Raw genomic sequence first — 127,144 nt, 5'->3', positions numbered from 1 at the left:
CATTATTGGAAGATTCTATTTATTATTTATTTTTTTGTCACATTATTATTATAATTGTTTCCAATAAGCATAAAATAGGGAATTCCACAATCCAAAAAAGTACCAAAAAATGGGAATTTGGAGTTAGGTAATTAGTTCTTATGAATAAAATAACAAAAAAATATCCACTAATAGTTAGCCACTTTTTTAATTTTAACTTTTATTAGTGGAGTTCTTTAACTACTCCAAACAAAATATAAATAAATAAGTGTCAAACTCTTTTTTGTGAGCCTTCTAAAAATAATATTAATAACATAATTGAATTCATATATTTATAAAGTTATCATAAAGTTTTTCTTATACATATATATTTCAACTCATAATAAAAAAAATGTAGGGTAGAGTAGAGTTTTTTTTTTCAATAACTAATTTTGTATTTGGAATATATTAATATAACTAAATATACACCGACATCACAACCATAAAAATAAAAATTGTAAAATTTTATTATAAAAGTAAGAGATTTTTACATAAAATACTAATTTTCGCTAAAAAATTATATATTTACGGTCAAACATTTGTTTTCTTCAATTTTACAATTTTAAAGAAATTTTTATATTTTTATGATTTTGTCTTTTTTTTTGTTTTTTTGTTTTTATGTTTTTTTATTAATGTTTAGTTGTTATGATATATATTATTTTTGTTAGTCCAATAAATTGCTTTCAAGTTTCGTTTTAGTTGTTTTTCTTAAAATTCGTATTTTCATAATTATAAAATTTTAAAAATTGTATTTTTAAAAACTCTGAGTGCGTATTTTTTTTAAAATAAAAACCGTAAAAAGAATAAAAAAATGTGTATTTAAGAAAAAAATCCTAAAAATAAATTCCAAAAAAGTAAAGTTAGAAAAAAATTACTATTTATATATAATATTAATATTAAACGTGGAAGTAGAAATGAAGAATTGTATATAGTTTCGTAGGATTTGGGTAAATTAAATTACTTAAGGTTAAATATTTAATTTAGTAGTTATTAAGCAATAGTAGAAAGTGATTAATATAAAGTTTAATTAAAATGTGATAAAAAATTGGTGTGAACTGATATAGTTTGAGTAAAGAGGGGCTTAAATGAAAAAGATAAAAAAAGTCAAGGGCATATATGAAAATTAGTGAAAAAGTAGCACTAAAAGTCCAAATAAGTGGAAAGGCAGAGCTGTCACTGTCATGAATACAGCCGCCGACATAGTCGACCACGTCATCTACAATTTTTATTATTTATTTATTTTTATAAAAAAAGTAATAAATAAATAAAAAAAATAAAAAGCCTCTTTTTTTTTTGTTGAACGTTGAATTAAATTTCACTTAGTTATGATTAATAATTAATAAATGGATTTAATCATGATTAATAGCATAATAATATTGTGGGGGTGACCGTATAGTACATTCATCCACGTGGCCTTTGTAAAGTCCGGCACCCCTACAAATTTACCAAATTACCCTTCTTTCATTCTATGAATGAAAAATTTGTAAAGTCATTGTCATTTTGAAAACTTTTTCTCATACTTTTTTTGTGTGCATAAATATGTTTTTTTGGACTATCCAATTGAAAAAAGGAGAATCTAAATTGCATCAAAAAATTCTATAAATTTTAATATTGGAGTTTGGTGTAGGGTGTATCTAGGGAAGGAACCAAATTTTTTAATATCTAATTTTGCAATTATGATTCATTTTAGATGCTTTTTTTTTTTTTGGGACAAATGACCAATTTTTATGATATGAAAAATTGCAAAAATCAAGATATTGAGCTAAAGTAAATTATCAATTATAAGTGTATGCTTAGTATGTAAAAAAAGTACTAAAAATATAATTGGAAAAAATGTTCACTTATTCCTTATGTTTTATCGAAATATATATATGTTAACTTATGTTTTGAATAATGTTCATTTGATATTTTGAAATCATACATATTTGATATCCTTAACTCAATTTTGACTAATAAAATTTTATCGAAGTAACCAAACTATCCTCAATTATATGAGTTTCAAATTCAAATTTAATTACATATAACAGATGACAATCTGGTCATATTAACAAAATTTTATTATTCAAATTTGCGTCCAGAATATCAAATATGTATAATTTCAAATTACAACAAACATAAAAATATTTAAACCCTGGACATGATTTCAAATAGTTATATACCTAATTGTTAATATAAAAATAAAGGAAAAAGAAAATAGATACAACAAACATAAAACATAATATAGTATGAGCATTATTAACACTACACAAATCACCAAATGAAGATATGAAAATATTTAATAGTTGACTAAAAAAGAGATTAAATATCAATTCACAAAATGGGGAATTATTATATTTGATTGCTTCAAATATTCTTGCAACTTTTGATTTTGTAATGAATGGGGAATTTTCTTTCTCTCATTGATTTTGTAATAAAAAAATGTATTAGTGGAGGAATAATATTGTTATACTTATATGCATCATCTTAGGGGGGGGGGACCATAGTGATGATTCATGTGTATGCTTGATGCACATGTTATAAATAAATATATATACTTTTATAAAAAAAAAAAATATAGCTTTCATGATATATATATTTATATACTTTTGATTATTTTTTATATAATGATTTATGTTTAAAATTTGACTAATTGTTTAAATTTTTCGATTAGTTGTCTAAAATTTTCGATTGATTGGTTTACTTTTGATAATTTTTTACATAATGATTTCTGTCTAAAATTTGACCAGTTATCTAAATTTTTCGATCAGTTATCTAAAATTTTCAACTGACTGTTTGAATTTTTCGACCACTTGTCTAAATTTTCGACTAATTATTTAAATGATCAGATATTATTTTGCAAATAATTATTAAAATTAGGCTAGAGCATAAGTATTTTGACAAAAAAAACCCAATATATATTATTTAAAAAGATTGAGTTTGGGTAGATCAAGTACACATTACCAAATTCACATTTCCTTAAAAGAGTTGGTATTGAAATTTATGATCTTTTTTATACACAAAAGGTTAGAATGTTATATATCATCATCATCATCATCATCATCATCATGCCATTTCATTATGAAGTTTAATTAATAATTATAAGGCCTCACTAGAGCTACCTAAAGAGAATGAAAAACTTCATTAAAGATTCAATTTTTAGACAAATTTGTGTGAAAATTGAGAAGGGGTAATTTGGGAAATAAAAAAAGAGATTAAGAAGATAGAGAAAGTAAGTAACCATGGTTGGTTAATCAATGAATAGTGAGAGAAAGAGAGAGAGAGTTTAGACTAGACTATTACTAGTCCTTCAATCTCTATCCCCACTTAACCCAAGAGGTCAAACTATACTTATAGAGAGAGAGAGAAAGAGGAGAGAGAGAGAGAAGAAAAGGGCATTTTCATTGGGAAGGAGAGGAGGGAGAAGGTGAAGGACTCAAATATACATAAGCAAAGAGAGAACAGGTTTTATATTTGTATGTATTGTATGTCTGGGTAGTGTAGGGGAAGATAGGGGGCAAAGTTTCAGCATTTGGTCTCTCTATATCTCAGCAAACACTCCTTTTTTTCTGCCTCCCTTGTCTCCCCACAACTTCCGGCACCTGTCTCCGGTCACCTCGCCGGATTCTTGCAACCCGGGTCAACTCTACCACCTCCCATTTCTTCTTCACTCGACCCGTATCCGCACAAAGTCTTGGGATTTTTTTCTGTTTCTCTTATGAGTTTCGATTGGTTTTGTACCAGTGAGCTGATCTGAGCTCAAAGGAGAGATTTTGGCATCTGGGTCTGGCTTATTTTTCAATCTGATTGCGAGTTCTGGTAGCTCGGAGGAGGAGCTCCAGTGAAGGTTTCTACTTTTGTTGCCGTAGGAGATGAGTCAGTGACATTTTCCGGTGTTTTTTTTAAAGTCAAAGTCGCCGGAACGAGCAATGAAGGCTCCGGCGAACGGTGTTGGCGGTGCCTCTGCGGCAGCTTCTCCTAATCCATGCGAAGGTCAGATTCCTCTCTCCTTCCCTCTCTCTCTCTCTCTATATATATATGTTTATATATATATATCACAGCTTTGATAGAGCCGGTGAATCGGGTAAAACAGTTAAGTGGATTTGTCTTTACTGGCTTTGTTTCGATCGTTGTAAGTTTTTGTACGGACTCTCTCAACTTTAAATTGAGATTTATGAGAATAAAGATTCTTCTTTGTTTTAATTGTGGAGTTCAGTTTTGTATTTTTCTTTTGGGCCTGTTTTCTCGGGAAACAAACGGAAAAGATGTTATTGGGTTAATGGTAATGAATGAATGAATAAATGAAAGTGAAGAAATGAAAGGTAAAGCATTCTGACAAACAAGTGGTGGACGCGTGTGGCAGTAACAGAGAAGAAGAGCATAAACCCGGAATTATGGCAGGCGTGCGCTGGGCCACTGGTGAACTTACCGCCGGCTGGGACCCACGTGGTCTACTTTCCTCAAGGCCACAGTGAACAGGTCTGTGCTGCTTACTACTGCTACTACTGTCTCTTTTATCTTTATGAACCCTACTTTCTTATGCTACTAAAATCTAAAAACCTTTCTTTGGCTTCATGGGTTGGTGGGATTTTCAATCAATGCCCATCTATATTTTACAAAATCAAGTCTTTTTCAGGGGAAAAAAATTTCACAAGCTCCATAGTATGTTTGATTTTGCTGATATTTTTTCTTCATTTTCAGTTCAGAGTTTGAAACTAGTTTAATAAAGTTGTTAGTTTTGTTGTCCAAGACTATATATGATATTTAATATTGATAATATATTAACAAGTTCGTTTGTTTACAATCAATGCCCATCTAATTTATTCAAAATGAAGTCTTTTTTAGAAAAAAAAATTCACAAATTTGTTGATTTTGCTGATATTTTTTCTTCATTTTCAGTTTAGAGTTTGAAACTAGTTTAATAAAGTTGTTAGTTTTGTTGTCCAAATTAGCGGTTAGTTTTTTGTGACTATATATGATATTTAATGTTTGATAATATATTAACAAGTTTGTTTGTTCACAATCAATGCCCATCTAGTTTCAAAATGAAGTCTTTTTTAGAAGAAAAAAAATCACAAATTTGTTGATTTTGCTGATATTGTTTCTTCATTATCTTGAGACTAGTTTAGTAAAGTTGTTAATTTTGTAACTAAATATAATAATTGATATTGATTATATATTAACAAGTTTGTTTGTTTTACAATTTGGGGTTTTTTAAGTTATAACTGTCTTCTCATGTCTTATAACTGAAGCTTTCAATCTCAGGTTGCAGCATCTATGAAGAAAGATGTAGATGCTCAAATCCCCAACTACCCAAATTTGCCATCCAAGCTATTGTGCCTTCTTCACAGTGTGACCCTTCATGTATGGCTAACCTCTTATATTGATCTTCACTTGGACACATATTAGTTTGAATAGTTTCTAATTGAATTTTATCTTATTTCTTGTTTGTTCTTTATTAGGCTGACCCAGAAACAGATGAAGTATATGCTCAGATGACACTCCAACCGGTTCATACCGTAAGCAATTTATTTAAACCAAGTCATTCTTTGTTTTGTTGTCTTCTAAAAGTTATTGATTGGTATCTTTATAAATTTATAAAGATTGTCATTTGAGTTTGGAAAGTAATGCAAATTCAGAATTCTTTCGTTTGCAGGTCGATAAAGATGCACTGCTGAGGTCTGACCTTGCTCTCAAGACAAATAAACCCCAACCCGAGTTTTTCTGTAAAACTCTGACAGCAAGTGATACAAGTACTCATGGAGGTTTCTCTGTGCCCCGTCGTGCAGCAGAGAAGATTTTTCCACCTCTTGTAAGTAGTTGTTGGTGTTATTTAGAGATTTCCCGCGATGAATGCAGACTCTTATGTTGTTCTTTTTTTTTCTGTACAAGGATTTCTCGATGCAACCACCTGCTCAAGAACTTGTTGCCAGGGATTTGCATGATAATGTTTGGACCTTTCGCCATATCTACCGGGGTATGTTCTCTTTTCAGCTCAACAAAATCTTCCAAATTAGGCTTTTTGGGTGCATGTTTTTCAGGGGTGTGGATTTTGTCATCTCGCTTCTAAATTTCTGCTGTCAATACTTTTTTTCCCCACTTTGTCTAGGACAACCGAAACGCCACTTGCTTACAACTGGATGGAGTCTATTTGTCAGTGGAAAGAGGCTTTTTGCTGGTGACTCTGTTCTATTTATCAGGTATGATGAACTGAACTGAGGTTATATATTCTTTACGAAGTGCAAAGTGCCTTTTGTTTAAACCTCTTTAACTTCACTTTTTGTGATCAGGGATGAAAAGCAACATCTACTTCTCGGTATTAGACGAGCCAACAGGCAACCGACGAACCTATCATCATCTGTATTGTCAAGTGACAGTATGCATATTGGAATTCTGGCAGCTGCCGCTCACGCTGCAGCCAACAATAGTCCCTTCACGGTGTTCTACAATCCTAGGTTGGGATTCTACATTTTTTTTTCTTCTTTTCAGAAACTCAAATTCCTACTAATTTTTCATGAATGCAAATTTTGATATCTTATTACATTTTGACCAGTTTGAGTGGGCAATATAATTAGGCTGCAAATTGAACTGTGTAATTTTTCTTTGCATGTGCAGGGCTAGTCCATCAGAATTTGTTATTCCTTTAGCCAAGTACTACAAGGCAGTGTGTGGAAACCAAATATCACTTGGCATGCGTTTTCGTATGATGTTTGAAACCGAAGAGTCTGGAACAAGAAGGTAGCTATACTTAGAGTATTTATTCCTGTTCTGATAATAGCCAGACAAAAGAATCCGACATTGGTTTATGCTTTAGATTTTCTTGGATCTCAATTAACATATTGCCTTCTAAAATTCAACAATGTTTTTTGTAATACTGACGAATAAGGATAATTTTGGGCTGAAAGCAAAATGAATTCCTTTGGCAGGTATATGGGTACAATCACGGGTATTAGTGATCTTGATCCCGCTAGATGGAAGAATTCACAATGGCGTAATTTGCAGGTTAGCTGATGGGGCAACTTGTTTCTTCTGTCCTCTCTTCATTTGATGTTATTAGTAATTTTCTTATTATTATTGTAGAATACTAACGGCATTTGTTTCGTATACTTGATTAGGTCGGTTGGGACGAATCAACTGCTGGGGAAAGGCGTAATAGGGTCTCGATCTGGGAGATTGAACCTGTTACAGCTCCATTTTTTATCTGCCCCCCTCCATTTTTCAGATCAAAACGTCCTAGGCAACCGGGAATGCCAGGCAAGAGATTCAGAATATAACCATTCTTTGATTTTTGTTTTGATGTTGATTAACATGGACTTGTGGAGATATGAGAAATGATGAACTTTGGTATCTATTTTGTAGACGACGAATCCTCCGACATAGATAACTTGTTTAAGAGAACAATGCCTTGGCTTGGAGATGATATTGGCATGAAGGACAACCAGGGTTTTCCTGGCTTAAGCTTAGTCCAGTGGATGAACATGCAGCACAACCCTGCCTTAGCCAACTCCATGCAACCAAATTACATGCAGCATTCCTTTCCGGGTTCAGCTATGCAAAATCTTCCTGGAGCCGATATTACTCGGCAATTGGGCTTGTCAGCACCTCAAATATCTCAGGCAAACAACTTACAGTTCGGTTCCCAAAGGCTACCTCAACAAGCACAACAACACGATCAACTCCCGAATTTGCCTTCCACAATGAACTCTCTAGGATCCATTATGCAAACACAGCCACAACAACAACAAATGAACGATGTTACCCGGCAACAAAGACAAGGTATGGTTAATCAAACCGTACCTTCAAGTCAAGTTCAAGCACAGATTATGCAATCTCAGAATCATGTCCAAACAAGCAATATGCTTCAGCAACAAACTTCCATGCAAAGCAATCAGCTTCAGAGAAACCTCCCTCAAAATCCACAGCACCAGCAACAAATTACAAGCCAGAACCAACAACAAAATCTAATGCAGTCTCAACTACCTGATCAAATGAACCAGTTACAACATATGTCAGACAATCAGCTCCATTATCAGTTGTTACATAAGCTCCAACAACAACAACAGTCAATTTTAGCTCAACAGTCATCACTGCATCCACCTGCTCAACATGCTCAAATCCAGGATCAGCAGAGGCAAACTTTGGACTCCCAGAGTTTCTCCAGGTCTTCTACTCCCAGCCAAGTATTGGAGATGCCACAAATGGTGACAAACTCGCTCCCTCAACCAAACATCACACAACAACTGACTCAGAATAACATCAATCAAACCAACACAAGATTTTCTCAAACACCCCATCAACCTAAGCTTCAACATCAGCAACATGGCATGTTGTCTGAAATGCCTGGGAACATGGGACATCCCCCAAACTCAATAACAAATCATGTTTCTTCGGGTGGTAACAGTGCAGTGACAGGAGTTGTGGGAGCAGGGCAGTCTGGGATAACTGATGATGTTCCATCTTGTTCGACATCTCCTTCTACAAATAATTGTTCAAATGGAGTTCAACCAGTTATGAACAGTAGGGTTCATCGAAGTACAGTCATGGTGGAAGACATGGCTCAATCTGCTGCCACTATCTTGAGTCCTAGTGGCTTGGAAACAATGTCATCCAATGTTAACTTTGTTAAAGATTTCCACCAAAAGTCTGAAGTTAAGCCTTCATTAAACATCCCTAGAAGTCAGAGTCAAGGAATCTGTACCCCACACACATACCTAAATGGAGCTGCCCAAACAGATTACTTGGATACATCATCTTCAACAACTTCAGTTTGCCTTTCGCAGAATGATGTGAATTTACAGCAGAATAACAATCATTTCACTTTCAATACGCAGTCAATGCTTTTTAGAGAAGCTAGTCAAGATAGGGAGGTTCAGGCGAATCAAGGAAACAATGTTTCTTATGGGAATAATACCATTGATGGCCAATTACCGGTGCCTTTGAACCCTGATGCTTTATTGACTAAGGAATTGGTGGGGTTAGGAAAAGATTTTCCAAATAATCTTTCAACCGGAGACCTGCTGAGCAACTATGAAAATTCAAAAGATGCTCAACAGGAACTTTCGTCTTCAATGGTTTCCCAGTCATTTGGTGTTCCTGATATGACATTTAACTCAATTGACTCGACAATCAATGATGGCAGCTTCTTGAACAGGGGGCCGTGGGCACCAGCACAGCAGTTTCAACGAATGCGAACATATACCAAGGTTTGATTTATTCTTAGTATATATTTCAACAGAAAAAGCTATCTTTTGTTTGTCATTAACTGAGGTTAATTATTCTTGTTTCTGACTGCTAATTTCTTCTTAAAGGTTTACAAACGTGGAGCTGTGGGAAGGTCTATTGATATTACTCGATATTCAGGTTATGATGAGCTTAAACAAGATCTTGCTCGTAGATTTGGTATCGAGGGACAGTTAGAGGATAGACAGAGAGTAGGCTGGAAACTAGTGTATGTGGATCATGAAAAGGATGTTCTTCTGGTTGGAGATGACCCTTGGCAGTAAGTCTCTCTCATTTCCATTGTATCTGTCAGTACAATTGGTTGAATTTACATTTATTCTTGTTTCGCACTGGCAGTTAACATTGTTTGGTTGTGTATTTTAGGGAGTTTGTCAACTGTGTTCGCTGCATTAAGATCCTCTCCCCACAAGAAGTCCAGCAAATGAGCTTGGATGGAGATTTCGGAGGCAGCGGTCCACTTCCAAATCAAGCTTGCAGCAGTTCTGATGGTGGGAATGCATAAAGTTAAGAACTTTCTTCTTTGGAGCGAGACTGGTTCCATTGGAACCGCTTGTGACCTATTTCAGCATGTTGTAATGCCGCTGATGGATCATACAGTCATCGGTGTTGCAGGAGCAAACAAATCAAGAACGATAAGTTAACAGATAAAATATGTTTTTTCTTTGAAAACACAAGCGAAAGGAGGTGATTCACAATCAGAATGCTCGTCTGACTTGCTGATTCCAAGGCAAACAAGTTCTAACTAGAGGGAAGTTTCCACCTAGAGCTGGCTATGGATTTTTGACTAGTCTTCTTGTTGTACTGTAAAAGGGAATTATACTAATTCTAGTTGTTTTTCTTTCCTTTTTGTCATTTTTAAAGTTGTCCCACTCAAGTGCATTGTAGAAAGTAGAAGAGCATAAATTTTTTTAAGTGCTAGTTTCGAGTGTAAATTTGTAGATTTCTTCAATGAAATTAATTTATGTTAGCCAAATGCTTGTGAGTTTAGGAGGGCAGTGTACTGTATTATCAGATTTGTATTTTTGTGCTTTAGTATTATTCCATGTTGTATAGATTAGAAACAACATACATGAAGTGCTTTGATGCTGAGGTTCAAGATTCTTGATCCTTTTCCTTGTACTTTTTACATCTTCATTGAGTTGGAGACAAAACTCTAAATCAAATATATGCGAAGGAGACATCTTTGAAACTGAAAGTATCTCTTGTTATTTATAATGTCCAAATTTTTATATTTGAACCAGTGTGAATTACAATTATTTTTGTTGAAGAAAAGAATACTGATCAAAGGAAACATTTAACAGAAAAGTAAAACAACAGAAACTGAACCAGTTTTGCCCTTTGAGGGACATAACTCAGCTGTGAAAATCATGGCTTGATTGGATTGAAAACAACAGTGGAATGGTTTGCAATGTGCAAGCTGAACTGTCCTCCTTTCTCACTCACATCAACCTTATCCATTCCATTAGGAGCCTTCATTTCAAAGCTTGAAACCAGCTTTGCAATAACAGAAGCCAATATTGGCAAGGCAAGTATGATACCAGGGCAGCTTCTCCTACCCACACCAAATGGCAAGAATCGAAAATCGGCTTTCCCTCCAGCCACGGCCTCAGTGCTACCTTCCTCTTCCAAGAACCGCTCTGGTCGAAACTCCTCTGGCTTCTTCCACCATGCAGGGTTGTTAGCCAACCACCAAGCATTGACCACAACCTTGGATTCTCTTGGAATGGTGTAGCCTCCTAGCTTAGCTTCTTCAAGATTCATATGGGGTACCAAAAGAGGTATTGGAGTGTGTAACCTCAGTGTTTCCTTCACAGTAGCTTGTAGATATGGCAACTCATTCAGGTTAGATTCTGTTACAGCTTCACCTTTAAGGACGGTTCTGATCTCTTCTCGAACTTTGCTTTGAACCATTGGATTGTTGACCAACTCAGCTATAGCCCATTCCATGGACCATAAGGTGGTTTCTATGGCTGCAACATTGATGTTCTCCACAATGTAGAGGACATTCTCTTTACTGATCTCTCCTTTCTTCTCAGCATCTAATATGTGGTCAATAGCACAGCTTATCTTGTGCTTGTCACCATTTGCAGCCATAATCTCCCTAAAACAACACAATGCATGGATATGAGTATTTAGAGTTAGAATTCAGAAAACAAATATTCTAAACATGTTCAATATTGGTCAGCATTAAAACTCATTGCCCAAATTCATATCTTATGAAATTTTCCAAATATTATAGACTTTAATGATGTAAAGTCTACTATAAATATATGGGTTTGACAATCCTATTCAGTTTTATTATTGTCTTTAGTGTTTTCGTTAGGTCAAACTGCCTATTCAACTACTTTGAATTTTCATGAAAAATGAAAGAATTGTTGTGAATCAATTCTAAGTTGAAAAATGAATCGAATATTCATTAATCAAATCATTTACTAAGACTTGATTAATCGGACGACAATAAAGATAGAGTCCCATTCCACATGTCAATATCGACAACAATGAAATTTATAGTAAGAGGAAAATCCGTCGACTTTAAAAATCGTGAGGGTTCAAGTCCCTCTATCCCCAAAAGGGCCAAAAGATTCCCTAATTATTTATCCTCTCATTCCGTTAGCGATTTCTAATTTGTTATGTTTCTCGTTCATTCTAACTCTACAACCGGACCTGAACGATCTTTTTTTTATTATCACAAGCCTTGTGATATATATGAAAGACCTACAAATGAACATAAGGAATCCCAATGTGCAATGAGCGATTTGTATGATTATCTATTCTAGAAATTGATTAATATAGGTCCACATACAGATTCTATACATAGTATAAGTCATGATACATATTTATCCATCTTAAGTATCTGGAGATGTACCCTTTTTTTTTTAGAATAGTAAAAGATGACTTTTTTAACACCTTTTGGAATCTATAGAAGAAAAGCAAGAGACTGTGGTGTATTTATGTATGTATATATATATATATATATATGTATTGTTCTTCTTACCTTCTTTTGCTGACATAGTAGTTGTTGAAAAAGGCCAGCCTTCTACTCTGCAAGTCCTTGCACTTATTCAAGTAACCTCTCAAGAAGGGTCTCAGCAGAGGAATGAAATCACCATAGTTATACTCAAAGCTCTGAGCCAATCTGCTTCTTTCAGAGTTAAACTTGGTAGCTTCAATGAACAAAGGGTCATCAAGAGACTCAAACTTAGTGTCAAACATCATTCCATACATGATATTGTACAACATCAGCTGCAGCCTCCTTCTGATCACAATTCCTTCACTTCTCACCTTCTCATCTCTTCTAAGATCATCCACAACCAAGTCCATTTCCCGCTCCCACATAGCACTATAAAAGTGGACAACTTTGTTAGTGAAGAACGGCAGCGTCATGATTCTGCGCATCTTGCGCCAATGGTCACCGTAGACGGTGAAGACCATGTCTTGTCCGCCGCCAGTGAATATGTCAAAGACAACATTGCGAGGGCGAGAGCCAAACTCGACACCTTGAGCATGGAGGACTTGGTTGGCGAGCTCAGGGTCCGAGACAACTGTCAAGTTCTTGGACCCGAGTTTGAGGAGGAAGACCGAGCCATAAGTTTGAGAAAGTGAGGTGAGAAAGCGATGATTCAAATCATTTCCCACCTGGAGCCAGTTTCCCACTATTGGGAGGGAAACTGGCCCAGGAGGGAGGTTTTTCGAGGAGCGCCTGGAAAAGGAGTTTCGCAACACAAACAAGATTAGAGGAATGGCTAGCAAGATGGGCAACTTAGTGTTGGTTGAGACAAGTGATGTTATGGTAGGAACAAGAACAAGAAGAAGAGTGAAAAGGATTGCCTTGGAAGCCATGTTCTTTTCTAGTTTGTTGTAGTAGTTGTGGAATGAAGTAGAGATTGTGAGAGTTGAGATTAACAAGGGGAAATGAAATGGCTTTATATAGAGTGGCAATGAAGGGTGTTGGAGTTGGAGTTGGAGGGGGTTGGTGGCTAGTGCTTGGGGGTGTCAAATGGTTTTGAGAAAATCCAATGGGCAATAGTTTCAAGGTAGGAGGATGAGGAGGCTGAGTACTTAGCTTTATATTCATTAAATTAAATTATAGTCACCAAATTTGGATTAGTTGGTTGGTGAAAAGGAGGAAAGGAAATAGTATTAGACATGTTTTGGTGGTTTTTTTTTTCCTTTTTAACATGAAAACAAAAAGAGGGTATTTTTCCATTGTTTGGTTATCTATGGTCAAAGGAGACCTCTCTATGGTTCCTTGAACCAGAACATAGTCAGACTCTCATGGTCATGGTCAGATTGTTACTTCTTCCAAAAGTCAACAATATAGAGTTGTGAGCTTTTAGCTCAATAGGGATAATATCAATCAATGTTATTAAGCTTGAATTCACTTTTATTGGATGGATTTAATTGTCATAATATCAGCTTTTCTCATCTAAAAAATTACCCCATGATTTAGTTAATAAAAAAAGTACAATTGGAATTACAGTTTTTTTTTTAAATAAAAATTATGATAAAAAGATTATTAATATTCACTCACTATTTGACAATTCAGTTATTAATTTTTTTTTTTTTTTTTTTTGAGTTCTATTAACAGTATTAATTAAATTAATTTTTTTTGATGATTTTCAATTTTTTTTATACACATTGGTGTGTAAAAAAACACTTAAAAGTGTAATATATAAAAAGAAAATACCAGAATTGTCCATAAAAAGCTTAGATTTTTTTTTTCTTTTTTTGAAAAAATCAACAGGAAAGAATTGGTTTTTACTGTTTAAAGAACTTAATTGTCAAAAAAAAAAAAACCTTAATTTAGCACAAAATTCAGACGAGTATTAACACTTAAAAAAACATACATAATAAAATATAGTTCCTCCCAAGTAATTATTTTTCACCATCTTTTATTCTTAATTTTGCTATATGAAAATCATGCATTTAATTTGATATTTTGATTTTCATAAACAAATAAAAGAGTATGTACTTTGGCTCTTGAATTGTTATTTGTCTTCTAAAGAAAGTCTAATGTAGATTTCACTTAAAATATACATATATATATATATATATATTGGGAAGTTCTTTGGTGCGGGTGTTGTACGGTTTTTAATATATATTAGTTTATTATTATATATTAGTTTAAGTTTTGTTGTAGTCAGATTTTAATCAGATTGTAGTCAGATTTTATTGTATCAATTAGTCAGATTGTATTAATTAGTCCATGCTTCTATCTCAACTTTTTTTTCTTTGATATATATGTTACACCTAAGTGAACCAAGTGCAAGTGGCTGTGGTCCCCGTCCCCTGTTATGCTTTCTTCTTCATTGTACTTTGTTTTTTCAAATTTCAAACCAAAACTATTTTCTAATTCATTTTTACCATGTTTTATACAAAGTAAAACATATATAAAAATTAATAGCATAGAAAACACAACAAAATAATCTAAAAATTGCTAAAATTCACATAAAATCAATATATTAATAAAAACATGAAAAAACCATCCAATTATTCAAATATATCACTTAATCCAATTTTAAACATGTTCATGCATGAAAATAAAGATTACCAAAGTCTCTGAGGCCAGTTGTTGGAAAAAGCTTATACAGGATCTTTATTTATTTTTATGTATATCTAATATTAAACAAATTAATACGAGATAGCCTAAAACATGTTTCCAAAATTAAATTCAAAGAGAAACAAAAAAATAGAATACTTACAGTATACGCAGCGGAATTAAAGAATCATTCATTCAGTTTCTCTAATTAGAAAATGGTTTTGGTTTGAACTTTGAAAAAACAAAGTACAATGAAGAAGAAAGCAAAACAGGGGATGGGGACCACAACCACTTGCACTTGGTTCACTTACGTGTAGCATATATATCAAAGAAAAAAAAAGTTGAGATAGAAGCATGGACTAATTAATACAATCTGACTAATTGATACAAAACATTGACTAATTGATACAATAAAATCTGACTACAATCTGACTAAAATCTGACTACAACAAAACTTAAACTAATATATATTAAATATATATTAAAAACAGTAACGATAACAATAATAATAATAAACTAATATATATTAAATATATATTAAAAATCGTAGGTGCGGGCGTTCCGTATGCCGCACCAAAGAACTTCCCTATATATATATATATAAATTGCAATGTACGTTTCTGTAGTTTTATTTATAGAATTTATTAATTATTTTTATTAAATTTATATTAATGTCATATAAATTTCAAACAAATATCTTGTTTTAATTAAATAATTTTTTTTAAAGTTTATGTTTGTTCTAGTTTTTTAATTTGGTAGTGACAACAAAAGATTATATATTTAATATAATATTAAATATTACACGCGGATTTTAAATTTAAGTTTCTTGCTATTAAATATAATAGTTTAAGTTTAATTAAATTTTATTTAAGCTATAAAACGTATGATTTTATTATTTTTAAATAATTATTATTGTAAAATATCTCAAAAATATCATATTTTAATTTATTTAATTATTTATTATTTTTAAATAAGTATCATTGTAACATATTTTAATTATTTTTAAATAATTATCATTATAAAATATCTAAAAAATATCATATTTTAATTTTTTTTAATTATTTATTTTATTTTATTTAAATTATACTTACAAACTACACTTAAATATAAAAATATTCCGTTAAAGTTAACATTATTTCCACACACACTTATTATATAGAAGATTTATATATGTATATATATAAAATTGCAAATAGATACTTATCTCAATATAATTGAAGTGTATTATTAGTAATAGTCTCTGGTTCCATTAATATATAAATATATATATATTTAATAATTCATGACAGAAAATAACATAAGCTTCATGCAGTACGATGACTAGGGACATAGAGTGTACTTATGTTAATGTTGTTTATAACTCTTCTTAATTTTTATAAAGGCTACTATTGTAGTATAGTCTATAGACTCTATACCATATCATATATAACCAATTTATTTATTTTTGGATACCCTTTTGGTACCCTTTTTATTTACTACTACTACTCCAACTAATGTTTATTAAGTAAAATAAATAAAAATAAAAATATATTTTAAGCTGCAGCAACTCCAGCCAAAAACACTTGAGGACCAGAGCAAGGAGACACAGTGTAGTCAAGAGATGGTTTCCTTGCTTCGGCTCTGCACTTGTCTTTGTAATCTTCACTTCTCATGTGCTTGTCTCGGCACTCACTGCTGCAAAATGCTTTTTCTCCTCTGCAAACAATGCAAAACCAAATCTCTTATTAGATTACTAACAACACACATCATGACTTGGCAACTTCTTTCTATAAACACCATACACACTCGTTCGGAGACTGGAAAATTATAGCAATTGTTATGTAGGTGTTCAGAAGGGACTCGAGTTTCGGATTTCGTGGGAAGAACCCACGTGTCCGACTGATTATTTGAGCTACCTCTGTCTTAAGTATTCTATTCACACTTTACACCAAATACATAAGCAAGAACCTATCTTAGGATTTGAACTCCTCCAACACATCATAACTTACAACTTCTTCTATAAACACCATAAACTCTACAATACTCTGTAGGTGTTCGTGAAAGACTCAAATAATATCCAGAATCCATAAATGAGATGAAAGACAGAAAATATCCAACAGACAAGATCCTTAACGAATAGGCTCATGTTTTGACGAGAATCATGGGGTTTCATCTAAAAACCAATTGGTGATTAGTAGAATTACTCATGTTCTTATTAATGACTCAATATTCTTACATTTATTCCATGAGAGACACCATACTCTAATATCCTCTCAAGATGGTGGTGATTTTTCGCTCGCCAATCTTGATTCACCTTATCACAAGTTGGCCCTTTTTAGCTCGCTTATTTTTTTGGATCTCAAGTGTCTTTTTACACTATGCGGATCTCGTACAACTTAGCTCACTGTTTGGATCTCGTGTGGTTTTATAGTTGTTGTAAACAAGAGCACAAACCATTATAAATTTTCTAAGCAGAACCCAAAAGGGTAGCTCAAATAGCCAAGTGATAATCTCCTACAAAGACTGAGATTCAAGTCCCTCTTGGGTACCAACATAACAATTGCTATAGTTTTAGTTCTGGTCCCACGGAAAGCTTAGTTTTTTTTTAAAAAAAAAAAAAATCTAAGCAGAAGTAGTAGCTTACAAAATGAAGGAAGCTCAAGCATAATTGTCAAAAGGTGATACTATTATCATATTATATGAAGTGAATACAAAACTGTGACTTCAAAAGTGAGACAAACACACTATTCAAACTAATGATTAAGGGAATTAGTTGTCATTTTAAGCGTGTGTGTTGCACCTTAACAAAGTAAGGTACATTTTTCTAAAGAGCATTAGCATATAACACGCCTGTCATTGCTTCTTAACCATACAAACAACAGGTCAAACTAAGATGAATTGTTTTTATACCTTTGACACTTGAAATCATAAACTTGAGAGAAAAGTCTCTTAGTTATGATCAAGTTGAAAAGTTTTATGTATAACAAGCTTAATACTTGAAGTTTTGATCAGAGTGCAGACTAAGGAAGATGGGTTATGGTCACAAGATATATAGGTAATTTAATTGGCAATTTGGCATAACATCAAGGCTGTACTAAACCTATTACACGCCAACTCCAGCTGAAGGAGAAACGTACAAACAATCATATACCTTAATCCTGCTCAATTTTGTGTAAGCAAAATCTGAAGTAAATGACATAGAATGAAATATTGAATCCAATACAAGGCAGCATCATACAACAACAACACAAGCATTATTTTTCAAAAACTATAGCGATTGCTGTGTAGGTGCTAAGGAGAAAAGAAACCTCTGACCTTGTCAAAGTAAACTACATGTTTGACTATTAGAGCTACCCAAAACATTATTAAATGTCAAACAATAAAAGGTTCAAAAATTTGTCCCAGAAACCAAAATTAGATAACCCATAAAGCCTTTTACACATCAATAAGCACTTAGTCTAAGAAACCAAACTTAGAAAAACCAGATAGGAAAGCCTTTTCATGCCAAAAATATATCTACAACAAAGTCATTAACACAATTTTTGATGAAATATACTAAATCACATAATGGAAAAACAAAAGAAAAAGAAAAAGGATCTATATATCTACCTGTACATGAATATGTCCAGTCCTTGAAGGTTCTTCTTGCAGAGAAAGCAAGAGTTCAAAAAATCCGGTGTCCAAAACTCTCTGTCCACATCTCCAATATTGGCTGGTGAAGCAGAGAACACACCAGAAGTAACCATACAAGGATTATCAACAACACCATTAAGCTTGTCATCGTAATAAACACGTTTTCGAACCAAATTGTTGCCATGGTGAGATATCACACAAGTATAGCTTTCAGACAATTCATCAACCACTTCCTCAACATGGTGATTTTGATCATGAAAGCCACCACCTCTGAAATTAGCAGTGGCTTTAGATGCAGAAGAGACTATTGGGATGGGAGGAGTAGTTGATCTGGGTGACACCACGAGATTGGTAGAGGAGGCAAATGGTTCAGGTCCATGGGAATTGCAGCTCAAATCGGTCATGGCGGCCACTATGCCAAGACCCACCACACCAGCTTGGAAATTTCTTGGGGATTTGGCTGTGGTTGTGGAGAAAGACTCGGATAAAGTGGCGAAGAGTGAGATACTCATGGTGGGTTTCCTTTTCACTGATGAATTTTTCTCCATTTTTCTGCAACTGGGTACTTGTTAGACTCTCTTCTTGATCTTCAATGAATTCTCTAATGAAGTTATTTTTGTCAAAGTTGAGGATGACCCAGATAGCTTTGACTCTTCCCAAGTGCAGATAACATTAGAAAAAGAGAGATATTAAAGCCAAAAGAGAGAGAGAGAGAGAGAGAGAGAGAGAGAGCGAAGGAAAGAGAGGTTTAAAGCTTCAAGAGGAGTGATATGGAAGCATAAAAATGGATTCTTTTTTCAAACTAAAGGGAAGTACTTAAAACTACCTACTGTTTCAGGAGAGAGAGAGAGAGAGGAGAGAGAGAAGAGAAAGAGAGAGAGAGGAGAGAGCTTCAAAGGCAGAAGGCTCTGAACTCTCTCTGATCTTCTTTGCTTCTTCTTCTTCTTCCTCTTACTCTCTAAAGTTTGTGGTTTCAAAAGAACCTCAATAATATTAAAAGTATCAACAGAGTCTCTCTCTCTCTCTCTCTTTCTCACTCATTCTTTGAATTATTTTCTTTTGTTTATTTTTGTTTTGTTGTCAGATGTCACTTTCTCTATTTTTTATTTTTATTTTTACTACAAAATTCTTACAAATGAAAGCAATCATTAGATTTTTTTAAGAAAAAAATATGTATTTTTAATATATTCTTATAGATTCGTGGTATATTATTGAAAAAAGTAGTCTAGAACCTACCAACCATACATATGCATACAACTAATATAATGGGTATATAATAATAATAATAATAATAATAATTAGGGTCATTTAGCAAAATTACTTATTTTTTATTCTAACATAATTTTAATAATTTGTTTACAAAATAAAATCTCATAATTTAGAGAGTTAGTCAAAAATTTAGGCAGATAGTCAAAAAATTCAAACAGTTGGTCAAAAAATTTAGATAATTAGTCGAATTTTAGACAGAGATCATTTTACAAAAAAATATTAAAAGTAAACCAAAATGCAAAATCACTTAAAAAAAAAGAGATTATTTTCACCAATTTCTCTAAAAATAATAATAATATACATATCTAATAAACTCAATTATTCAATTGGATGGCAAAGTTTTAATCTTTATTTTTTTTATTTTCTCTCCTAGTTTCTTGTTGTGGTTCATCTAATCAAGTATATATATATATATATATATAGAGGAAACGATTATAATGTATCTTTTTTTTTCAACACCGGTGCATCCTTTTCTATTTTCGGCACCCAGATTTTTTTACATAACAATGTACATTATAGCCATATATGTATATATTTTTTTTAATTTTTAATTTTTTTTGAAGTGACTTTGGTGGTAATGGAAAGGGTGGTTTGGTATGTGGTGTGGTGAGTTGATTACCTATGAAATGGGGAAAAAGAAGCATTTGTATTGTAAAAAACAACAATACACATTGCAAACCCCACTATGGCTACCGACCCATAAAGACAATCAATAGAATAAATATTAAAAAAAGACATAGAGAGCTTGTGGTCAATTGATTCACATCACATATCTCTATCTTTTTGTCACATAAAGCAATTAAATTATGATCATAGTTGTGGGACATATACATGGAAAATTATTACACTATAGTTACTAGGCATATGTAGTGTTAAGCATCTATACAGCGACGACGGAGTCAGAAATTTGTTAAAATACATAATTTTTTTTAAAAGTGAGATTAAAAATTATAATAAAATTTAGGATTTATATTTTTTTATTCTGTATTTTTTCTAATTATTTGTTTGGTTCATGTGTTTTAAAAAATTTATTTTTGGACCCTATATTTTGTAAAATAGTTCAAATAGACCCATAAACTCAATTTTAATGAAGACAAAATTAAATATAACAACACAGTTTTTAAGCAGAATGATTTTATTTTTGTTCTGAAGTGTTAGTTTGGTGAGTTATTTGTGATTTCAGTTGAAAAAACTTTAACCAAAATCGGGTTTAGGGTTCTATTTGAACAATTTTACAAAACATAGAGTCTAAAAAATAATTTATCAAAATATAAGGTCCAAACAGGTAATGAAACAAAACACAAGATCCAAAAATATATAAACCCTATATATATTTTTTAGAGGGCCAAGATGACCCTCCTCAATGAGTACATCCATATCTAATCATACACTAATGAATTATAAAATCTCATATTGAATAATATTAGTATAGGGCCAATATCATAAATCATATAGTGTTATGACTATATTGACTATGAAGGATATTAACATTTTAGGTCTTTATCTTTATTCTTGCTTCACCTCCTCCTTCATGCTTGTAAAAAGTATAACACTTACAATTACTATTATTATTTCTTTCTTTACAATTCTATTTTGGTTTCTTTTACTTTTAGTGATGCTTTTAGTTTTAGACAAGTTTTGGAGTCACATCACATCACATCACATTCACATTACATAAAATTTATCAAAGCTAATAACTTTTCTTCTAGTCTAATGCAAGAGGATATTTCCTTTTGGTTTCAACTCCATCTCCATAAAATCTTTTTTGTTATCTTTACACAAATTTCTAACCATCCATGATTCCAATGTGTTGGTAATTTCATTTGATGAGTCTTTGAGTACTTTACCCTACTTTATTTATTGCATTAAAATATTTTAAAGGAATTGTTAAATAGTCTTGTGTGACTTTTGAGGAGAAGGAAAAAAAAAAGGTAAATTTATGAGTGCCCATTCTCTTTAAATTATTAATTATTCCATTTCCACCTCCACTATGGAAACACTCAAATGGACCTTTTCCCTTAACCATTCATAGATTTTTGAAAGAAAAAAAATCTTGTTTATAAATATTCTAAAAGTTAAAATACAATTCTTTTTATACGAATTAAGGGTGCTTAACATCCCATAACCAAATCAATCTAGTAAAAATTAGATATTTAATTATAATTGGATGGCACTATTAACATCCAATTCAATAAAGATACTAGTGAGTAGTTTTCGATGTGATTTTTTTATAACAGTGTATATTATAGTTATTTAGAGTATCCTGCAAATTTTCAAAAATTCTGAATAATTTACAGTGTCGAAAACTAGATTCAAACATATTATTTTCCACGCACATACAAAAATTAGTCACACATGCAACAACATATTTTTAAACTAGTTTTCGACACTGTAAATTATTTGTAATTTTTTGAAAATTTGCAAGATGCCCTAAATAACTACAATATACACAATAAAAAAAATCACTCCAAAATTCGTTCACGGGTTGAGAATACAAAAGAACTCCATCAATAAAATTCTTTTTGAAGGCCCTACCGTAAAAATTTCCAATAATACAATAAGTACATACAATATCTTTTTTTTTAATTAGTTTTTAAACTTTTTATCATGCACCTAGCATAATTAATAATAAAAAAGTCAAATCTCATTTACTATTGTTAACCCAAATACATCACTCATGTTTTTTTAAATTGAAACACCACTATACATATGAGTGGTTAAAAAATATATTAGATTTTTAAGTGTAATATTTGAGTATAAATTTTGTCTCTAGCACCTATCTTCATATTTGATCTCGAATTTTTTCTTTCTCAATAGTATTATTTCATTAATTAGTTATTTTCAAATAAAATGTATTATTATTATTTAACAAGTAATAATAAACACAATTCAATCGAATCCAATACTAAATAATAATTCAATTGGAGCTACTAATATCTAATTGAATTTAGTTAGATGATATTTTGGATGAATTAAATGAGTATCCTATTTAAACAAGTAAACAAATTTGAAAATTGTCTTTATTTAATTATTTTTTTTGACTTTTCAAGTTCAAATCCAATCCTTCATAGTTTGTCAAAAAAAAAATCTAACCTTTCATAGGTTTCAACTTTCAACCTTCCTTCCCTACCACTAAAAATAGTAGATTATGTTTGTGAAAATAATAATAAATGATAATTAAAATTAGACAAGGATGTTTGTCACATCTTGATGCTATGCTATTTATGACACTATATTACAAAGAAAAAAGAAAATGAAAAAAAAAAAGGTCACGTGCGAATATGAGAGGACTGAAGAAATATCACGTGCACATGGGTTAAAATAGTAATTCTCTCATCAGACTCACTCTGGTGGAATATTTACTTGGATCTGTCTCCTACCGTGTATGGTACGGTGCGTTTACGTGGCAAAATTTCATTGGCTAATGATTGAAGTTACTGTGGATACGGTTGCATTTGTTTTATCAAAGTGGGCCCAGCGCACTTGTTTCATAGGGCCCACTTATTTGTCTTGTTTTGAAAAATTGATCCAATGAGATGGGCCTACGGCCCAACTGACAAAAAGGACGCTATATTTATATATTCTCCATTTTAACCCTCCAACCATTGGTTCTTTCCTTCATTCTTGATCAACCTCACCCATCCATTTTAGTATATTTATTTATAGATTATTTTTTCCATTTATATATAAAAAAAATCCACTCAAACAAAGTTGAAGTACACCAAAGAAAAAGAAGATGATATTATTATTAATATTGTTATTAAACACCTAATAAATGAATTAAAAAACCCCAATTACATCTAATCAGGTTGGAATGAATAAAATAAAAGAGTTTGGTTCTTTGGGAATGGAATGTCTGAGAAAGCATACCATTTTGGAGAACAAGATAAGTGAAAATGTCACTTTTTTGATAGATTATACCATATGGTTTGTTATGAAAAATAAAATAAAATAGAGAGAGGCATTATCATGTGTTAGCAAGAACAATTTGATAGTGGTGGTCCCTAGGTGTGTGCCTGGTTAAGTTTTAAACTTGTAATGGTAATCTCAACAACACATGTTAAAGCACTTTGATTTGATAAGTAGACAAATTCTGCTTCATCTTTTGCTTTTTTTTTTTTTAAAATCATCATTATTATTATTCGATATTAAAATTGAACAATTCAAAAGTACTTAATAGGAAAAAGAAAGGAAATGATCAGATCAGAGACTAATATTATTGTTAAGAGTAATGATATGTGCACCCAAACATTACACACAGTGACGTGTCACTGCTTTTTAAAACAATAGGTCCCAGTTTTAATAAATGTGATTGGGTAGGTCAAACTGCCACATCACTGTGTGTAATGTTTGTAAGTATATTTTGGGTGCACATATCATTACTCTTATTGTTAAGAGTAATGATATGTGCACTGCTTTTTAAAACAATAGGTCCCAGTTTTAATAAATGTGATTGGCTAAGCTAGTCTACCACGTTACTGTGTGTAATGTTTGAGTGTATATTTTGGGTGCACTCATTACTCTATTGTTAATCATATCAGACAACACACAAACACACATATATCTATGGAATATGGCTATTTAGTCTTTTTATATTTTATCATGAGATTGCTGCAAATATTAGAAGAAAGAGAATACTATAATGGGAGGACCACTTAACAAAAGGGTGAATTGAAGAGAATAAAGATTTAAATATTAGGTGTGTTTGGGATATGAGTCCAGTACCTCTTTTGGTACCCCATATGAATCTGAATGAAGCAAGAGCTAGGAGTTTACACCATTCCATGAGAATCCAAGGTTGTGGTCAATGCTTGGTTGCTGACCAATAACTCTGCATGGTTGAAGAAAACAGAGGAGTTCTGACCAGAACGGCTGACGTCGGGGCAGGAAGGAGAGTTGGTTTTCGATTCCTACCATTTAGAGTGGGAATCAGAAGGTGCCCTGTTATTGCAAAATCGAACATTGATTCAAAACCAGAATTTGGACAAAGGAAAATGAGTGCCATCAACTTAATTGGTGTTACATCAATAACAAGAGAATAAGAACACTTTGATCTTCAGATTCAGAGCCTTCCCTTTCCATTCATTCCACCCTGAAAAAAAATAAATAAAATAAAATAAAAAACCCAACTGCAACTTTACCAACACTTGTTAACATTAACTTTCACTTTCAAAGATGTCTCCTAGGAAATAAATATGATTGAGAATTTTGTTCAACTCAGAATTTTGAACCTAAGCATCAAAGCACTTTATTTATGTTCTGTACTCCCTCCTAAACTCGAAAGCATTTGATTGACATACATTAATTTCATTGAAGAGATCTACAGATTTACAATCAGAACTAGCACTTATTTATTATTTTATTTTTTTGCTCTCCACAAAAAATGACAAAAAGAAAACTAGAATATGTATTCCCTTTTACAACAAGATCGATAAGTCAGATTAATGTTTTGTTTGAGAATCACCTTTCGCTTGTGGTTTTGGATCAGAAGTAAATTTTATATGTTAATTTATCACTTATTAATTTGTTTGCTACTGCAATACCAACCCCTGTGTTCCATCGATGGGAAACAAGAGTAAATTTAAATGATTATACTGAGAAATACAATAAGAAATGAGACTTACTGGCCATGTGTCATCTCCAACCAGTAGAACATCCTTTCCAAGAACCACATACACTAGTTTCCAGCCTACCATTTCTCAGAACTGTCCTTCAATACCAATCTATGAATCTATGAGCATGATCTTATTTAAGCTCGTCATAACCTGAACAGCGAGTAATGTTCATCCACTGGACTAAGCTTAAGCATGGAAAAACCTGGTTGACCTCATGCCAAGATCATCACCAAGCTAAGGCATTGGTATCTTAAATAGGTTGTCTAAGTCAGAAAATTCATCATCTGCATAATAGATACCAAGGTTAGACACTTATCCTATGTCCACAAGTCCATGTTCGAAAACTGTAAGATCAACGGTAAAATAGAAGAAAATGCTAACATTGTGAATCTATTGACTATTACCCGACATTCCTGGTTGCTTTGGACGCTTTGAACTGTAGAATGGAGGGGGCAGATAGAATATGGAGCTGCAACATGTTCAACCTCTCAGATTGAGACCCTATTATGCCCTTCCCTAGCAGTTGACTCATACCCAACGAAACTGTTGTTTCGGTTTTTGAAAATTTAACACTAGGACATTAGTCTAAACCAACCCACAGCGTATCTTGTCAACAATTCACAATTGGTCAGGTAGAGAGAGGTAGAGGTTTTAGCATAAGAACAGCAGCAGGCCACAAATTAATAGTTCCAAAAGATCTGGTTCTTTCGGTATTGTTTTTTCTTATAAATTGTAACCAGCTTCCTGTAAGTCCAGTTATTATGCTTTGTGAACTCTAAAAAGGCCTCTGAATTCAATTGGAAATCCCCTTTACCCAAAACTTCAAACACCAAAGGATCGGTTAGTACTTTTGGAGAATCGTTCATGTTCATTGAGCTAAGAACAAAGTCTAAATTCCTTCCTAGTCTTCTCTCCAAGTAAGCATCCACAACACATCCATAAGTTACTATGTCCGGAACAACCATCTCATGCTTCATATGTTGGATGCTAAGATGAAGATCCCACAACATAGTCATCCTTGAAAATGCTATGGCCCGAACATTGAAGGTAGTGATGTCCGGTCTAAACCCGGATTCTATCATCCTCAGGAATTCTCTTTGGAGGGTTTTCATCTTGAAGTTGGCTGCATACGACAACAGAAGAAGATTCCACAAGAGATTTCCAACATCCTTTCTGCCAAGACCCACCTCCCTCAAAAACTCACTGAGCCTGTAAAGCTTTTTCTGCTTCAAATAGGCAAGTGCCACTGCTCTAATTCCATCCTTGTCAATCGAATATCTAGACCTCTTTAAGCGGTTATAGGCAGCCTCCATTTCTGTCAGAGAGCCATAAAGGCTATAGTATCTGACATAGGCATTGGCAGTGGCAGCATCAACCCGCATACCCTTTGACACCATCTCCCTGATTGCATTCTCCATCAACTCGAGCTGGCCTCCATTCCCAAAGCAAGAGATAGCCAGGCAGTATACCTGGGGTAAAATATCCAAGTTTCTGGAGCTAAGCTGAGCAAGAATTTGGGCAATTTGAGGAAAATGTCCTCTGTTGGACAAAGCATCAAACAGTTTGGAGACGGTTTGAATTTCTGGCAGGAAAGAGCTATTGAGCAATTGATCCCATATGGCTTCAGCTTGTGGGAATAGCCCATTTTGAGCAAAACATAGCATGAGTGAATACAAGGTCGAATGGTCATCGTGGGTAGGTAGAAAGCCTTGAGATTTAGAGGAGGAGTTGAGCTCCAACAAAAGCTCATCAGCCACACCAACCAGTTTTGCATATCTATCATCTTCATCCCCATCAATATACACTCCTCTCTGTTTCAATCCAAAGTTATCAAACTATGATCACTAACTCAAAATCTCATATAGTTTTATTGTACACAAACTAAACATGACTGATTTCATTTCATGAACACTGACACTAACCAGGCGTGGGGAAGCTCGATATTGAAGATGGATTCTCCGTGTGAGATTAGGTGTTGGGAGGGACCATGGAAGCTTGGGAAGCAGAAGAAGTTGAGAGGAATTCATCTTATCTTGGTGGCTGAATCTTCTTCTCTCCTTATTATGGAACTTGTCCTGAGTTATAATAGCTTTGATATACATGAATTTGTTTCAGCCCTAACCAATTTATATCAGATTGTTCCATAATGAAGACTTTACAGTGTGTGCATATTACTGATTGATATGTCTAGCTAGAAAACTCTACATTCACAACAGAACTAATAGAATTATTCATGCATATATATGATTGATAACCAATCAAAGTTTGAGCATAGAATTTAGATATTGCTTTGGTTACTGTTTCAAAATACAAAATTTGTTTGAATTTCATGTACATACGATTGCACTATACAGATATAGAAATAGTATGAAATTAAGGTTTGAAAATTTACCAGAACAGAGGAGAGAGAGAGAGAGAGATGTTAGAGAGAATGGAGTGGTTGGTGGTCGTGAGCTTCGGAAGCGAAAGATCAGCGGCGGTCGACGCGGCGGAGGCGGAGGTGGCTGCCGACTGAGGCCGAGAAGATAAGGAATCGGATCTCTCTTTGCATGTATTACTATATATTTTTTTTAAATATATATATTTATAAATAATGTTATATGATTTTAGATAATGAAAAATTAATTAAAAAAATATAATAATTTATTTTGATATTATATAATTTTAAAGATTTTTTTTTATTAGAGATTTGAACAATTAGTAGTTTAAATGAAAAATATATATAGTTTTTATTGCAATAGAAATGAGGTTTAATAACTAAGTCTAAAAAATTATAAACAAAAGTAATGATTTAAAAAAAAAATGATTTTACTTACCAATGAACATAGAGTTTATACTTTTTTAGGTCTTGTATTTTGTCCTATTGCTTTTTTTTATCCTGTATTTTAACAAATTTATTTTTAGACTCTGTGTTTTGTAAAATTGTTCAAATAGACTCTTAAACCCAATTTTGATGAAGAAAAAATTAAATATAACAACATAGTTGTTAGATAAAATGATTTTGTTTTTATTTTAAATTGTTAGTTTGCTGAATTATTTGTAATTTTAGCCCCAAAAACTTTGACCAAAATTGAGTTTAGGGTTCCATTTAAAACATTTTACAAAATACAAAATACATAAAGTCATTTGTCAAAATATATGATCCAAACATGTAATTGAACACAACACACGGTTCCAAAAAATATAAATCTATATACATATAATAAGTCTTTCATTAAAAATACATAAGTGTATTTATATATTTATGAGGTTTGAATATAAACCCTTTGCAATTATTGAAGAATGCATGGATGTAATTAATTTTGTATTTTTTCAAAAACAAATAGATATAAATAAATATTTAAGCAAAATATAAAGCAAGTAGTAAATACCTTATTTTATTGAATCATATATTTTTATGGAATTTTTTGACAAGTCAATTTTTTTTTACATTAAACATGATTTTTAAGTTATTTAAGAATGATTAGAACAACAAAAAATAATTAATTCCTAAATGTAGAAGTACTAATTATTAAAGGGTTTTTTTTTTATCTATGTACTATAATTTTAACAATGCCTACATTTCATTTTTGAATTGATACTAATTGATGATGTAAATCAATTAAAATTAATTTAACAACAAAACATTAAATTACTAATTAAAAAATATTAATAAGAATATAGATGGTAGGGGTTTTGTGTTCCTAACCCGTGGATAGTTTTCGGCGTGATTTTTTTTAACATCGTGTATATTGTAGTTATTTAGAACATCTTATAAATTTTTAGAAAATTCAGAATAATTTATATTACCGAAAATTAGGTTCAAACAAGTTATTGCACGGGTGACTAATTTTTTTATGCGGGTGGAAACAACATGTTTGAACTTATTTTCGGCACGGTAAATTATTCATAACTTTCTAAAAATTTGCAGGATGCTCTAAATAACTACAATACACACGGTTTTAAAAAAATATCGCGCCAAAAACTGGTCATGAGTCGGGAAAACAAAAGAACCCCTACCATAGAAACACCCAATAACAAAAACCAAACTATTTATAATCATAGTAAATACATTTTTTTAATTAAAAAAAAACTATCTTTTTTAATAAAAAAAAATATTTTTTTGTGAGAAAATAGTTGAATGCATAGAACATGGCAAATATAATAAATAAATAAAAAAACAACGAACACAATTTATAACAACTTGTGTAATAAAATAAAATAAACAATTTTCTAAAACAAAAACAAATTGTCTAAGTAAAGTTAAACATACAAGTTTATAAATCAATTAAATAATAAACCAAAAGGTAATCACACACAAATCTAATAAACTTAGAATAAGAATAAACAAAAATCATAATTAATAGCAGTAAACGAAATTAATTGTTTATTTGCAATAAAATAAAATAGTTTATTTTATTTAATTAAATAATCATAAGAAATCAACAAAAAAAATTATAACAACTTGGATATCATGTGTAATAAAATAAATAGTTTATCACATACAAAACGTTTATAATGGAAAGATGGTACAAAAATACAAAGAAGCAAATAACAAAAATGTTTGTTGAACAAAAACCCAAACTAAAGAAAACCAAATATGAAACATTTATGAACAAGAAACAAAACACCCACTGCATCTATTGAAAAATAGATTTTTTTTAAGAGGACAAAGAAAAAACATAACACAACCTCACATCACCACCTAAATAATCCTTGCAAAACAAGCACTAATTTCTAAATGTATCAAAAACAACATAGGAAAATCAAACAAGGGAAGAACAAAAAAAAAAATAAAAAGGGATGAGTGTTTTTGATATTTTGTTTCTAGTGTTTTTAAGTATCATTTTCTTATTACGGTTTACCATTAAGTATTAATCAATCCCAGCTATTTTCATAATTCACTGTTGGCAAAAAATCGCGACAACAGATAATAGTAGAGTCCAACATCATAAAGATGTGATATATTGCTATTGGTGCAATCAAATATATATCGCGGCCCACATATTATAATTTAATAAATATTATAAGATATCGTTAATCAATTATAAGGTATTTCCTTATATAAAATTGTATATCTTAAAATGACAAATAACAAAAATGTTTGAATTTTGTAAAAAATCTTACCATATTGATGTGTCTTTTCATTCTAGAGACTATAAGCAATTATTTCAATTGATTAGACCTCTTCTTGTTATTTCAATTCATTCTTGTTATGATCATTTTCTCAACATTTAAACCATAAGATCATAAATATATTCTTTCTCAACAATTTCAAAAACTATATCATTTATTCAAAATAACTATCATAACAATGACCGTCGAGATAGAATAATATATCTCTAATCAAGTAAACCATTTGCCTTAGGTAGATGGATAAGAAATATATTTATTTATTTTTAATAAATATATCAAACACGTGAAACCTAATTATAAACATTTTTTAATCAATTTGCATGTCATCATTTCATAGATAGCCAAAAAGAAGGAATTTACATTGTCTTGAGATGATAAATTAATGACACACAAAAAGAACTATACCGGTGGGATTTTTTTGTATTTTTTGATTCGTGAATAATTTTCAGCGTGATTTTTTTTATGATCGTGTATATTGTAGTTATTTAGAGCATCCTGTAAATTTTTAGAAAGTTCTGAATAATTTACAGTACCGAAAACTAGGTTTAAACATGTTATTTTCCACTCGCATAAAAAAATTAGTCACGTGTGCAATAACTTGTTTTTAAACTAGTTTTCGGCACTGTAAATTATTCATAATTTTCTGAAAATTTGTAGGATGCTCTAAATAACTACAATATACACGGTCATAAAAAAAATCGCACCGAAACTATTAACGAGTTAAGAACACAAAAAAACTCTACTGATAACGCTTTTTTTTTAAACCCTTGTAAAGAGATTTCTTATAATATTATATATTTATATGTAAATATAAATAAATATTAAATATAATACTATATAAAAATATATTATAAAATATAATTCATCATAATACAATAATATGACATAATATAATACGACACATATTGTTATTCGTCCCCACTTAACATAACATAAAATAAAACAAAAAATCTTTATGTGTTTCCCAATATATTAATATATGACATTATATTATATCATCTAAATCTAATAATGCAACATTGGAATCCTCAACGATCTACCAACCACCCACCCAAATAAAAAAAAAAAAGAAGACTATATATGTATATGTATGGTAAATATATCAATTACTAAAATGACTAAATGTTTTGTTTTTATATGTATGTCACATCTAATAATAAGGCCACATATAGTATACCCCACTATTTTTCTATTCCATTATAATGTATGAAACAAATATGATTGTTTTTCTTCTAAATCCTCATCATATTTTATCATTTTTTGTCTAACTACTCTTTCTATCTACCAAATAAATCTCATTTTAAACACATTTCTTTTAAAGAAGATGATCAATGCAGATAAGGTAATAATACAGGCCCTTCTTTTCTCAAAATAATAATAATAATAATAATATAGGGATCGGTGCACTCTCTAGTGTTTTCGATATTTGGATATTATAATTTTATTTTTATATATTGTAATTATTTTAAATATTCTGTAAATTTTTGTGAATTTTTGAATAATTTATTTTATACGTGTGAGAAGCAAAATATTTGAACTTTACTTTCAATATGAATATAACCAGTACTGGTCCTGAGTTGTGGGAAACCTTATACAAAATATGTTATTTTTTGAAAAATTATGTATAAGGTGACAATTTTTTAAAATTTTGGGACTTTTAAATACGTAAAAAATGATATTTTTCTAAATTTTGAAACCTCATTATCTGAAAGCTTAGGCATAGGTGTGGCCCACCAATGACTAGGTCGGGTTGTAAATAAAATAAAAATAAATAAATTATCTACTTGCAGAAAACATCAATAGAATAGTATATATAGTAACATTATGAAGATTAATGTGTATAGATAAACGTGCCATTGTTTTTTTTTTTTTTTAACTTCATGAATGGTAGTATGGGACTCGTTTATATAACAATATTATTATATATATTATAAGGTTACGTGGGAATGACATCAAAATAATCATATTGAAATATTAAATATTGTATGCACAAGATTTTGACTATAAATACATGCATAATCTCCATAACTTAATCACACAAAACCAACTAAACTTTCTCTCCCATATATTTCTCTACAACATATCTATACACATACATATATATATATATATTCAAAAGCAAATATGTTCGGCATAGTGAAGCCTCCTTCAATCTTCGGTAAGAAGATAAAAGGGAGTGTGGTGTTGATGAAGAAAAATGTCTTGGATTTCAATGACATAAGGAATGGGATTATTGATCCTTTGAATGAGTTGTTGGGTCAACGTGTTTCTCTTCAACTCATTAGCTCTGTTCAAACTCACACTGGTGAGTTAATTTGTGTGTATATATATATTTATATTTATATATCTATATATCGATCTGTCCTTTTTCACTTTCATTACCACTCTAGTTTACTTCATATGCTTGTAAGGTATTTGACAAAATAACTTTTTTACAAAATAGTAATTTTGTCAAAGCTATTTTGTAAAAGTGACATGAAAAGTTATACCAAGTACTTCTACTGTTCATTTGGTTTGGTGGGTTGTGTTGTTTTTTTTTTTTTGTAGGTAATGAGCTGAAAGGGAAGCTGGGGAAGGAAGCTTACTTGGAGAACTGGACAAATATACTGACCCTTTTCCCATTGTTAGCTGGGGAATCTGCTTATAGTGTTCATTTTGAGTTGGAAGAGGGATTTGGTGTTCCAGAGGCTTTTGTCATTAACAACAATCACAGTGTTGAGTTCTTCCTCAAGTCTCTCACTCTTGAAGATGTTCCTAATCAAGGCCAAGTCCAATTTGTTTGCAATTCCTGGGTTTACCCTGCTAAACACTACAACTATGATCGTGTTTTCTTCAGGAACAAGGTATATATATTTATATATATTCATATATTTCTTCTTTGCTTACTTTACTAAACTGGGTGTTCGACAAAATTACTCAAAGAAAAAGAATTGATGAACTTGGTGGCGTTATATGCAGACATATCTTCCACATGACACACCAGCCCCACTGCTCTGGTACAGAGAGCAAGAACTCGTTTACCTCAGAGGAAATGGAACAGGAGAGCGTAAGGATGGGGATAGAATCTATGACTATGATTACTACAATGATTTGGGTAATCCAGACTGGGGTGAAAAGCATTCCCGGCCAATTCTTGGAGGAACTAGTGAGTACCCTTACCCTCGCAGAGGAAGAACTGGGAGACCACCAACCAAGAAAGGTTAGAAAATTGTACTATATAATACTCAAAGTAAAAATGTATGAACTACAATGGTTTCTTCTGTTATTCATGTTTTTTGTTTATTGTAATTGTGTAACAGATCCTAACAGCGAGAGTAGGGACATAGACCTTCTGAATTTGAACTTTTACATTCCAAGAGATGAACGGTTTGGTCACTTGAAGATGTCAGACTTCCTTGTTAACACATTGAAATCAGTAGCTCTAGTCATCAAACCTGCGATAGAGTCATTGTTTGACAAAACCCCAGCTGAGTTTGACAGCTTCAAAGATGTACTTGATTTGTATGAAGGAGGTTTTCCTCTACCACTTGGAATATTTGAGACCATAAGCAAGAATGTACCTTTGGAAACATTGAAGGACCTGTTTCGAGCTGACGGTACTCGGTTCCTCAGATATCCCATGCCTCATGTGATCAAAAGTATGTAACATAATTATACACTGCCATTGCTATCCTAATCTAATTGGTTTTCTACATTGAGGTTGATTGTTAAAATCTTCTTCGTTTGATTTTGAGCAGATGACAAGTCAGCATGGATGACCGATGAAGAGTTTGCCAGAGAGATGTTGGCTGGAGTGAACCCTGTTGTCATTCGTCGTCTCCAAGTACTAACTTTTTCTTTCCTATAAATATCTTCAAAGTGGTCTAATGCAAGTTTTTTTAAAGCTTCATCTTTGATAATCTTACTTGTGATTTAACTACAGGAATTCCCACCAACAAGCCAGCTTGACCCTTCAATCTATGGTAATCAAACTAGTACAATCACTGAAGAACACATAAGCAACAACTTGGATGGGCAATCAGTGTTTGAGGTGATCAATTTTCCTATCTTTGTTATTCTCAAGTATATATGTATGTAATGAATGTGTAGGCCATGATGTCTAAAGTCTTGCGTTTAATCAGGCCCTTTATGAAAACAAGCTTTATATATTGGATCACCATGATACTTTCATGCCATTCGTGAGGCGAATCAACGACACAACTTCATCAAAGATTTATGCCACTAGAACACTTCTGTTTTTAACCAATGATGGCACTTTGAGGCCTCTAGCAATTGAACTAAGCCTACCACATCCGGATGGTGATGAATTAGGTGCTGTTAGCAAAGTTATTACACCAGCCGAACAAGGCGTAGAAAGTACCGTTTGGCAACTTGCTAAAGCTTATGTCACTGTTAATGACTATGGCCATCACCAACTAGTTAGCCATTGGTATATCTCTGTCAAAAAAATTAGATCCTATATAGCTTTAGTTTATGTTTTAAGATGGTTCTAAATATTGATTCAACTTTCATGGTCATTTAGGTTGAACACTCATGCAGTAGCTGAGCCAATTGTGCTAGCAACAAACAGGCAGCTAAGTGTGTTACACCCAATTTACAAACTGTTGCACCCTCACTTCCGTGACACCATGAATATCAATGCACTTGCTAGACAACTTCTTGTAAATGGTGGGGGTATTATTGAGTCTGTGGTATTTCCCAGAAAATATGCCATGGAAATATCTTCAGCTGCTTATAAGAACTGGAATTTAGCTGAACAGGCGCACCCAGCTGATCTCATCAAGAGGTATTAATTCTTTCAAATGAGATAAGTATAAAACAGAAAAATGGAAAATAATGTCTTATATATTTTGTTTTATGTTTCAGAGGGGTGGCAGTGGAGGATCCAAGTTCACCAGATGGCCTTCGCCTACTGATAGAGGACTATCCATATGCTGTCGATGGACTTGAAATTTGGGCTGCAATGAAACACTGGGTTCAAGAGTACTGCTCTTACTACTACAAAACTGATGAAGTTGTTCAAAAAGACAAAGAACTCCAAGCATGGTGGAAGGAGCTCAAAGAGGTCGGTCATGGTGACTTAAAAGACAAGTCATGGTGGCCTAGTATGCAGACCCGTGAAGAGTTAATAGAGACATGCACCACAGCTATATGGATTACCTCTGCTCTTCATGCAGCTGTCAACTTTGGGCAGTATCCTTATGGAGGGTACATTCCAAACCGCCCCACAATAAGCAGGCGGCTCATGCCTGAAGAGGGTACTCCTGAATATGAAGAGCTTCGAACAAATCCAGAGAAGGCTTATTTGAAAACAATCACTGCTGAGCTGCAGAGCTTAGTTGAGATTTCCATTATTGAGGTCTTGTCTAAGCATGCTTCTGATGAGGTTTATCTTGGCCAAAGAGAAAATAACTGGACAGCAGAAGCTGAACCTTTGCAGGCCTTTGAGAGATTTGGAAGGAAGCTCTCTGAAATTGAGGATAAAATTGTTAGCAGGAACAATGACCCAACATTGAAGAACCGTTATGGGCTGGTCAAGTTCCCTTACGGTCTGCTCATTCCTAATGGCGAAATTGGAATTGCTGCCAAAGGAATTCCCAACAGTATTTCTATCTGAGGCTTCTCATCTCTTTGAATGTTGATCTCTCTTGCTCTTGTTGTTCTCTATATTTATGTTTAGCTTCTACTTCTCTGCTGGCAAAAAGCTTTGTGCAATTTGCCTAGCTCAGAGCTTTTCTATCATAAATATCAGTACCTATGGATTGTACTGTATGGGAGGGAGTTGGTGATGAACTCTTTATTTTTATGTTCCTGTTGAGCTTATTTCACACTTGAATAAATAAAGATCTGAAGCTTACTATTTACATTATGCATCAAGTCGAATTTTTTCAAATTTTCTATATAAATGTTTCTTATTTACTCGCACACATATGACTTGGTAATCTTTACATTACTATAGCAGCAGTATATCTTTATCCACGAGTTAGAGAAAGTGAGGGAGAAAAAAGGGATTATATCTGCATTCATTATAAAAAGGGGAAATAAAATTACACTTGCCAAGTTTATTATATGGCTGCTCTGACCAATATTAAACTAATTTTCTCCCTGTTGATTGATTTATGTAGACTCACTGCAATGACCTTCAAGAACCATGCAAGCCAGTAAATTTCAGTGTCTTTGAGCTCCAGTCATTTCTCTGTAGAAGATGATGTACTAGAGAGGCTCCTTGAGCTCTCATATCCCAAGTGTCGTTGTACATGATCACTCAGGACATCCTGAAAGCCAAAAAGGAAAGACAAATCTCAGAAGGACAAAAGAACAAAACAAGAATGAATGAAGATGAAGTAGCTTGGATTTTCTTGCAGACACAACTATAGCTTTTTGGTCTTAGCTCACCTGTGATGGAGATGTGACTCAGCCACGGATGGGGGAATGTGAAGCTGGAATATAGCCAGTCCCATCAGAAGGCATATTCTTTTCAGCTAGTTCTCTCATTCTGTTAAGCTTGGGCAATACAATTTTTCCAAGATCCGGTCTGTTTTTTTGTAACGTCCTAAACTCCAGGAAACGTTACGGTGTGCCTTGTAAACAGTGTTAAACTCGCTAATCGAGGCATTTGGCCAAAATCGTGTAACTATGTATGATTAGCGGCTTAGAGATTAAAAACTTTGGTTAAGATATAACATTTCATTAGAACGTTTATTATATACATTTGGATCCCAAAAATATAATTTAAAAGTTTATTACAAGAAAATATTTACAACCAGCCAATCTAGGTGGCAAAACAGGGTTTAACCCTAGTTCCTCTTCAAACCTCTGCCGTGGTTGTCGAGCAGCTGCATATGTACACATCGCCACCTAAGCTCTCCAACTCAAGAATGGTCCAACTTTCTTTTGCCTTTACCTGCACCATATAACACTCGTGAGCCGAAGCCCAACAAGAAAACTCAATATGCTCATGAATAGTAATAACATGTCATCAAATTGGTACTCGAGCAGTTCGTCAATGTTTGAAACGGTTCTATAGTGGGAAGGCTCGTAGGCTACACGGGCGGTGGAAGGCTTCGACGATTAGCAATATCAAAAGACGAGCTTTTGCTTATGACATTATGGCTCTAAAGGATGAGCGGGGTGGACTTAACCTGAGTTCAAGTTTAATGAAGGAAGTGAGCGTCCAGCTGGAGATGTTAAATAAAGCGCTTTTGGGAGGCAACCCAATGTTATTTTTTTAATTCGAGTTTTTAGGTGTTTGTAATTTTTATTTTCTGTCAAACTTTTTTTAATTTTTGTTCTTAGATTTAGATTCTATTCAATAATTTTTAGAATACATAAAAAAAATAGAAAAAAAATGATTATTTTGAGCTGCAGCGCCTGGGGCAAACTCAACTTTCCAAGCACTGTCTCCGCCACCTCCATTTTGATGATGTTTAGCTGAACTGTTGGTGAGTTTTCTTTCATTTTCTCTTTATGTCACATTGGGGACAATGTGTCAATCAAGTTTGGGGGAGGAGTCTTATTATTTTGTGTGTTTGTGTCGTGTTGTTAGTTTGTGATTGTTGTTGTTTGAGTTTTATCTTAGTTAAATGTTGTGTTATATGTAAGAAAATTGATAATTCTACAAAATAAAGTTATTTTACCACTTTTTATGTGCTAATTGTTGTTTAATTCTTGAGTTTTTAATTGATTTATTAAGTTTTTAAGTAATTTTGCATTTATTAGTCTTATTATAATTTTCTAGATTTTTATATGTTTTTATAGATACTTTATTGTTTTATGCTGTAATTTAATTTGTTGAAATTAATGTTGTTAGTTGAATGCTAAAAATATAATTTTATTTAAATTAAATGTTATGTAAATTAAATTTTAATTAATATTTTCATAGAAGTTATATGATATATTTTATTAGTGAAAATATTTAATTTTAATTTAGTTTATAATTTTCTTTGTTGGAAACAATGTTGCATTTTGCTCTTGAAAAGAAAGAAAAATAAAGGAAAAGAAATGACATTTTCAAGGAAAGAAAAGAAAAATTGGCATAGTAGCCACCAGCCCACTTGCCAGGCCCATTCCAAAGCCCACTTCAACCTCCAAGCAACCTTCAGCATCACCCCAACGTGGCCAAGTCTCCTTCAGCAAATCCAAGCTTCCTCCATGCACTCCTATCTGCAAAGGCCCAAGCCGAATCCAGCTTGCCACCAAATGCCTGCCTCAGCCAGCCAACAAACCCCAAAACCAGCATTTTATTTATCTTGATCCCATAAATTGTCCAAAAGCACCATTGTCCCATTATGTCTAAAAATACTATTTTTTACCCAATTTTCTACACATTTTACCCCAAAACATAATTATTATACCCTATATTTTACCCCACTTTCCCATATTATAATTAATTAAATTAATTTAATCAATTTAAATTGATTATTTTAATCATCATTTTTTGGCTATAAATAAGGGATTTGGGGTGTCATATTGAGAGGGAGGTTAATATACCAAAAACTCTACACATTTGAAAACCTCTCTATTATCTTCATCTTCTTCTTCTTTTTATTTATTTTTCTATGTATTTTTAGAGGAAAAATTTGGGGGTTTCTCCTCCAAATTTTCCTATTTATGTTTGTAATTTTTTATGTGTATTTGTTATTCTAGTTACGAGTTTCTAATCTTTTTAAGATTATTAAGGTGATGATGAAACAATTTGTAACTAGATAGTATTTATTTTGTATGTTGATTTCCCATTTTGTGCAACAAAGTTTATGGAATTTACTTCTTCAAATATTTTCTTTCATCTTAAATATCATGTATTTTGGATTGTTAGCACATATTTACAATTTGTTCTTCATTAGTGCAAAAACATAATATTCTTTGTGTAAGATGTGTCATTAAATTGTACACATCCATGCTTAGAACAAAAATATTATGTTTTGCCTTATAACTAATGTTCATTGATTTATTTGTTATTTCATTAGATTGATTTACACTAAATGCTTTGAAATTATAATTTTGAAAAGTGAAGAAAAATCCTATCTTTTTAGAAGTAATTTGTACTTAAAAATTATAAATCTATTTTGAAAATGATAGTTTGAGTTATTTTAACTATCACTAAAACTTGGGAATCAATATACTAATAAATATTATTAAACTTACATTTTGTGGATTCTAGTATCTTAATAATATTTTCTTTTAACACTTATTGTCAAATCATTATTGGTTTATTTTCATTCTCTTAAATAGCTTTATTTTACAATCTTTTAGTTTATGTTCATAATATTAAAACTCATCAATCTTTGGAACTAGGTTAGAATTTATTACTTTTGATTTAAAATAGTTTTCTTTTTTATTTTAGATAACTCCTTTGGGTTCGACCTCGTGCTTACACGAAAACTATTCTATAAATACGATTCGTGCGCTTGCGAGTATAGATTGTTAAAACATACCCGTTTTGGGTTCATAAAAAATGTTGTGCAAATTTTTGAAATTTCTGATCGATTGAATCTGTGTGCTTGGTTAGACTTCATTGATAGATTATTTCGATCCCTGAAAAAAAATTGAATGTTTAGCCATGATTGAAAAATTATTTGCAATTTGAATTTGAATGTATGCATTGTTAAAAAAAAAAGTGTCTTGTGGTTTGATGAATGAATGAATCTAGAATTTGCTTGTTTATCATTTGAGACGAAATCCTAGATGAGTTATACTTAGGAAAGTGATTTAGGCAATTTCTTGGAACGTTTGAGCCTTTCAAGCCAACCCAAAAGTAATTTTCCATTGTTACCTTTGTTAAGCCTAAAATTATACTCTTTGTTGTTTGACACCAATTCTGAACCAAATAGACATTTTTGTTAGTTTTCATTCATTTACCAAATTACTATGAGCATATGGATAAATATTGGGGAATTAATTGTAATGGGATATGATTAGTTCTTGTAATTTGGTGTATTGTAATGAAGAGTAAAAATGTTGAGAATTGAAAAAAAAAAAAAAAAAACAAAACAAAATAAAAGAAATTTGAAAATCCAAGCTACACTCTTGTTATGCTTTCACAAAAACAAGTTTGGGGGAGTTTAGTTTGAACAAAAAAATGAATGATCAAGTGAAATAAGTGTTTCTCAACCTTTACTTAGGTTCATATGGGGTTTTCTTTGGAAATTGTTTGGGTGAATTGTTGGTTTGTAAGTTCATATGCTTATGGTAATTTGAAGCTTAAATGACATATATCTACCCATTGCCTAAGCCTTTTTTTATGAGCCTAAAGTCCTAATGATTCTTGAGCATATTTTGTCTATATTAGTGGAGGGTGATGAATAGCGCAAGCATATGGATTTTGGTTTGATGGTTTGATGGAGAATTTTGGCATGCATACATAGATTAAATTTTTGAGTAATTTGTGTGATTATGGTTGAATAGGTACTCTTGGGATCGAAACATATTGTTGATGTTGTTTAACTGAAATTATGGATCGTTTAAGAAATTGGAATCTTGGACTTTTGTGTGAGATTTTCTGAAATTGAGGCTAATTCAATGTTGTTGACTTAATTCATAAGTTTGTGTCGTCTGTGTTTTTGAGTTTTCTAGTTTTGTGAGTTTAGTGTGAGGCTTTACTCGAGGGCGAGTAAATGTAAAATTTGGGGGAGTTTGTTGAGTCTAGTTTTGTGTTGTGTTTAGGGTGTGTTTTAGGTAGCTTTAATTAATCTTTTTAGTTGTTTAGTGCAGTATTATGCTTGGTTTTTGTATGTTTTCATGTTTTAGCTTATAAATAAAGGAAAAGAACAATTGGAGCAAATTGGCAGAAAAATGATGAAAATTTGACCTTTTAGTGTTGATTCCGTGAAAAGATGAATTATCAAGCAATTTTATAGCTTCGGTGAATTTTCGGGACCAAAAGCACAAAAATTGAAGAAATTGTTAAGGGTCGTGGTGCTATGATGCTGAGTCGCGGCCCGATCCAAGTCAGAAAGCCTGTTTTTTCAGAAAATTGACAAGGGCCGCGGCGCAAGAATAGAGGCCCGCGGCACGCCTAGTTTTGTCTACCCAGAAAATTGACATGGGCCGCGACCCTTCTTACACCATGTTGCGGCCTACATTGCTTCTGAAGAAAAAAACTTAGATTTTAAACCTAATTTCGAGAGAAAGAAGAGAACTTTTGGGAGATGACGATTTTAGGAGCAAGGAATACATCGTGGAGCATCTCCATTCACTCTCTATAGTTCTTTGTCTTTTACCTTAGAATTCTATGTTATTTTTCATTGTTGTTTATGTTTAGAATGATGATTATGAACTAAATTTTTTTTCTAGGGATTTTAATGTAATCACTTGGATCTTTGTTATTTTCTATGAGGATTTCATGATTCTTTCTTCACTTCGATTCTAAATTATTTGATCTGTTCTGAATGCTTGTGAATGCTTGATCACCATTTGCATGATTTATGATTTTCATTCGAAATCTGAAAAGAGAGAATTGATTATGCTATGATTAAATAATCACAATTTTCATATTGGATGAAGATACCTTTATGAGTTGTGTAGTTTTAGGATTATTGTGTTTAATGTCTTTTATGTGTTGAAATTTATCACAGGAATGTAGAAAATTCATATGTAAATTGAGTTATTTGTTTCTTGAAAAAGAGTAAGAATCATTTTTGTTAATCCACTATTAGTTTAGGAAGAAGAATTGTGAAGTCTGATTAGCGAAATAATAAAGTGAATAGTTGATGAAATTAAAATCCCTAGTTCTTTATTTTTGAAGTTTTTTACAATTATTTGCTTTCTTTCATAGTGTTATTTTATGTTTATTGCTTTTGTTATTTTAATATTTTTGTCAAACGAATTTATTGTTGACCAAATAGAAATAGAAAATTAATTTGTTGGTAATTAGTAAATCAATCTCCGTGGGAACGATTTTTATTTATTATTGTATTACTTGTGTCGATTACGTATACTTGCGTATTAATTTTAGCGAACAATAGCCAAAAGTAGAGTATTAAAATAATCAATTTAAATTTATTAAATTTATTAAATTAATAATAATATAACAAATATGGGTAAATTGTAGGGGTGATGATAATTTTGTAGTGAAAATGTGTAAAAAAATTTAGGTAAAAAATTAGCATTTTTGGACAAAGGGGATAATGGGAGAAGGGTATATTGTGTTGGGCTCAATAAGGATGAAAAAAGGTGAAGGTGGCTGTGTGGCAGGCGCAAGAGCTGGGTTGGGCTCGGGCTTGGGAGGCTGCTGAAGGCTTCGGGGGCCCATGGTGAAGGCAGGGTGGTGTACGGCTGGGCAGGGGCGTGTTGCTTCGCTGGGCCTAGCTGGGCTTGGAGCAGCAGGGAAGCTGGCGGGCCCAAGGGACCAGGCGGGCTGGAGGCGTGTGGGCCAGCTGGTGGCTGGCGGCCTAGATGGCTGGGGAGCTGCTGAAGCAGGCGGCTGGGAAGGTGTTTGGGCCTATTTCCTTAGCTTTTCCCTAAAAAATACAACTTTTCTTTATTTTCCTTGAAAGTGTCATCTTTTCTTCATTTTTCTTGTTTTTCAAGAGCCAAAAAATACAACATATTTCCTATAAAAAAACACAAATTAAATTAAAACTAAATATTTTCAATAATCAAATAAACAACATAAGTTCCATGAAAATATTAATTAAAACTTAATTTACTTAAACATTAAATCTCAAAAGTGCATGTTTTTACTCCTAACTTAACAATATTAATTTCAAATAATTAAACTACAATATATTATAATAAAATATCTATAAAAACATATAAAAATCTAAAAAATTACAATAAGACTAATAAATTAAAAATTACTTAAAAACTCCTTTCATTTTCCAGCGGTGAGGCTCATATGCCTATTTTGAAAATATCCATAAATCTCAATCCAACATTGAAAATATCCATAGAGAGATTGACAAATAGATACCTTCTTGTTTGCTGAGAGGGCCTCCTTACAGGTCGTACTATACATATCCATTGTTTGTTTGACCTGTTTCATTATTTCATATAAATACACATGGTTGGCTTAATAAAATAGACTTTTTTTATAATGTCACTTTGCAATTCCCCAAGCAATTCCCTAGCGTCAATTCCTTAAATCCAAGCTTTTTCCTAAAAAAAAAAAAATCCATTGAGAGGAGAGAGAGAGTGTAGCCGAGCTTAGGTAGAGAGAGGGGTTCTATATCTTTTTCTTACTTTGGTTACTTAGCCTCTAAGTCATCTAGTCAATACATGCAACTTAGGGCCAAAACTGTTCCCGAGGACAAAATGGTCATTTGCCCTGAGCCTCCTTCTAAACCTCAAATTACACCAATATTCACAATTAATCTCACTAACTCCAAAAATATCACCAAATATTATTCTCATTACTCGATATCTCGGTAATGTAATATATACCCAAAATACTCCTTGGCCCACCCCGAGTCGAGTATTTGGTCCCGTTGTGATTTTCCCGCTAACTTGCTCACTAGGATCGTCTCGTATCGAGTAATCCAAATATATCTACATAATAATGTAGTCTCACACATATATCACATATATGCACATATATATCAAATATGCCCATAACATGCCAAAATTACGAAAAAGTCATTCTAATAAGAAACGAGTCCACATACATGTTTAATACACCTAAGCATGCATATCTAGTCATATTATAATATAACTCACATATTCAAGCAATGATATACATATATATCTCATAAACACATTTATCATAATTAATTCGCAATTAACCACATATAATCCAACATTCGCCATCTTGACCCCTAATCAAGGCCCTAAGCCTTATTTGGAAATTTGAGATGTTGCACGTACTGTTTGCAGCACAGGACCTGAGGTAAGAAATTTGCACCTGGGTTGTCATTAGGGCTTCCCCAGTTATTGAACACAATTATAATCATGCCTTTGAATATCTGTTCAAGTGTGAATGGTTGTGCTATGTCTGATTTGTATATTTGGTTGTATCTGATTGAAAAGTTCAGCTTATAAGTCGAGGTCGACATAAGCATGCAGAATGCAGGCCGTTATGGCTGGGCCACTCTGGAAGTGCGATATGCACTTGTATGGCTTTGAAGTCACTAAGTTTTATTGCTAGTCTTGGCTCTCATGTGCTATATGGTGTAGGTAAGGGTAAAGAGAAGCTGAACCAGCCATGAGTTGGAGAGCTTCAGGGGCAGTGTATACATATTGAGCCTGCTCGACCGCCACAGCCGGGGTTGCTATCGAGGAACTAGGGTTGAGCCCTGTTTTGCCGCTTAGGCCGACCTTTTTTGTATTTTTTTTGAGGTTGTAATTAATTGTTAAACACTTTTTGAGATCCTATGTACAGACTTAAAACCTTTTAATGAAAATGATTACTTCTTTGACCAAATTTTTTAATACTTAAACTATTAGTTAATTTTAATTATACGTTTAATTCCAAATGACTTGCTTAAGGAGTCTAGCACTATTTTTAGACACACAGTGCAACGATCCTAGATTAGTAGGGTGTTACATAAAGCATCTCCAATTCTAACCTTATTTTAAATCAACTCCATCTTCATGTCTTTACCTTTATTACATCAAATTACTATTTCATCTTTAATCTACTACTTAAAAAAAATAATATTTTTCTTTTTATTATTTGTAATCATCAATAATAAATTTAATTTTTATATAAATATTGATGTTATGTAAATATTAATAAAAATAATTAAGTAATAATAATTTTATATTGATTAACAAAATATACAAACAAAAAAATTATAAAATTTTACTTATTTTAAATTGTTACATTATGAAAATCAACATTCCAATTTTTTTTTAATAAAAATTAAACATTATATTTAATATATGTGACATCCAATCAGTAGGTATTGACTATTGAGGCTCGATTCCAATCATGAATTATTGCATTAACATCATGTTTATTTGTTTTTAAAATGTTAGTGTAATATTTAGATCTTAAAAATTAAATATAATAAAAATATAAAATATAAAATTAAAGAAAATTGATATAATATACAAGAATTATTGATGGGGATAAGTGAGACTTTACTCTAAAATATAATAACAACAACAAAAATAATTAAAAAATAAAATATTATATAGTAGAAGGCATATATGTAATAAGATAAACGAAAAAGGGCATCCTAGACATTTTATATTTTGCTTTGAACGAATAGGAGCTGCTTCATTTCTAGCGCTATGGGTGCACAAAAAAAATAGCCTCAAAATTCGTATGCTTTGAACTTGCCCATTAAAATACATGCTGAAATTGGGTTGGGTTGAACTCAACTCGCCGTTAGATGAGTTGGGTACGGGTTGCAATAATATAAGGTTAGTCCAACTCGCATGTGCTACTTTATTTATTTTGTATATATATATTTTTTAATATTAATCTATACCTAAAAATACAACCCACAAGAAGTTTATTGAAAATTATAAAATTTGTGACCCTTTTAATTTGTTTGATAGAGATATTAGATTTTGGGATGTGAATCATTGTATTCTTTATACTTATACATATATATACATATTTATATTAGTTCAAATATTTAATTTTTTATAAGAAAAACTTTCCTTACTATGAAATTAATGTTTTAACTTAGAAATTGTATATAAAAACCCTTTTTTTTTGGAAAAATAGATGAAACAAAAATAAATAATGGTACTTGTATTGATTGTTTAAATATTAGTGAAACTTTTTATAATAAAACTCATACTGTTGAAATTATCAATGTGTAGATTGATAAGTTTAATATCATTTATAATTTGTATAATTTGGATAATAATTATAATTTTTTATGTAGTTTAAATTTAAGTTTGAGATACGATAATATTTTATCAAGTTATTATTCATGATGACATTGATGAGTAAAAAATATATAAGTTTGAACTTTAAAGTCTACAATATAAATATATATATATTTTAATATCATAAGTAGATAATTTTGAACTTTAAATCAACCAACCCGTCCAGAAAACCGCACAAATCCGTCCAAACCACATACTTGTTAGGCAGTTTTTGGTTGTATTTTTCTAAAACCGTCAAATAAAAAAGTCGACAAACTACCCAAAACCTGTCAAAAACCCACCCAATCTACCCGCCAAGCACCCCTAACTAGTACAACACAGTGCTCAACTTTAATATGAAGTTGAAGTTGATGTTCTTATTGGAGCTGATATTTACTTAGAGATAGAGTAAAAATGATATTAATTATTTTCTTTTTTGAAGTAATTATTAATTATGGCATATATATTGTATTTGCAAGGTGAATCTTCTCTAGTATGTTACCATGCAATTCATTAATAATAATAAAAATGTTAGTGTAATATTTAGAACTTAAAAATTAAATATAATAAAAATAACAAATATAAAATTAAAGAAAACTTATATAATATATAAGAATTATTGATGGGGATAAGTGAGACTTTACTCTAAAATATAATAATAACAAAAAAATAAAATATTATATAATAGAAGGCATATATGTAATAAGATAAACTAACAAGGGCAGCCTAGACATTTTATATTTTATTTTGAATGAATAGAAGCAGCTTCATTTCTAGCGGTAGAGGTGCACAAAAAAATCGCTAATCTATCTCACCTGCCTAACCTATCAAAATTCGTTCGCTTTGAACTTGCCCATTAAAAAACTCGCTAAAATTTGGGTGGGTTGAACTTAACTTGCCGCTAGATAGGTTGGGTATAAGTTGCAATAATATAAGTTTGGTCCAACCCACATCCGCTACTTTATTTATTTTGTATATATATATTTTTTAATATTAATCTAAACTTAAAAATACAACCCATAAAGAGTTCATTGAAAATAATAAAGTTTGTGACCCTTTTAATTTGTTTGATAGATATATTGGATTTTGGGATGTGAATCATTGTATTATTTATATTTATACATATATATACATATTTATATTAGTTCAAATATTTAATTTTTTATAAGAAAAACTTTCGTTACTATGAAATTAATGGTTGTAACTTAGAAATTGTATATAAAAACTTTTTTTTAGGAAAAATAGATGAAAAAAAAATAATAATGGTACTTGAATTGATGGTTTCAATATTAGTGAAACTTTTCATAATAAAACTCAAACTGTTGAAATTATCAATGTGTAGATTGATAAGTTTAATATCATTTATAATTTGTATAATTTAGATAATAATTATAATTTTTTTTATGAAGTTTTAAATTCAAGTTTAAGATACGATAATATTTTATCAAGTTATTATTCATGATGGCATTGATGAGTAAAAAAGATATAAGTTTGAACTTTATAGTTTACAATATATATTTTTTAATATTATAGGTAGATAATTTTGAACTTTAAATCAACCAACCCACCCATAAAACCGCACAAATCTACCCAAACCACACATTTATTTGGCAGTTTTGGGTTGCATTTTTCTAAAACTGCTAAATAAAAAAACCGGCAAACTACCCAAAACCTGTCAAAAACCCACCCAATCTGCCCGCCGTGCACCCGTAACTAGCGCAGCACAATGTTCAACTTTAATATGAAGTTGAAGTTGAAGTTGATGTTCTTATTGGAGTTGATATTTACTTAGAGATAGAGTAAAAATGATATTAATTATTTTCTTTTTTGAAGTAATTATTAATTATGGCATATATATTGTATTTGCAAGATGAATCTTCTCTAGTATGTTACCATGCAATTCATTAATAATAATAATAATAATTATCGTTTATATTTATTTGAATTTTATGTTTTGTTTTATTACTTATTCAGACTTTGTATTTTGACAAATTACTTTTTGGACTTTAGGTTTTGTAAAATAGTTCAAATATCAATAAACGAGATTTTGATTAAAAGTTTTTTGAACTAAAATCATAAATAATTCATCAAACTAACAACTCAAAACAAAAGTATAATTATTATGTCTAACAACAGTGTCGTTATATTCATTTTTTTTTCTTCATCAAAATGAGATATAGGAGTTTATTTGAACTAATGTATAAAACACAAAATCTAAAAAGTAATTTGTCAAAACACATAATTTAAATAAGTAATATACAAACTATAGAATAAAAAAATATATATAAACCCTAATAATAATGATAATATTTTAATTAAGTATGGTGACTATGGACCCCTAAAGTTGATAATGCATGTGAATGTGATATAGAAAAAATCTTATCATGTTCTTTTCATTCTAGAGACTATAATCATTTATTTTCATTGATTAAACCTCATTTTTCTTGTTATCATTTTCTCAACATTTAAACATAAGATCATAAATATATTCTTTCTCAACAATTTCAAAAACTACGACTGAAAAGAACTATAAGTAGTTCAAAACTATCATAGTAAAAACGACCGTCCAGAAAGAATAAATATTCATCATAAATATATTCATATAATCTCTAAACACGTGAAACCTAATTATAAACATTTTATTAATTTTGCATTATAAGTCATAATAGAGCAAAAAGAAGGAATTTACATTGTCTTGAGATGATAAATAAATGACACTACATGTTCTTGTTATTCACACCCACCAAACATAACATAAAATAAAACACAAGATTTTGATGCGTTTCCCAATATATTAATACGACATTATATTATATCATCTAAATCTAATAATGCAACATTGTAATCCTCACCGATCTACCAACCATCCACCCAAATAAAAAAATTATGAATAACGATATGTGCACCCAAAATTTACACTTAAACATTACATATAATAACGTGACAGTACTTTTTAAAACAGTGAGTCTCAGTTTTAATAAATGTGATTGGCTAAGTTAGTCTGTCATATCATGTGTGTAATGTTTATGTGCATATTTTGAATGCACATATCTTTACTCAAAAACTGTATCTTAAATAAATCGATTACTAAAAGGACTAAATGTTTGTTGTTTTATATGTATGTCACATTCTAATAATAAGGCCACATATAGTACACCCCACTAGTTTTCTATTCTATTATAATGTATGAAACATAGATGATTGTTTTTCTTCTAAATCCTCATCCTCATCATCATCATCTTTTTGTCTAACTACTCTTTCTATCTACCAATAAATCACATTTTAAACACATTTCTTTTAAGATATTATCATTATTATATGGAAATTTGACTTTAAATGCATAGAAAGGGATTGTATTTAAAAAATACTATATTATTATATGAGTCTCATTCTGGTCATATTATTTACCTTAGTTCCCAAAATACCCCTGCCATTTGTTCTCACTCTCTTTCTCTTCTCTCTCGGTCTCTCTATATTCCCTCTCATTCTCGGTCCTGAACCAAAAAAACTCTCAAAACCCACATTTGAATCCGTAGCAACCCAACGAAATCAAATAAGAGAAACATTGTCGGAGAAGGTCTTCAATCGTTCAGTCGGAACTAGCACTTGACCATCAGACTGGAAGCACCTAGAGGCAACGAAACAACTCCGAAGTAGGCGAAACAACTCCCAAGTATGCGGAGGTGAGGGTTTTCTTTTTAATCTGCAATGTCTAATTTTTTGTTGATGCTTTGTTCATAGGATAGATCGGGGCTGGGTAACTGAGAAATCTGGGTTTTTTTTCAAAAAATTTTACCCACCTCGATAGACCTCAATAGTATATGTTAGGTTCTTTTTTTGAATGTGCCTCGATAGGCCTCAATAGGCATCGATGCTATTAGATATATTCAGTTTTAGTGTGCCTCGATAAGCCTCGATAGAATAAGACATATGGCTGATTTAGCACCTACCTCAATAGGCCTTGATAGACCTCGATAGGACTCGATGATATTAGATATATTCAATTTTAGTGTGCCTCGATATGCCTCGATAAAATAAGACATATGGTTGATTTATCACCTGCCTCGCTAGAATAAAACTTATGACTGATTTAGCACCTGCCTTGATAGGCCTCGATAGATGTAGATATATTATGATTTTGCATTGCCTCGATAGAACTATGCATTTTCTGATTTTACATGGGCCTCGATAGGCCTCAATAGTTACCAGATTATTTAAAGTTGTATTTTTAACATTTTTTTTTTGTTTTTTTTTTCAGATGCTTGAATTGATTGTGCCATTGGAGAAGCACTTTCCTGGTCGTGTCACCTATAGGGGTAGTGCTTACTTGGAAACCCTTATAGAGTAGTTTAAGAGGCACGAGCTAATTGAATGGGTAGAGGCATCCCTGTTGGGACAGTTCTTCAAGGCTAAGTCGTTTAGTTTTTTTGGGGTTCTGCTGCAATAACTTATGCTGCAGAAGGTGGAAAGCAAGAAGGCTAAAGAGGGCCAATTCTACTTGGGCAACATTCTTTGCAAATTTGGGATTGCAGAGTTTTCCCTAGTCACCAGGTTGAAAGAGTATCTTTCAAGTGATCGGATCACCCATGAATACTTTAATGGTGATTCGAAGGTTAGTTTCGGCCAGTTGGAAGATGCTTTGAAGGCCTCGACAAACCCAGAAGATGCATTTAAGCTGGGTTTGTGCTATTTGATAGAGGGGGTACTGAATGTCCCAGAGAAGACAACGACGATATGGAGTGATTCCCTGGAGATGGTTGAGGATCTTGACTACTTTTTCAAATATCTGTGGGGGAAGCTGGCCTTCAAGAAGGTTATTAGAGGAGTTCACAAGGACATGCAGAAGCAATTGAAGCATTACGAGGAGAAGAAGAAAGAGGGTTCGAGCAAGCATTATTTTTTGAAAAAGTTATTAAATAAAAAACTACTAAATTCACATAATGTGTCTGCCTCAAAAAAACTCGATGGGTCAAACGAACTGCCTCGATAGGTAAAAAGCAATACTAACCAAATCTGCCTCGATAGACATCAATAGAACTTGATTGGCCTCGATAGGTAAAATAACGCTTAAACAAATCTGCCTCGATAGGGTCATAATAATACATAACGATATCTGCCTTGATAGGCCTCGATAGGGTCATAAAAATACATAACGATATTTGCCTTGATAGACCTCGATGGGTCCAGATGAAGACTTATTGAGGCAGGCATGAAAATATTTGTGAAGAGTTATTTATTTAGATCAAAACCAACAAAGTATTAGAAGAGGTACTGAATATAATAAATGCAGCAAAATCAATTGAATAATTACAGAACACAAATTTTTAAAGCCTAGCCTTACATGACTTCCTATTGTGCCCACTACCACCACATCTGCTACACTCATGTTGTAACGCCCTACTACCTTAGAGCCGTTACCAAGTGAGTTTTAAGACAAAACAGTGTGCAATGAACTCGCTAATCGAGGTTTTTAAAACAAAAGTGTGACTAATAAAAGTTAAGGCTATAATCTTTGAAAATGCGTCGTTTCATTAAAACTTCTAGTATTAAACATTTGGGATCCCAAAAATAAGGTTTTAAAACTATTTACTTCTTAAAATAAGTTTACAATTGATCAGTTATAAAAATCATAGATTATTACAGCCATTTTCGAATAAACCCCCAACCAAAGCAGTCGGGCAGGCCAAACATGTACGCGTCGCTTCACGCTCTCCGTACTCATGGTTGGTTGACTCAGACATTGCCCTTACCTGCAACACAGAGCACCCGTGAGCCGAAGCCTAGCAAGAAAACTCATGCAGTACATAACATATGCTATCTATACAGTTTATCATATCAGATAATCCACAGATAAACAAGTCAACCATTAGACTAAGCAAACACGGCCCTGCCGCCCCAGAACCCTTACCGCAGCCTGGGGTCTCGGTCCTCACCGCAAGGATCTCACACATATCCTCTGGGTCCCACCCTAACCATAAGCATCCCATGTGCTAAGTGTTACTTCCGGCCCCGCTGCCGTTCTCGGCCTTGCCGCCCTCGGCCATAGCCGTTCATTTCACTATAATCACATATATAGCATAAATCAAACAACATTCAAACAAATATCAATTCATTTAAATATGCACCCTAACATGTAATGCAATATAGGGCCGTGCCCCGCAATCACACTATGGGCCCATGCCCCATCCTACGGGTGTTATAGTTTTCTTACTTGTATTCCGAGCTTTCTGATGCACCAAGGCCACAAGCACGATCCTCAAGCACGAGCCTCTCCGAAATCCTAGTCACAACACACACAAAACACTCTTTAATACTAACCAACCCAAAACCACTTCCCGGGACCAATCCCGCACTCTCGGGACCTCTAATTCCCTAAAACAATACATTGGAACCATCCCCCGAGTCCCCGGGCAAAAGCCCTAAAAACCAGAATTTTGGGTGTCAAAATTGGCCTAGGGCCGCAGCACTCCCTTCAAGGGCCGCGGCGCCCAGCGACTTGCCCTCCTCCTGATGCAACCTCGCGCCGTGGCGCCCAAGAACAGGGCCGTGGCGCTCATACGCGAACCCAGATTTCTGGGTTTTCTCCTGCGTTTTCTCCGAGCTAAAACCTCTCCAAATCATACCAAACCAATACCCAAACCCCAAAATCAATTCAAAACCCCACATAGACCATTTAACAACTCAGAAACATCATTAAAGAAACCCAAACACACAATCAAATCCCCAAAATCCACATCTTTGATTTTCAACTTCAGAAAATATAAAACCCAAAACTCAAACTTAAACCATGCTTAAATTCCTCAAACCATAACAGAAACATGCCTTAAATTACATAAAATCCTTACCTTGAATGAATAATCCCACCCTAAGCTCCCTTGATTCATCTCCTAAGTCTCAAATTTCAGCTCATTCACTCCTCTTCTTCTTCTTCTTCTTCTCATTGCCCTAACTTTCCTTCTCTTTAGTTTTTCTTCTCTTTATTTTTAACAAAACCAAACAATGACCAAGCCCCAAACCGTGTACCCCTATAACACAGCTCAAATTTGTCTAAACCCCTTGCCAAATGACCATTTTACCCCTTCATCAAAACCCTTTGCTAACTAAACCTCAAGGGCACACTAGTCATTTCTCCTATATTGCAATTCTACCATTTCTTTCACCTAAACTTGTTACTCTCAGCAGTAACTAACGGTTACCCAGGTTACTCAATCACCAATAACCATTACCCGCTAAACCTCAACTTAAACATAGAATTCCCAAGGTACCCCTAGGCTCCTCCCGAGCCGGGTATAGAAATCCCGTTGTGACTCTTAAGTAAACTAGCTCTCTAGGACCGTCTCGGCACGTGCATCACAATAAAAACACCACACTCACGTGGTACAAATTACAGAATACAATTATCACATATATGCCCTCAGCGGGCTAAAATTACAATTATGCTCTTCTAACACGATCCGGGCCTACATGCATACTAATATACACAGTCATGCATCTCAGATAAACAAATAGTCATATAACATGCTTTAAATCATAATCATGCATTTAACTCATCAAAGTCACACATAAATCCCATCATGCCCTCCTGGCACGCTAATCAAGGCCCTTAAGCCTTATTAGCGAATTTGGGTCGTTACACATGTGGCTTGACGATCTTTTCCCCGCGTGAAGCATAGCGTTTTGTTTTTTGCCTACCCACTTTCTGCTTTCTGGGCCTTCCTATAGGGGTTTTCTCAACAGGGACACTGACAACCATATCTCTGATGTGATTAGGAATTACCCATTCATCCTCGTTCCCAACAGAGTAAATAGTTTCTTTATAAGTGTCCATCAATGCCTTGATTCTATAGTAAGGGGAACACAATGTGTAATATCCAACATTTTCATAATACATTTATTTATAATAAATCAGAGTTTTAATACATAAAATGTACAAGTTTACAAATTTAAGAAATAGTAATGGAAAAATAGTGTTTAAAATATGATTTTATGTTTTTAATGAGATTAAATAGAGAGAAACTTGAGTAGTCAAGTATTGGACCCAAATGTCATATAATTTTAATTGGGGATTTTTATAAAATTAAGAAAGTTTTGCTAAAGGGCTTATTTGAAAAGAATTTTAATATTTTGGGTCCAAGTGTAATTTTAAAAATAATTTTAAAAAAAAAAAGAAAAGAAAAGGCTTCAGCCTTTCTTTTTTACCCGAGTCTCTCTCTCTCTCCTCAGAAAACCCCTCTCTCTCTCTCTCTCTCTCTCTCTCTCTCTCTCTCCTCTGCGTATTACTGTTGCCGACGATGCAGGAGTACTTTCCGGCCACCATTTTTAGCCACGCGCCGGACCGTTGGATTCAGAGGCCTCCGAACTATCGACCCACGCGAGAATCTAGAGCTCACTCGCCGATTAAACGCCTCAACCACTCGATTTAAGTTCGGCCACCCCGCGACTTCAAAGTTGCGATTTCGGCCACCTCGGGCATCCGTTTGCCGATCCGTCACCACCATCGTGCTCCTCGTGTTGTGGGCTTCAAAACCCAATAACTTGTTCCTACATCTACCATAGTTGGGTGGTGGGCCCACCACGAGCCACCGCGATCCACCGTAGATCGACGGTCGAAACTTAGTGTTCGAGGTTCCGAAGTACGTTTTGAGTCTCAGAAAATCATCGTTTGACTTATTGTGGAACCCGATCATTTTGGATTTGTATGGATTTGATTGATTGACTCTTGGTGAAGAATTTTAAAATAAGCTAAGGACCTAAGGTAAGTAAATCTCACCTTTTGTGCTTAAGTGTAAGATGCATGACTACATTGATTGTGTACATCTAATGAGTTAAGTATGGTATGATGATGATGCATATGATAAGTATGTGAAAAATGGTTATATGAACACCATAAGGGTGTTGTGTGATATGTAATTGATGAATTCTGTGATATGTGAAAGATGTCTTACTTGGTTAAGAATGATATGAATTATGTGCAAGTATGTGTTCTTATGTTGATGGATATGTGGATTACTCTATGTTCATGATTTGTTATATGTTATGATATATGAAGCGTTTAAGTGTAGAGTCCAAGAACTTTACTTAGCTAATTGTTTAGTAGTATTATAGTATGTTTAGTGTTATCATTGTTACTTTGGATTTTTGGTTCAGACCGGGAGTTATTTGGACACTCATAGTAGTACTTATAGATTTTCTAAGTTTAACCTATAGTTTAAGAATATTAAGTATAACCTAAGGTTTGATTAATGTGTCTGATATTAAGGAATATATTATTATATTATAAGGTTTAGACATCAACCAATAGGATTTTAAGCACATGTTTTGAATGGTAATTAAGGATTTAGTATTTTTGAGGATTAAATTAAATAAGGGTAAAAGTTTGAATGTATAGGGTCAGTCAGCAGCTTTGAGCACGTTGAGGGCTTAGTCAAGGCTGTTTACTCCATTCAAACTCAGCTAAAAATGTGTAAATTCGTGTTTAAATATTCAGCGTATGCCGATATATCGCAGCTATAGGGGGCGATATGTCGCAGCACGTAGATACGGAAAACACGAATCGATGCACGGTCGCCTCGGGAACAAAGGTCCAGGCGATATATCGCCTATAGGGGGCGATATATCGCCTCCACCAGCATGAATTCAAATACATTTGAATTCTTTTCCCTTCAGCCATTCAAACTCCTTCAACAGTCCAGCATCTTCTGAACGAGTCTTCAGCCTCTGCTGAACGATTATTCAAATGATTTTCACCTAAAAAGCCATTATTTTTATTCAAGTAAAATCAAGATATTTTCATTCCCAAACTCTATAAATAGGACCTAGTACCCAGCCATTATTCACCATTTGCTCTAAGTTCAGAGGCTGCTAGTGTTAAGTGAGTGAGAGAGTGTAAACACTTGGTTTGGGGAAAAACTATAAGCTTAAACATCATAAGCTTATCAAACACTTGGGAAGTAAGTGAGTGCTATAGTATTTCGGTAGATGTTAGATTGATCTTGCAATCTTTGAGGTAAACCCAAAACTCTAGTCCTTTCTGTATTCTATGTTATTTCTTTTCTCAAAACCTTCTACTCAGTCCCCTAACCTTATTCTTATTTTTGGTTAGGGAATCCAAGTTCTTAAGCACTTAAGTGGTGGTAAGCATATTTTCGTTTAATGGTTTAGTCTTCCTATTCTCTTTCATTTCATCTCCTTTCTTTAGACTCACCCTTGTTCATTGTGGTTTTAGGAGTGTTCCAAAAGTCCTAACTCAGTCCATTTTATCCCGGTAACTTTGGTAAGGAAAATAGGCTATAATTAATATGTTATGTGCTTATGTTATCTATATGTTTATGTTATTAAAAGTGTTATGATATGTATATGTGTATGTAGGCTTGGGCATATGACCCATATGACTAACAAGACCCCAAATGGGTTATGGGCATATGACCTACTTAGCTAGTAGGACCCCATTAACCCCATGGGCATATGCTTGTTTAGTCTATGGGACCCCAAGTAATAATGGCCATTATAATAAGTGTATGTTATATGTATTATGTTAAGTCTTTATGTTTTCTTATGAAATTGTGTATATGACTATGTGTTAGGTTTTTCCTTGCTGGGCATTAGGCTCACTCCTTTCTGTTTATGTGCAGGAAAATAAGCTTAGAGGCGGTAAGATTCGTGATGCTTGGGAGGATGTGTATCGATGATGAATGGAGTCAAGGGGCCGAGCGTTATCGATTCGAGGATGTAGTCTCCTTTTATGTTTTTTATGGTTTTACATGTATTTTCCGCATTATTATGTAATGTCTTTTATTTTAAATCTTATTTTGTTTTAAAGACAATGGGATCCCAAAATCCTTCTTAGTATTCTGTTTCTTTGTAAATAACTCTTATTTTCAAGTTACTCAATAAATTATGGTATTTTCGTAAAATGTAAGTTTTTATGTATAGTTTCGATAATGGTCCAATTAGTCTAGATTAGTGGGTCATTACAGTTGGTATCAGAGCAAACGGTTCCTTCGCATGAAGTTCTCCTCGATACACATGCTCAAAGCTCCGAATCGGACCGCCAAGTAAGTGTTTAAGTTACAAGTTACTTTGTCTATGTGTATAGCTAACAACTTTAGTGTTTATGTTTCAGTTAAAAATGAATGGAGCTTTAACCTACCAAGATATCCGAGCCATTAAGGCCTTAAAAAGAATAAGGGAGCCAAGAAACACCGTAGGAGCCTTAGAAAGGATTACACGAAGGTTGCTTTTGTTTCACCAAGCAATAGGTGGCCTTCAAGAGGCTAAACAAATAATGCTAAGATCAACAGAACAATATGTATTAGTGATTAGGTTGTTTAAAGATTTCCATCCTGTAATAGCAGCCTTAGAAGAAATATGGGAAGAAATGAATGATGAGGATGAATCACCATTAGCAATGAGATACTATTTCCTCTTAGTTAGGTTCACCGCAAAATTTGAATTTCAATTCACCAAGGAGCAAAAGAATAGGATTCTCACAAACCTTCCTAGAGGGCATTTTGATGCTCATGATAATGATGACTATGAGGCTATAGATGATGATATGTTAGATGACGGATCGGATGTAGAAGATCCCGATTTTTAGATTAGTAGTTTTTATTTGTTTTATTTACTTTTATGTTATGATTGTAATAAGTGAAATTGTTTTCCAAATGAATAAACATGCTATTTGAATATCATGTGTGAGTTTGAATTTTTTCACAATCATAATAAATACTAAATAAAATGAATAATGACTGAGTTCGGTGAGGGTGGATACGAATCAATGAACCTGGTTTCCTTGTTGAGAGTTAGGGGGCCTTAGTAGTGGGAACGATTTTACTGATCCCAGCCCTCCCTCAATATGGTTAACTTTGGAACAAAGATAAGTTTCGAGCCTGAGAATTAAGTCATATAGGATGATTAGAAACACACTTAGAAAATAAATATGACTTGTTTTTCTAAGTATAGAAACCCACTCTAATAATAAAGAAAGACCTATATAATTTTTCATAAAAAGTCATAATAAATAGGTCCGAGATATGTTTGTTTTAGAATAAGTTTTTGCCTTAGAGCCTATTAGGAAAAAGTTCTAACATGTTTCTTTTAACTGTTAGAACTCTGCTACGATGTCTCTCCGAAGATCTGCTCGCACCAACGGGAACGCTTCCAACGATGTTCCAGCGACCAATGCGGTCCCTACCGTTCGCCGAAGGAGAGTACGTGTTACTGCTCGCCGCAACGCACCGGCACAGCCAGCTGACAACACTGCAGAGATTGCCAGACTACGACAGCAAGTCGAGGAACTTCTGCAGCAACAACGCCAACAGGCTCAATCTCAGCCTCAGCCTCCGCCACAGCCGCAGCCGCAGCCACAGCCAATGGCCCCAGCACCCCAACAAGTTGGTCCGTATGGGGGATGGCCTATGACGAACTACGCTCCTTATCCTGTTCAGCACATGGAGCCAGTGTACGAGAGGTTCCGCAAGCAGCACGCTCCGAACTTCGAAGGGACTACGGACCCCTTTGAAGCAGAAGAATGGCTAAGGAATGTGGAGCCGATCCTAGCCCACATGAACCTTAGTAATGCAGACCGCATATCCTGCGTCTCATCTTTGCTCAAGAAAGATGCCAGGATATGGTGGGACTTGGTCCAGCAATCCCACGATGCTGCCACCATGACGTGGACCCGATTTGTGGAGCTCTTCCACAAGAAGTACTACAATTCAGCAGTGCTTGCTACGAGAGTTGAGGAGTTCACCAATCTGAAGCAAGGGAATTTAACAGTGGCGGAATATGCTCGTCAGTTCGATCGCTTAGCGAAGTTCGCAGCAGAGTTGGTTCCAACCGACTATCTAAGGGTGAACAAGTTTGTTAGAGGACTTCGCCCGAAGATCGAGATGGGGGTTAAACTAGCAAACCCGGGAAACACTTCATATGCCGACGTTCTTGAGACGGCAATTGAAGTAGAAAGGTTGCAAGCCAACGTGAGCAAAGAAGAAACCAGCAAGCCGGAACCTAGGCAGCAGAGCCAACCTCAGGCCAGTCGGAACAACAATCAGTCCAGCAACAGTCAGTCCAACAACAACGGTAACGGACAGAAGAGAAGGCATCCTGACAACAAGCAAGCCGACAACAATAAAAGGGCACGACCAAGTAATGGGGGAAATAGGTCGGGCTACGTGGAATACCCGCCATGTGCCAAATGTCAGAAGAAGCACCCCGGAGAATGCCGTGCCAACACCAAGGAGTGTTTCAACTGTGGTCAAGAAGGGCATCGTAAAAGAGACTGTCCTCAGCAAAAGCCGGAAGGAAAGAAGGACGAAAAGATGGTTCCTGCTCGGGTTTTTGCCTTAACCCAAGGAGAGGCGGATGCTAGCAACAAGGTGGTCACAGGTCAGGTTTCCATCCTCAATAAATTATGTCATGTATTATTTGATTCGGGAGCCACCCATTCGTATATTTCGTTAGGAATGATAGATAAACTAGACAAACCTAGTGAAAGATTTAGAACTAGGTTTGCAACCGAGTTGCCTTCGGGCAAAGTAGTTCTATCATCACGAATTGTACGAGGCGTACCAATCAAGATTGAGGACAAGGAACTAGAAGGAGACCTGATAGAGCTGGTGATCAAAGACTTCGACGTCATACTAGGCATGGATTGGCTAGCACGGCATGGCGCAACGATCGACTGCAGACGCAAGAAGGTGACATTCGATACTCCTGACGGCCAGAAACTGTGCTTCATGGGACAAGCTTCAGGACTACGCACACCGTTAGTATCATCTCTCAAAGCTCAGAGAATGATGGAGAAAGGATGTCAAGCATTCTTAGCCAACATCACGAATGTGGAGAAGGAGACATCACTCAAAGTTGGAGATGTTCGAGTCATATAAGAATTTCCAGAAGTTTTCCCCGATGACTTGCCAGGATTGCCGCCAACTAGAGAAATAGACTTCACGATAGAATTAGTACCGGGCACCGAGCCTATCTCTAAGGCACCATACCGGATGGCACCTACGGAACTCAAGGAGTTAAAGACGCAACTACAAGAACTCCTAGACTTGGGTTTCATTAGGCCAAGCCATTCACCATGGGGAGCTCCGGTACTATTCGTGAAAAAGAAGGACGGAAGTATGCGCATGTGCATAGACTACCGTGAGCTGAATAAAGTAACGATTAAGAACAAATACCCGCTACCTCGGATTGATGATTTGTTTGATCAACTCCGAGGCGCGACTGTATTCTCTAAGATCGATTTACGGTCCGGGTATCATCAGCTCAAGGTAAAGGGGGAAGATATTCCTAAGACAGCCTTTAGGACTCGTTATGGACATTACGAGTTCTTGGTTATGTCTTTTGGTCTTACTAATGCGCCAGCCGCGTTTATGGACTTAATGAATAGGGTCTTCAAGGACTACTTGGATAAATCCGTCGTTGTGTTCATCGACGACATTTTAATTTACTCCAAGGATGAAGTGGAGCACGAGGAACACTTGAGGATAATTTTGACGCGATTGAAGGAGCACCAACTCTACGCGAAGTTCAAGAAATGCGAGTTTTGGCTCTCACAAGTGGCGTTCCTCGGGCACATCATATCGAAAGACGGAGTTGCAGTAGATCCATCGAAGGTAGAGGCCGTGAAAGATTGGCCTAGACCAAAGAACGCGTCGGAAGTAAGAAGCTTCTTAGGGCTAGCAGGTTACTATAGAAAGTTTGTAGAGGGCTTTTCTAAAATAGCCACTCCACTCACCAACCTGACCCGGAAGCAACAAAAGTTTAACTGGAATGATAAGTGTGAGGAAAGCTTCCAGTTGCTTAAGGATAAGCTTTGCTCAACACCAGTACTTAGTGTCCCAACACCCAACGACAAGTTCGTTGTCTACTGTGATGCATCAAAGTTAGGATTGGGATGCGTACTGATGCAAAATGACAAGGTGATAGCCTACGCGTCACGTCAGTTAAAGGAGTATGAACAACGCTATCCAACTCACGATATGGAGTTGGCAGCGGTGGTCTTTGCGTTAAAAATCTGGCGCCATTATCTTTACGGAGAACAGTGCGAGATTTATACGGACCACAAAAGTTTAAAATACTTCTTTACTCAGAAGGAGCTTAACATGAGGCAGCGCCGGTGGTTGGAATTAGTAAAGGATTACGACTGCGAAATCCTATACCACCCGGGGAAGGCAAACGTAGTTGCCGATGCACTTAGCCGAAAAAGTTATGGGAACTTAGCAGCCTTATCCGGAATAGAAAAGCCACTACAGCAGGAGCTTATCAGTGCCGGAATAGAAGTGGTTGTAGGCAAGTTGGCTAACTTGTCTATCCAATCGAATATGCTAGAAGACATACGGAATGGTCAGAGACATGATGATTCACTAGCAACGCACATGGATGCAGTCAGAGAAGGCAAGACTACAGATTTCTCAATATCCAGTCAAGGTTTATTGAGATATAAGGATCGGGTATGCGTGCCAGACGATCAAAGTATTAAGAAGACGATCCTAGAAGAAGCGCACAACACCCCATACTCGGTTCATCCAGGGTCTACCAAGATGACTCATGACATCAAGGCAGTCTATTGGTGGCCAGGGATGAAGAAGGACATAGCAGAATATGTATCTAAGTGTCTGGTATGCCAGCAAGTGAAGGCGGAGCATCAGCGGCCTGCAGGATTATTGCAACCGCTTAGCATACCGGAGTGGAAGTGGGACGATATAGCCATGGACTTCGTGACGGGTCTGCCAAAGACAAATAAGCAGCATGATTCTGCTTGGATAGTCATAGATAGACTAACCAAGTCGGCTCATTTTCTGCCTGTTAAGACTTCTTATACGGCAGACCAATATGCAGACATCTACATCCAAGAGATTGTACGATTGCATGGAATCCCCAAGACGATAGTATCAGATAGAGGATCAGTGTTTACGTCAAGATTTTGGAGAAGCTTACAGAAAGCCATGGGTACTAAGTTAAGTCTTAGTACAGCTTTCCATCCTCAGACAGATGGGCAGTCAGAGCGTACGATTCAGATTTTAGAGGATATGCTACGCGCATGTGTACTTGACTTCGGAGGATCGTGGAACAAGTACTTACCGCTGATCGAGTTCTCGTACAACAATAGCTACCAGTCGACGATCGAGATGGCACCTTATGAGTTGCTATATGGAAGAAGGTGCCGATCACCGTTGCACTGGGACGAGGTAGGAGAAAGGCAGCTTCTAGGGCCCGAAGCTGTTAGGCAAGCTCAAGAAGCAGTAACGCTTATTAGACAGCGTATGCTTGCTGCTCAAAGCCGACAGAAAAACTATGCAGATACCAAGAGACGCGATGTGGAGTTCCAAGTTGGAGATCAAGTCTTCCTGAAGATATCTCCTATGAAGGGTGTCAAGCGGTTCGGGAAGAAAGGCAAGCTCAGTCCCCGATTCTTAGGTCCTTTTGAGATATTGGACAAAGTGGGACCAGTTGCGTATAGACTAGCCCTACCGCCAGCACTAGCCGATAGTCACAACGTCTTCCACATCTCGATGTTACGCAAGTATGTGTCAGACCCATCTCACGTCCTCAAGTACGATACCATAGCACTCCAGAAAGACTTAAGTTACGAGGAACGACCGGTTAGCATCCTAGATAGGGGGATGAAGCAGTTACGGTCCAAGAGCTTTCCTATAGTTAAAGTCCTATGGAGCAATAGTTCTGAACGTGAGGCAACGTGGGAGTTGGAAGAGGACATGCAGAGCCGGTATCCGGAGTTATTTGGTAAGTAAATTTCGAGGACGAAATTCTTTTTAGTAGGGGAGAATTGTAGAGTCCAAGAACTTTACTTAGCTAATTGTTTAGTAGTATTATAGTATGTTTAGTGTTATCATTGTTACTTTGGATTTTTGGTTCAGACCGGGAGTTATTTGGACACTCATAGTAGTACTTATAGATTTTCTAAGTTTAACCTATAGTTTAAGAATATTAAGTATAACCTAAGGTTTGATTAATGTGTCTGATATTAAGGAATATATTATTATATTATAAGGTTTAGACATCAACCAATAGGATTTTAAGCACATGTTTTGAATGGTAATTAAGGATTTAGTATTTTTGAGGATTAAATTAAATAAGGGTAAAAGTTTGAATGTATAGGGTCAGTCAGCAGCTTTGAGCACGTTGAGGGCTTAGTCAAGGCTGTTTACTCCATTCAAACTCAGCTAAAAATGTGTAAATTCGTGTTTAAATATTCAGCGTATGCCGATATATCGCAGCTATAGGGGGCGATATGTCGCAGCACGTAGATACGGAAAACACGAATCGATGCACGGTCGCCTCGGGAACAAAGGTCCAGGCGATATATCGCCTATAGGGGGCGATATATCGCCTCCACCAGCATGAATTCAAATACATTTGAATTCTTTTCCCTTCAGCCATTCAAACTCCTTCAACAGTCCAGCATCTTCTGAACGAGTCTTCAGCCTCTGCTGAACGATTATTCAAATGATTTTCACCTAAAAAGCCATTATTTTTATTCAAGTAAAATCAAGATATTTTCATTCCCAAACTCTATAAATAGGACCTAGTACCCAGCCATTATTCACCATTTGCTCTAAGTTCAGAGGCTGCTAATGTTAAGTGAGTGAGAGAGTGTAAACACTTGGTTTGGGGAAAAACTATAAGCTTAAACATCATAAGCTTATCAAACACTTGGGAAGTAAGTGAGTGCTATAGTATTTCGGTAGATGTTAGATTGATCTTGCAATCTTTGAGGTAAACCCAAAACTCTAGTCCTTTCTGTATTCTATGTTATTTCTTTTCTCAAAACCTTCTACTCAGTCCCCTAACCTTATTCTTATTTTTGGTTAGGGAATCCAAGTTCTTAAGCACTTAAGTGGTGGTAAGCATATTTTCGTTTAATGGTTTAGTCTTCCTATTCTCTTTCATTTCATCTCCTTTCTTTAGACTCACCCTTGTTCATTGTGGTTTTAGGAGTGTTCCAAAAGTCCTAACTCAGTCCATTTTATCCCGGTAACTTTGGTAAGGAAAATAGGCTATAATTAATATGTTATGTGCTTATGTTATCTATATGTTTATGTTATTAAAAGTGTTATGATATGTATATGTGTATGTAGGCTTGGGCATATGACCCATATGACTAACAAGACCCCAAATGGGTTATGGGCATATGACCTACTTAGCTAGTAGGACCCCATTAACCCCATGGGCATATGCTTGTTTAGTCTATGGGACCCCAAGTAATAATGGCCATTATAATAAGTGTATGTTATATGTATTATGTTAAGTCTTTATGTTTTCTTATGAAATTGTGTATATGACTATGTGTTAGGTTTTTCCTTGCTGGGCATTAGGCTCACTCCTTTCTGTTTATGTGCAGGAAAATAAGCTTAGAGGCGGTAAGATTCGTGATGCTTGGGAGGATGTGTATCGATGATGAATGGAGTCAAGGGGCCGAGCGTTATCGATTCGAGGATGTAGTCTCCTTTTATGTTTTTTATGGTTTTACATGTATTTTCCGCATTATTATGTAATGTCTTTTATTTTAAATCTTATTTTGTTTTAAAGACAATGGGATCCCAAAATCCTTCTTAGTATTCTGTTTCTTTGTAAATAACTCTTATTTTCAAGTTACTCAATAAATTATGGTATTTTCGTAAAATGTAAGTTTTTATGTATAGTTTCGATAATGGTCCAATTAGTCTAGATTAGTGGGTCATTACATTAAGTTTTTAGGCTGGAAACCTTAGACCTGAGCCATAGCTCTACGTTAAGGTATAACAACGCCACCAACCCAAAGCTTCATGTATTATGACTAAAGATGTTTTGAGTTATATGAGATGTGATACAATGCCTTGATTGAATACCATCAACATGAGTCATGAACACGAACATTGGCATTTCAGCATCAGCATGTATGCATGGCATGTACAATTATGTGATACATTATTATGTGATATAAGACCATGCATATGAATATGAGAAAAGTTATGAAATGTCTTGAAAAGTCTTATGTAAAGTTAAACATTTTAATGACACAAGGCTTAAGCAAAGTGATAATAAGATGTTTAAAAAGGGTGCCACTGTTTTGATGAAGCAATCAAGTAAGTTCAGTAAAGAAGACGGAAGTCTATAAGACTTATAGTGGCTGCCCACTAGTGTGGGCTAGGTCAGAGTTGACCATTCAGATATGTTTGCCATGTTTCCATCTTTCTCCTCCATATGTGTAATAAGTATGGCAGCTATGGCAACGATGAAATGAGTGTTATGATGAGCCTAGCTGAGATGATGGCTAGCCGGAGGAGAACCCATGGGATTCTATATGATATGTGTAACAAGCCCTGCAGGCATTGGTTGAATCAAACAGTGTGCACAAGTGATATTGGGCCCATAAAAATGTGAAACTAAAAGAAAGAGCATAAAAGTAAAGTTTGAAAGTGCATGAGCAATAAATGAAATGCATAAGTATATAAGTCAGCATATTAGTATATGTGCACTACAAACTCACGACATTCATGTGTATGTGTATGCATGAGATTTGCTTACTGAGCGTTAGCTCATTATGTTATTTTCCAACATTTTTCCAGGTGTGGCTTTAGCTGTTGAGCAACTTGTGGAGCACGGACTCAGTAGCAATGCAATAATGGTTTAGAGTTTTCATATGGCTGCCTTAAATTTAAAGTATTCATACGTGTAATAATTTCTTCTAATAAGTTTATATAAAAGTTTTAAATTTTTCTGTATTTCTTCGTATCATTTTATTTAATTCTTTTGGTCAAGTGCCTTACATACTCGTAAACCCTAGAATTACGAGTATGTGGCAGACGTACCCTACCTTAGGGACGTTACACAATGAGTAAATGTTTATGCTTCTTTTTCTGGCTGCAATAAAAGCATGTACACAGGGTATCCCAATGGTTTGGAACATGCAACAAGAGCATGATTTTGTGGCCAAGTTCACCTCACTATCACCATTACCATCGACCACAAGAAATTCATGATGACCAAGGACTTGGACATCCAGGAAAATTACTTTCTCACATATTTGCTTCAAATATTTTTCTATCTCAGGTGATAGCATAATTGTTGCTTTTGCAGCTCTTTCACGTCTATCTGCTAACCAAGATTGAAGAGTGAATCTTATGAATTCAAGAAAAGTGGCGACTGGAAAGCTCTATGCCTCCTTGGTTTTATTGTTAAAGCTTTCGGCGTAGTTACTCGTCATGATATTGTATCGGTTACCAGGAAAATAAGTGCTACTCCACCTTTCAAAACCAATTCCCTCAAGATATTGAGCAATGGGCGGATCAATTACCTTAATCTTGTCAAAGAACTTGTGAAATTCTGTTCTTCAAAACGCGTACGCTGCACACCCCATAATGTCTTGACAATGGTCAGTTTTGAATTTTACCACTACATTCATACAGATGTGGTGGTAACATGCACCGTGATAGGCATCTGGGAACACAAGGTCCAAAGCATGATTAATTATTTTAGGCCGGTTCGATACATAAGCTAGGTTCTCAACGTCCCCTATGGCTTCCTTCAATTTTCTCATGAAATAAGTCCAAGAGTTATGGTTCTCACTGCTCACCAATGCAAACGCAATTGGAAACAACTGGTTGTTTGCATCCAACGCAACAACACAGAGCATGTGACTACCATACTTATTCTTCAAGAATGTGTCATCCATACAAATTATAGGACGATAGTACTGGAAACCACGTCTAGAAACACCGAGGGAAAAGAAACAATACAAGAAACGACCATCTTCTGCTACAAAATCAGTAATTGTACCTGAGCTCTTATGCTCCAACTGACACAGGTATCCAGGTGAGTATGATTCCTCAGGTGTCCCTCTGACATACATAAGAGCCTTTTCTCTGCATCTCCACGCCTTCTCATAGCTCATTTCGACCCCAAAATGGTGCTTCACGTCCTCCCTTATGTTGTTTGCCATGTACCGAATACCATCGGTAGCAAATTTCCTTTTGATTAGGTGCCCAACAACCCACAGTAATTCTTGACGGTGGTCTTTATCTCAAATTTCTTGTGAGTAAGTGTGTACTTCGTTGTATACAGTAAGCTCGAACATTTTAGATCACATTTTTTTCTTACCCCTTACCCCTTAATCTCTAACCAGAATCAGGATCCTTGCATGTAATGTACCACACATCATTCCCAGATTTCTTCACCATAAACTCAAAATTATTCTTCATTGCAAATATGGATGCTTTGGTTTTCAATTCAAGCTTGTTCTAAAAGAACTTGCCAAGGTGCAATTCTCTTGAAGCTTTGTTGGATGAGGAACTTGCCAAGGTGCAACTTGCCAAGGTTCTGAAAGAACTTGCCAAGGTGCAATTCTCTTGAAGCTTTGTTGGACGAGGAATGATGTTGATGTGAGGCATCTATATCCTCTTTGGTGAACATGGGAGCACTCCATGTTCTACGATCTTCACCTAAGTCCAATGGAGAACTCCATCTAAAACTATCATCGGTTCTACTTGGACCTGGACAACTACTGCTGGTCCCAGGTGTTTGCCGATCTTCTATTCTGCGCTCCTCAGCTACTATAACATCTGAATTCTGTGTTGGAAAATCTGCCCTAATATCTAGCCCACCAAGATCTGTTGCATCAGCAACAGGATCGTTGTTGACATAAGGATCGTAGCCATAGGGATCGTACTCCGTTGTGTCATGCAAATATGACGGATCTCTAACAGGGATATCATCATGGACTATAACGTATGAATTTGTCTAGGCAACAAATGTTCCCAACCTCACTTTGAGTTCCTTTGAAACCATGACATGGGGGAGAAATGTTCTCTTCAAATTGAACTTCTTTATTAACGTTGGGAGAGGCCGATGCATTTCTTATACCTCCCTTCTTAACCAATGTCACACATAGAGGAATCAGCTTCTTTACAGTTTTCGATGCTAACCCAATGAATGCACGCACATGCCTATCATTTTCTATAACGGTAGGTTTGACAGATTGTGATAGGCATGTGTACGGTACCTCAATTTTCAAGTCATGAACACATTTATCCGCTTCAAACTCATCGTACAGAATGTCAAGTCGTTGCTCATACATCACACCCTTCTCCAAAGGCAGAACTTGATTTTCAGCATCCTTGAAAATCCAATCTTTATATTCCAGTTCCCAAACACCATTGAATGCAAAAAATATGGAAATAGACGAATATGTATCAAAAAAACAAAAAAATAGGTCAAAAATTAAAACTATAACATAAAACAACAAAAAATCGATTTATATCGAGGTCAACCTATCGAGGTCTATCGAGTACAATCGAGGTACATCGAGGCAGACTGCCCAACAAATTTCTTATGAACCCATCGAGGCATATACTACATACATTAAGTTCTATGCCTCTATCGAGGTCCATCGAGGACCATCGAGTCTAATCGAGGTACCCATTTTTCCTAAAAGTGTGAGGGTTTTATCGATGTCCATCGAGTCTCATCGAGGTAGTTTTTTTCCCTAAATGTGTGAGGGTTCTATCGAGGTCCATTAAGTCTCATCGAGGCATATCGAGGTAGAAAAATAATATAAACATATAAGGGTTCTATCGAGGTCCATTGCGGACAATCGAGTCTCATCGAGGCAAACAAAAAACCCAGAAAAAAAACTAAGAAATGAATGAAGGCATACATAGATCTATTCGAAATAACAAAAGCAATGTTGATAAACAAGTTTCCTCAATACATATAACAAATATATACCTACCCATATGATTTTTATCTGAAATCCAAAATGAAGTTCTTACCTTGAAAGGATTCACAACTTGCCCCTGAAATCCAACCTCGAAAATTTGTACAGATTAAGCTGCTTTTTTTTTGTGTGTACGAGAGCTTGAGAGATAGAGAGGGAAAACGTGAGAGATAGAGAGGGAGAAGACAATTGGAGAAAAAGAGAGGGAAATTTATGATAATGACATTTTTGGGAATCCAAGGAATACTAGAATAAAAATGTAATAATTTTTTAGCTTGGTATCATTTTGTTATATAGTCTCATTTAATGCATTAAAAATCAAATTTCAATTATTATATTATATAAAAGTTGATCAATGTAGATAAGGGAATAATATAGGCCGTTCTTTTGTCAAAATAATAATAATAATAATAATATAAGAATTGGTGCACTACGTAGTGTTTTCTACATATTTTGTACATTGTAATTATTTAAAATATATCGTGCAAAATTTTGCGAATTTCGAATATTTTATTATACGTGTAAGAAACAACTATTTGAACTTTATTTTCAACATTTTAAATTATTTTAAAATTTTTAAAAATTTAAAAAATATTCTAAATAACTATAATATATATAACATAAAAAAATAATTAATCATCTACATGAGAAAACATCAATAGATTAATGTGTATAGATATACGTGCCATTGTATTTTTTTAATTCATGAACGGTAGTGTGGGACTCGTTTATATAACAATATTATTATATATATTATAAGGTTACGTGGGAATGACATCAAAATAATCATATTGAAATATTAAATATTGCATGCACAAGTTTTTTTACTATAAATACATGCATAATCTCCATCACTTAATCACACAAAATCAACTAAACTTTCTCTCCCATACATTTCTCTACAACATATATATCTATACATATATCTTTTCAAAGCAAATATGCTTGGCATAATAAAGCCTCCCTCAATCTTCGGTAAGAAGATAAAAGGGTCTGTGGTGTTGATGAAGAAAAATGTCTTGGATTTCAATGACATAAGGAATGGGATTATTGATCCTTTGAATGAGTTGTTGGGTCAACGTGTTTCTCTTCAGCTCATTAGCTCTGTTCAAACTCACACTGGTGAGTTAATTTGTGTATATATATATATATCTATATATCTATATATCTGTCCTTTTCACTTTCATTAACACTCTAGTTTACTTCATATGCTTGTAAGGTATTTGACAAAATAACTTTTTTACAAAATAGTAATTTTGTCAAAGCTCTTTTGTAAAAGTGACATTAAAAGTTATACCAAGTACTACTACTGTTCATTTGGTTTGGTGGGTTGTGTTGTTTTTTTTTTTGTAGGTAATGAGCTGAAAGGGAAGCTGGGGAAGGAAGCTTACTTGGAGAACTGGACAAATATACTGACCCTTTTCCCATTGTTAGCTGGGGAATCAGCTTATAGTGTTCATTTTGAGTTGGAAGAGGGATTTGGTGTTCCAGAGGCTTTTGTTATTAACAACAATCACAGTGTTGAGTTCTTCCTCAAGTCTCTCACTCTTGAAGATGTTCCTAATCAAGGCCAAGTCCAATTTGTTTGTAATTCCTGGGTTTACCCTGCTAAACACTACAACTATGATCGTGTTTTCTTCAGGAACAAGGTATATATATATCCATATATTTCTTCTTTGCTTACTTTTCTAAACTGGGTGTTCGACAAAATTACTCAAAGAAAAAGAAATGATGAACTTGGTGGCGTTATATGCAGGCATATCTTCCACATGACACACCAGCCCCACTGCTCTGGTACAGAGAGCAAGAACTGGTTTACCTCAGAGGAAATGGAACAGGAGAGCGTAAGGATGGGGATAGAATCTATGACTACGATTACTACAATGATTTGGGTAATCCAGACTGGGGTGAAAAGCATTCCCGGCCAGTTCTTGGAGGAACTAGTGAGTACCCTTACCCTCGCAGAGGAAGAACTGGGAGACCACCAACCAACAAAGGTTAGAAAATTGTACTATAATAATCAAAGTAAGAATGTATGAACTACAATGGTTTCTTCTGTTATTCATGTTTTTTGTTTATTGTAATTGTGTAACAGATCCTAACAGCGAGAGTAGGGACATAGACCTTCTGAATTTGAACTTTTACATTCCAAGAGATGAACGATTTGGTCACTTGAAGATGTCAGACTTCCTTGTCAACTCATTGAAATCAGTAGCTCTAATCATCAAACCTGCGATAGAGTCATTGTTTGACAAAACCCCAGCTGAGTTTGACAGCTTCAAAGATGTACTGGACTTGTATGAAGGAGGTTTTCCTCTACCTCTTGGAATATTTGAGACCATAAGCAAGAATGTACCTTTGGAAACATTGAAGGACCTGTTTCGAGCTGATGGTACTCGGTTCCTCAGATATCCCATGCCTCATGTGATCAAAAGTATGTAACATAATTATACACTGCCATTGCTATCCTAATCTAATTGGTTTTCTACTTTGAGGTTGATTGTTAAACTCTTCTTCCTTTGGTTTTGAGCAGATGACAAGTCAGCATGGATGACCGATGAAGAATTTGCAAGAGAGATGTTGGCTGGAGTGAACCCTGTCGTCATTCGTCGTCTCCAAGTACGAACTTTTTCTTTCCTATAAATATCTTCAAAGTTGTCTAATGCAAGATTCTTTAAAGCTTCATCTTTGATGATCTTACTTGTGATTTAACTACAGGAATTCCCACCAACAAGCCAGCTTGACCCTTCAATCTATGGTAATCAAACTAGTACAATCACTGAAGAACACATAAGCAACAACTTGGATGGGCAATCAGTGTTTGAGGTGATCAATTTTCCTATCTTTGTTATTCTCAAGTATATATGTATATAATGAATGTGTAGGCCATGATGTCTAAAGTCTTGCGTTTAATCAGGCCCTTTATGACAACAAGCTTTATATATTGGATCACCATGATACTTTCATGCCATTCGTGAGGCGAATCAACGACACAACTTCATCAAAGATTTATGCCACTAGAACACTTCTGTTTTTAACCAATGATGGCGCTTTGAGGCCTCTGGCAATTGAACTAAGCCTGCCACATCCAAATGGTGATGAATTAGGTGCTGTTAGCAAAGTTATTACACCAGCCCAACAAGGCGTAGAAAGTACCGTTTGGCAACTTGCTAAAGCTTATGTCGTTGTTAATGACTATTGCCATCACCAACTAGTTAGCCATTGGTATATCTCTGTCAGAAAAACTAGATCCTATAACTTTAGTTTATGTTTTGTGATGGTTCTAAATATTGATTCAATTTTCATTGGTCATATAGGTTGAACACTCATGCAGTAGCTGAGCCATTTGTGCTTGCAACAAACAGGCAGCTTAGTGTGTTACACCCAATTTACAAAATGTTGCTCCCTCACTTCCGTGACAACATGAATATCAATTCACTTGCTAGACAACTTCTTGTAAATGGTGGGGGTATTATTGAGTCTGTGATATCTCCCAGACAACATTCCATGGAACTATCTTCAGCTGCTTATAAGAACTGGAATTTAGCTGAACAGGCGCACCCAGCTGATCTCATCAAGAGGTATTAATTCTTTCAAATGAATTAAGTATAAAACAGAAAAATGGAAAATAATGTCTTATATATTTTGTTTTATGTTTCAGAGGGGTCGCAGTGGAGGATCCAAGTTCACCACATGGCCTTCGCCTACTGATAGAGGACTATCCATATGCTGTCGATGGACTTGAAATCTGGGCTGCAATAAAACACTGGGTTCAAGAGTACTGCTCTTACTACTACACAACTGATGAAGTTGTTCAAAAAGACAAAGAACTCCAAGCATGGTGGAAGGAACTCAAAGAGGTCGGTCATGGCGACTTAAAAGACAAGTCATGGTGGCCTAGTATGCAGACCCGTGAAGAGTTAATAGAGACATGCACCACAGCTATATGGATTACCTCTGCTCTTCATGCAGCTGTCAACTTTGGGCAGTATTCTTATGGAGGGTACATTCCAAACCGCCCCACAATAAGCAGGCGGCTCATGCCTGAAGAGGGTACTCCTGAATATGAAGAGCTTAGAACAAATCCAGAGAAGGCTTACTTGAAAACAATCACTGCTGAGCTGCAGAGCTTAGTTGAGATTTCCATTATTGAGGTCTTGTCTAAGCATGCTTCTGATGAGGTTTATCTTGGCCAAAGAGAAAATAACTGGACAGCAGAAGCTGAACCTTTGCAGGCCTTTGAGAGATTTGGAAGGAAGCTCTCTGAAATTGAGGATAACATTGTTAGCAGGAACAATGACCCAACATTGAAGAACCGTTATGGGCTGGTCAAGTTCCCTTACGGCTTGCTCATTCCTAATGGAGAAATTGGAATTGCTGCCAAAGGAATTCCCAATAGTATCTCTATCTGAAGCTTCTCTTCTTTTTCTATGCTGATCTCTCTCGCTCTTGTTGTTCTCTATATTTATGTTTAGCTTCTACTTCTCTACTGGCAAATTGCCTTGTGCAATTTGCCTAGCTTATGGCTTTTTTCTATCATAAATATCTACCTATGAATTGTACTGTATGGGAGGGAGTTGGTGATGAACTCTTTGTTTGTATGTTCTTGTTTGAGCTTATTTCTCACTTGAATAAATAAAGATCTGAAGCTTAGTATTTAAATTATGCATCAAGTACAAAACTTGTCGAAATTTTTCAAATTTTTTATATAATTTTTTCTTATTTACTCACACAAATATGACTTGAGAATGTTTACATTACTATAGCAGCAGTATATCTTCATCCATGAGTTAGAGAAAGTGAGGGAGAAAAAAGAGATTATATCTGCATTCATTATAAAAAGAGGAAAAAAAATTACACTTGCCAAGTTCATAATATGGCTGCTCTGACCAATATTAAACTAATTTTCTCCCTGTTAATTGATATATGTAGACTCACTGTGATGACCTTCAAGAACCATGCAAGCCAGTAAATTTCAGTGTCTCTGAGCTCTAGTCATTTCTCTGTAGAAGATGATGTACTAGAGAGGCTCCTTGAGCTCTCATATCCCGAGTGTCGTTGTACATGATCACTCAGGACATCCTGAAAGCCAAAAAGGAAAGACAAATCTCAGAAGGCCAAAAGAACAATACAAGAATGAATGAAGATGAAGAAGCTTGGATTTTCTTGCAGACACAGCTATAGCTATTTGGTCTTAGCTCACCTGTGATGGAGATGTGACTGAGCCATGGTTGGGGGAATGTGAAGCTGGAACATAGCCAGTCCCATCAGCAGGCATATTCTCTTCAGCAAGTTCTCTCATTCTGTTAAGCTCGGGCAACACAATTTTTCCAAGGTCTGGTCTGTCTTTTCTCCTCATTTCGGCACACTTGAGAGCTAGTTTGGCAAATTTGAATGCCTCCTCCATAGGCCAGTTAGTAATAGCAGGGTCAAGCATTTCTTCAAAAGTACCTTTGTCAATAGCTTTTTCCATGTGATGAGTCAATCCCATTGGTGGCTTGGCTGTTAGCATTTGTAGAAGCAAGACCCCAAATGAGTAGATGTCTGACTTAATTCCAAGCATGCCGGTTTGTTGATACTCAGGGTCTATATAGCAGAATGTTCCTGCTGTTGCTGTCATGCGGTACTGAGTCACAGAGTCCGCTACAGATGGAGGAACAAGTCTGGCCAGGCCTACATCACTAATCTTGCTAACATAGTTTCGGTCTAGCAAAATGTTTGCAGGTTTGAGGTCACGGTGAACAAGTGGTTCTGGTTTGGTTTGATGAAGAAACAAGAGACCAGTGCCAATCTCTGCAGCAATTCGGAACCTACATTGCCATGTAAGAATTGGGGTGTTACCTCTTCGAAAAAGACGGTCCTCTAAGCTGCCATGAGCCATGTACTCATACACTAGGCAGCCAAACTCTGGACAAGCTCCAAGAAGGAGAACCATGTTAGGGTGCCGTATGCAGCTTAGTACTTCAACCTGCAGTGTGATCAAACAATTAGTACAATAATAGAATGCATAACACTTTACAAGAACATGTTCATTTTGATTGGATTATGTTAATGGAAACTCCAAGACTGACCTCTTGTTGAAACTGGGAGCGTCCTTGAGCTGCGTCTGGACGTAGAATCTTTATGGCAACTGGGGTGTGATCCAATTCACCTCTGTACACTGGTCCATAACCTCCTTCTCCAATCTTGCGAGATTCAGAAAAATCTTCCGTTGCTACTTCAATCTCATCGATTGTGTATTTCCTATACCTTATTTCTCCACTGGCTAAGGCACCTAGTGCTCTCCTCCTCTCATCCGCTTCTCTTTGAGCTTTCATTTCAGCGTGAATTCTTTTCTGTGCTTCCAATTCAGCAAGCCTTTGAGCAGCTTCGGCTGCCTCAATGGCTGCCTTACACTTTGCTTTTTCCTTCTCTGCAAGTGCCAATGCAGCCTCCTCAGCTAGCCGCGCCTCTTCTAATTTCTGTTCTTCTTCCATTTTCCAACGGTGAAGCTCATATGCCTGTTGTGAAAATATCCATAAATCTCTCTCCATTATTGAAAATATCCATAGATAGATAGACAGACAGACAAATAGATACCTTCTTGTTTGCTGAGAGGGCCTCCTTACAGGCAGTGCTATACATATCCATTGTTTGTTTGAGCTCTATCCTCAGCCTTTTCATCTCGGCTTCCACATCATCCTAATAATCATCAAGAAAGTTAGAACAACTGAGTCTTAACTGTTATTACAAGCTATTGTGTTGTTGTTGATCTTACCATGTTCTGAGAGGAAATCGAAGTTCCACTATCGTTGGAGTGATTCGAGAATTCATAATGAGAAGAGCTCAAGTCAATAGATTTGTGTCCTGATAATGATGATGAAAAATTCTTGAGAATGTCAAAGTCAGAACTAGATGAGAATCTGGGGCTATTTCCTTGTTGATCACTTGTGTCATGGATACAAGGAAACAGGCGATCTATGCTTGGCCTTCCACTGGTCACATAGGATATGTCACTGTCTTGTGAGAGCTCATATGACTTGTTCATTGAATGTTTGCCTCTTGTGAAGGGTGACCTGTTTCATTATTTCATATAAATACACATGGTTGGCTTAATAAATTAGTCTTTTTTATAATGTAACTTTGCGAAATGACCTTCTAGATAGGGTCTAGTATGTCTCGAGGCCATTATGCAAAAAATTATAAAAACAAGGCTATTTTACATTAATAATGCATTGGAAGAACTTGTTCGTTATTACCTCATTTCCATTTCATCTGGTTGATGGTACAGATTGTGATGATTGTTATGATTGCTATGATTGTTATGATTGTTATAATGTGATCTCTCAGGAGCTGCATCAGTATGAACCAAGCAATGAGAAAAAAATGGAATGGAAAAAGAAAACACTCACAACAAACTCGCAACAATGCTCGATTTTCGAGAAACATACTTCTGGGATGATGAGGTATATTGTGGGGAACATTGTGAGGAACATGATGAGGTATATGGTTAATGTTGTTACGAGAATTGGATCTTGAAGGGGCTGGAGCCAAAGCAGAGCGAACCGAAGAGATCTTTCCTTTGGCAATGACATAAACAGTGCAGAACTCTGGTGCCACTTTTGAGACACTGCTGGGAACATCTGTAGGTTTGAATCTTCTGTTGAAAACATGGAAATTAGCATTTTTTTTTTGTTTTGAGGAAAGAAAGAAAGAAAAAAACAAAGACATTACTTGACAATGCTGTTTCTTGATGCTGCACCAAGAACCAAAGTCTCAATAGAATGAGTAGTAACATAGCTGATTATTGCTTTTGATATGTCTGATTCTTCCAATATCACTTCATTGCATTTGATCTGTTTTGCAAGGCAATAAGTTAAACAGAAAAGGGTTGGAAAAAGAAAGAAAGAAAGAGGAGTTAAAATTAAGTTATGATGAAATGATTGAACAGACATCTTTTCTGGTGCAAAAGCAACGAAATGGAAGGAACAAGTCCTTGGCTTGATTCTCCAGTTGTTGTTTGTAGTTTCTTGCTACATCCTCAGAAACCTCATGGACAGAGATGAAGTGCCCAACTTCACATACCAAAGAACATGTGTCATCAAGTCATGTCAAAACATATATACATATATATATATATATAGAAGGTTGGAACAGAAGAAGATATATATGTATATATGTATGGTCATGTCAGAACACATTAAGCAGCTCTCATTAGCATTTGGAACAGATTATGCTATGTGTTTGACATGACTTCATGTAAATATATAGGGAACGACTACAGCGCATCCTTTTTTTGCAATACCGGTGCATCATTTTTCTCTTTTGGCACCGGGAAAGATATAATCCTAATTTTTTTTATCTGATAGTGTACATTATAGGTATTTAGAATATCCTGCAAATTTTCAAGAAAACAGAGTTCAAACTGTCAAATTTTACACGCGTGCAACAGAGAGTTTAGACCCTGTTTCGGTACCATAATTTATTCAGAATTTCTTGAAAATTTGTAGGATGTTCTAGATAGCTATAATGTACACCGTCATATAAAAAAAAATTGAGATTATAATTATTCAGATACAGAAATAGAAAAATGATACACCGGTGTTGAAAAAAAAAAATGCGTTGTAATCGATCCCCATATATATATATAGAGATAAAGTTATATATGATTACATGGATTTGGAACAGAAGAAGCTTTGTGTTTAATATGCAGCAAAGTGATGGTTTGGCCTCTGGTGATGAGATGATCCACAGTCCATTTCAGAGCATATTGGCTGCTTTTGTCCTTGTCAATAGCCACTGCCACAATCTCTTCTTTCTTCTCTGTAACACCTCTTGTCATATTATGTATTAATTTCCAAAAGAGAGAAAATTAGCTTATATATATATATATATTATTTTGTTAGTGAACAAGATATTTAGAAACCCAAAATATAATGATCAGAAAGAAAAAAAAAGTCAGTTATATTCTGGGTTTCTTCTTGTTCTGGTTTTTTAGTTTTCGAATTAATACATATTGGTCAAGAGCAGCAATTATAAATATGAATTATGGTGTGTTAAGAGATAAAAACAGTCTCATAATTCCCTCTAAGAGAGTTTGTTAGTAGTTGTTGTTATTATTGTTTTGGTAAAAATTAACAAAAAAAAGAAGAAGAATTAAGAGATAAACAACTGAAACTAATCTCTTCCTAATCATCTGCTCTGCCTCTGAGATTTAATCCCACATTAGTAGAAGCCAGTTAATATTTGCCTAATTATAAATTATAATAATAATAATAATAATAATTATGTTTTTTTTAATTTAATTTTCTCTTCTTTTTGATCCATAATTAGATAATTATATGATTTCAAACTCACTCTCTTTCTCATAGCATACAAAACAAACATAACTACATCATTCTATTCTTTTCTATATATTTTAAATTAATTAAATATAATTATTGATAATCTTGACTATATTTGACTATTTGTCTCAGGACTTTTTTACAAACTAATTCACCAACAGATATTGTAACATCCTTTTCTTCAAGCTTTTTATGACAACAAGACCACTTATGATTTAGTTAAGTGTTGAATCTTTCTAATTAATAACTAAATTAAAAAAATAATAATTTCGGTTTTTTTTTATTAAAAAAAGTCAAGTATTTTCGGTTTGATAAAAAGCCAACTTATATTATAAGCTTGTTCAATTAGCTAGAGATGAGAGATCGATAGGTATTTTTAATTTAAGGTTCGAATTTTTTTTTATTACATGTTAAGTAATACTAAATATATTATAAATCTATATAAAAAAAAAAGGTTTATATCTTTTTGGACCCTGTGTTTTTTCCTATTACCTGTTTGAACCCTGTATTTTGACAAATTACTTTTTGGACCCTATATTTTGTAAAATAGTTAAAATAGAACTCTAAACTCAATTTTGATGAAGAAAAAATTGAATATAACAACACAATTTTTAAGCAGAATGATTTTATTTTTGTTCTGAATTGTTAGTTTGGTAAATTATTTGTGATTTTAGTTGAAAAAAAATTGACTAAAATCAGGTTTATGGTTCTATTTTAACCATTTTACAAAACATAGGGTCCAAAAAGTAATTTGTCAAAACACAGGGTTCAAAAAGGTATAAACCCAAAAAAAAATGTTGTTATTTTAGTTTTATAATATTAATTCTCAAGTCGAACACTGCTTACCAGTAATCATATTTCAGGCGACGACATATTTGTTTTTCTTTTCAATGCTGACAACACAATCTTTGGTACAACTCTGAGTAAGTAGTGTCGAACAACTCACGAAAAAAAGACCTAGATACACTAAGTCGAACACTGCCCACCACTAGTAATACTTCAGGCGACAACATATTTGATCATGCTCTTCAATGCCGACAACTCAACTCATTTTTCGACACAACTCTAAGGAAAAGTAATGTCAAACAGCTCACAAAAATGAAAAAAAAAAATCAACATCAATGTAAAATCTTAACACGACATGAATCAAAAAATCGATGAAGTAATTATTTCGATCGTGGATTTACATATGATCGATAAACTTATCTTAATTGAGTAGTCAATAGTGGAAATAGATTATTTTATAATGTTACTTTGCAAAATGATATTCTTTCATTTTTATTTTTTGTGAAACAGACTCTATTTGGAATCTAGGTAGGGTGTTGAGATTTTTTCCGACAAAGTGTCGGGTGCATCTTCCAGATTATTTTGTAAAATATTATCAAAACAAGTGTACGACTGTAAGAAAAATTATTCTAATTGAGTGATTGGTGAAAATAGATCATTTTATAATGTTATTTTGCAAAATGACATTTGTTGATAATTTTTTGCAAAATAGACTCTATTTGGAATCGAGAAAGGGTATTCAAAATTTCCAAAAAAAAAGTGTTTGGAATTTTATATAAGATAATCGAGAAATTTTTTAATAAGTTGTTGGGGGTGTTTGGAATGTCATTTTGCAAAAAATTATCAAAACAAAGTTGTTATTGTACAAAAATAACTATATAAAAGAAATGCTATTTTGCCAAACACCCCCTTTAATTAGAGTTGTATAATAATTATTAAAAGCTACTATCACCTTATGATTATAAATTAATTTCCATATCTCTCCTGTTATTATTTCGAAAAGAATTAATATACAAAAACAATTAGCCAAGATAATATAATTTTATTTTTGACTTTTAGTCACAACATATATAACTTTGTCATCATCATTAAAATGTAAAAATGCAATGATTAATTACCACTAAATAAATTCAAAGGAAAAATATATATTTTTTAGTACATCCTTATAAATTTTTAGTTGTGAATAAAAAACAATAGAAAGACAAAAAGCACTATATATATATATATATAGTAATATACTTCAATTGGATATTGTTCTATCTCATTATCACATATATACTTGTAGTAATACAGTGAAAATATATAATCCAACATGAGATAAGCTTAATAATAATAATAATAATTATTATTATTGATCTGTAATTAATATTATACAAAAGACTTTAATTACTTCTTGATCTTCTTCTTTTCTCATTGATTATTTTCCACTTAACTAGCTTCGTCTTGTTTCCTATGATGAACTGCATGATTATTGAACCTCAGAAATGTCAGTATCAAATTAATTAATTAAAAACCATAACATATAATTATAATAATAATAATTATTATATTATCAATTAGTACCTTTGTTAGTTATTAATTTTGGAGTCTGCTAAATGATACATTTGAGTAATATTATATATTTTTCTTTAATTTAAGTCTCTTCATCTCATCTTCCATAGATTTCTGCAACAACAAATTAAAATGGTGTCATCATGTATCACTACATATAATAAGGTTAATTGTATATATATATATATATCAAATTAATTAAGAAGATAATATATATATATAATTATAATTACTAGTTTGTGTGTTAAGAGAAGTGATATGGAACGACGTCGTGGAGGTTTGCATGCAGTTACTGTACTACTACTTGTTGTACTCATTTCTGATGATGAGCTCACAAAACTGATCACATCATCAGACTCAGCTACTGATCCCATATCATCCTCTGAAAATTCACCACGAGTCAATCTCCACACCAACCTATATATATACATAATAACTATGAATTATCATCATATATAATATAACTAATTTTGTCGAATAAATTATGGTACCGAAACAGGCTCTAAACTATCCGTTACACGCGTGCCTGTTTTTTTGTGTACGCATGTAAAATTTGACAGTTTGAACTCTGTTTTCGGCTTCGTAAACTATTCAGAATTTCTTGAAAATTTGCAGGATATTCTAAATACCTACAATGTACACCGTTATATGAAAAAATTTGGGATTATATCTATCCAGGTGCTGAAAATAGAAAATGATGCACCGGTGTTGCAAAAAAGGGGATGCGTTGTAGTCGTTCCATATAATTATGTATATATATATACATGACAATTCTTCGGGCTTCATTTTAAGCCCTACTGATGGAGGGTTCTCAGTGTTTCTCGATCTGTGAACAGTTTTCAGTGCGATTTTTTTTATGACCGTATATATTGTAGCTATTTAGAGCATCCTGCAAATTTTCAGAAAATTCCTAATAGTTTACAGTACCGAAAACTAGGTTAAAAAACATGTTGTTTTTCACGTGCATAAAAAAAATTAGTCACGCATGCAACAACATGTTTGAATTTAGTTTTCAGAATTTTCTAAAAATTTGCATAATACTTTAAATAGCTACAATATACACGGCCGTAAAAAGAAAATCACGCCGAAAACTGATCACGCGCATAAAATTATATAATATAAGTTTTTTTTTTTAAATGAGGCAGGTATAAGTAGGCTTACATGTCATGATGATGATGAGAATGAGTTTGATTATGTTTTGGAATAGTTGGAAGAGGGCAACGAGCACTTCTTACACCGCTCAGCTTCCCTTGTGTGGAGACTATGTATACATTACAGAAATCAGGTACCCATTTCAATACTGTTCTTTGAGTACAACAATTATTCTTCAATAGCCTGCACATATATATATATATATATTAATTTATACATATGAAAATGAAGTCATTATAATTAATTAGTTAATTAAGGGTAGGTTATGTTTTTCTAAAGTATAGTTTTGGTACTCTGTGTTTTACAAGTACAGTGTATTTTGAAATCGTACTTACTCAGTACTTTGTATTTTGAAATCGTACATATTCCGTACCCTAAACTCAAATTTAATTAATAAAATTTTGCTAATTTAATCAAACTGCTTTCAGTTATACGATATATAATTGATGGCAACTTTGTTGTATTAATAAAATTTTATTTTTCAAATACGAGTCTAGCTAGGGTATCAAATGCAAATATGTATGATTTTAAAATACATGGTATCGTATGAGCATTGTTGAAAAATAAGTTACTAAAATGATACTTTATAAAAACACAAAGTACCAAATGAGTAAATTATCGATCTTTAGTTAATAATCATTATATATATATATATATATAACATAATTACCTGGAGAAAGCATAGGTAGATGATGAAGAGGTAGAGCCAAGAAACAAATTCTCAACTCGATGGCGTATGGTATAATCAACCAATGCTTGTGCCACATCAAAATCCTCTACTACAACTATCTCGAATTTTATCTGCATATATATATACATAAATATTTATGTTTATTAATTAATTACAGAACATGATTTATTATGCTATAATTAAATTAATTAATGATGAGATTATTTATATTATTACTTGTCTACGTGCACAGAAGTATCTAAAGGGACTTAAGATTTCCAACTCGTAATCATCTGGTTCTCTTTCAACGAAACTGGTGGTAGGACTGGTCTCTCCTGATCATCACAATTAATCAATATTATACATAATAATAAAGAAGAGAAGAGAATCATCATTATATATAAATACCTATATATATATATATATATATATAGAGAGAGAGAGAGAGAGAGAGAGAGGGTGCTTTTAGTATTTTTGGAATATGTGTAAGTTGCAACTTTATTTTATGTATAATGCATTTACATCAAATTTTAGATAATTTAGAATGTCAAAATTAGAGTTCAATCAGTGCTTATAAATATTGAAAAAAAAACACGTACAAGCTGTTTGAATCCTGATTTCAAAATCTTAAATTATTCAAAATTTTATAAAAAGTTCATTGTAGCTACATTATATATTGTCGTATAATAAAAATAGAGTTGCAATTTAGTTATGCCATGTACCAAAAATACTAAAATTAATATTAAAACAATCACTACCTAATATTTATATATATATGGCTACTATTGGTTATAGATATTATTTTTTACACGACGATATATAATATAATTACAGGAGTTCTCATAAATTTTTCAGAAAATTATTGATGATTTAGATGTCAAAATCAAGATTCAAACAGTCTATTATAAGCACGTATAAATATTAAAACAAACACGTGTACAAAAAACTGATTGAAACCCTAATTTCATTCTTTTAAATTATTCGAAATTTTCCGAATATTTGTAAAAATTCTCTAAAACAATATTATACATTGTCATATAAAAAATATTAATGGAGTCGCAACTTATCCATGTCATTACCACGTGCCGAAAATACTAAAAATTAGTATTATTAAAACAATCACTACCTAAAATTTTTTCTATATACGTACTTACTTGATGAAAGATCGTGATAATAAGAGAGTGGAGAGGTGGGATTGTGAAGACGAACATGGAGAAGAACCAGACTGATATTATTAGTTCTTCTGATTTTCTTATTTCTTGACATCAAAAAACGATCAATGGCAAATTTCAAAGCATGGAGACTGGCCTTATTCTCTTTCTCCACAGACACTGCTAACACCATCTTCTCCTTCTCCTCCAAATGTCGAACATAATAATCATTATTAGTATCATAATTATTATTTTCTCCTTCTTGGCCTTTCTTCTTAATCACCATATAATCATCATCTTTATCATTATTAGCATTAATAATGTTATAATAATGATCAGATGATGACATTATAATCTTTCTCTGACTTAATTAACTTAATTAATAATTTTGATTATGATTACGATTATGATGATGAAGAGAGGTAAAGCAAGTTAATTAAGTTAGTTGTTTATTGGTGAGTTGCATGAGTGTATGGACCATTCAACTCAAACAATTAAAAATACGTGTAATTAATTAATTAATTTCACTACACACCAGCTCTTAGCTAAAGATATCATCTGACTATTATAGGCTAATAATAATAATTTGTTAGATAAATCCAGCCTATATTATCTAACTTCTTAACAAAACTTATTCTTAATTACTAACATTAACATACAATTTTTTTCAATTTGTTGATGTTATTTCTATTCATTATTACATTTTTTGTTGTTGCATGTGTAATGATTCAAATGTATATATTTGAAGTATTGATAATTAAACACATTTAGAAAACAATCAAGCAAAAAATTAAAAAATTAAATTTAGTTTTTAGTTCAAACTTCAAAGTATAATTTTGTTTAGAAATATTGAGTTTAGTTTTTTTTTAAAAATAATATTTGGATTAAAAATTATTTATTGTAACGTCCCAAAACTCCTAGTAAGATTAAGTGCTTGAATTAGCGTGTCGGGAGAGTACATGGGATAAGTGTGTGAATTATATTATTATATTATTGAGTATGCATTATTATGTGTATTAAATACGTTTAAAGACCCGTTTTGTTAAAAATGAGCATTTTCGTAATTTTGACCCGTTGAGGGTATAACTGTAAAATTTATATGCTATGCGCTTGAGACTATATTATTATGTGGATATATTTGTGATATTCGGCAGGAGTCGATCATTTCGAGCAATTAAGCAGAAAAGTTACAACAATGATAAATACCCGACTCGGGGTGAGCCAATGAGTGTTTTGGTAATTTTGCTTATTTTAGGATTTATTGGATATTGGAATATTTTGGGGAAAATATTGGTGTTTGGAAGGTTATAGTGACTAAATTGGGAATTTGTGGTATAATTTGCGTTTTAATGAGAATTTTAGACTAATAACCATTTTGCCCTTTTGGGACTTTAAGGAAAAGTTCAAAAGGAAGGGTATACTGGTGTTTTAACCATGAAAATAGACAAAAATTGGACTAAGTTCTGAAGCACTTCCTTTTTTTTAATAGACAAAAAGGGAAGGTTATCTATGTCTAGTAACAATGACACAACTAATCCATACCATTTGTTTTTGTTGTTTTGAATAATGTCATTTTCTCGGAAATATGTTGTTTATAAGAATATTGTCGTTTTCTTTATGAATGTCGTTTTTTATTAAATTTTATCGTTTTATATATATATCTTTTAATAATAAGTGTGTAGATAACAAAAAATTTTAGTTTTAATGTTTTTTATTTTTTTAATATTAACTTTAACATAATATTTAACAATAGTGTGTAAACATTATTTAAACTTAAATAAAATAAAATAAATAATTAAATTTTTGTAAATATGATATTTTTTAAATATTTTACCATGATAATTATTTAAAGATAATAAATAATTAAACACATTAAAATATGATACTTTTGAGATATTTTACAATAATAATTATTTTAGAATAATAAATAATTAAACAAATTAAAATATGATACTTTTGAGATATTTTACAATAATAATTATTTAAAAATAATAAATAATTAAACAAAATAAAATAATATATTTTATAACTTAAATAAAATTTAATTAAACATAAACTCACTTATTAAAATAATGTCATATTAAACATATAATATAATTTACTGTCAGTTAGCAACAAATTGCTTTTTTAAAAAAACTAGCAAATATAAACTTAAAAAAAATTATTTAATTAAAATATTATATTTATTTAAAATTTATATAATATTAATATAAATTTAATACAAATAATTAATAAATTCTATAAATAAAATAAGAGAAACATGCATCACATGTTACTTGTATCTAGTATAAATATATACTACTACCAATATGCTTTGTCACCAGTGTATGTTGAAATATGAAATAAAAAATGAGTATTTTCGTAATTTTGACTCGTTGATGGTATAACTATAAAATTTATATGCTATGTGCTTGAGACTACATTATTATGTGGATATATTTGTGATATTCGGCATGAGTTGATCCTTTCGAGCAATTAAGCAGAAAAGTCACAACAATGATAAATACCCGGCTCGGGGTGAACCAATGGGTGTTTTAGTAATTTTGCTTATTTTAGGATTTATTGGATATTGGAATATTTTGGGGAAAATATTGGTGTTTGGAAGGTTATAGTGACTAAGTTGGGAATTTGTGGTATAATTTGCGGTTTAATGGGAATTTTAGACTAATAACCATTTTGCCCTTTTGGGACTTTAAGGAAAAGTTCAAAAGGAAGGGTATACTGGTCTTTTAACCATGAAAATAGACAAAAATTGGACTGAAGCACTTCCTTTTTTTTAATAGACAAAAAGGGAAGGGTATCTATGTCTAATAACAGTGACATAACTAATCCATACCATTTGTTTATGTTGTTTTGAATAATGTCATTTTCTCGGAAATATGTAGTTTATAAGAATATTGTCGTTTTCTTTATGTATGTCGTTTTTTATTAAATTTTGTCGTTTTATATATATATATCTTTTCTATATAATAATTGTGTAGATAACAGAAATTCTTGATTTTAACGGTTTTTTATTTTTTTTAATGTTAACTACGACAGAATATTCTTATATTTAACAGTAGTTTGTAAACATAATTTAAACTTAAATAAAATAAAATAAATAATTAAAAAAAATTAAAATATAATATTTTTGAGATATTTTACCTTGATAATTATTTAAAAATAATAAATAATTAAACAAATTAAAATATAATACTTTTAAGATATTTTACAATAATAATTATTTAAAAATAATAAATAATTAAACAACATAAAATCATATGTTTAATAACTTAAATAAAATTTAATTAAACATAAACTCATTTATTAGAATAATGTCATATTAAACATATAATATAATCTACTGTCAATTAGCAACAAATTACTTTTTTTTTTAAATTAGTAAACATAAACTTAAAAAAACTTATTTAGTCAAAACATGATATTTATTTAAAATTTATATAACATTAATATAAATTTAATACAAATAATTAATAAATTCTATAAATAAAACAACAGAAACATCACGGCACGTGTTACTAGTATAAATATATACTCCTACCAATATGCTTTGTCCCCAATGTATGTTGATATATGAAAGGGTTTATGCATTTTTGGACCTTGTGTTTGTTCCATTACCTATTTGAACCATATGTTTTAATAAATTACTTTTTAGACTATATGTTTTATAAAATGGTTAAAATAGAACACTAAACTCAATTTTGATGAAGAAAAAATTGAATATATCAATACAGGTTTTAAACAGAATGATTTTATTTTTGTTATGAATGATTAATTTGGTAAATTATTTGTAATTTTAGTTGAGAAAATATTGACCAAAATTAAATTTAGTACTATTTTAACCATTTTACAAAATACAAAATCTAAAAAAAATCATATTATCCAATCTAAGATCAAAAAATATAAATCCTCAATGAAATATAAAATAAAAAAGATACAAAAACAGGCCATAGTATTAGTTCTCCTTGTTTTCCTCCCATGTCTCATTCTCTCTCTACCTACCGATCTCTCCTTCTCTCACTCATTCACACCGTCCTTGGGTCTTCAATGGCGTAGCAGTAGCTTCGACTGAGACCAACTCAACAGTAGCTAGATTCTCTCCTTCTACTCTCACACTCACACTCAGGTGCCTTCTTCTTCTTCTTCTTCTTTTCCTCTGACTCTTAGCTCTTCTCTGTCTCTCTATTCTGTACTTTTCCACTAAGGTGACGAGAATGATTAATAATCTAGATGATCTTCCAACCCTGGCCTCTATCTCTATGACTCCTCAAAAGAAATATGATGTTTTCATAAGTTTTAGAGGAGTAGACACTCGTTCTAATTTCACTAGTCATCTCTACAATGCACTCAAGAATAGTGGAATTGAAACTTACATTGATGATAGACTTGTTAGAGGAGACGAGATCTCCAGTGCTCTCATGGATGCCATCGACCAATCAAAGTTCTGTGCAGTTGTCTTCTCTCAAAATTATGCATATTCGAGCTGGTGCTTGGATGAGCTAGTATGCGTGGAGAAGAAGAATCTGATTCTTCTACCTATTTTTTATCACGTGGATCCATCAGATGTGCGAAATCAAAAGAAAATTTATGAAGATGCATTTAAGAAAAATACAGATCGTTTTCCTGAAGATAAGATAAAAGAATGGAGGGTTGCTCTAACTACAGCAGCTAATCATTCTGGGTGGGATGCATCCAACTTCAGGTTCTCTCTAACCACTTACCATGTTCTTTTAATGTAGTTCTAGCTAGAAAATAGTCTCTTCTAGTGTTTTACTAGTTTCAATTTAGAGATTGATTAACTGCCTGTAAATATATCTAATTAATATAGGAACGATGCTGAGTTAGTTGATGATATTGTTAATTTTATACGAGAACAAATAGATGAGGCCATTTTCAACAAGTTGTTGTCTAATCCACCTGAACTGCATACGAGAACCATGGCTGTAGAATTGTTGGTTGCTCCTGTTGTCTCTATTTCAGTTGATTTTTTGCTAAAGAAGATAAGTTCTTCTCGTGTAGCGAGCTTCTTAAGGGAAAAGACTAACTCTGGTTTCGATAGGCTTCTTGACAAACTAGAGACTACACTCCTCTCTCTTGCTCAGGTGTTTGGAGATGCGGAGCAGAAGCAGATCAAAAACCCTAGAGTTGAGAAGTGGTTGGACAAGCTTCAAGATGCTGTGGATGATGCAGTTGATCTCTTTGAGGAAATTGAGTATGATGCCCTCAAAGTCAAGGTGGAAGTAGAGTCAGAACCTAACAAATCCAAGGTAAGTAAATTCTTCTCCAATTTCAACTGGACTATTCAGAAAACAAAGATAGTTATGGAGAAGATTCTAGAGCGGTTGGATACTTTTGAAAAACAAAGGTACAAACTTGATCTGCGAGCAGATGTCGAGAAGATCCAATCACAGAAACCATCTTCAATATCTTCCATAGATGATTCTGAGTTTTTCGGTAGAGATGATGATAAGAAATTTTTGAAAGAGATGATGTTGTCAGATGAGGTGGTTAGTGAAAAAATATGCGTGATTCCAATTGTGGGCTTGGGTGGGATTGGCAAAACTACTCTTGCTCAAGCTGTTTATAATGATGGTGAAGTTAAAATGCATTTTGAACTCAAGGCATGGGTTTGTGTCTCAGATGAATTTGATGTTTGTAAGGTAACGAAAATTGTTCTTGGAGCACTGACTAGAGCTGCTTGTGATGATGCTGAGGACTTGAATGTGCTTCTAGAGGATGTACAAGAAATATTGGACAAAAAGAAGTTCTTGATAGTTTTGGATGACGTCTGGAATGAAGAGTATAATTTTTGGGATACAATAAGGATGCTTTTCAAAGGCGGGGCACAAGGTAGCAAGATAATCGTCACGACTAGAAGTGAAAAAGTTGCAAGAATCGTGGGAACAACGGGATTTCACCATCTTGATGTGTTAAAGGAAGAATCTTGTATTAAGTTATTTGTCAAGATTGTATCTGGCAATGAAGAATTTACTACTACAGATTCAAACTTGGGAAGAATTGGCAAAGAACTTGTTAATAAATGCAAGGGCTTGCCGTTGGCTGTGAAGGCAGTTGCAAGCCTCTTGCGCTCTACAAATGTTAAAGAATGGAAAAGAATAGCAGAGAGTGATATTTTGGATTTACCAGGAGAGAAAAACATTCTACCGGCTTTGAGATTAAGTTATCATTATTTGCCACCACACTTAAAACGATGCTTTGTTTATTTTTCTTTGTTTCCTAAAGATTACACATTTGGAAAGGAGAAGTTGGTTTCGCTATGGATGGTGGATAATTTACTGGAGCACTCAAGTGGAAATAGGACTATGGAAGAAGTGGGATATGAGTATTTTGATGAGTTAAGATCTAGATCATTTTTTCAACCTGCAAATGGTACAGGTGATCGTTTTTTAATCCATGATCTTATGGTTGATTTGGCTAATTTTGTATCTCAACAAAAATTTGTTTATATGGAGAAAGACAAGATGTATGACATTGGACTGACGAGGCAAATACAGCACATTACATTTCTTCCAGACTATGATTTTCATGAAACATATAAATTAATTTCTGAAGCTACTCAGTTGCGTACATTCATGTCTCTTACTTGTCATGACAGTACTGATCTTACTCTCAGTTCTAATACATTACATTATGATGTGCTGAAAGACATTATGAAGCTGAGGCGCTTAAGATTTTTATCTTTGGAAGGTTATAAAAATGTCAGTAAAGTAATTGAGTTGGTAGGTGAATTAAGACATCTTCGGTACTTGGATCTCACTAGATCTTCAATCAAAGAGTTGCCCACATCTGTGTGTTTGTTGTACAATTTACAGACATTGAAGTTATCTTATTTTTGGCGTCTCACCAAGTTGCCTAAAAATTTACATCATCTCATTAATTTGAGACATCTCTACATGAGCAATTGTGGGTTTTGTACCTTGCCACCACTTGGGCAATTACCTGCACTCTTAACTCTTTCGATTGAAAGATGTTATGGTGTAAAGATGGTTGGTGTTGAGTTTTATGGGATTATTAGTTCTTCCAAATCATTTCCATTGTTGGAATCCTTGAAGTTCATAGGCATGATATTGTGGAAGGAATGGTCATTGCCAAAAGCAAATATTGAAGCATTTCCAAAGCTAATATCACTTACTATCCACAAGTGTTGGGAACTGAGGGGAGATTTGCCTCCACTCTTACCATCTTTAGCAAAGCTTGATATTCGTGAATGTTGGAGGCTTGCTTCTTCACTCCCACTGATGCCAACTGTCAGAACAGTAAGTATCAACCATTGCCATGGAGTCAAATCATGTAATAGTCTTCAAACTTTTGATAATTTGGAGGACTTACATCTTATATATTCTTTCCCAATGCCCCATTATTTCGGCAATATAGACTTTCTATTGACCTATAATTATAAATCCCTCCAAAATCTTTATCTTTATGGCATTTCTACCTCATTGAAATTGCTTCCTCTAGATATTTTTCCTGATATTAGGAATCTCAGAGTTCGTGCTTGTAGAAATCTAGAGTCTTTCTCAGTATCAAAAATCCTAATCTCTCTATCTACCCTCACCATCGAAGGATGTCATAATTTCACATTATTGCCTGATAGCATCCTCCCTTGTTTACGACAACTAGTTATCAGGGATTGTCCAAAGTTGGAATCACTTCCTAGATCTTGGTTGCTTTTTAGTTTGCGCGAGCTCACCATTTTAAGCTGCAACAAGGTGATTGCGTCTCGAAAGAATTGGAATTTACAAGCACTGCCTAATCTGACACGTTTTTGTATTGGCTATTATGATAGTGAAGATATGGAGTCCTTTCTAGAGCCAGGGTCGCTGCCCACTAGCCTTACTTACCTTGAAATCGATCATTTTGATTGTCTTAAAACGTTAGATGAGAAGGGGTTTGGAGAACTCAAATCCTTGAAAGAACTAAAGGTATATATGTGCCCCCAGTTGCAGTCACTTCCAGTAAAAGGACTGCCACCCTTTTTTGAAGGTTTACTGCAACCTTCTTTCGAAAGATTCGTTATGTATGGTTGCCCTTTGCTGAAAGAAAAGTATTGGTGGAAGGTAAGCAAGTGTATGCGGGAGAGAGGACTGTATTGGGAAATTGTAGAATATGACTGGGAGATTTGTTGCATCCCTCAGCCTCAAGCAACTATGTGCAGAATAGAAAAGCGTATTGGAAGTATGAAAACTATATTTGGGAGAATTGTTGCATCCCTCAGCCTCAACTGAGGCTCCATCAGTTGACAACTCTTAACTTAGCCATCCTTTGGTCCCAAAGCCATAGTGTTTCACAAGGTCCTAATTCTCCTATAAATATATGCATAAAAGAAATGATTTCTGAGACTGAAGAGGATTTCCCTGAATCCCTACTTGAAACCTTAATCTCTCAGGGCAATCAAATTCCACCAGATCTGAACCATTGTGAGTTTCTCTCTTACACTTTTTTTTTTCTTTCATTTCAAATTATAATCTATTATCTGCTTTTGTGTCTTTTTCATGATCTTTCTCCTTTGATGATTGTTGTGTGCATTCTGTTTAGGTATTTTGTTGACGGCAGAGGAAAATTTGGACTCAATTGTCCCATTTGAACAAAATCTGGGCTGAACTTTCCAAAACGATGAAGATAATGAAAAAGATGACAAAAGGTTAGCTATCTTTTATTATGTAATATAAGTTAGAGTACTGATTCACTCAATACTTATTTTTTTTGTGCATTATGGCCATTGTAGTTAGTGATGTAGTTGATTAGTTTTTCTGTTGATCCAGTTTGTTCAGTTATAGGTTTTAAGTTGTAACTGAGTATATATATCTCAAAAAGTTGTTGTTTAAATTTTATGCATCATTTTTAATCTATTTGTAAGGAAAAAACACTTGAGAGTTGAGAGTTCTTGAGAGAAATAAGGAACTGTTGTGTTGGAATATAATTATACTGTTAAAACTAAAATGAAACATTATTTTTTAAATTCGCTCAACTTGGATATGTTTTTCTATTTGTGGAAATAGGAAATAAATCCTCTTCTTCAATTATGTATAACTGGTTTTAATTTTTTTTTTTAAAAATAGTAATTTGTATTCTTTTCATTGGAAATGCTAAGTTGCACTTAAACTCAAAGAAAGCGAACTCCATTTTTGGTTTGTTTGCAACCAATACACTGATAGTAAATTTTTTGTTTTGATGTGGAAAGAGACAGGATAACATCTTATGATCAAATTGTTTCTGGAATAGACTGGAGTTGCAAGGCCAAACAGAATGGTCACCGCATCTCGTGAATGGACAACTGGGAAATATCTTCACTTTACTAATTAAAAAGAATTACATATTTCATGCATCTTGGAATCACTCAGGTTTTCTTGAACTATTAAGTTCTTTTAGAAGTTTTTTAGTTCCTTTATTTTTTCTCATTGTTTTATATAAATATATCTTGTTTACTATATAACTATATTTCTATCTCAAGAAAACACAGATTTTATGTCTCCTATTTTTTGTAATATGTGTTAATTTTGATTATTTACTCATTTCTTTGCCAGTTATCTCTGGAATCTAGAAGGAGCAGTTTGTGTTCAGTGGAGTCCAAGAGATATTTAAGATTTCAATTATTTTGATTCGATGTAATTCATTGCACCCTTTTTCTTGATCTTTCTGATTTCACATTCTTTTTTGTACTGTATCTATAAACTTTAAGGCTTGCTTATTTTTTTTTTCATCAACTTTAGTCTTTGAGTAATTAATGGTTTTTTTTATTCTGTATCTTTCTACAGGTGGGTCAGTAAACTTATCAGGAAAAGACATGATTCTTCTGTGGCAAGCATTGCCTTGGCATCCCAATAATGTCTGTATCTATCTTTTCCTATTTTTTTAAAGTGTAGCTACATGAACTTGTGCATTTTTTATTCAAAACTTGCGTGTCTTACCAAATATAATGTGTTTGTTTTCTTTTGTTCATGCACTCAATGTCTTTGAAGATAATTGTTAGGATGTTATCAAACATCATTGCTTTCTTTGATTTTTTTTAAAGTTGATACCTATCTGTTGGACTAGGGAGTGAGACATGCATTATCTAATAGTTGTCTTTTTGTTTTGCTTTATGAACTAACCAATTCTGTGTTATTGATTATCATGTGTTCACAATTACCAGATACTTCTTGCAAGTGCAACAACATCTACAGATGGAAAATGCAGTGTGTTTTCCACCATTATAAAAGGTGTTAATGCAGAGTATGTTTCATGTAATTCTTGAGCACTATAAGTGGTGTTTTTTGTTTTTGGACCTTTCTCCTTTACGCAATTTGTGCTATATCTTACTTATGATTGCTCAATTCAAATGTACCAGGGATTCAAGAACAGGCCCTTCTTCAGATTCAAAGTTTAGAGAGGTTCACAGTCTTTGTCTCCTGGTTGAAGCTTTAAATTTCTTTTGGGCACGATATAAGGAGGGCGGGGAAAGTATTAGCCACTTGTTTTCAGACTCCATTGGTACATGCCCTAGTTGGAGATGTAAACAGTTATTTGAGAGTCAAACTTTTGGGGGCAACAGAGCTTCAGTCATGTGGATATCAGTCTTTGAGAATAAGGAAATTACAACAGATAGCATTTTGTACGAATTTCATTTTTTAGACCTTTGTAGATACTAGGAGAGTCTTGTGTATTAATTGTTGTTGTTCTTGTACACTGGGATGGTTCATTAGGGTTTAGGGTTTAGGTACACTGGGATTTACAAGGCTCCATTGGTGTTGCCTATAAGACAATCAATTCTCCAAAAACTTTGTCAAGGTAGATTTGTAAATGTCTAATTTTGAGTTTTTAACTTTGTTTTATTTTTTTTAAGCGCTATTCTATATGTTCTACATCTATTTTGAAGTCATCTCATATGTAGTATATGCCATTATTTGTTTAATAAAAAAAAAAAAAAACTCTACTCAATATGGTCGTGGTGCATTAGTCTGAACCAACATTTGGGAGACAAAAAAGAAATTTACAAACTTTTCCTTAGAATTACAAAGTTCATTATTCTCCTATGGGATAGAGATTGCCAAATCCAAATCATTCTTGAAGTTGGCTGGTTCATGCATTGAAACATTCCCTACTCTACAAAGACTGTAGTTTGATGAAATTGGTGAAAATTTTCAATTTAGATTACTGCTCTCAGCTTATGCTATTTTGTTAACTATTTGTTAGTTGAATCGAGTAACTGGTTGCTAGTTTTTCTTACATAGTTAGAAGCTTATGAGCTTATATAAAAGCAATGCTGCTCTCATATCTTCGTATCAACAAATATAAAACAGTCTTCTTCTGCTTTTTCTTTTCTTCTATTTTACATTGACTTTTAAGATATTATCAGTGTAGTACTTCTATGAAATTATATTGCTCTTACTTATAACCCACTGCTTATTGCTTGTAGAAATATCAAACTCTTTTCTATCAACAAGGCATTGATTCTAACACCATTTCTGTAATGACAATCGAAAAAAACTACATAATCTTTTAGTTCTACACATATAAAAAGTTCATGCCTATAGCTCTGCATGTATAAACTTGCTGCATGGACTTTGGTTTTTCCTTGCTAACACAATGAACTTTCAAGAGACAATATAGCCACCATAAGTCCCACATGGGAAATGAACATAACAAGGAAGTAGTATATGATACCTCACCATTTAGATCTTTATCGCCGGGCCTAGCAACGTGGGCCTGCAACCCAAGTGGGGGCATGTGGGAAATGGAACATTGGGTCAGCCTAGTGGATCGGGTCCAGTGTTAGCTGCTTACTGGTCTGCCCATTCCAAGCCGGGAGTGGGCTGAGTGATCTGGGCGAAGGCCAGGGTTGCGCAGTTCCTAGAGTGGAGGGCAATGCGTGAGGCTGGTTTCACAGAGCAGCGACTACCTCCCATTCTCGGCAGTGGAAGGATAACGGGCCGGTGCTACCTGGATCCAATATGGTTCACTGGGCTGACTACTAATAGGACCATTTCTTTTTGGGCTTCTCTTCTTAAAAATGGTCATTATTTTTGTAGGAATGGATTTCAACAGGTAAATGGACAAAGATGGCCACTATGGACCATTTCCTTTTGGGTTTCTCTTCTTTTTCAGCAAATAAAGAATAATAATTTCATAAATGGTGATATATATATAGGGTTTCCATTGTTTTTATATTAAACCTATTATATATATATATATATGGATGGGAATGGGCTTTTAAAATTCTGTCATGTTATATAAAAGAAAAGAATAAAATGACAAATTATCAATCAAAACAAGATATAAATTACTAATAAAGAGGAAGAAAAACAATGAAAATACAAAAGACAAAATACACTCAGGAATCTTTTATAAATAGGGAATATTCCTAAACTAATTAGTCATTTACATTTCTATATATTACTATAGATATATATATATATTCTGACATGTACCTTTTCTAAATACTAAGAATGAGAGTCTATTCCTTTAACTATGGTGTGTTTTTGGATCAGTTGGCACTCCCCCAAAGGCTTTATCTCAGCTCAGTTCTAGGAAGGACAAGACTAACTAGCACTTCATAATTTTTATACTTCACAAGCACAACTTGGTTGTTGATAATGTTGGTACTTGTACAAAGTCTTATGATCCTCTCAAAAATAATTAATTAAACTGCACATGCTTTTTTTTTTCATCTTTAGAATAGGAAAGTATGTATATACTCACTCTCATGCACTATTTTTTTTCCTTATAGCAAATTAAGTACATCTTATATTATTAGTAGAAACAAATGAATTGAAAAGCATTTCTATTATCTAAAGAAACCTTGGTAATTGGCACATATATATATATAGATACATGTCATGATGTGTGTAGAATGTGTTTATAATATATATAAAACTCAACCTTTGAAGTAGTAATTGATAAACTCATCAGACATTCCTCTTGAGGATCTCATGTCAATATCACTAGCACAAGAAGAGTAAAAATCTTCATCATTTATATCATGGATAGCTGTACTATTTCTAGCAGAAGTAATCTCATGATGATTATGATGATGTTGATGATCACTACTAGTACTAACAACAATCACTTCTTCTTTCAACTCTTCAATCTTCTCATTAACTTCTTTGATATCCATTCTCTTCTCCACATCACCTAAGCAACACCCCAATCCTATCTTCAACAGCTTCACCATCTCCTCCTCTTCCCAACCTTCCTTCTCCATCACCAACCACTCCTCCACAGGACTATCTGACCTCCTCACCAACTCCTCCACTTCTTCTCTTCCCATCACTATCTGGAGTATCACTATGCCAAGGCTCCACACGTCTGTCTTCTTCGTGATCCGCCCGTGTTGGAGGTACTCCGGCGATTTGTAAGCCTCCATCAATTCATGGGCATCTTCTTGATTCATCAATGGGATTAGGCCATAGTCACACAGCACTGGTTCATAAGAAACTTCTTTGAGTAGAATGTTTGAGGTGTTAAGGTGTCCGTGACTCGCTATTAGGCTTGGTAGCTCGTTGTGGAGATGTAAAATGCCTCTAGCTATCCCTTTCACTATCTTCAAACGTGTTCTCCAATCAAGGGGACGATGATCAACTGTTATTCCCAAGTGACAATCATATCAGTACATGTAAAAATAGGATTTATACCTTTTTGGACCCTGTGTTTTGTCTTATTTCCTGTTTGGACCCTATATTTTGTAAAATAGTTAAAATAGAACCCTAAAATCAATTTTGGTCAATGATTTCTTAACTAAAATCACAAATAATTTACCAAACTAACAATTCAGAACAAAAATAAAATCATTCTGCTTAAAAACTGTTGTTATATTCAATTTTTTCTTCATCAAAATTGAGTTTAGGGTTCTATTTTAACTATTTTACAAAACATAGAGTCCAAAAAGTAATTTGTCAAAACACAAGGTCCAAACAGGTCATGGGACAAAACACAAGGTCCAAAAAGGTATAAACCCGTAAAAATATTACTGCCTAAGAAAGTATGAAATCTGTACCTTGAAGATGAAAGGCCAAGCTTGTAGCATTGTCAATGTAGTCAAAAAGCAAGAGCTTTTCATCCTTGTTATAGTAGTAAGCCACAAGAGGAAGCAAGTTGGGGTGTCTCAACCTTCCTAGTCTCCTCATATGCTGCTGAAACTCTTCTCTTCCCACGTTGTTCATTTGCTTAAACCTCTTCACAACCATCACAGGGCCACTCAACAAAGCTGCCTTGTAAGAAGAACCGAACCGCCCTCCTCCCAACATCTCAGCCGAAGCTCTTAGCAAGTCTTGCATATCAAACTTCTCCCTGTCATCTCTCACAAACGTCACCTTGAACTTGTCTGCTACTTTCTTTTTGCTACTTGCACTGCTTCCAAGTGGGGATGAACTTTGAGGTTCATCAACAGCTTGATCATCTACACAACCGTTAAAGTTATTACTAGTGCCTGCTTTTTCTTGCAATGGCGTTGGCGAGGGAGGAGCCTCTATAGAAGTAGTTGGCTGGCTTCTGCTGCTGCTGCTGCGGTGGCTTAGGATGATGATGACAACAACTATGGCAGCTAGTGCAATTACAACCACTACAACTACCACCACTATGCTCAGTAATGATGGCTTTCCAAAACTACATGGTTTCAAAGGTGGTCCACAGAGATCATCATTGCCTGCTCATCGAATCATTTATCAAAATAGGATCATATATATATGATGATATGGAATAGAAAAAGTGCTGTGTATATTTATTTACCTTGAAATGAGGTTTGGTCCAAATTGCCAAGTGTTGGTGGGATTTGACCACTCAATCTGTTATTGGATACATTGAAAGAAGCCCATGTTTTGTTTGGGAATAGTGGTATCTGCCCTTGAAAATGATTGATCTCAAGCCTAAGCAAGACAAGCTTAGGCAAAAGCGTCAATGCAGAAGGGATGGCACCCCCGAAGTGATTGTTGGACAGATCTGCTTTTTTCAATGAAAGCATTTTCGAGAACATGACAGAGTCAATCTCCCCAAAGAAATGATTGTTAGATAAGTAGACTGATTTGAGGGAACTGAGTTGTCCAATATCAGGCATTGGTCCATGAAGACCATTGTTCATGAAACTTATGGTTCTGAGATCAGCCAATTGTTTGAGAGAATGGACATCAATGACACCCTTGAGTCCCATATTCTCAAGCTTCAAACCCCATACCTTACCATGCTGGCTGCAAAGAATGCCTTCCCAATTGGCGGTACGGCCTGAGCATGGTGCGGTTGAGGCACTCCAACTCGGCAACAATTTGGATTTGTTTTGTAAATGTAAAGAATCCTTGAATTTTAGAAGAGGGTCGATCTCGGAATAGGCTAAAACAACTTTAAGATCAAGGAAGAAATGAAGAAAAAACAATAGCCTAATGATGTGAGGTGGTGGTGGTGCCATTGCCATTGGCAATGGTAGTGGTACTCGCACACTGCTACTGCTGCTGCTGCTGCTGCTGTTGCTGCAGCTGGTGATGCTGCAACTGAGGAGAGAAATGAGTGGGGTTTGTTGGGTGAAAAAAGCTTGGAAGAGCAGAGAAGAGGAGGAGGGAGAGAAGGGTGGTGGTGAAAAGTTTTGATGGTCGGAAAAAAAGAGAGAAAGAGGAAAGGCCTAACAGCCAACTTCTACGTTGTAACTGCTAAAAGCTAAGAATAGGAGATTGAAAGCTGTTTACAAAAGTAACACAAACAAATGAACCTCTTACGTTTGACATAGTCCATCCATCTCTTTTGCATGAGACATTTCAGCCAAGCCTCTCATTTTTACTTCCCACGTCACCTATATATGTTACATATACACACATATATACACACACACACACACACATACGATCATGAGATTTCCTTTCCCTCCCCCATTCCACCATGTTTTCACTCCATCAGAAACAAATTCTATACAACCTTGAGATTCCGTTTGTTGTATACAGTCTTTTAGATTCTGGACTATGTAGCAAGATTCTCTGTTTTCGTTGGTATCCAGGAATAGATATTTGTTTTTGTTTTAAAAAATGGTTATTCTTCTCATAAAATTTGTGGTTAATGGGAACAGAACGAAAATGAATTTAGTTATCATGTTATATGCTATCATAAAAAAAATGATAAACTGGTCATTTATATACACCATCATGAAGTTTTCTCTTATAAATTATTCTCGTTCAATTAGGAACAATAAGATGCTTATCAATATGTGGAGTTTTCTTTTTACATTCCTGAACTCAAACAATGAGCTTACAAAAATGGCTTTGTGGAACAATCCCAGTAAATAATAATTCACTCATTTTTCCTAAATAAAACAAATTTGGGAATTAAACTCTGTATATCCTACATCCACAAGAGACAAGCCGTCAGGGGGTGCTGGGGGAGCAGTGGCACGTCTGCATGTGGCGTCCATCAGCTTTAGCAATGCGTCTTCTTCTGCACCTGCAGCTGCTTCTCTTATCGATGTCGCCACAAGCACCCGAACCATCTGTAGAACACCATTGATTATATTTCAAAACAATACCATTTTAGATGTCACCCCAAGTAGTCAAATTTTGAATGACTGAAACTAGTACCTTCCTTAAGAACCGGTTAGCTATCAATTCGACACACATAACCCTTGTTCCTTCTGTGCAATCCTACAAAAAATAACAATCCTGTTAGGTTCTTGCATTATATAGCATTAAAATGCAATAAAGAACACATGTCAATGGTAAGAAATATTAACCGAAGTTGGTAATTGGGCTTCTGTGGCTCGAGCATGGTAGAGAAAACACTCTGTTGGTGGACCTCTGGCATACATAGACAGATTTAGTTAAGAGAGCTTTTGAGGAACCTGAGCATCTACTAAATTAAATCAAAGCTTGGAACCTTAACTAAAAAACTGTTTTTTGTTTTTAAAAGCTAAAAACTGTTTTTTGTTTTTAAAAGCTAAAAACTGTTTTTTGAAAACAAGTGGGGGTGTTTGGCATTGTTTTCAGAAAATAATTTTTAAAAACAAAGTTACAAAAAACAGAAAATTTTGAGAACAAGAAAAAGTTGTTTTATGTTGTTCTCAAATTTTCTCACTTCTTATTTTTCATCATTTTTTCTTTTAAATTATTTTATCTCATTATTTATTACAAACTTTTAAAATATTTTTCTCTTTATAAATATATTTGTTAATTTTTTATTTAAGATATAAAAAAAATAAAACTAAAAAATTGTTTTTAGAAAATATTAACCAAACACCTCTTGTTTTTTGAAAGCTACAAAAACAGTTTTCTGTTCTCATTTCTGAGAACACAATTTTGAAAACAAAAAACAGAAAACAATAACAAACAGGCCCTGAGAAACCTGAGCATCTACTAAATTAAATCAAAGCTTGGGAAATCATATAGAAAAATGATATTTTTGTTTGTTCTTACTCATTTCTAGAAGCTTTTGTATCGCGTGCAAACATCTTGTACGATAGTAGCTTTCCTTCTAATTGTTGTAAAAGCTGGTTCACCCGGTTTACGCTAAATGTTTGTGGTTTCTTCCCGCTTTCTAACTCTTCTATATCATTGTTATCTGCCTCCCATCCATTTCTTTTGTCACTGCAATTTTCATTGCTTCCGTTATCTTCAAAAACCTCTCCATTCTCGTTACTTCGACTATCCTTCTCGTCACTTAAGGGGAAAATATATAGGTACCGCCTCCATTTGGCAGAGAAATTCGGATGGAAGGCACGTGATACCTGCAGTGAGTTAGATTAAGAAGAGTATGAATAGAAAGGCAAGCATCATAAGATCTAGAGAGCTGTGATTTGAGCAAAAATCGACATTAGTTACCACACTACCTCAGAAACAGATTTGACTTTGAGTTTTCCTGGTGCCATATCATTGATTGCATCTTCAATATCTTTACATTTATTATCCTTTCTCCAAGTATCTAGAGACATGAAAAAAAGATGAGGTGAGAACAAATATTTTTCCCAATCTGTATATATTTTTTTGTCAATATACACTTCTTATTGGTTCAGCTTTTGTTAAAAAAAGAATAGACTGCTTTATTTACCAAAAAAGAAAAAAAAAACGAAAACACAGAATTTGTTCCAAGAAAATGGATTGTACAAAGCAAAACTCCCAATAAATTTTAGGCTTTTGTATAAGAATTTAAAACGAAAATTCAATCAACACAAAATACGTTAGAAAAATACAAACAAAAATATGGTTACGATAATTTAACATACAAAAAGAACAAACTTGTTGAAGGGCTGTGACTCCTTTGTCAGTGCGTCCGGCAACAGTAACACAACCTTCTATTGGTAAAGATTTGTTTTTCAACAACTGCGCTTTACTCTCATCAATAAAATTTCCAAGAGATTTTTCTACCAAACTGTCAAAAGTAAAGAGATGCAAGTACAAATCAGACGCAGAAATCAACTAGTCCTATGTTTCAGAACTATAATAAGTTAGTAGGTTCAGTTAAATAACTGAGAAAATGCGCAAATTCAAAGTCACTTCTTAGAACTAGCATATACCAAAAAAAAATCACACAAGTGAAGAGATGCAAATACAAATCAGATGCTAAACTTAACTAGTCCTATGTTTCACAACTATACTAAGTTGATAGCTTAAGTTAAATAAGCGAACAGACCACATAAGTGGGGAAAAATGTGAAAATCCGAGAGTCCTAAGGACAAACTCATGAGGATGCTTGTTAAATGATCACTTCTTAGAATTAGCACCTACAAGAGCCTTGTTTCGCTAAGCTTTAGCACATCAAAAAGCACTTTCCCAAGAAGCCACCTTTTGTAGCTTCTCCAAAAATAGCTTATAAAAACAAAAAGCTCTTTTCATTGGGAAACCCAATCAAACCCTCCAAAGAGCTTTTAAAACTTAATACACATAAAAATGCTTTTAAAAGCTATGCCAACCACACCCAAGGAACTTGATCCAAAAGCCAATAATAAACAATAAAAACCGAAGCAACAATTCCTTTAGTACTATAAATGAAAACCTATGGTCTCAAAATCAACCAATGCTAGATCATCACAACTCCCATAGGATTATCTATGACTTAAACTAAAAGAGACGTGTATAATCATTCTTGACTTGTTCAAATAATAGATTTTAACAGGAACCAACCGCTTACCTTTGAACAGTGTTTAATCCTGGCTGCTTTTGCCACCCATCAAAGGAAGCACCATGATAAGCAACATCAACTTTGAATGTGACCCTTGCCCACCTACTAGACTTTTTGTCAAGCAAACCACGCTCTAATTCGGTTATATTTGAAAACTCAGGAATTTCAGCATCAATACCATCATCAACAACATGACACTTCTGCCAAATAAATAAAACAACACTACTAATAAGAAAAATCATTCATTCCATTATCAAAACTAGTGTAATAACTACACAAGTATGTAAATTCATAAAAACCCACCTGTGCCCCAAACAATACTGACAAAGACACGGTTCCATTGACAAGTTGGGAATAAAAATCAAGAACTTGGTTCCATGGTCGGTTGTACATGAACTCATGGCTTTCCCTGCCAAAGCCCACGTTTCAATTATGAAAAAGATCAAAAATTTAGGGCGTTTGCTTTAATGGGCCAGCTCTAAACGAAAAGAAAAAGAACAAAACCTAGCATTCCAGCGCAAAGATCTGCAGGGGTCAGTGTGGTTGTAATGAGCATATTCCTTCTTGGGTGGCTTGAGTTCCATCTGAAATTTTCGAATGAGTTGTTTGGGCGAGACCGTTTGATTGAGGTTGAGCTTCAGCTCGTGAGGATTTTGATGTTGGTGAGCTTGAGAGATGAGAACCGGTCTCTGTGAGAGTGGCCTCAAAGTCCACAACTTGTGTTTTGGGCTCTGAAACATCGTCATATAATACTTTGTTCTATCACAATTCATTCAACACTTCTACTTCCGAACGTGTTGTAGAAAACGACATGTCGTATACAAATGCAATAGAAAACGACATTTAAAATATCTGCAGTAAAAGTGTTCATGTCGTTTACCAATTTTTAATTTGCATTCAAGACTAGACTAAATATATTTGGTATTGGATAAAATATCTGAATATATATTTGGGTGATAAAATTTATAGAAGTGAATTGTTTGGCCAAAAAGGACTTTTTTTTAAATGTAACCTCTATTTTCATCTAAATTTTTTAACAAGTTGGTTTATATTTTAGTAGGATCAATTCAAATGTAGTGTTTTTTTGTTTTTTAAAAAATTCTAATGTAGTTGTTAAGTGGATTGGGTTTATGAAATAACTAGAAAACATAATCGCGCTTCGCGCAGTCTTTTGTAATTATTAAAAAATATACATATTTTAAAATACTTTTAGGCTACAACATGGATTTTTTTTCACCCTACTCGTACAACATGTTTTTTATATGGACACGTGAGGGCGTATTGAATACAATTTTTTTTTCTTCATAATTGTGTCCATTGTATATAAAATCTCTTGCAAGTTTTTGAAAAATTCTGAATAATTAAAGTACCGAAAACAAAGTTCAAAAAATTTGTTGTGCGTGTGCATTTATTTTTTATTATTATTATCATTATTATACGCTTTACGTGATTTTTTTTTTATAAAAAGTCTAAATTATGTATATGGAAAGTGTAAGACTTATTTTGGGCGATTACTCGTTTGAACCTTTTATTTTTTAAAATTAACTTTTAGAACTCGTGTTTTGTCAAAAGGTTAAATATAGGATTTGATAGATCGATTATTTGAACATTGTATTTTGGCCGATTACCCGTTTTGACCCTTTAATTTTATAAATTAACATTTGGACCATATATTTATTCAAAAGGTTAAAAATTCTTTATAAAAATTAAATTATATATAATTTATGATTTTTTGTAAGGGTTCACATCATTTTGAACATTGTATTTTAGTCGATTACTCGTTGGGGTCTTTATTTTTAAAAATTAACTTGTGGACCTCAAGTTTTGTCAAGATGTTAAAAATAGGAATAGATAGATTGGTTATCTGAACACTATACTTTGGCCGATTACTTGTTTTGACTCTTTATTTTTAAAAATGAACCTTTGGACTATGTATTTATTCAAAGTGTTAAAAATTATTTATAGAAAGTAAACTATATATACACACCATTTTGGACTTTGTATTTTAGCCGATTACCCGTTTGGACCCTTTATTTTTTTTAAATTAACTCGTAGACCTTGTGTTTTATCAAAATGTTGATTACTCGTTTGGATAATCTTTTATATACCGCTTCAAAGATGTTATTTTATTAGTATATTATGTAGTATATATTTGTAGTTTTTTTTTATTATTTTATTTTTTGTTAGTTCATTAGGTATTTAATTCAAAAAATATTTTATTTAAATATCTAAAAAAATAACATTTAATGTAGTTTTTGTTTTAAATAATTATTAATAAAAATAAATAAAAAATTAAATTAAAAGAGAAAATAAAAAAAAATAGTTTGGAGTAATTTTAGAATGACACATCATCTCATTATTAATAAAAATAAATAAAAAAAATTAGATTTAAGGAGAAAATAGAAAAAATAGTTTGGAGTAATTTTAGAGTGCCATATCATCTCCTTGAAGCTCTTCTTTATATATATATATATATATAGATATATGATTTACCAATGAAAAATTCACAAAAATACCTAAAATTTAAAAAAAAAAAAAGACTAAAAATATGGAATCTGGAATAAATTACAAAAATACAAAAGGGTATAATTGTAAATACAAAATTTATAAATTTATAACAATACAATTTTTTTTGTAAACAAGTTTTATAAATTTGTTACTAAAATTTACAAATTATCTAAATTGTATTTTTTTGTATGTTTAAAAATAAAAATTAATAAAATGAGTGAAAACAAGTTGGGTGAGTGGGCCTATGCAACCGGCCCAAGCCCATTGGCTGCCTAAGATTAAACCCTTAAAACGACACCGTTTAGTAGATCAAATCCCAAAACCCTAAACCCTCGTCTTTCTGGACTGATATTCATGTGTTTGCGAAATAAACTGACAGAAGCTTAGCTCAGGAAAGAAGAAGAAGAAGAATAGAGAAGTAAAATGGGAATCTTCGAGCCCTTTAGAGCTATTGGATACATTACCAGCGGTGTTCCTTTCTCCATTCAGCGATTGGGCACCGAAACCTTCGTCACCGTCAGTGTTGGCAAGGCTTTTCAGATTTACAATGTAATTTCAGTGTTTACTTTTTCGTTTTTGTTCTTAATTTATTTGTTTAGATTAGTTTTGGATTAATTCTTCTTCTTCTTCTTTATTTTCAGTGCGCAAAGCTCAGCTTGGTGCTTGTTGGTGAGTTCCTTTTCTCTTTTCTTTGTTTTGGTTAGGTTGGTAAAAGATTAGTTTTTTTTTAATCGGTATTTTGTTCAAAATCATATTTTGATGTAAACCCAGATTTCATTTTTCCATCTGTTGTTGAAGTCAGTAATTTTCAATTTGATTATGCTGCCAAAGTAAAATACAGTGTCTTAAGTAACTCAATTACTACTACATGTATGCACCAATGTTTGTATTCTGCTGAAAACTATCCATTCAGGATTTAATAAATAAGAGATGTAGAGCAAAGGTTTTTTTAACTTTTTTTTTGTAAAATCTTTGAGACTTTGTTGATATGCAACATATTCATTTAAATTAATTTCTGTGAAGGTCCACAATTGCCAAAGAAGATCAGAGCTCTTGCCTCCCATCGAGAACTCACATTTGCTGCTCATGGGAATGAGATTGCTGTTTTTAATCGTGCTCATCAGGTTTTTCATTCCTCAATCTCTTTATTTATCTTACAGAAGCCAAAAAATTCAATTTTCTTCTAGTTGTTTTGCTATGGCTCTATGTTTTACTGAATGTAAACTATATATGGTTAGTTACTTCTCCAAGTGTCATACTTTGTTTCTTGAAAATCAATGTTTTGTTTTATTTATTTAACAGGTATCAACTTGGAGTAGGCATCCAGCAAAGATCAATTCTTTGCTATTGTTTGGAGAGCACATTCTAAGTGTTGATATTGAAGGTAATCTCTTTATATGGGCATTCAAGGAAATTGACCAGAATCCTGCACCAGTTGGACATATTATCCTAGATGACAATTTTACTCCTAACTGTATGATGCATCCTGATACTTACTTAAACAAGGTAACTTTCTGTTCATATAGAGGTTTTGGTGCAATTTAGCGAGTGTGGGAATCATTTTTCGAAGTGTAATTCATTGTGTATCTCTTTCATGAAAAAATAACTCATAATACAATCCTCTAAACAGGTTATTATTGGGAGTCAAGAAGGTTCTCTACAGCTTTGGAACATCAGTACAAAAAAAAGACTATACGAGTTTAAGGGATGGAATTCTTCTATCACAAGTTGTGTTTCATCTCCAGCATTAGATGTGGTTGCTATTGGTTGTGCTGATGGAACTGTACATGTGCACAACATACGTTATGATGAAGAATTAGTTACGTTTACACATTCAACCCGAGGTGCTGTGACCACGTTATCTTTTAGCACAGGTAATCAAAATTGCCCTTGTGGGTTTCATTACTAACTGCAGTCTATTAAGGCACAATAAATTACTACAAAGAAGCAAGTTTCATGCTTGAAATTTTATGTGTTTTAGGTGGAGAAGTTCATGTGATAATGACATTTCTCATTGATCTTATAATTACTCAATTATGTAGTGCTGATTAAATAAAGTGGTTACTGATTTTTGCTGGGATTCATTTTTGATATTCAGATGGACAGCCTCTTCTAGCATCTGGTGGTTCGTCTGGTGTCATAAGCATATGGAATCTTGAGAAAAGAAGGCTACAATCAGTTATAAGAGATGCTCATGATAGTTCCATCCTTTCACTCCACTTCTTGGCCAATGAGCCCGTATTAATGAGTTCATCATCTGACAATTCCATTAAAGTACGACTTATCAATGATTCAGTGTCCTTAGTTAATTTCTTTGACAGACCCATTTATGGAACTTCTATTGCACTTTATAAACTCCAAGTTATAAGTATTAATAAGATATCGATTGGATTAAATAGACAGATAAATCTGTTCATTTTTCTGATCTTGGATGCTAAAATTTTACTTTAACTTGATGAGTTGAATTATTCTTATGGCAATGCAATTGATTTGCTGATCACTCAGAATTTTTTCTGCAGATGTGGATTTTTGACACAAGTGATGGAGATCCTCGTCTTCTACGTTTTCGAAGCGGCCATAGTGCTCCGCCAAAATGCATAAAGTAATACCATTTTTCTTTTCATTTGGTTTTTTATATTGTTTAGCTTGTGTTTGTTTGTTTTTACATTTCTCTCATTTCTTGGGTGCCTTTCATCTTGATCTACTAGTTTGTTACTCATATTTCAAAAGGAAGGTTCATATTTGTTGTATTTTGTATTGCTTAATATGGTAGTCTTGTTTTGCATTTTATCTGCTTGTGTCAAATTTGATATTCTTTCCAACAGTCTTCAACCTTAAGTTCCACACTTTTCCATTGTCACTTGTAGTACTTTTTCACCCTTTTTTCTCCCAATTCATTGTATGAGCTTTTGTTAGAGTCCAGTTGCATTCCACTTGGCATCCTTTTGTAGGTATATAAATGTTCTCTTCATCTATTATAGGTTCTATTCCAATGGAAGACACATTTTATCAGCTGGACAGGATCGCGCCTTTCGCCTTTTCTCTGTGATCCAGGTTTGTCATCACGCATGACATGTCAACAAACTTTTTTTTTCCTTTTTTTTTAAGGTTTACTTTTTGATTTTTTATTATTTGATAAGAAACAGAAACTACTATTACTTGAAAGTGTTACAGTTTTAGAAACAAAATGTCTCCTGTGAAAATTACACGAGTGTACATTACTTCTTAATCAAACATGAAATTAGGACAGTCTTAAACCCTCTTAGATCAAATAACAGTAATGCCACAACTTTATCTTAAATTAAAAAATAACATGTTATATTTAATTTTTAGCTGTGCTTTCCTGGTAAATGTATCTTACCAAAATATATAGTAGTGTTTTTGTTTTCTGCAATATCTTCTGTTGACTTTCTGTGTATTTTGGCTATGGCTAAAAGATCAGTCTCAATCTTTCCTTAGCTTATTAACTAAATTATGTTTTTTATTTATGGGCAATTCTTATTTATTCTGGAATTACATGATACAATTAGGATCAACAAAGTAGAGAGCTCTCCCAACGCCATGTGTCGAAACGAGCCAAGAAACTGAAGATGAAGGTATGAATGTGGCAACAGCTGCATATGTTCATGGGCTTTGTTTTTTACAAAAGATTACTCATCAATTTCTTTGACGAATAATAGGCATTTCTATGTTTTATTTGCTTACTTTCAGGTAGAAGAGATAAAATTGAAGCCTGTTATTGGGTTTGACTGTGGTAAGCTTCTTATTGAATTACTTTGTTTAATACTTTATTAATGCCTTTTATGAACTAAAAACGGGGAAAAAAATCTTCCATTTTCTGTCTATGAATTTTAATTGTTTTTTCCCCGGTTATTATGAAAACCATGTAGCTGAAATTAGAGAGCGAGATTGGTGTAATGTGGTTACGTGTCACATGGATACTGCACAGGCGTATGTGTGGAGACTTCAAAACTTTGTTCTCGGCGAGCATATTCTTAAACCCAGTGCCGAAAATCCAACACCTGTTAAGGTTATAATTTTGATCTATTTCAACTTCTATTTGTCAGTTTTTGAAACTTAATGTATGCATCGTAGTACACAAACTTCTTTTCTTTGAGGCTTGGCAATGGATGAGAAACTTTTCTTTTGAAAAGAATCAGACATGGACATTTGAACATGAAATAATTTTTTCCTTCTTTTAGATTCTATTTAGTTCCTATTCTGTTTCTTATATACGAGTACACAGTCAAACCACCTTGGTTTAAACATTTTGGCGATCATTACCTTATGGTGAAGTTTATTTGCTGTAATTAGAATTTGGAAAGCATGTAAACTTCTAGAATGCGTCAATTTATTGATTATTTTCAATAATCTATGAGCATTTGTCTTGCAACAGGCCTGCGCCATTAGTGCATGTGGAAATTTTGCCATACTAGGCACTGCAGGTGGTTGGATTGAGCGATTTAATCTTCAGTCAGGAATCAGCCGTGGCAGTTACCGAGATACTTCAGCGAGAAGAAGCTGTGCCCACGATGGAGAAGTGGTTGGAATTGCTTGTGATTCAACAAATACTCTAATGATAAGTGCTGGATATCAAGGAGACATAAAGGTTCGAATATCCTTCTTGGAATTTGTATTTGTTCGTCTTTGTGTCTTCAATTATTCGCCTGTTTGGAAATATGATCATCGACTTCATCATTACTTTTACTATTGGATGATGCTTCATATGATGACTTTGCAGGCGACATTGAGCTCAAAGTTTCATTTTTCTAATAATGCTTGCATATGCAGGTTTGGGATTTCAAACGGTATGAGCTAAAATCCCGATGGGAAGTTGGTTGTTCTGTTGTTAAAATTGTTTTCAATCGTCTGAATGGTAAGTTGTGTTTCTTATGGTTTACTGACTGATACTATTTCATTTTATGCTGATAGTTAATTGATATTACTTTTGGGACATTGTTATTCACTCAAACTAATTTTCAGGTCTTTTGGCTACTGTGTCCGATGATCTAGTCATTCGATTGTTTGATGTTGTGGCATTGAGAATGGTTCGTAAGTTTGAAGGTCATACGGATCGTATCACTGACATGTGCTTTAGTGAGGATGGGAAATGGCTCATATCATCAAGTATGGATGGAACTCTTCGAATTTGGGACGTTGTCTTGGCTAGACAAATAGATGCAATACATGTTGATGTGGCTATTACAGCATTGGCTCTATCACCAAATATGGATATTTTTGCAACAACCCATGTTGATCAAAATGGGGTTTATCTGTGGTAAGCTTTTGGACTGTGTGTCTCAACTCAAGTGTGTCTATTAAAGAAATTTGAAAGGAAAGCAATATAACAAACAATTATAGTGTTAATTGTGTTCTTTCAAGTTTTTCTTTTTCCTGGTTTTTTGTGTGTTGATATAGCATAGTGTTTAGTACTTTTAAAACTAAGGGTTTATACTTTTTTAGACCCTGTGTTTTGCCTCATTACCTATTTGGATCCTGTGTTTTGACAAATTATTTTTTAGACTCTGTGTTTTGTAAAATTGTTCAAACAGTCTCATAAATCTGATTTTGATGAACAAAAAATTGAATATAACAACACAGTTTTTAAGTAAAATGACCGTATTTTTGTTCTGAGTTAGTTTGATGAATTATTTGTGATTTTAGTTCAAAAATTTTTGATTAAAATCGAGTTTAGGAATCTATTTGAACTATTTTAGAAAACACAGGGTCTAAAAAGACAAACTCTTAAAACTATGATTCAATTTCAAATATTTTATTTTTTGAGAATTCTTTTCAGGGTAAATCAATCAATGTTCTCTGGTGCTTCCAATGTTGATTCCTATGCCAGTGGGAAGGAAGTTGTGAGAGTTAAGTTACCATCTGTGTCTTCAGCAAAGGATTCTGCAGATGATGATTCCGAAAAGCCAACTGTGAATGCCCTACAATCTAAAGATACCGCCACTCCTTTTCATAGTCTCGATCAGCAAATCCCAGACCTTGTTACTCTTTCTCTTTTGCCTAGAAGTCAGTGGCAGAGTTTGATTAATTTAGACATTATAAAGGTAATCACTCACATCACTTAACATTGTCAAATATTTCTAATTTAAATTGATTGATTTTTTATGTCTTTCTTCTCCAACTTCTTCCAGGTGAGAAACAAACCAATCGAACCACCAAAGAAACCGGAAAAGGCTCCATTCTTTATGCCTTCCATTCCATCTCTTTCTGGAGAAATATTGTTTAAACCTAGCGAGTTAGCAAATGAGGAGACGAAGAACGACCAAGCGGAAAAACGCAGTATAAAATCCGACATGCCCTTATCCAAATTCTTGCAAGTTCTACACTCTGCTGCCGAAACGAAAGATTGTAAGCACACTTGTAACATTTCATCTTCATTTTTCAAAACAAGTTGGTAATGTGTTTACATAGTTTTTTTAAAAAAAAAAATTCCCCTACTTCTGCAGTTTCAACATTCACTGACCATATTAAAAGCTTATCTCCCTCAACCTTGGATATGGAACTTCGAATGCTTGAGATCATAGACGAAGTTGATGATGATGATGATGATGATGAGAAAAGACCCGAATTGTTATCGATCGAAATGCTTTTGGATTATTTTATAGAGGAGATCTCATGCAGGAACAATTTTGAGTTTGTACAAGCTGTGATGAGATTGTTTCTGAAGGTAAATGTAAAAGTGTGTATATATGTTTTGTAACAACTGAGGATTGAGAATTGAGATGTTAATGTTGGTATTGGTATTGGTTTTTGACAGATCCATGGGGAGACAATAAGGTGCAAGTCAGGATTGCAGGAGAAGGCAAAGAAGCTTTTGGAGATACAAAGCAGAGTATGGGAAGGAGTTGATAAATTGTTCCAGAGCAGTAGATGTGTTCTAACTTTTCTAACAAACTCACATATCATCATCTAAAATCTAATCCACTACTCAATATCCCATTTTTGCCAACCCCCTTTTACATTATTGTAACATACTTTCATTATATGTATTACAAATTTTGAGAAATTTTTACTTATCCAAAAATATTGCATAATAGAATTGGTAAATAAAACTCACCCACTTAATCAAAACATTGGATTAGAATGTTAAATAAAAACAAAAGAAAAATGAAAGTTGTCAAATTGGCTTCAAATTGAGTTCAAAACAGCAACTTAGCAAGTACTAGTTGAGCAAGAAAACTTGAGTTTTGCACACTTTTGATGATAGATAATACTACAATTTGAGGGGGGAAATTTGTGGGGGTATACACGTCATCCGAAACTGGTCATAAAATCCAACATACATTAGAAAGGTCACAAACCGAGGTCAAGAGTAAAGTGCAGCGAAAGTCAAATCTGCTCTTGATACCATATTACAATTTGAGAGGAGAAAGACCACTAGAACTAGGATTGGGTTTCTATCTTAAAACAAATTGGTGTTACGTGGAGTAACAATTTCTTTTATAAAAATATTGTTGTTCTCGTATATTTTCCATGTAGGACTTTTTTCATGTTCATCAGATTTTTTCATGTTCTCGTATAATTGTTGTTGCTGTTTTTTTTTTACAAATAATTGCTGTTATTATTTAATTAAATATATTTTGAACAAGTTCTTGTGATTTTGATTGTTAGTTTTGTTATTTATTGTGACTGTTAGGTAACTTGGTAGGTATCATGTTGACTCTCTAAAATCTTTTTTTTATTATTATTTATTTTGTAAATGATTTTGGCATGTAACTCGAATATCATATTTTATCAAGTAGTAGATGAAATATTCCCCCACCAAATTATTAAAATAATTAGAAGAATAAGAAAAACAATACACTAACAAATTTCAGCAAAAATCTACATATATAAAGCATTATAAAATACCCAAAAATAAAAATAAAAATGCTTTCACAAAACATAAAAAGAGTGAATGTAGTAGTAAAGCACTAAATAGTCTAAACTACATTTCTTTGCCATTAGGAATCATAAATTATAAATTTAGCACAGTAGCCTTTCCAATATCTTTTTATTTTAAATTTTATGTAATTTCAATTTTGAAACACTAAAATTTACAAGCTTTTTTAGCGTACAAATTACACGCAGTGACCAATTTTAGAGATGTCATTTAATTTTTAACCATTTTTTAAAAAAATTAATTTTATACCCAATATTTATTTGAATCTACCAATTATACCATTCAGTCATACTTTAGTTATATTAGTATAAGCAAGGGTACTATGGGAAATGTCATTATAATAATGAGTAAAATTTAACTTAATTTATTTAATGGCTAATTTTAGTTAACTAATCCTAAAAATTGATTTATCAAGTAACCCCTTTATTAGCTGACCAGTTGAGTTATTTCTCAGTAACTAACTATAGTTAAAGGACTTAATGCAAGTGTAGTAACTTGTGAAAGGTTAAAATACATAACATTTAAATTTCTAATTATTTTCAACTGGCATAACTCTTTTAAGAAATACAATTTAAAAAGACATGTATGAATGAGACTACAAAAAACTTAAATATTTTCTAGAGTAAATTACTTTTTATATGACTTTTTTTTCCAAAAAAATTATTCTATGGCTTTTTTTTTAAGAATTTTCAATTTTTTACATTTAGTTTCTCATATTTTGTATAAAAATTAGTATATATATTTCTCATATTTAGTTAGTGAACAATTGTATATCTCATACTTTTTTTTTTATTTAATAAATTTTTACATACAAATTAAAAAATATATATAATCTTCATATTTTTTAACAATAATACAATAATAGCACAAAATCCATATTCATGAAAAATTCCCTTTTTTTCTATCTCTATTTTCTCTGCCAAAAAACACAAAATCTATAAGAAGAACAACTGTTCCCAATTTACAATCAAAGCCCAAACACACTTCAATGGGCCTCCAAGCCCATATTACACATCTTCTCCGGCGACGGAGCCTCCCAAATCGCGGCCCGTTTCTTCATCTCCTCAAAATCGTCGACGCACTTCTTCAAACTCAAACTCCGAACTCTTTTCCTTTCTTCGGCGAGTTTCTTCCCGGCGACTCGGTCAAATATCTTCTCCCAACCCTTTTCCCACTCCTCGTGAGCGTCACAAAGCTCGAGAGTCCCATTCGCCCAATCGGTCCAGCTCCACCCCTTGTAAAGTCTCGGCATCACTTCCGCCACGCAAGCACCTCGGCACGCCGCCGTGCACGGCCGGCACTTGGCTCCGCTAAGCGGACCGGGACTCGACAGTGCGGTCACCGGCACGCCGAACCCGCTGGGAGGGAAGTGGTACTTCCGGTCCGAGACGACGCAGAACGGGAGGCGTTTGGAGACGTAGGGAACTCGTTGGGTGGTGAGTTGGGCTTTGAAGGAGGTCTCCGAGTTGAGTTGGCGTAACCCGGCCGAGTCGAGTTTTGGTATGAGGGAGAGACGGGAGAGAGCGACGGTTGAGGTGCTGAGGTCTCCGAGGCCGAAGCGGTCGTTGAGGCCGCCGTAGCTTGAGCCGGGTGGGACCAAGTAACGACCCGGTTCGAAGTTTATCGGGTGGAGCGGGGCGGTCCAGTATCCATCGACTCGGGTTCGGATTATCCAGTCGTACGTGAAGTTTTGTCGTTTTTGGTAGTTTTGGATAAGAGTTAGACACCCTTCTACCAGGTGGAAATACTGTAAAAGACCCTGCTTTTTTCGAAATTTTTAAATTAGAAAATGACAAATTTCAATTCTTTATATTTGAACAACTTAAATTTAACCAAAAATCAATTGCATTAGTTAGATTTAGAGGTAAAAAAAAATAACTGAAAATTACATAAAATATTCATTTTTATTATAAAATTATGTTTTTACTATCAAACATTTTTTTTTATTTTATAATTTTAAGAAATTTTTTACATTTTTATGAATTTTTTCTCACGTTTTTTAATTTTTTTTTTTTGTTTAATTAATCCAATAAGTTATTTTTTTTTTAAATTATATTTTTGCAATTATGAAATTTTAAAAAACTTAATTACGTATTTTAAAAAAAATAAGAATAATCAAAAAGTAATAAAAACAAAAAAAAAAAGTGTATTTAAGAAAAAATCTCAAAAACTAATCCCACAATTAAATCAAGTTTAACATCATCAAAAAAAATATTAATTTTTAAACAAATAAGATAATAATATTAATTTTGTCTTCTTAATTTCTAGTTCTATTTTAAACTTGGATCTCAGATCGAATAATTCATAGTTTTTCTTCTTTTTTTTAGATGAAATAAATTTACAAACACTAAATATGGCAAACCCTTGTGCAGTTTATGAGCCAACTGTTTTATGGGCATGGATATTATATTTTACTATAATACCAAAACAAAGACTTTTGACTTTTCTAATATTAAATTAACAGTCTTTATAAACCCATAAATGAACTACCACTTTCTTTTCTTTTTTTCAAAGAAAAAGACTAAATTGCCACACATGTTAATCGGGAATAATCATTCATTTAATTTTTGTATAAAAAAATATTAATTTAATTTTCTCACACACAAAAATTAAAAAAAAAAAATTATCGAGTTGGCTAACGAGAGAAAAGCATCATGGACAGTTCAAAAAGTTGGTAAAGGTCGCTTTTAGTCTATCCCAAAATAATTTGGTGTGAAAGGTCCGAAAATTTCAACTAAAAACCACAAATATTATTTGGGTATTTTTGCAAAATAGCTTATTTTGATTCTAATCTAATTTTAATAAATTTTTACAAAATAATTAATTAGAAAGACTTCAAAAAATTTAAACAAATAATTAAAAAATTTAGACAATTAATCAAATTTTAAACAAATATCATTTTTTTTTAAAAAAAACTAATTTATAAAATTACTTAAAAAATTCATTTTCACTAATTTTTTATATTATTTTGGCAAATCAGCAAGGGTAATCTGGGTATTTTATTACATTTATTATGCTTAGTGAGAAGAAGAAAAAAAAATCTTAATTTCTTTTTAAAAAAAACAATACAATCATTGATAATTAAATAAATAAATCGAAGAGGAGAGACGAAATTTTATTGACTATAATTAAACGACTCGTCTTAAAACGGCAATTCAATGCAAACGAAACGACAGTCAAATAGTCAACTAAGACAGAGATAGAGATAGTTAACGTAAATTCAAGTGCTTAATTGTTTGTCTTAATGTCTAATCCAGTTTAGAAACAAAATTAATTAATTAAATTAATTACCTGGATTCCATTAGGCGAGTTCTGAGCGGTGAGAACTCGAGCTTGAATCTCCGTCTCCGGTATGGGTTTGGGCTCGAAGATTCGAACCGAGGCGAGCTTCGGCGCGGTCTTGAGGAGCGAGAATTTGAAGGCGTTCTGATCCAACGGACTGTGAAGAAAAAGATCAGAATTCGGATACTCTTCCAGAATCTTCTCTACGATAGATGGTCCGGTGAGCTCGAACCTTCTAGCGCCGCCGACTAAACAAACCGCCACTCTCGATCTAAGCAACTCCTCTTTCTTCGTCCTCCACCGCCGAGTCTCCTCCGTCTCGTTTCGCGGCGGTGAGTAGATTGAGAAAGGAGTGGCGGAGGCGGAGACATTATTATTCGCGGGTTGGCCGAGTAGGAAGGATCGAAATGGAGCGAAAGATGAGAATGGGTTAGTTTGTGGTGAAATCAAGGGGAGGAAGGTGAAGATGATAATGGCGAGAGGTGGGATTAGTATGAAAAAGTAACGACAATCGAGATTGGAAAGCCTTTTGATGAAATTCATGGTCGAATTCTGATGAACAGGAGGTTTGTTCTTCTAGCTTCTTCAGCATCTTCTTCTTCTTCTTCTTCTCCTACTTTTCTCGACCCAGTTCTTCGATTTGGATTCCCCTTGGATCTTGAATTCAGGTTTTTCTGCCATTAAAATAATTTAATTTAACAAAAGCAGAGTTGGGATTATTATTATTAATATTAATATTTTAATAATTTAATAATAATAATAATAAAAATGAAAAATGAATTTTTTTTATTTTCTTTATTAAGACATATGTAGCTAAAAGTGTGGGCGTGAATATAGTTTGTATGATTATATATTAAGCTATCTTAGTTTGTGGGGGATCAGGTAATATGTGCTTTTCTTGAGGGTATTTTTGCAAAGAAAATATAGATAGTACTTCGAGAATAAAAGGCTATGGGAATAAAAGATTGAATGTATTATTGAATGAAACACTTCCATCACATACATTTTCGTACGAACAAGCTCACTATAATCATACCATTCACCGGCCAAAACAACATCGGAGCTCGCTCGGAAATGCCTAAACTGCCACCGTGCCGACGAGTCCCTCCACGGCAATTCAGAGCCGGGGTCACGAGCATCTATGTGGGGTGCATGGTGGCGAAAAGCGGTCAGAAATAACTGTGATGGGTGGTCGATTTCACTGGGTTTGTGGGAAAGAGAGCATAGGATGTATCGAGTCGAGAAAAAAAGAGCATATATCCATTTGGTACTTTGTGTTTTAAAATATAAATATACAATTTTGTTATCCTCATTTTCCAATAATACTCGTTCTATGCTTGAAATCACAAAATCAATATAAAATGGTACGCAAATTAAAACAACAAATTTTTAAGTGACCAAAAGCGTAGGTGACTTTAGTTCTACCAAACCCTGTAAGAGCATCCTTTTAACTTTAAACTCCTTCATATTTGTGCTTTACATTATTGATTATCTATGTATTGCATATAACTTCACTAAGTTGAATGAATAGTTATGTTTTAAATGTTAGAATTTCTAATACACTCAAATAACATGAACAAATAATAATCCCCAACACATAATCCAAAATCATGTCATTATAAATGCATATATAAGAAATCTTAAATCATAATTTTATAGATTTGCTAAATTAAAGAAGAAGATTAACACAAGAGCGGAAGCACTAACCTGATGCCATTGTTGGAGATTGCACAGAGGATTTAGATCTTCCTATATAATATGTATCTCTATGAGAGATGAGTCTCTCCTTTCTTTTCTGTTAATGGGATTACAGACAGAATGGAATAATACATATATATAGGGGACCACAACCCTAATTTATAATTAGTGATTTCCAATTTTGCCCATTATAAAATTAAAAATTCACTTTCCTGTTTCTACATATTAAATACATGACACTTTAATACCCTATGATATTTATAACATAATTGGTCACTTAATTTTATATCACACTTTATAATAGCATTATACATTATACATATGTGCCCATAAAATAGGATTTTAATCCAACAATCTCCCACTTGGGCAACATATGTTTCTTTATAAATGTACAACCTTATGAGCTCAAAATTTGTTATCATATAAAGGTATTATTTAACAATCTTGTCCATCAACCATATCCATATAGGATCAAAGCGGTCTTTGTCATATTAATCATGACTAAACCCATCAATGGTCACATATACAAATACAGTCAAATGACATAGATCAATCATGGATGCGTAGCATGAAGATTACATGCAATGTGAGCCAAACATGTCTATTTCCAACTAGTCCTCCTTAAACTTTAGTGAGGTAAGAATAACAAAAACAGAGTGAATGAATTGAAAAACTTCATTTCTGATCAGAAAATAACCAAGTACATAAATGTATGAAATAAACATAAAGAAAATAAAATACAAACTCCCACTAAATCATGATATCCTCAAACAATACCACACCCATATGAGCAATGTGCTCATGAAAGACCTTGGGTGGTAATCCCTTTGTGAGCGGATCCGCTATCAGGGAGTGTGTCCCAATGTGCTCTATGGATATTTGCCCACTCTGCACTCTTTCTTTCACAACTAGGAACTTTATGTCAATATGTTTTGACTTGGATGAGCTCATGTTGTTGTTGGAATATAATACTGCTGAATTATTGTCACAAAATAACTTGAGTGGTCTTTCTACATTCTCCAAAATGTGCAGCCTAGTGACAAAGTTTCGTAGCCATATTCCATGATTCGATGCCTCATAGCATGCTACAAATTCTGCTGCCATAGTGGAAGAAGCTACAAGTGTCTGTTTGGCACTTTTCCAAGAAATAGCTCCTCCAGCTAACATGTAAATATAGCCTGATGTAGACTTTCTGCTATCTTGGCACCCACCGAAATCAAAATCAGAATACCCTGCGACCTCCAAACGATATGATTTCTTATATGTGAGCATGTAACCTTTTGTTCTCTGAAGATACCTCATAACCCTCTTGGCTGCTATCCAATGGTCCACACCAAGGTTGCTTAAATATCTGCCTAACATTCCAAAAATGTACACAATATCCGGACGCGTACAAACTTAAGCATACATCAGATTCCCAACAGCTGATGCATAAGGAATCTTTTGCATATCCTGAATTTCAAGGCTACTTTTAGGGCACTAACTAAGACTGAATTTGTCTCCTTTAGCAACAGGGGTATCACCTGGTCTACAATCTTGCATGCCAAATCTTTTGAGTACTTTATCGATATAGCTCTTTTGTGATAATCCAAGAATACCTCGAGAACGATCTCGATGTATCTGAATTCCTAATACAAAAGAGGCGTCCCCAAGATCTTTCATCTCAAAATGCTTAGATAGAAATCTCTTGGTTTCGTGCAATAAGCCTATATCATTAGTGGCAAGCAATATGTCATCGACATATAGAACCAGGAATATATACTTACTCCCACTGAACTTGTGATATACACAATCATCAACAACATTCATCTCAAAACCGAATGAGATAATTACTTGGTGAAATTTGTGATACCATTGACGAGAAACTTGCTTGAGTCCATAGATGGATTTTGTCAATTTGCAAACCATATTCTTTGGGTCTCCTGACACAAAGTTTTTTGGTTGAACCATATAAATTGTCTCGTCAATTTCTCCATTGAGAAACACGGTTTTAACATCCATCTGATGTAACTCAAGATCAAGGTGAGAAACAAGTGCCATTATTGTTCTAAAAGAGTCTTTTGATGAAACTGGAGAGAAAGTCTCTGTATAATCAATGCCTTTGTTGACCGCGTTTTTGGCCAACAACGTGAAAACGTCAAAAACGATGAAACCTTCAAGAGAAATAAAACGACACAGACGGTTTTGAAAAGAAAGTAAATAACACACGTAATTTTTATAGTGGTTCAGCCCCAATATGTTGGTAATAGCCTAATCCACTCAGAGTTGTGATTATAGATCTGTACTCAAGATCAGATGAACCTGAGTCAACTGAGTTTCTTCAGTACAGATTAAAAGAATACAAGAACTCTCTCCACTACAAGCACTTTCTCTCTCTAGAAAATAAGAGTTCAAATCAAAAGCCCCCCAAATTCCCAAAGTCTCAGAAAAGAAGAATCCATTTTATGATGTCATAAGCCTTGTATTTATAGGCTTAGGATCGTACAGATGATATCCCCCCATAATCAGGATATTTTATTATTCTCATTATATTTAAATTACAACAATATTCAAAATGTAACAGTACACCAAATCTGTGGGATAAATGAGAGATTCTCGCGCAAGCTGTTGAAGCCGTTTCTGGGAATCTTGACGTAGACCTCCTCTATCTGGTCGACCCATATCTCATTCAAGCTGGTCAAGCACACCTTTACTGGGCAGTCGTGCACTTGGCTGGGCAGACACGCACTTGGCTGAGCAGATAGGTCATGACTGGTCGGACATGGTCATGACTGGTCGGACATGGTCTTGCCTGGGCAGACAAGGTCATGCCTGGGTAGACAAACACGTGACTGGTCGGACAAGGTCATGCCTAGTCGGTCATGACATTTCTTAAGCCAGTCAAAAGTCTTCAATGGCCTACTGGGCTACTCCTAAGCCAGATCACTTTATCACAACTCTGAGGAGCCAATATATTTATTGACTATTAATGTGTCTTTTACTGACCATGTACTGCCACTTGTCACCTTTATTGCCACATCATCGATCTCCAATTTTTGGGGATAACAGCCTTCTTTCTGAGTATAGCCTTTAGCTACAAGACGCGCTTTATACCTCTCCACATTACCATTTGCATCCTTCTTGGTTTTAAATATCCATTTACAACCAATTGGTTTTGCACCGTCTGGTAATGGGACAAGTTCCCAAACTTTATTGTCTTGCATAGACTTATACTCTTCTTTCATGGCATCAATCCACTTTTGAGAGTTAGAACTTTTAATGGCCTGATGAAAATTGATTGGATCATCTTCCATCATTCCATTGTCATCCTCATGTTCTTGAAGAAATACAACATAATCATTTGAAATGGAATTTCTTCTTTCTCTTGTGGACCTTCATAATGGCTTTGGTTCTTGAGGTTGTTGAGTTTGTTCTTCTGGAACAATTACCTCATCTTGATTTGGGGGTTGTTCAACATTGTCTTGTTGAGGTTCTGGATTCATTTCTTGAACAATGATAGGTGTAGAAGCCTGAACATTGTCAAAAATGATAGTAGAAACTGAGTTTGAACTAAATTCCTCCTCAAAAGCAATGTCTCTAACCTTATTTTTCCCCCCAAACTCAACATCCTCAAAAAATGTTGCAGTTCCCGTCTCAAAAATATTTTTAATTGTGGGATCATAAAACTTATAGCCCCTAGATCGCTCAGAATAACCAATAAAGTAGTTGTTCAATGTTTTGGAGTCCAATTTTTGTTCATGTGGCTTATAAGGCCTTGCCTTAGCTGGACATCCCCAAATGTGAAAGTGTTTTAGACTAGGCTTTCGACCTGTCCAAAGCTCATAAGGTGTTTTTGCAACTGCTTTAGTTGGTACTCTATTCAGAATGTAAGTTGCTGTCTTTAATGCTTCTCCCCAGAGGGACTAGGGTAAGGTAGAATCATCAATCATACTTCTTACCATATCCTTAGGAGTCCTATTACGTCTTTCAGCAACGCCATTCATGCTAGGTGATCCTGGCATGGTGTACTGTGGGACAATACCGCATTCCTCTAGGAATTTAGCAAACGGTCCTGGATGTTGTTCGCCGGAGCCATCATATCAACCGTAGTACTCACCACCACGATCAGATCTGACATTTTTAATCCTTTTGTTGAGTTGATTCTCAACTTCAGCTTTATAAGCTTTGAACACATCCACAGACTGGGACTTTTCATGAATGAGATATAGGTACCCATAACGTGAGTAATCGTCTATGAATGATATGAAATATTGTTGACCATTCCATGATGATGTAGGGAATGGCCCACAAATATTTGTATGAATCAATTCTAAGACATCTTAAGATCTGTTGGCACCTAATCTCTTAGTTTTGGTCTGTTTTCCCTTGATATAATCGACACAAACATCAAAGTTTGTGAAGTCAAGAGATTTTAAAATGCCATCAGACACAAGGCGCTCAACTCTACTTTTTGAGATATGACCTAAGCGCTTATGCCATAATGACGCTGAATTTTCCTTATTTAATTTGCACTTAGTACCACGTGATTCCACATGCAAGGTTTCATTATAGGATGCAATTGTTTCTAGCAAATAAAGGTTTTCATGAGCATTCAAGTAACCAGTTCCAACAACATTTGAATTTAAAGACAAATTAAACTGATTGTTTCCAAAAGAACAAGAATATCCAAATTTGTCCAACAAAGAAACAGAAATTAAATTCCGTCTAAAAGACAGTACAACAAAAGTTTCTTTCAAATCCAAATAAAAACCAGTTCCTAACAACAACCTAAAATGCCCAATTGCTTCTACTTCCACCGATTTTCCATCGCCCACGAAGATGTGTCTTTCACCATCACTTGGCTTTCGGTAGCTCAGGCAACCCTTCATAGAAACACTTATGTGAGTAGTAGAACCAGAATCTATCCACCAAGTGTTCCTAGGTACTGAAGCTAAATTAACCTCAGAACAGACCAAAGTAAGAATCATACCATTCTTTGCACGCCATGCGTGATACTTGGCACAATCTTTCTTCACATGTCCAGGCTTGTTGCAAAAGTAACAACCTTCTGAATCCTTCTGTTGTTTCTTTTGGGTTGGACCCTTAGTAGCTTCATTCTCAGATTTCCTTTTCTTGCCCTTATCCTTAGAGGCAGTGGCCAAGTGAGCACTTTCAGTTTTGTCTTTTTTTAACCTTTCTTCCTCTTGCACACAGTGAGAAATGAGTTCATTGAGAGTCCATTTCTCCTTTTAACAGTTATAACTAATTTTAAATTGGTTAAAGTGTGCAGGAAGCGTTAACAAAACCATAAGCACAAGCACATCATCAGAAAACTCGATCTTAAGTGTCTTAAGCCTTGAGACAATATGATGCATTTCCATAATGTACTCCCTTACATTTCCTTGACCCTTATACTTCATGGTCATCAAAGAACCTAGAAGTGTTGTCATTTCAACCTTATCATTTTTAGCAAAACGTTCCTCAATTTGTTCAAGGAAATTCTTGGCCTTAGTAATCCCTTCGGATTCTGTGCCCCAAAAAGGCTTCTGGAATGCTATGTTTCATAATCATTAAACTCATGCGATTTGAACGATCCCACCTCTCAAAATTCGTTTTCTCATCACCGGTGCTTTCCTTAGTGAAAGGTGCAGGTTGTTCATCCCTTAATGCATGGTCTAAATCCATACATCCCAAAACTATAAGTAAGTTCATTTCCAATCCTTGAAATTGGTCCCATTAAGCATAGGAATAGAATTAATATTAGCAGATATTGAGGCAGCAGAAGATGAACTAGCTGAATATAGAAAAAAAAAAAAAAAAAAGCTCACATCAATGTGCATAATCAAACAATAAATTCAAAATTTGGTTAATATCATCTCAAGATACCAATCACAACATTAATATTAAGTCTTTGGACAATAATATTAACTGTAAGCGATACTCTTATTGTAGCAATCAAACATTGACAATAAATTATGTCAAACAATAAGTCAATCTTTGGACTAACATTGTAATGAGCCACTACTCTAGACTTTTGGACCATTAACGAAACTATACATAAAATTTACATTTTTGCGAAAATACCATACTTTATTGGAAACTTGTAGAAATAGAGTTACTTTCATAAATAAGTAGGATATGGGATCCCATTGTCTTAAAAACAAAAACATAATTTAAAATAAAAAGACATTACATAAATAGTGCGGAAAATACATGTAAAAAGACATAAAACAAAACTACATCCTCGAATCGAATAACGCTCGGCTCCTTGACTCCATTCACCATCGATACACAATCCCAAGCATCCACGAACCTGATCGCCTCTAAAGCTATTTTCCTGCACATAAAACAAAAAGGAATGAGCCTAATGCCCAGCAAGGAAAATCTAACACATAGTCATAAACATAAATTTCATAATAAACATAAAGACATATCATAACACTTATTACATACACTTATTATAATGGCCATTATTACTTGGGGTCCCATAGACTAAACAAGGCATATGCCCATGGGATTAGTGGGGTCCTACTAGCTAAGTAGGTCATATGCCCATAACCCATTTGGGGTCTTGTTAGTCATATGGGTCATATGCCCAAGCCTACAAACATACATATTCATAACATATTTATAACATATTTCATAACATAACACATAAGATAACATAAGCATAAAACATATAGATTCTATCCTATTTTCCTAACCAAAGTTACCGGGATAAGAGGACAGCATTGGGACTTTTTGGAACACTCCTAAAACCATATATAACAGGGTGAGTCTAATGAAGAAAAAGAGATGAAATGAAAGGAATGGAAAGACTAAACCATTGAAAGTCATACTTACCAAAACTTATGTGCTCAAGAACTTATATTCCCTAACCAAAATAAGAATGAGGTTAGAAGACTAAGAGAAAGGGAAACATAACATAAAACCAATGAACTAGAGTGTGTTGAATACCTTGAGGACTTGTAGATCAATCTAACCCTCGAACCGAAATACTATGAAATCTTACTTCCCAAAGTGTTTGATAAGCTTATGATGATTAAGCTTATGATTTCCCCACCCAAGTGTTTAACTCTCACACTCTCCTAGCACTTGCAGCTTCTGAACTTAGAGTAAAAGGTGAATAATGGCTGGGTACTAGGTCCTATTTATAGAGTTTGGGAATGAAGGAATCTTAATTTTACTTGAATAAAAATAATAGCTTTTTAGGTGAAAATAATTTGAATAATCGTTCAGCAGAGGCTGAAGACTCGTTCAAAAGATGCTGGACTTATGAAGAAGTTGAATGGCTGAAAGGAAAAAGAATTCAAAAACATTTGAATTATGCTGAAGGAGGCGATATATCGCCCCCTGTAGGCGATATATCGCCTGGGCCAGTATGCCCGAGGCGACCGTGCATTGTTTCGTGTTTTCCGTATATACGTGTTGTAATATATCGCCTCCTATAGCTGCGATATATCGGCACACGATGAATATTTAAACACGAAATTACACATTTTTAGCTAAGTTTGAATGGAGTAAACAGCCTTGACTAAGCCCTCAACGTATTCAAAGCTGCTGGCTGACCCTATTGCATTCAAATTTTACTCCTTATTAAATTAAATCCTCAAAATACTTAATCCTTAATCACCCATTCATAACATGTGCTTAAAATCCTATTGGTCCTCATCTAAACCTTATAGTATAACAAATATTATCCTTAATATCAGTCATATAATCAAACCTTAGGTTATACTTAATATTCTTAAACTATAGGTTAAACTTAGAAAATCTATAAGTACTACTATGAGTGTCCAAATCATTCCCGGTCTGAACCAAAAATCCACAGTTACAAAGATAACACTATACATACTATAATACTACTATCTAACTAGCTAAGTAAAGTTCTTGGACTCTACAGTTTGCAAGCTCAAAAAGTCTATCTATGGGCTTAAACAAGCATCGAGGCAGTGGTATCTCAAGTTCGATATGATTGTCACTGCAAATGGCTTCAAGGAGAATGTAGTAGATCAATGTATATACATGAAGGTCAGTGGGAGCAGCTTTATTTTTCTAGTATTGTATGTTGATGACATCCTGCTTGCATCTAATAATTCTGATCTGTTGTCTGAGACGAAACAACTTTTGTTTAGCCATTTTGATATGAAGGATCTTGGTAAGGCTTCCTATGTGCTTGGGATTCAGATTCTTCGGGATAGGGCTAATGGTATTCTTCGTTTGTCTCAGAAGACTTACATTGATCGGATCTTGAAAAGATTCAATATGCATGCATGTTTTCCTGGGAAGGCACCGATAGTGAAGGGTGATAAGTTCTCAAAGGCCCAATGTCCACAAAATGATAAAGAGAGAGATGAAATGAAGATTATTCCTTATGCGTCACTTGTAGGTAGCTTGATGTATGCTCAAGTATGCACACGCCCAGACATTGCTTTTGTTGTTGGTGTGTTGGGTAGATACTTTAGTGATCCTGGACTTAGTCACTGGAAAGCAGCTAAGAAGGTCATGAGGTATCTTCAGGGTACCAAGGTGTAGGAAAAACTAATTGCAGGATCTTTATTTATTTTCATGCAATTTACATATTATCAAACAAACATGCAAATTCCTAGAACATGCTCCTATGAAATTGATACAAATACAAAGTAAAGTAAAAACTTACATTACGCAGCGGAACTGGAACAACTCCATCCTTCAATCTCTCTAACCCTTGATTCCATTCTGTAGCAGAGTATTATCAAGAGATTGAACAAGATCAGCAACACAGTCTTCCTCACCAAGCCTTTGATTAATCTAGAACTAGTGTGGGCTGGCTCTCAACACATGAGATAGAGATCTAGAAAAGAAGAAGAGATTGTGGCTAAGAAAGGATTAGAGTGTCTAGGTTTTCACTTACCCAAATCAACTGAGACTGACTTGCTTCTAAAAACCCTAGATATCATATTCCTTATATAGGCAACTTAATGGGATTTATTTAAATTTAAATTAATTAAAAATAATAAACAAAACTAAAAGCCTTGGGCTGCCATAAATGAACTTGGGCCCAATCTCTTTATTTTGAATTTAAATCCCAACTGGGCCTAAATTCAAAACTTTTTATTTATTTAATTTTTAATTAATTAATTAAATCCTTATTCAAATTAACTAATTATAATTTGAAACTTGATTTAATATTATTTATTTATATTGATACCAATTTAT

General features: G+C 33.8%; 12 protein-coding genes across 19 annotated transcripts; 5 read left to right on the top strand and 7 right to left on the bottom strand.

Annotated features, from left to right (window-relative positions):
• The first annotated feature begins 3,348 nt into the window (after positions 1-3,348).
• LOC133829590 (auxin response factor 19-like) lies at positions 3,349-10,207 on the top strand. Of its 3 annotated transcripts, none has more exons than XM_062259315.1 (14): positions 3,349-3,987; positions 4,364-4,473; positions 5,260-5,358; positions 5,457-5,513; positions 5,651-5,806; positions 5,887-5,971; positions 6,104-6,194; positions 6,285-6,449; positions 6,610-6,732; positions 6,921-6,996; positions 7,110-7,248; positions 7,354-9,197; positions 9,303-9,493; positions 9,598-10,207. In XM_062259315.1, the coding sequence occupies exons 1-14, from the start codon at positions 3,924-3,926 to the stop codon at positions 9,734-9,736; spliced, it is 3,339 nt and encodes a 1,112-aa protein (XP_062115299.1). In that variant the 5' UTR covers positions 3,349-3,923; the 3' UTR covers positions 9,737-10,207. The 3 variants fall into 3 exon arrangements, with proteins under 3 accessions (XP_062115299.1, XP_062115298.1, XP_062115300.1); XM_062259314.1 differs by having other exon boundaries at positions 4,358-4,473; XM_062259316.1 differs by lacking the exon at positions 3,349-3,987 and having other exon boundaries at positions 4,358-4,473; positions 5,247-5,358.
• A 209-nt stretch (positions 10,208-10,416) lies between these two features.
• LOC133829592 (cytochrome P450 CYP73A100-like) lies at positions 10,417-13,145 on the bottom strand. The gene is made up of 2 exons (XM_062259318.1): positions 12,230-13,145; positions 10,417-11,335 (listed from the first exon to the last, which is right to left on the bottom strand). The coding sequence occupies exons 1-2, from the start codon at positions 13,072-13,074 to the stop codon at positions 10,600-10,602; spliced, it is 1,581 nt and encodes a 526-aa protein (XP_062115302.1). The 5' UTR covers positions 13,075-13,145; the 3' UTR covers positions 10,417-10,599.
• Positions 13,146-16,109: 2,964 nt separating this feature from the next.
• On the bottom strand, positions 16,110-19,352 carry LOC133829589 (FCS-Like Zinc finger 14-like). The gene is made up of 2 exons (XM_062259313.1): positions 18,362-19,352; positions 16,110-16,468 (listed from the first exon to the last, which is right to left on the bottom strand). Exons 1-2 carry the CDS (start codon positions 18,931-18,933, stop codon positions 16,306-16,308), a joined length of 735 nt encoding a protein of 244 aa, XP_062115297.1. The 5' UTR covers positions 18,934-19,352; the 3' UTR covers positions 16,110-16,305.
• A 4,969-nt stretch (positions 19,353-24,321) lies between these two features.
• Positions 24,322-27,812, bottom strand: LOC133829588 (pentatricopeptide repeat-containing protein At3g42630). Its single transcript, XM_062259310.1, has 5 exons — positions 27,662-27,812; positions 27,192-27,358; positions 25,674-27,080; positions 25,279-25,553; positions 24,322-24,746 (listed from the first exon to the last, which is right to left on the bottom strand). The coding sequence occupies exons 2-3, from the start codon at positions 27,294-27,296 to the stop codon at positions 25,950-25,952; spliced, it is 1,236 nt and encodes a 411-aa protein (XP_062115294.1). The 5' UTR covers positions 27,297-27,358; positions 27,662-27,812; the 3' UTR covers positions 24,322-24,746; positions 25,279-25,553; positions 25,674-25,949.
• Positions 27,813-32,430: 4,618 nt separating this feature from the next.
• Positions 32,431-36,248, top strand: LOC133829587 (probable linoleate 9S-lipoxygenase 5). The gene is made up of 9 exons (XM_062259309.1): positions 32,431-32,689; positions 32,932-33,227; positions 33,343-33,583; positions 33,684-34,022; positions 34,122-34,207; positions 34,307-34,414; positions 34,506-34,813; positions 34,907-35,170; positions 35,251-36,248. The coding sequence occupies exons 1-9, from the start codon at positions 32,509-32,511 to the stop codon at positions 35,999-36,001; spliced, it is 2,574 nt and encodes an 857-aa protein (XP_062115293.1). The 5' UTR covers positions 32,431-32,508; the 3' UTR covers positions 36,002-36,248.
• Positions 36,249-69,671: 33,423 nt separating this feature from the next.
• On the top strand, positions 69,672-73,531 carry LOC133829586 (probable linoleate 9S-lipoxygenase 5). Its single transcript, XM_062259308.1, has 9 exons — positions 69,672-69,988; positions 70,220-70,515; positions 70,623-70,863; positions 70,962-71,300; positions 71,400-71,485; positions 71,585-71,692; positions 71,784-72,091; positions 72,184-72,447; positions 72,528-73,531. The coding sequence occupies exons 1-9, from the start codon at positions 69,808-69,810 to the stop codon at positions 73,276-73,278; spliced, it is 2,574 nt and encodes an 857-aa protein (XP_062115292.1). The 5' UTR covers positions 69,672-69,807; the 3' UTR covers positions 73,279-73,531.
• Positions 73,532-74,060: 529 nt separating this feature from the next.
• Positions 74,061-77,687, bottom strand: LOC133830203 (U-box domain-containing protein 35-like). Its single transcript, XM_062260127.1, has 9 exons — positions 77,519-77,687; positions 76,799-76,920; positions 76,580-76,701; positions 76,297-76,502; positions 76,105-76,198; positions 75,624-75,921; positions 75,446-75,547; positions 74,938-75,366; positions 74,061-74,834 (listed from the first exon to the last, which is right to left on the bottom strand). The coding sequence occupies exons 1-9, from the start codon at positions 77,685-77,687 to the stop codon at positions 74,061-74,063; spliced, it is 2,316 nt and encodes a 771-aa protein (XP_062116111.1).
• Positions 77,688-87,466: 9,779 nt separating this feature from the next.
• Positions 87,467-94,341, top strand: LOC133829584 (putative disease resistance RPP13-like protein 1). Of its 6 annotated transcripts, none has more exons than XM_062259306.1 (8): positions 87,467-88,201; positions 88,559-91,937; positions 92,056-92,161; positions 92,702-92,861; positions 93,045-93,125; positions 93,276-93,346; positions 93,653-93,732; positions 93,848-94,341. In XM_062259306.1, exons 1-2 carry the CDS (start codon positions 87,714-87,716, stop codon positions 91,743-91,745), a joined length of 3,675 nt encoding a protein of 1,224 aa, XP_062115290.1. In that variant the 5' UTR covers positions 87,467-87,713; the 3' UTR covers positions 91,746-91,937; positions 92,056-92,161; positions 92,702-92,861; positions 93,045-93,125; positions 93,276-93,346; positions 93,653-93,732; positions 93,848-94,341. The 6 variants fall into 6 exon arrangements, with proteins under 6 accessions (XP_062115290.1, XP_062115287.1, XP_062115289.1 ...); XM_062259303.1 differs by having other exon boundaries at positions 88,328-91,937; positions 92,708-92,861; XM_062259305.1 differs by having other exon boundaries at positions 88,328-91,937; positions 93,653-93,719.
• Positions 94,342-96,373: 2,032 nt separating this feature from the next.
• On the bottom strand, positions 96,374-98,893 carry LOC133830184 (pollen receptor-like kinase 2). The gene is made up of 4 exons (XM_062260109.1): positions 98,224-98,893; positions 97,493-98,140; positions 96,553-97,077; positions 96,374-96,486 (listed from the first exon to the last, which is right to left on the bottom strand). Exons 1-4 carry the CDS (start codon positions 98,891-98,893, stop codon positions 96,374-96,376), a joined length of 1,956 nt encoding a protein of 651 aa, XP_062116093.1.
• A 688-nt stretch (positions 98,894-99,581) lies between these two features.
• On the bottom strand, positions 99,582-103,315 carry LOC133829583 (uncharacterized). Its single transcript, XM_062259301.1, has 9 exons — positions 103,084-103,315; positions 102,883-102,988; positions 102,589-102,779; positions 101,684-101,829; positions 101,291-101,382; positions 100,878-101,188; positions 100,199-100,262; positions 100,047-100,109; positions 99,582-99,958 (listed from the first exon to the last, which is right to left on the bottom strand). The coding sequence occupies exons 1-9, from the start codon at positions 103,161-103,163 to the stop codon at positions 99,776-99,778; spliced, it is 1,236 nt and encodes a 411-aa protein (XP_062115285.1). The 5' UTR covers positions 103,164-103,315; the 3' UTR covers positions 99,582-99,775.
• A 2,124-nt stretch (positions 103,316-105,439) lies between these two features.
• LOC133829582 (U3 small nucleolar RNA-associated protein 21 homolog) lies at positions 105,440-112,129 on the top strand. Its single transcript, XM_062259300.1, has 18 exons — positions 105,440-105,636; positions 105,729-105,756; positions 106,111-106,211; positions 106,390-106,593; positions 106,718-106,961; positions 107,186-107,361; positions 107,607-107,689; positions 108,069-108,141; positions 108,618-108,683; positions 108,799-108,841; positions 108,978-109,117; positions 109,484-109,696; positions 109,879-109,963; positions 110,071-110,365; positions 110,885-111,149; positions 111,237-111,453; positions 111,552-111,772; positions 111,863-112,129. The coding sequence occupies exons 1-18, from the start codon at positions 105,511-105,513 to the stop codon at positions 112,016-112,018; spliced, it is 2,736 nt and encodes a 911-aa protein (XP_062115284.1). The 5' UTR covers positions 105,440-105,510; the 3' UTR covers positions 112,019-112,129.
• Positions 112,130-113,802: 1,673 nt separating this feature from the next.
• On the bottom strand, positions 113,803-117,089 carry LOC133829581 (uncharacterized). Its single transcript, XM_062259299.1, has 2 exons — positions 116,279-117,089; positions 113,803-114,746 (listed from the first exon to the last, which is right to left on the bottom strand). The coding sequence occupies exons 1-2, from the start codon at positions 116,810-116,812 to the stop codon at positions 113,973-113,975; spliced, it is 1,308 nt and encodes a 435-aa protein (XP_062115283.1). The 5' UTR covers positions 116,813-117,089; the 3' UTR covers positions 113,803-113,972.
• Between the last annotated feature and the right edge of the window lie 10,055 nt (positions 117,090-127,144).

Source organism: Humulus lupulus, chromosome 4 (assembly GCF_963169125.1).
Source record: "Humulus lupulus chromosome 4, drHumLupu1.1, whole genome shotgun sequence".
NCBI lineage: Eukaryota > Viridiplantae > Streptophyta > Magnoliopsida > Rosales > Cannabaceae > Humulus > Humulus lupulus.
The sequence above is the reverse complement of the archived record's forward strand: the minus strand, read 5'-3'. Positions and strand labels throughout refer to the sequence as shown.

Coding starts and splice junctions, on each gene's coding strand:
- LOC133829584 (XM_062259303.1), top strand. CDS start 87,714: ATGATTAATAATCTAGATGATCTTCCAACCCTGGCCTCTATCTCTATG. Junction 88,202..88,327: donor TGGGATGCATCCAACTTCAG/GTTCTCTCTAAC, acceptor TAATTAATATAG/GAACGATGCTGAGTTAGTTG.
- LOC133829582 (XM_062259300.1), top strand. CDS start 105,511: ATGGGAATCTTCGAGCCCTTTAGAGCTATTGGATACATTACCAGCGGT. Junction 106,962..107,185: donor CACGTTATCTTTTAGCACAG/GTAATCAAAATT, acceptor TTTGATATTCAG/ATGGACAGCCTCTTCTAGCA. Junction 107,690..108,068: donor GCTCCGCCAAAATGCATAAA/GTAATACCATTT, acceptor CATCTATTATAG/GTTCTATTCCAATGGAAGAC.
- LOC133829581 (XM_062259299.1), bottom strand. CDS start 116,812: ATGAATTTCATCAAAAGGCTTTCCAATCTCGATTGTCGTTACTTTTTC. Junction 114,747..116,278: donor ACTCGCCTAATGGAATCCAG/GTAATTAATTTA, acceptor CGAAAAAAGCAG/GGTCTTTTACAGTATTTCCA.
- LOC133829590 (XM_062259314.1), top strand. CDS start 3,924: ATGAAGGCTCCGGCGAACGGTGTTGGCGGTGCCTCTGCGGCAGCTTCT. Junction 6,195..6,284: donor GACTCTGTTCTATTTATCAG/GTATGATGAACT, acceptor TTTTGTGATCAG/GGATGAAAAGCAACATCTAC. Junction 6,450..6,609: donor ACGGTGTTCTACAATCCTAG/GTTGGGATTCTA, acceptor TTGCATGTGCAG/GGCTAGTCCATCAGAATTTG.
- LOC133829586 (XM_062259308.1), top strand. CDS start 69,808: ATGCTTGGCATAATAAAGCCTCCCTCAATCTTCGGTAAGAAGATAAAA. Junction 70,516..70,622: donor GTGTTTTCTTCAGGAACAAG/GTATATATATAT, acceptor CGTTATATGCAG/GCATATCTTCCACATGACAC. Junction 71,486..71,584: donor TCGTCATTCGTCGTCTCCAA/GTACGAACTTTT, acceptor ATTTAACTACAG/GAATTCCCACCAACAAGCCA.
- LOC133829592 (XM_062259318.1), bottom strand. CDS start 13,074: ATGGCTTCCAAGGCAATCCTTTTCACTCTTCTTCTTGTTCTTGTTCCT. Junction 11,336..12,229: donor TACTATGTCAGCAAAAGAAG/GTAAGAAGAACA, acceptor GTGTTGTTTTAG/GGAGATTATGGCTGCAAATG.
- LOC133829583 (XM_062259301.1), bottom strand. CDS start 103,163: ATGGAACTCAAGCCACCCAAGAAGGAATATGCTCATTACAACCACACT. Junction 102,989..103,083: donor TCTTTGCGCTGGAATGCTAG/GTTTTGTTCTTT, acceptor GGGCTTTGGCAG/GGAAAGCCATGAGTTCATGT. Junction 101,383..101,683: donor TCAACAAGTTTGTTCTTTTT/GTATGTTAAATT, acceptor TCATGTCTCTAG/ATACTTGGAGAAAGGATAAT.
- LOC133829589 (XM_062259313.1), bottom strand. CDS start 18,933: ATGGAGAAAAATTCATCAGTGAAAAGGAAACCCACCATGAGTATCTCA. Junction 16,469..18,361: donor CTGGACATATTCATGTACAG/GTAGATATATAG, acceptor CATTGTTTGCAG/AGGAGAAAAAGCATTTTGCA.
- LOC133830203 (XM_062260127.1), bottom strand. CDS start 77,687: ATGACAAGAGGTGTTACAGAGAAGAAAGAAGAGATTGTGGCAGTGGCT. Junction 75,367..75,445: donor CCCTCTCAGCAAACAAGAAG/GTATCTATTTGT, acceptor TTTTCACAACAG/GCATATGAGCTTCACCGTTG. Junction 74,835..74,937: donor GCTCCCAGTTTCAACAAGAG/GTCAGTCTTGGA, acceptor ATCACACTGCAG/GTTGAAGTACTAAGCTGCAT.
- LOC133829587 (XM_062259309.1), top strand. CDS start 32,509: ATGTTCGGCATAGTGAAGCCTCCTTCAATCTTCGGTAAGAAGATAAAA. Junction 33,584..33,683: donor GAGACCACCAACCAAGAAAG/GTTAGAAAATTG, acceptor ATTGTGTAACAG/ATCCTAACAGCGAGAGTAGG. Junction 34,814..34,906: donor CACCAACTAGTTAGCCATTG/GTATATCTCTGT, acceptor ATGGTCATTTAG/GTTGAACACTCATGCAGTAG.
- LOC133829588 (XM_062259310.1), bottom strand. CDS start 27,296: ATGAATTCCTCTCAACTTCTTCTGCTTCCCAAGCTTCCATGGTCCCTC. Junction 27,081..27,191: donor ATCGAGCTTCCCCACGCCTG/GTTAGTGTCAGT, acceptor GGATTGAAACAG/AGAGGAGTGTATATTGATGG.
- LOC133830184 (XM_062260109.1), bottom strand. CDS start 98,893: ATGGCACCACCACCACCTCACATCATTAGGCTATTGTTTTTTCTTCAT. Junction 98,141..98,223: donor GGACCAAACCTCATTTCAAG/GTAAATAAATAT, acceptor TTCGATGAGCAG/GCAATGATGATCTCTGTGGA. Junction 97,078..97,492: donor CTTGGCCTTTCATCTTCAAG/GTACAGATTTCA, acceptor TGGGAATAACAG/TTGATCATCGTCCCCTTGAT.